The sequence below is a fragment of the Ictidomys tridecemlineatus genome, chromosome X (assembly GCF_052094955.1).
Source record: "Ictidomys tridecemlineatus isolate mIctTri1 chromosome X, mIctTri1.hap1, whole genome shotgun sequence".
Classification (NCBI taxonomy): domain Eukaryota; kingdom Metazoa; phylum Chordata; class Mammalia; order Rodentia; family Sciuridae; genus Ictidomys; species Ictidomys tridecemlineatus.
The window spans coordinates 109127311-109271489 of NC_135493.1; the positions used below are offsets into that span (position 1 = coordinate 109127311).

Consider the following 144179-nt stretch of genomic DNA (forward strand, 5'->3'; position numbering starts at 1 on the left):
CAAGAAATCATGCCACTCATCAGTGGGATGAGGAAGTATAATACCTACCCAGAGAAGAACAACTGGCATTTTGAATGTTGTTAATACAATCAAACTAGCAATTCCCTACAACACTTTTATCAGTGTCACTATTGTACTTATTATATTCTGCTATTATTTGTCTATCTTATCAGTTTATGAATTTCTTAAGGTCAGAACATGCATTTTACTAACCTGTTTATCTCTATAGTATCTACTGCACCACCAAGGCCCATAAGAACTGTTTAATATTTATTTGTCCACCTACTCGATAAAAAAGTAAATGAGGGCTGGGGTTGTGGCTCAGGGGTAGAGCGTTTACCTACTATGGGCGAGGCCCTGGGTTTGATCCTCAGTACCACATAAAAATAAACAAATTAATTAAAGATATTGTATCAACTACAACTAAAAAAATAAATATTTTTAAAAAAGTAAATGAAAATTGTTTTGGCTTGAATCCAGTTGGGACATTGAAAAAAAAATCCTACCCTATTTAAAGTGGTTTGTGTCTTGGGAAAATGAATTTTTGGTAAAATAACCTTATGGTATCTTTTGGACCTTATGGCTCTTAATTATTTTCATCATTTGTTACTGGAAATCATCCTTTTCACTCCAGCAAATAGGGCTGGAGTTGTGGCTCAGTGGTAGAACACCTGCTTAGCATGAATGAGACCCTGGGTTTGATCCTCAGTGCCACATGTAAATAAATAAAAAAATAAAAGGTCTATTGACAATTAAAAATATTAAGAAAAACAAAGATATACCAGAGGTATACATTTTCATAAGGAAAATGTATCCAGTAGAGGTGTAATGATTAGAATGAGCTGTCTCTTGCATAAGCGGTCCATAAAAAGTTTAAATCTAGTATGGCAGAAGGAAAGACCATGATCTTTAAGGTCAAGTAAATCTGGGTTGAAATTCTTGGTCAGCCAATTATTGATACCTGTTATGAACTAGTGAAATTTGCTGCACCTTTTTGAAGCTTGGTTTTCTTTTTTCTTTTTTTTTTTTTGAGAGCAGGGGGAGGGAATTCTTTTTTAATATTTATTTTTTTTAGTTTTTCGGCGGACACAACATCTTTGTTTTGTGTGTGGTGCTGAGTTTTGAACCCAGGCCACATGCATGCCAGGTGAGCGGGCTACAGCTTGAGCCACATCTCCAGCCCAGGAGCTTGGTTTTCTATGCTGCAAAAATAAAAAAGTGATAACAGTATTTATCTTACCACATTATTATAAGGATGACAAAAATGAAAAGTTAATGGCACATAGAAGTCCCCCAGTAATTATGGATGTTAGTATTAGCTAGGATGTTCGATCTATCTATCTATCTATCTATCTATCTATCTATCTATCTATCTATCTATCTATCTATCTGTCTATCCATCCATCCATCCATCTATCTATTTATTTATTTATTTTGGTACCAGGGATTAAACTCAGAGGAACTCAATCACTGAGCCCCATCCCCAGCTCTATTTTGTATTTTATTTAGAGACAGGATCTCACTGAGTTGCTTAGCATCTTGCTTTTGCTAAAGCTGGCTTTCAACTCATGATCCTCCTGCCTCAGCCTCCCAAGCTTCTAGAATAACAAGCATGTGTCACCACACTTGGCTGCTAGGATACTCTAAAGAACATTTTTTATATAATCTAAAGGTGGAATGATTAGGTTGGTGATTAGGTTGATGATTAGCTCCTTCAAATGCTAAGAATTGATTCTAAAATTATAATCAGTATTAAAAAAATAACTCAAGAGATAGCACCAAAAATGGCAGAGTAGAGAATTTCAGGGCTTTGTCCCTCTATAAAAGCAATATATTAGTCAGTAAAAATGGTCAGAATCAACTTTAAAAGAATTCACAAGTCAAAAATTAAAACAACCTGGGGAATCTTTAGGAAGAAAAAGCTGCTAAATTGTAAGATTTTACTGAGACATTTTGTTTCCTACTTGCCATTCCCCACCCCCATATTTCCTGTGTCCATGAAGATGGCCACTTGTACTCTTGGTACAGGTTACCAGTGCATAAGGGAGTTGTATGGACTTATTTTCAAAGGAATTTTGGTTGAGGGTTTTGAGCTATCCAATGGACTGGAAGAATGGCTTATATTTTTCCCCCAGATTCATAATTCTCAAGGCTGGGTAGCTTACCACATGTTACTGTTCATAGCATTTAAAGGCAAAAGTACCAAATCCATCCTCCTCTGGCAAGGGATAACAGTTGAGACAAAAGAAATGTCCAGGAAGAAACAAGTTGTGAAAGAGGATATAAGGAAGAATAAAATACTTAAATACTTCCACATATACCGAGGAATAGGATAAGCATTCTCAGATAAGACCTGCATATTCTTAAGATTCCACCTCTGAGTTATGGGAGGAATAGGGAGTGAAATGGAGTAAATAAAATTCTGTGCATACATGATTTTCTTAAAATGAACCCAACTACTATGTATGACTAATAATACTCTAATTAAAAAAAATTCACTTTTCAATGGCCTTTGGGTTCTGTCCAAAGTGGAAGTGCCCAGCTAACTCTGTCTAAGTGTTAAATGAATGTACCAATCCTGAACCAATCCACAATGTCTGGGAGAATTTCCTTTCTTTTTGTTTTCTTTCCCTCTCTTTGTTTTGGCTACAGCCATTTAGGGGACACTCCTTCAAACCAAAGCTGAACACTAACTATATAACACAGATTTTAGTGGTTGAAAATGAAAAAGAATACAGAATATGTATTTTAAAAAAGGTTAGAAAAGTCACCAACCAAACAAGCCACAATAAGAGAAATAATGAATGCTATGTTGGAAGGAGAGTCTTGTTTAGAGTTGAGACATTATAACATTTCAAACTGTTTTCAATTAAAAATATATCTGTTTTTAATAAGAATATATTATATTCACAAAGAAATATGGGGAAAAGGGCTCATTCCCAAGAAAAGGAAGCTAATAAAAAGTTTCCTTGAAGGAACCTAAGCATTGATTTTAATAGGAAAAAAAAACCCTTTAAAATCAACCGGTTTAAACATAAAGTGCTAAAGGAAACCATATATGAAAACTAAAGGAATCTTGAAGAACAATATCTCACAAAAATGTTAGCATCAGAGATAGAAAATGTACAAAGGACCAAACAAATTTTGGATCTGAAAAGTAACATAACTAAAATGAAGATTCACTAGGGCAATTCAGCAGCAGATTTGAGCAGGCAAAATAAAGAATTGGTAAACTTAAACATAAGTCAATTGATAAAATCCAGTCTGAGAAACAGAAAGAAAAAAGAATGAAGAAAAATGAACAGAGCCTAAGATACTGAGACATAAAATGAACCAATGTAGGCATCAAGGGAGTCCTAAGGGGAGAAGAGAGGGATAACTGATCAGAAAGAATATTTGAAGAAATAATGCCCCCAAACTTAACAAGTTTGATGAAAGACATCCCAAAAGCACAGTGAACAAGCAGTGTAGCTCACAGATCCATTTTGAGACACATTATCCTCAAACTGTCTAAAGGCAAATAGAGAATTTTGAAAGCAGCAAGAAAGAAGCAATTTGTCATGTACAAGGAATCCTCAATAAGATTAAAAGCTGGTTTCTCGTCAGAATTGTGGTGGCTAGAAGGCAATGAGATGACATAATTAAATGTGGGACATTCCTGTGGACTAATTGACCACTGGAATATGATGAAAGTGACACTCTCAGTTCCAGACTCAGGCATAAGAACCTGGAAGTTTCCTCTTATTGCTTCTTGGAACACTCTCTTGGGAGTTCTGCGCCACTATATGTGAGGTACAATACTCCAAGACCAAAATGATGAAAAGATTACATGTAGGCACTTTGTTTGATGATTCCTTTGAAATCCAGCCTTAAGGTATACTTGCCAAGGTGCCCAATATGTGGGTAAAATCATCTTTGACCCTCCAGACCAGCCCATTTGCTGAGTGAATACCACCATACTTATTATGTGTTGCTTTGATATATACTATATATTGTGGAATGTGTAAATGAAGCTAATTAACATATCCATTATCTCTCATATCATTTTGGTAATGAGAACATTTAAAATCTACTCTCTTAGCAATTTCTCATATGTTATACATTATTATTAATGATAGAAACTATTTTTTCAGTAAACTTTATATTGACAATTTCAAAATTAAAGAAATCTTAATCGGCTAATTTTAAAAAATACTTAATTACTGAACTACTGCAATTTCACAGTTAATTTTTTTTTTTTTGGTACTGGGGATTGAACCTAGGGGTGCTTTACCACTGAGATACATCCCAAGCCCTTTTTATTTTATTATTTGTTTTATTTTTTTATATTTACTTTTTAGTTGTAGTTGGATAGATACCTCTAATTTATTTTTTATTTTAATGTGGTGCTGAAGATCGAACCCAGGGCCTTGTGTGTGCTAGGCAAGTACTTTATTACTGAGCCACAATGCTAGCCTCTTATTTATTTTATTTTGAGATAATGTTTCACTAAGTTGCTGAGGCTGACTTTGAAATGGTGATCCTCCTGCCTCAGTCTCCTGAATCACTGGGATTACAGGTATGTACCATCATGCCTACCTGGCTTCACAATTACTTTTAAATGAGTATTTTATTAAACAAACAGCATATATACACATATGAAAAATAGCAGTACCCATATGTATCATACATGTGAAAATGTTTGGATTTGTGGAGCCTTATACTCTTTTTATACTTAGAATCCCAAAGAATTATGTCCTTTTTGTCCTAGAGACCAAACTAATTTTAGTTGTCTTAATAGATGTAAAGAAACTGGGTATGATTTAGGATCTAGTGGAACCAGCCCATTGAAGTCTGTTGATTATTTATCATTGAATGATTTTTCTCAGTTGGCTTGTGTTCATTAATTGATTGTAAAAATCTTGGCATTTAGGCATTGGGTAAAAAATTGCATATATTTATCTTAACACATATTTCTTAATGTTCAAAAATTAGTCCTGTGATTATTTTTATCTTTGTATATTTCCAGGAACTATTTTCTGAATATAATAATTGACACACCGAATACATTATAGGAACTTATAAATTCTCATAATTTCATGGACATTTGCTTTGGACAAGTCTTCCTTCAAGAAGATTTTTATCTGATATGCAGATGCTAATGTACAATAAGGCAGGGAGGGGAGAATAGAAGTTCAGTGAATTAGACAAAGGGCAATGAAGGGAAGGAGGGAAAATGGGAATAGGAAAGACAGTAGAATGAACTGGACATAACTTTCCTATATTCAAATATGAATACATGACCAGTGTAACTCCACATCATGTACAACCACAAGAATGGCAAGTTATACTCCATGTATGAATGATATGTCAAAATACATTCTACTGTCATGTATAACTAAAAAGAACAAATAAAAAAAATCATAGAATCAGAGGAGAAAGGAGATAATTGATAGAGGCATTTCATTTAGCAACTTATCAAGTAAAATAGAAAATTGGGGAAGTAGCTATAAAACAATGTGAAGTCATTCTTTTTTTTTTTGAGAGAGAGAGAGAGAGAGAGAGAGAGAGAGAGAGAGAGAGAGAGAGAGAGAGAGAGAGAGAGAGAGAATTTTAATATTTATTTTTTAGTTCTCGGTGGACACAACATCTTTGTTTGTATGTGGTGCTGAGGATCGAACCCAGGCTGCACACATGCCAGGCGAGCGCACTACTGCTTGAGCCACATCCCCAGCCCCTCTTTTTTTTTTTTTAAATAGTTTTTTAGTTGTAGATGGACACAGTATCTTTATTTTATTTATTTATTTTTTGTATGTGGTGCCGAAAATCAAACCCAATGCCTTATGCATGTGAGGCAAGTGCTCTACCACTGAACCACAGCCCCAACCCAAAGTCATTCTTTTTAAGAATGAATAATAAATATGATTTTGCATTAGTAAACCTACAGGAATGAATCGGTAGAGATTTAAAAATGAGAAGAGAAGGAGGAGCTGGGGTTGTGGCTCAACAGTACAGTGCTCCCCTAGCAAGTGTGAGGCACTGGGATTGAGCCTCAGCACCACATAAAAATAAATAAATAAAATAAAGGTATTGTGTCCAACCAGAATTAAAAACATATAACTTAAAAAAAAAGAAGAGAAGGAAAAGAATTTAAGTGTTTACAGAGTGTGAGCGCATGGGCTCTACAGAATCCTACCTGAAGGTGGAGATGGGCAATAAGGACAACACAGGCCTTGCAAGAGGGAGGTAGAGAGAAATTGTATGTGGAATTTGATAAGTTTGTTGATATATTAAACAAATTGCATCTGATTTTGTTGTTGTTTTTATTGTTTCAGTGTAAGAAGCAAATTTATAAATGAAAGTGTGACTGGAGAAAAAAATTTTGAGCTGTGAGGAGAGAAAACATAATGATATTCTTTAGAAAAGAAGGGAAGAATAAACTAGCTAGGGACATATTATTCTAGGCACATTAAAGACTTTTAAGTTTTCAAAAATGAAGACTTTTATTAGAGAATAGGAAGCTTTCTCTGGATAGTTAAATAAAGAAAACCTTTAGGATTTTTTTCTTAAAGATAAGAGTGTGACTTTAAAGTAGTTCAACATTGTAGTTGCTTCCAATATCAATGTAATTTCTTTTTCATTACTCTATATTATGTGTCTGGTATATTTTCAGAGTAGTTTGAAAAGCAATTGAGAACACTATGTAAGTGCTCTTTCTACTGAGTATTACCTGGTACAAATGGATTATATAATAAGACCATCTACCTATATGGAATCCAGTGTGTAATGGATAAACTTGCTAAATTTATTCTGGGCTTCCCATAACCCAAAGGACGTGAGCTTAAAGTGAGGGGAAAAAAAAGGCAATATCTAAAACTGAATCTGCTGATGTTGAACACTTACCTATGTATGTAGCTAAACACGTGAACTGATCTGAAAATAAAAATGAGATAGCTCACTAAATAATGATAGGAGATTTGACTGCCTTTTGGAAAAAAATTGTTTTTCCTTTAGTAATTTAATTTCTGAAGGAGAAATAATGGCAAAATTATGAATGATACTCTGCTAATTAATTTTTATGTGAAATCAACTTTCTTTTTTAGAAATGATACACATAGTTTTATTACAATTTTGAAATAACACAGATGAAATCCCCTAGGAAACCCCAAATTTACTACTAATACTAATGCCTACTCATTTGCTGTGCAACCATATACAAATTAATGAAATGATTAAATATTTAGGAACATTCAACATTAGAAGATAAGTGCATATTGTAGCCATTCAAAAAGCTACAGTCTGCATTTTGTAAAAGTATTTTCTCCACAAAGAATCATATCAACTTATATGAAAACCTGTATAGCTTTTATTTGTTTGTTTGTTTGTTTATTTATTTTCATTTTACGGTATCAGGGATTGAACTCAGGGGCACTTAACTACTGAGCCACATTCCCAGTCCTTTTTTATGATTTATTTTGTGACAAGGTCTTCCTAAGTTGCTTAGGACCTTGCTGGGTTGCTAAGACTGGCTTTGAACTTGTGATCCTCCTGCCTTAGCCTCTGTTGCGGCTGGTATTATAAGCATGCACCACCATGCCTTGCTGTACAGTTTTTATACTGAAGCTAATTTGAGCTGCACTTGAATTCACATTCTTAGCAGAACAGTTGCATGAAAACTCACACATGTATCATTACAGGACAGCCATTTATTCTTTGTCTTCTTCCTCTTCCACATCATCTTCATCCTCTTTCTTCTGTTCCTCTTCATATTATGGTTCACTCTTCTTTGAGCACAACTCTCTTAGGATTGCTAAAGCTCAACCCGGATTCTGTATTTTACCTCACGTGAGAACAGATATTCAAAAATAAACAAAGAAGCTAGGTTTTTTCCTCATACCATTCAGAAAAATTAGTTCCGGATGCATTAAAAATTAAAATGTGAAAAATAAACAACCATGTAATTATCAGAAGGAAATAATTTTGAAATTTTGGAAAGGATAAAGTATTTCCTTAGTTTTCCCCTAAAATCCTACTACATTAAGGAAAAATATGGATCAGTTTGACCACACAGAAATAATAATAATAATAATAATAATAAAATTGATATGACAGCACTAAAAATGAGGTTAAAAAGCTTATAACAAAGATGCCACAAGGCTAGGATACATAGCTTTATGGGGGGCCTGGATCAGAGAATGCTTCATATAAGAAGTACCATTTGAGGGCTGGGGTTGTGGCTTAGCAGTAGAGCGCTCACCTAGTGCATGCAAGACCCTGGGTTCGATCCTCAGCACCACATAAAAATAAATAAATAAATAAATAAATAAATAAATAAATAAAAAAGTAAAGGTTTTGTGTCCAACTACAACTAACAAAATATTTTTTTAAAAAAGAAGTACCATTTGAGTATGGTTGCACTCACAAGAATTACTGTAAACATTGATTAATTAATTCCTATATTTCATAAATACCTACTAGGCACCTGCCACATGCCAGACTTTATTACAGGACTCACTGGCTATTACCATTCCTTATTCTGTAGTGTACCCTTCCATTTGGGTACTATGTTTATCTCAAATCATTATAGTAAAGAATTTACATTTCCGTCTGCCCATCCCACTATTTCTGAGATCAGGGATTCTGTATATTCATGTTTATATTTCTAGTGTGTACTACCTTCTTTGGCATTTTGTTAATGCTCAATGAATACTAGCTTATGCTGTTATTTTTGAGGGGAGAATGGATGATGTGTTCATGGTCAGTGATGATATTTGGCATGGCTAGTTAATGGCAGATATGAGAGAAGATGTTAGGAGTTGAGACTGAACAGGCAGGCAAAATAGATTATGAAGTGTCTGTATACCATGTTAAGTTTGATTTTATAGACAGTGCTGAATCACTCAAAGTTTTATGCACAGAACAGGCATGATGGAAATATAGCTGTAAGGGAGTTTAAGAGAAGAGTCTGTCAACCATAGGGTTTCACTTGAAGTTGAAGTCAAGATGTTGGCTCAGGCTCCAATCATCTGAACATTTCAATGATGCTAGAAAATACATTTCCATCATAGCTCACATATGTGCCTGGTATGTCAGTGTTGGTTGTAGTCAGGAGACTTGAATACTCTTGTAACATAGCAACTGACTTCCTCCAGAACAAGAGATGTGAAAAAATGAGCAAAGAAGAAGCCACGATTCCTTTTATGAAGTAGTCTGAAAAGTCATGTATCTTACTATTGCTCTATTCTACTCTTTGGAAGCAAGTCACTAAATATAGCCCACACTCTAGGAAGAGGGGCAGTTTTGTAGTGCTGGGGATGGAATTCAGGGCCTTTCACATGCCAGGTAAGCACTCTACTACTGAGCTAAACCCCATCCCATCTGCCCTTCAAATGGAAGGGTATAAAATAATTTTTTGACATATTTAAAAAACACTACAATGGCAAAATGCTCATGCGTAGTGAGAAAGCTTGGTTAAAAACTTGAATTCACAGTTAGATACTGTAATTAAAATGAGCTATAAAATAGCTTCAAAAGGTTAGAGAGAAGAAAATATTAATAGACCAATAACCATATAAGAGGTTTGTGAAACATGAGCCAAAACTTATGACTAAGAGGGGAAAATATTTAAAACATAAGACTTTAAAACATAAAGGATTCTTAATGAAAAGTAATGACAAATTGTAAACTGGTTTAGTCTAGCAGTCATGGAGTAGGGAGCAAACAGTATCCAGAAATGGAGGTGATGTGTCAAAATGGCAGATCAGACTATGAAAAGGAGATCCTGCCACTAAAGCAACTTTTGTCCCAGCCAAAAAAGTATATGTATTTTCTTAAGGGCAAAAGCAGTTTCAGGGCAGGACAAATTAGGTTCTATAGGAGAAAACAAAACAGTATGTGTGTTAGTTTTCAATTGCTATGATAAACAATTCTGAGAAAAACAACCTAAAAGGAAGAAAGATTTATTTTGGCCCACAGTTTCAGAGATTTCAATCCATGATCACTTGGCTCTATTATTTCTGGGACTGTGGTGAGGCAGAGAGGACATGGAGAAGTGAAATTGCTCTCCTCATGGCAGCTAGAAGTAAAAAGAGAAAGAGTGAAGAAGGGGCTGGGGACAAGATATATCCTTTAAGGACATGCCCCCAATGGCCTACTTCCTTGAACTAGGCTCCACCTCCTAATAGTGTTTTTGCCACCTCCAAATAGTGCCACCATCTAGGACTAAGTCTTCAATACATGAACCTCTGGGGGATAGTCTAAATCCAAACTATAATTTTCTGCCCTTGGTTCCTGAAAGTTCATGCCCATCTCAAAATGAAAAATACTTTCAGATCATCATGGAGAGTTCTCAAAGTTTTTAGCAGTTCCAGCATTACTCAAAAGTATAATCCAAAATCTCTTCTCAGTCTCAAGACAAATTCTGAGCTGTGAGTCCCTGTAAAATCCCAAAACCATATTACATCTTTCCAACATACAATAACACAGGGTACAATTCCCATTCTAAAAGGGATTACTAGGGGAATACTAGGGAAGGATCTGACCAAAGCAAGATCAAAACCCAGAAGAACAAACACTAAGTCCTGTTTCTCTATATCTGGCATCTGAGCCATATAGTGGGTGGCATGATATGAGCTCCAAAGGGCTTGGTAAGTGCTGGCCCCAACCCCAAATCCTTTCTGGCTGTAGTCCACATGGCAACTCCCTGGAGCTGGCTCTGTCCACATTGCCTGCAGCTTTCCTTGTCAGATATTCCACATTCCTGGCACCTCTAACTTCCTGAGATCTCCATTGCAGCTATAGCATCACTCTCATAGCTTCTCCTATAGCCCTCTCAGGAGTTTCCCGCAGGGATTCTAACTCTGCCATACAGTGCTTGGCCTCCCAAGCTGTCCTTTGAAATCTGAGTGGAAACCTCTGTGACCCAACAACTCTTGCATTTTACATGCTCACAAAACCAATATGACATGGATGGTGCCAAAGCCTGCTACCAGCTCTAGGAGTAGATGGGCCCCCTTGGAACATGAATGCAGTGGCCTCAGAGTACCAGAATGATGATCATAGTGAAACTTATCCTGGGGAAACAACTTCCTAGGTGACCCTGGGGCGGGGGGGGGGGGGGGGGGTGGGGGGGTGGGGGGGGTGGGGGGGGTGGGGGGGGCCTGAGAGTTGGATCTTGCTGATTTCTGAAATGCCCTCAAGGCATCTTTCCTATTGTTCTGGTGCAAGGTACTTGACTTTTTTTTTTTTTTTAATGGCACTTATCTTTTTAGTCACCATACCCTCCTTGACTGCAACTTTCATGCTTCTTTTCTGGCTAAACTGCAAGTTTTTCAAATCTTTCTGCTCTGCTTTTTGCTCCTGATTCTCACTATAAATATGGCTAAAAAGCTGCCAGCAGTACCCATGCCACATACAGAATGTTATGCTGCCTTGAAATTTCCTTGGTCAGATTAATGAATCCATGGCCTTTAAACTCAGCCTCACACAAAGCCTCAGGATATGGAAAAATGTATACAAGTTCTTTGCCAGAATGTAACATGAATGTCCTCTAATCCAGTTTCCAAAAGAGGCCTTATTTCAATCTGAAACCTTATCAGCATAGACTTTTCTGTCCACATTCCTGTCAGCGTTCTGGTTTTCTGAGCTCTCAACAGAATCACCTTAAGCTCTGTTTACAACCATTTAAGCTTTCCCTGATCTACTTCTCCAAACATTTCTAGATTCCTCCTGCAAACCAGTTGCAGAGGCTTCTGAACTACATGATCACATGTAGTCATAGCAACAACTCCACTTCTCAATACCAACTTTTTTGGTGTTAGTCAGCTTTCTGTTGCTGTGGCGAAATATCTAAGTGAAACAGCTTAAAAGGAGGAAATATTTATTTTGGCTCATGGTTTCTGAAATTTCATTCCATGATCACTGGGCTCCATTGTTTCTGGGCCTATGGTGAGTCAGAACATCATGGCAGAGAGGGTGTGGCAGAATGAAACTTCTCACAAGCACAAGGCTTATTCTTCCAGAACATGCCCCCAGTAACCTAATTCTTCCAACTAGGCCTCTTGTTCTGAAGTTTTCAGTACCTCCCAGTAGTGTCACCAGCTAGGGTCCAAACCTTGAAATGAGCTTTGAGGGTATTTCAAATCCTAACCACGGATTGTAGTGGGTCTAGAATTGGGCTGAATTCTTATGTTTATAGTTTGTTATTAAACAAAAACATCTCCTTTAGGTATTTGGCCTTCCATACTCCCTTATTCCATGTGTACGTTGCATAATATTTTCATTCTTTTTTCTTCCTCATTGAGTTTGATTTTCTGTCTCAGCCACTGGAACTGTGGTATTTATATCTCCTGAAGCTGGGCACTACAGATGCAAATATTTCATGTTAAGAGGAAGGTAATTGCCTCATGAGGACTCAAATGAAATTAGAGACTACATTCCTGAGGTGTAAATTGGGATTACAAACAATGGAGAAGAATGACAGGGAAGTTAGAAATTCCTGCTTCTTAATAGTCATATCAGAGGTCCCAAATATACATGCTCTTTCTGATGAATTGCCTTACAGTTTTGAACATTTATCACGATTCTTCCAGTGAAGAGTGCAGCATATTCTTAACCTAGGCAGACTCCTCTAAATAGCCCCATAGAGAAGAGAGAAAGTCTAAAAAGACAATTTGAGTGGTTCCTTTCCCTATAAACCATTGTTCATATTGAAAAGTCACTTTATAGTGTATAAACTGACTGGGGTACATTTTGGTAAAATAGTGGTGAATGTTTTGTTTTTCAGGATAGTTTGTAGTCTTAAAATATCTCCTCCTTAGATGCCACAATAGTGTATTCTACTTCAGTTAATATTTCTCATGAAGCCAAATTTGTCTTACCTCTTTAACCAAGATTCCTTATCTTCTTAATATTCCTCCAAATATCATGTTCTCCTTCCCCTGCCTTTGGGCCTTGTCCCACCCCATTCAAAACCTTACTTATTCAAAAGTCTTCCAAGATTAACCCCATTTCTCTTCATTCAGTGCCACACTCAGAGTACTCTTAAGCCTCAAGTTCTTATAATTTGTGGTGTATTATAGACAACTTATTGTTTTTAATAATTCCCAGATTGTTCTGTTACCCAATGTAACATGTAGTCGTAATTGGGATCATGGGCCTATATCTTAACTGCAGAGGATCAAATCCCAGCACAACCATTCATTAGCTATGTGACTTTGGGCATATTGCTTAACTTCTCAGAACCTCACATTTCTAATTTGTAAAATGAGGATAATATTAGTGCCTATCTCATAGGGCTGTGAGCATTGAAATACAACCTATACAAGTGCTCAGAAATCACTCAGTAAATGTTAGTTTTTAGTAAGAAAAGCCGCCCTAGAAGGGCTTTTGTAGAGGAATAGCATTATTTTATTGATTATTGAAATAGCACGATTTTATCTGAAGCTTCATAGCACAGTAATCTTGGCATGTTGCTTAAGCTTCCTGAGCCTTAATTTCCTTGTATGCAAATGGAGAAAATAACAAATGTACCAAGTTTTGGGCTGAACTGTTTATGGAATGAACACAAGACTGGTACTTGGAGGTGATGGCAAATATTCCCTGACTTGTCAATAAGAAACTCAACTATTGCTTATTGCCATTTTCTTTCCTCATCAACTCCCTACCCATGCTAATCAGTTAATTAAGTGGAACTGTGGTAAAGGAAAAATTAATCAAGTTGTACAAATTAGAGAGTGAATGCATAGCTGGTTGACTTTTTTTTTCCACTCTGCAACCTGGATTCACATTGCTTGCATTATTATCTAGGTTTGTTTACTTCTTCCTAAGGAGTATCCATACTCCTAGGTAATATTCTTGTGTCCACAGCATTTCTGCCCTAAATTAAGGAATAGGTGTTTGTTAATTGGTGGCAACAAAGTGGATAGTCAGGATTGATGAGAAACAAATGGTAAGTTGCTACCTGGGATTATAGCATTAACCTAAATGGCTGATTCTGGAACCTGAATTTAGTTTTGTCATACTTTCCAATCCTAAGTGGATGTGAATATTGTCTCTAGATGCATGCTTATGGCTCTCATGACAATGATAACAATGAGATGAAATATTGATATGGATATTTTAGGGGGACCCTTATTATGCCTCATGAGAAAAGGTGAGGAGTTTGGATTTTTTTTTTTGTATTGTCACAAAATGTAGAGCCACCTATTTGTGGTCATCTGTGTTTTAACAACCCCTTCAAGTGATTCTTGTGCCAAAGTTTGAGAAGCACAGCTCTTGTTAAATTTTGGGTGATTTATTTTTAAAAAAAAAGCTCTAAAGAAGAGGCAAACTTGGGCTGCGGTTGTGGCTCAACAGTAAGAGTGCTCACCTAGCACATGTGAGGCCCTGGATTTGATCCTCAGCACCATGCAAAAGTAAATAGGTATTGTGTCCAACTACAACAAAAAATAAATAAATATTAAAAAAGAAGAGGCAAACTCTACTTTTAGGCATAGAAAATTTAAAAATGTTGACCTAGTTTCAATTTGTATTATTTAATTATTAACATTTTGAATCACCAATTCTTCACTCTAGATTTTATTATGATCTTGAAGCTTTCATTGACCTTGAAGTATGTTATAGAATTTTAAAAAGATAAACCTCTCAAAGTAAAATAAATTTTAATGCAGTTAAGAAAAAAACTAAAGTCTCAGAGACACCAAAAAGTATTTGAGGCAGGGGATCCAGTTAATGCAAAGGATGGAGACAGAGTTCATGTATAATAAACAAAACTAACAGCCTAAATTATACACCATAAATATTTGGACGTGCTTGAAACTTCAAACACTATGTGATGTGTAAGGAGAGTTTTGTAAAATAGTTAAAAATAAAATTTCGTTTTTTTAAAAAAATAAAAAAAAACTATGCTATTCTGGGACAGCATATGAAGCCATTGAAAACTAAATAAACAAAAGTATGCCATAACTTCGTAACTCTAAGAATACTGGCCAGATGAATTGCTATCTTGTCACTAATTTCACATTTAAACATGACTTGTACTATTGTCTTCTCTTTAAACCAACATTCAGTTAAAATCTGTAGAATTATAGTTCTTGATATAAAATATTTCCTCAACTTTTGGGGTAATGAATATGTTCATTTCTTGATTTTGGTGATATTTCATGGGTGTGTACATATGCCAAAACATATCAAATCTTACACTTAAAACATGTACAGTTAATTGATGCCAATTGTAATAGAGTAAAACTGCTAAAATAGAAAAAAAAGGTTTCCTCATACATTAGAAATGATAAATAAATCTGAATGAGATCAAATAAATACACAGCATACAGTACTTCCATGGTGCAGGTCTTTCTTGAATTAGCTTTCCCTCTTTTGGTGGAATATGTCATGTCAGGGCAGCCTGCTGTACTGCAGTAAAACAAAAACAAACCATCAGCTTCCAGGCACACCTCTGTTGTACAGGTGAATGATTCAGGCAGACTTCAGCATTTAATGAAGCCTGTTGTTTCCTAAAAATTAATTGAGTGCTATTAAATTTTGCTGATGGCCAATAACAATTCTGACCACAAGCCACTCCATTTATCAAACTTGAAAGAAAGTGAGGATCTGAAGTGAAACACACAAAAAAACATAGAAAAATATCCCCTAAAGGAAGAAATCTTTTATGGCCTTATAATATATTGGCCTTCATACAGCTAAATACTGTTGATGACCCACTCACTGCCATAGTACAGGCCATTTGAGTAGTTTTTCCAGTACTAGGGTATAGAATTACAGGCATATATTATGACTTGGACATTCACTAACAGCTAACTTACTTTTTTTTTTATTGAGAAGTATCTCAAAAGCAAGGACTGGTATGCATTGTGGGTACTGGAGAAATGACAGTGAGGGGCAGAAGCCACAGAGGAACTGGATTTGTCCTTCTTGACAATAAGATACTCCTATGATTTATTTTACAGCTTCTTGCTTTGTAGTCACCTCTTCATTAAATGGGACACCTGTATGTCTTCTAGTTTTTACTTGAAAAAATAAGTGCAAAAATTAAAATGAATAAAGTAGTGCCATGCCTGACGAGAGAGAAGCAGTAGAATAGTGCCTGCTCTGTTGGTCTGGGGGCTCTTGGCCTCCTAGATGCTAAGAGGTAAATCCCAAGAAGCAGGAAGAAGTATGGATGGCAAAGAGTTAGAGAATAGATGATGGCCATGAATGGAAGTGGTGGTTCCCAGACAAGCAGTGCATTTGGAGAACTATGTTTGAAGGGTTTTCTTGTCTACTGTTGTCAATGGTGTAGAACAGTCAGTCCTATGACAGTCCTGAGTCCTTTGTTATTCAAACTGCCACTTTCTTTCTTTTTAAAAAATTGTTTCTTCTTTTTAGTCATACATGACAGTAGAATATATTTTAACATACTATACCTACATGCAGTATAACTTCCCATTCTTGTGTTGTACATGATGTGGAGTTACACTGGTTGTATTTTTATATGTGAACATAGGGAAGTTATGTCTGATTCATTCTACCGCCTTTCCTATTCCCATCCCCTCTCCATTCCCTTCATTCTTCTTTGTCTAATCAGATGAACCTGCAAACCTGAAATACTGGCTTTGTTTTGGGTGGAGAGATATAGGCAGTCATGGTGTGCTGAAGCCAGCTTATGTCTGTGAGAGCCAACTGTTAAATTTTCAGGAATTTAACAAGTCAGATACTAAACTATGAGTAGCTTGGAACAGGTTTTGCATCCTTTTCCCCAGACAGCCAATTGACAAAGTTTATCAGTACAGCACTGGATTTGAAGTTTCTTGTACATAGAAACATAAACCTAAAATTAGAGGTCTTCTTGGTCCTAGACCTGGCTTTTCTCCAGGCACCTGTTTTCTTAGTCTTGTTCATACCTCAGAATGATTCAGCTTCCTGAGTACCTGATGGGTCAAGATCATCATTTGTGTTGACCATGGTTATAGCCTTAGTTCTTTAATATTAACCAGTTTTTAGTCTTTTGTTAGTAGTCTTATTATGTTGGAGCCCCTAATCAGACTGGTTACCTGCATTAAGTCCCTACAGCTCCAACACTCATGGTGTCTTAGCGAACTAATAAGAAGAATTAATAAGGTGCATTAATAAGGAGTTCTCATCCAGTGTCTGTTAGCAGTTGAGCTTTCTCCATCCTCAGGTGAAACTACTCTGAAGCATGTTCCACAACTATTCCAAGAAGTTGCCAATGGGATTGGGCCCCACAGAAGTAACCTGTTGGTTAACATATCCCTTATTGTCTTCCTTCCCTTCCCAAAGTATCACTTTCCCTCATCCCTGAAGATATTTCTGGGATCAACTTAAATAAACTGCTTGAATACACATCTTGTCTCTGAGTGTGCTTCTGGGAAAGAATCATTCTGAGACACTCATTGCTCTCATTATTATGCCAATAACAGATTGCAATACCTTTATGAACCAAATTCTGAAAAATGCATATATTATTATACCTGCATAAGAAGGTTCTTGGCTGGCAGGTTACACATTTTTAACTCTTCAACTCAGTCTCTGCTTTGTCTTTAATGATGTGTGATGGCCAGACATTTTGAAATGGTTTGTTATCTTCCCTTTGCCAGATTGAAAGTAATGCAAAAGGGACACACATTACTTGTTTTTTTAATTGTTTGCTTTATTTTTAAATCCATATTAATAAATGCAAAATGGCAGGTATCTATTTACTGAACATTGAATTTGATTGTGTGACATTACACAGTGTCACAATACTTCAGCTTATAATTGTGTCCTGTAGCTGCTGTTGCATAGTTCTATAACTTTTAGAATAGAATTAATATGGAAGGGGCATCAGCCAGCTTGAATAGAACCCAGGAATTCTTATAATCAAAAGTTTGTATGGGGAGTGTTTGATCCAAATTAATTGAAGCCTAAGGATTTTTTTTTTTTGCCATCCAAAGTAGTAAGAGAATAAGGGATAGGGAGGAGTACTTCTAGAGATAGGGAATAACATTCAAATTATGATGATCAAAATATTTTTATTGTAAAGATGTCCTATTCCTTTAATAATGGAAATCCTCAGACCCTTAAATGATTGAACATAAAGATAGATTATGAATTTATATTTCATAAGTTGCTGAATTTCCAGATTTACTTTTCCTTTCATAAAAGGAATGCTGGGGTGTGAATCTCAGAGAACTACAACTATAGTTATTTAAGGTTTAAGCATTTGACTAGAGTATATATGAACATAAATTATTTGGTAGTACGAGGTCTTTTCTAAAATTTACTTTTTAGTCATGGAACATCAATTGCCAATGCTTATTAACCACATTCAGTACTATTTCCAAGTTTTGGGGTTTCTTGGGTCATTTTAAAAAATAATTTTTCCTGTAGTTCAAGGTCAAGTGAAGAATTGTGTACCCCTTGTGCTAATAACCCTATATTTCTTAATTAATATAATGCAGACAGATATCACAGCTTGGGATCCTTTATTTGATGGTCTCAAGTTCAAGGTACTCTATATATTCCAGATTCAACATCTATGTTCCTACATAAGTTGTAATGATAGGTACTTATTGCACATTCTTTTACAGCTCTTGTTTAATGAATGTTTTAAACTTGGAGATTTAAGTGCTGTGACTCAAGGAAATTTTTGGTTTTGTTTTATATTTTTGTGAGTCAGATGATCTCTGCAGAAATGAAGTATTTTCATGTAGATGGTGAAATGTTGTCTCATTGTAAGCCCCTAGAGGGAGATATCATTTGTTGCAAAGAGAGCAGGGCCTGGCATTTTGAACTGTGCCTTAGAATGAGAAATTTTAATTTTTCCACTTTCCTAACTTTTTCAGTTGACAAAATAAAATCACTGCCTCCTGTGGTAGCTTTGAATTTAGACTTTACCATTTATCAATTTTCTAATTCTAAATAACTTTTTCTTTTACAAATATAATTATTGGTTCTCTTTGCTCCAGTTTTGAATATAGATTATCAGCACCCTGACCTTTTTATGAGACTCTCCATTCAAAATGAAGCCTAAATGAGAATATGCTGCAGTGAGGTTTTTAAAAAATGCTCATATTTAAGATCAAAGCTTGTTATTTTCTTGATTTTTGCCAGCTGGAGCCTACAGCTCTTCTTCCTGGTTTGGGTTCCAGCAAAAGCTAAATACATTTTAAGTTGCAACCCTCACAAACTTTGAAGAGGGGTTGGTAAAAAGAACCTAATTCAAGACCAAAATCATTACCTACAGTCCATTTTAACATGAAAAATTCTTTTAAAATACCCTGTACTTAATCTTTTCTCCTGGAAAAAAAGAGGCAAAATTGGAAATAAAATCTAACCCTTATCAAAAACTGTCCGTTTATAGAAAGCATCCAGGTTTCCTAAAGACCTCATTGGAGATAGATGGAAAGGGAGAGTATTCATTCTTCTTTCAACCTTACTATAGTTTTTATCAGTGTTCTTTTATAGTAACTTGAATGTTGGCCTGTCTTCAAGGGAGATGTGAACTATATGGAATCATATATTATAAAATAACAATATAAATCTGGATTGTACACATATTATTTTTCCATTAGGAAGGAAATTTAACCAAGTATAGGTTAAAATTAAAATGAATTCAATCACTTTCTCTTTTCTCTTATCCCTTATTTTCTGGGCTATTTAGGGAAATGCCGATGCTTCAGAGTAAAGCAAAATAGGCAAAAATTCAAGAGATTAAATTTAGTTTTTGTGGATGTCTTCTCACCATGAAATATTTCGTTTAACTCAATTAATTGAACATGTAGTTATGAAAAGCCTCAAGGAATTGGTAATGAAGGCCTAGTGTGATATACTTACTTTTATAACCTGGGTCTTTCATCTGCATTTCAGTTTTGGCTTCTGAAAAAGGAAGTCAGCCTGGATTGCCCTTTATTCCATTTGTTGGAAAGATATCACTGATGAGAAAGTGTCCACCAAGAAATTATTCTTACACACTATGCTTACATATGTACATGCCCCCAAACTCTAGACAATTTTATCCTGTCTAGAAGGGGTATGTATGTGAGAGAGAGGGGGAGGGAGATATCTGATTTCAGTTTCCATGGAAATGGGCTAAATAAGGACTTTAACAGACAGGAGTATGAGTGCGACTTCGTTGCAATTCCCAGCTGCTGAGTTCTAGCTCAGTACTACTGAGACAAAATCTGAAATCATCCCAATCCTTTATATTACTAGATCAATATGATAATTTGGGACCTGTAACATACAATTTTGGAGTCAGTCTTTCTTTGTGATGTGATAATCACTCTTCCATTCAGTTAGCCCCGTGAAATGAGCTAAAAAAGAAAATACATTCACCAGCCCTCAACAATTGCTTTGACACCCATGAATATATACTGCATTGCTATTCCTTTCCTATATTTTTCTCCTCCCTCTCCATATAGGTTTTAACCTATAAACTAATACACACTCAGCATTTCCTCTCCCCCACAATCTAAATGCTCACAGAAAAGCAGAATCTGTAGAAAACAGAGGTCAGATTCTTTCTGAGGCCTCTACTGACTTTCTGTAAGCCCAGGCATATAGGCACATATGGTGCTTGCTTCCTGCTATAATTTTATTGCTTCATTTGAGATTATGTATTAAACTAAGGCCAGGAAATGGGTTTTTCTTTTCTTTCTCCAGAGACAGAAGTGTGACCATTAAGCTATCTTTAGCTTATCTTTAGGCACCATATGCAGGGTTTATAAAAAGACATCTGCTGCTAAATAAAAAAAACCCAAACCTCAATCTGTAGGACATTTAGTCATATACACATTTTTTTGATTGCTCATCTGGAAAACACAAAACAAAACAAAACAAAACAACAGGAACACATACTAATTGCTAGTAAAGAGCACTGAACTCTCTGTACATAACAAAAGAAAGAAATGGAAAAAATCCAACAGGAGATATTCCCCTAGCTCACTGCCATTTCACTCTTTGGTGTGTGTCTGTGAGAAGATTTGAAGCATGCATGAAAAAGTGAAAGCAAAGAAAAGGATAAGTATGTGAAGTGGCAGATATGCAAATTAGTTTGATTTAATTATTTCACAATGCATACATATATCAAAACATCACATTGTATCCCACAAATATATACAATTTTTAATATGTCAATTAAAAATAAATAGGTTCAAAAGAAAAGGTAGAAGCAGTACGTTTGAAACTTTTACATTGGGAATTTAATACCATGATTGAAAATTGGATGCTTTGGTGGAGAGATTTTAATATGAAAAGATAGTCAATGAAGGACTACTGTATTTGCATGAGCCATTTCCCAGGTTTAGTGTGCTAAGTAGCATGGGCTATCACAATCTATATACACTCCATGTGTAAGCATGAAATATTGCCCTCTGGTTAAAGCTGGTCATATGGAGAGAAACTGGGATTGCCAATCATCAGTGGGATGATTTTTCCCTGCTGATTTTGTTTCTGTGTAGGTGTGGAATGATGTAAATAAATATTTCAGGCAGCAGAAAAGCTCAAGTAATACAAAATATGGGATTTTTTTTCTGGAAGCGTTAGCCATTTTTATTACATTGATTTTTCTTAAATATCTTTAAAAGGAAAAATACTGTAGATGTTTGCTTCAAATGTAATCAGGTTTTAGTTTCATTTTTATAGATTTAAAGTAATGCAGGGATCTGGGGCAGCATACACAGCCTTCAGATAAAACATTTCTTTTAAATCCACGAATCATTCCCCCTGCAGATACTGCACATCAGGATATAATCTTGGCTTGTTAATGTACAGAAAGAAGAGCATTGCCATGATGAAGTAGAGGGTCACCAAAATGTTGTCTGTCTGTCTGTCTGTCTGTCTCTCTCTCTCTCTCTCTTTGGTACCAGGCCTTGAACCCAGAGGTGTTTAACCACTGAGCCACATCCCTACTACTTTATATTGAGACAAGGTTTTGCTAATTTGCTTCACGCCTCTCTAAGTTGCTGAGGCAGGTTATGAACTGGCAATCCTCCTGCCTCATCCTTCAGAGCTGCTGGGATTATAGGTGTGCATCACTACACCCAGCCATCTCTTGACCTTAATAAAAATTATAGTTTATTAATGCTCCTTATTAGGAAGTATTTTAACTTTTGTGGGAAATTGTTCTGGATAAGTTTTCTATTAAATTCCATCTCAGTAGGTGCTACCTGCCATGGATGAAAGTCATGTGACTCAATTTGTCAATCTTGGGGTGCAACTGCATTATTTTTCCAAGTATGGTTTTATGCTTACCTGCTTCAGAAATGACCAAGTTGAATTAATTATGTGCTCTAGCATTTAAATACTGCTTCCTAGTTTTAAAATAATTTATTACTACAGAATCACCTATTTGCCTCGTGTGAAGAAACCTAACTGAAAACTGGAAAATGTAACTGTGGTCTTTTTATGGAGAAATAGATAGTAAGATTCCTGAATACTATATTGATCATTACTCTAATTAACAAGACGTGGTCTTATGATCTTATGGTCTTATGGATGGCAAATTAACATTTTATTATGATTTAGTCCAAAATTTTACCAAATAATATGCCATGTCAGGAACTTCTTTCATTGTTGTTGACAATAAGAGTCACATTTTGTTATTTAAATTATCTTATGACTAGGATGAAGTTTTTCCCAGCATTACTAAATATTTGGTATAAGCTCTTTCCATTTTGCTTTCTCACCTATTAGCATTGTACTGCTAAAGGAACTGTTAGGATTATTTTGTTGTTAATTTATTGGTGGAAGTTAGTTTTGATAAAATAAGTAAATGCATTGGCTATGTAAATGCACTTTTTACAGCTTTGAAACATTTGCACATTTAGATAAGTGAGAGAAATTTGACGAAGGAATCACTAAAATCAAACTGAATTTTTCCTTGTTCAGGCCTGGCATTCAATAATTCTGTTCATGGCTTTATGCTGGAGTATAAATTTACAACAAATAGTAGGGTTGTTAAATTATGGGATCATAAACACAATAGGAAGAGAAACTGAGTGTATTCTGACAAAGTTACTGAGGAGGAATTATGTGTCAATAAATAATTCAAAAGAAAATGTGGATTCCTTTTGGTTTATTCACAAAAATACAGATTCAGGTTTTATATCTTTATCCGATAGTGAATACCAAACAACTCCATTATTCTCAGCTCATATATTTAAGCATTTCCTACAGATTTTATTAATTTCAGCTTTCCACTAATTACATTTTTCCTGCCACACTCTATGCCTAAACTTTTAGGAACTGCACTAGGGCTCCTTTGGATGTCCATTTCCCCAACTTTGTGTGTATGTTACAGATTTCTGGTCTTGGATAGTTCTTCTGTTGCTTGAGTGATTTTTCTCCTAAACTGATGTAAAATCAGCAGGCTTCCCTTGATGGCATCTCCTTCATTTTCTCAACAAACTGATACTAGGGATAAATGGCAAATACACATTCCTTTTTATGCCAGAGTTGCCAAGATGGAGTGATTACCCCCACATGTCTTTCCTCCTACCTCCCCACTCCTTTTCCCTTTCTCTGTATCACCAAGCAAAAATTCCAGATACATTTCTGTAATTCTAGACCTTACGTGAGATCTCTGTGGTTTTGAGTCTCTGCTTTTCTTACTTTTGACTTGGGAAATTCCATCTAATGCAGTTTTTCCACTATGAAACTATTCGTTAGCAATTTGTAAATTGCAAGGCACATTTACTTTCTCAGGTTTCTTTCCTTTAGAGTATATTGTTTGGCTATTCTCAGGTATGTTCATGCACAGGGAGTAAATAGTAGGGTAAGATAATTTTTAGGGTTTCTTGCTGACAGCTATAAGAGCCCTTGGCCTACTAAACCCCAAAAAAACCACAGCACAGGGTCTGCCAAGGCATTTTAATGTGTCTCATATGTGTCAGGCAGATTGTAAAAGGTGGTATGCATGTGTACAGACACGTGTGCTAAATGTGCATACATATGTCTATGTACATATGTGTATGTGTATATGTGTGCTATAGGTGTGTTCTACACACATGTATGTGTGCATATTTGCATATCTGTGTATCCGTGCTTGTGTGTATGTGTTGTGCGTGTTTGTGTATGTGAAATAGAACCAGTGGGTCATTACCAGTTTCACATTGCCATCCATAGTCCTGGGAGGTATCATGTCAACTGCCATGTTGATTCTGGGACAGCAAGCAAAGGTAATTTTGGCAAGATGTTAATTTAAAGAATAAATATTTGAAAGACTGAGCCAAACATGTTCAGGATTTATCCTGGAAAACTAAGGATATTGTTTTGACAGAGAAATTTATATTTTTTCCTCAAGAATAATCCTGGAATAGATAATGGAAATGGGTTATCTTTGTCATTTTCTAGGAATTAGACAAAGTACTTAGTAGATCCCAATGAATAAAGCTCTCAAACCTTACATCAGATGCTACAAAGTGGGACTAATATTCCTTCATCTCAGTAGAAGTCTTCCCTTATCATGGATGGGCAGAGGGTGGTTTAAGTGGCACTTTTGAGTCCTTTGTACTTCAGGGAAGGCCAGGCAATGATTCTCTCTGGCTTGCCATAGGTCAAACCCAAGTGGATGCCATTGTGCCTAAAGTTATACCAGAAGCAGCGCCAACTGGTAAAGGTAGAGCCATTTGTTCTCCAGCTTCTGCTATAACCTATACTATATCTAGCTTCTGACTAGTAATCAAGAGAACTGGGATTCTATTTGCTTATCTGTGTCCAAGACACATCTGTGTTTAAGTGCATCCATCTGTCTATGGCCATGATTTTTTACTTGCTCACTACAGTATTATCAAGATAAATGTGATTTATTCTCTTGTTTGTTGGAGAGTCAGCCACTACCAGTGTGTGCAAGTAAGTATGCCTGGTGTACACATTTCAGAATAGAACTTACTTGAGAGCAGCTTTCCAAGGAGTGGTATGCTACTGCCAAGTAGAATGTAACTGTATAACCTGGAAATTCTTTATCCCTGTTATTTTTTTTTGACAGGGCACACTTTTATATGTTGATTTTGTTGGCTGACCCACTCTGTGTTTGTGGCAGGGGTTCCTATAACAGTGAGAATGAAGCCTGCTATTCTTCCTATCAACAGGGCACAGTGCAAGAGGGGTCCTTTCCTGATCCTACCCTGGAGAGCATGTTTAGTTGGTGCTGGAACATAAACTGGCACTGAAAATGTTTGCAGAATAAACAAATGAATGAGTGAAAAAATGAGTAAAAGATAAATGAACAGAAGTAGGTACTGGGCTTGGCATGAAGAAACCTATATTTGGAAGCATTTTTGGCTCCTTGGAGAAAAGATGGTTGAGAAGTTCTTAATTGCCTATTATCCAAAATGAGGACACCAGGATCACACTCCCAATGAGGTCTTTATTAATTTAGGACAGTGGTCTTTACCCTTTGAGTCACAGACCTCTTTTGGAATCTATGAACCCTTTCTTTAGGAAAATGCACATATTGAACATATACACACTTTTTTGTATATATTTAATTTTAGGGAGCTCTGAGTTCCTCCCTCCCACAACTCATTCATGACTCCTAGGTTAAACCTCCAAATTTAGATACATAGAATTTGGCAGTAAAGTGGCAGAATGGAGAAAGAACAGACTAGGAACTAGACTTCAGTTATAGTCCTGCATCTGTTTCTAATTAGCTCTGAACATAATTTTACTTCTCCAGGTTTCAGTTTTCTCATGTGAAAAATGGGGGGATTAGGCTTATTTCTATCCAAAAATTCATCTGGGGTCAACATTCTGGAGGGAGAAGAAGCTAGCAGATTCCACATGAACATCATACCTTCCACCAAGGTTCCTCTGCAGGTTGCCTCCTTGGTACACATTGCTTTCTTTGTACTCTGAAAAGAAGCCTTCTTTCCCTACCAGGCAGCCTCATCTGAACTCTTGTGGTACTAATTTTAATCTAACTAAAAAATCTGTAGAGGCCACAGCTCTCTGGTCATCTCACTTCCTCTTCCTTGCATGGCTCCCTCATAGACATCAAAGAGCACCTCAAACAGATCACCTGGGCAGATGGGAGTGGGGCAGATGTGAGGCAGGCTGGGGAGGACATCCTGAGACTGCCTATTCAGGTGAACAGATTCTAGCTCATTCACTTTCCTCTTTCCTTTATCCTGAACTGGCATGAAACAGAAATAAACAGTTGTAACCACCACAGGGAGGAACTGTGCAATGTGTTGGCTTTATCTATTCTCAGTTCTTTGCCAACTAATCCAGTATGGTACTAATTTAATATTTTCCTTTGTACTATGACTTTACCATGCTTTTAAAAAGTAGGAACTTTGTCTTCAAATACCTGATACTTTTTATTGAGCAAAAATTTTAAAGCAAATCACCCAAAAAGAATATTCAAATATCTTCAGACAAGCCAGGCATAGTTAATAATTAGTACTGTCCCATTCCCATTGCCTACCCCAAGTGCCTATATCCCATTTTTCTAGGTTTAGAGTCTAACCCCAACATCCAGGGCTTGCACCTTCTTTACAGTTGCTCCACTAAATGGTGATCCAGCCTAATTTTGAATGTCCTAAAATGACCAGGAATTAACTACTTTTTTGTGGCAACCTATTTCATCCTTAAATAGCCCTAATCATGGTCCCAAATCTGTATCTCTCTAGCTTTACATCCTGGTGCTACTGTGTGAGATTGACAAGTTAAAAATAATAACGTCTTGAGTTCTCTTTGCCAGGCTTTGCTACAAGTGTTTTCCATGTGTCATCTCACTTAATCCTCACAGCAAACATCACTCAAATGTCAACTCAAAGAGGGCAGATTATTTTTTATCTGATTTGTTCACTCTTGTGTCTCCAATCTCTCGAACAGTACATGGGGTGATATTAGGCACTCAATAAATATTTTCTGAATTTAAAGACATTTACTATTATTACCCCCATTTTACAGATGAGAAAACAGAGATTCATAGAGAACAAGCACTATGAAAGCTGCAGGGATACTTTAATGGAATCTAAAGGAATAAAGATACTATGAGAATACCATTTGTGTCCAAGAGGTTCTGCCTCAGACCACATCCCTAAGGCAGTGCTCCATCTCATCTGTTCCTATGAGGGATATATCCAAAATCTGCTTCTAAGGCTGGAAGAAAGTAGTGTCATGGTCCCAGAATGCCACTTACAACTGAGTGCTGCTTATTTAAAATGGTTCTCAAGGGTCTTGTTTATAGCAGTATGTTGTATAAATAACTGTGGCCATGGAGGATGGCATCTGATGATCTCATTTCTAACTGAAGATTGAGGGGGTAAATGTGGTAGGAAAGACAGGTGCAAAACAAGCAAACACAAACAGAGAAACAAACAAAATTCACAAACTAAACCACAAACACCAAAAAACCTCAAAACTTATGGACTGGAACAATGGAGAGGAATTTTTCCTGATGGTTTCCTATATTTTCTCTGGAATAAACTGTACTTCTTTTAGCCTGAGGAGTCCTAGTGCTACTTGTTGGAACATTGCTGGAGGACTAAACAATACCCTGTTTCAAGTATCATTTTCTTTCTTGCAAACCCCAAGTTCCTTGTGAATTTACATCTTCTGATGAATTTCATGAAGTGAGAGAGTATCATAACTCTTACCTTGGCTTTTCTTATTTTCCTTACGAAGGCCAAGAAATCCCAAGTATCACAGTTTTTTAGTTGACCAGGAGAAACATTTCTGATGAGTGGAATATTTTCTTTGGTAAACAAACAACAAACACCAACTCAAAACCAACCAAATAAGTTTCTTTGGTAAAGTGGACATTAATGTCTTGGTTGGAATTAAATAAAGGAAAAAAAAAACTTCAAGTGTTTGCTGGAATAATTCCTTCTCTCTTTGTAGCAATTCAAAAAATAAAACTTCATGATGTAAAGACTTAAATTTTATGGAAATGTGATTTTGAGATACTTCTAAAGTGTCTTCTCCATGGTGAGGCTAAACCAATGCTGTCAGAGCAATAATCAGTAGTCAATATTAACAAATAATAATTATCTAATAATAAATAACAAATCTTGGCATGCATAGTCCCCCAATAGAAAAAATTCATTTCACAGTCAGAATTTCATAAGCCTTGATTTCAAGTGCTGAAAAGAGAAGTTGACAAGTTTGAAAATGCCCTTCATTTAAAAATACAATATTCTAGGGTATACAGAGACTCAATCAAGTTGGAAAACTACTATCTGTCATAAACCAAAGTTCCATAGTAAGTCGTTCTGGTTGACCAAATTGAATGATTAAATTCTGAACAAAATCCACTTAATTGTTGTGTGTGTTGTGTCAGTTTTGTGGAATCACTTTAAGCTGTGGTGCTCCATGTGGCTGACACTAAATCAATGGCTGATTTAGAACACACTGTTCAGAAAATGATTTAGCAACATGTGATTTAAGAATAAAACCAATTCCCTCTTCACTTGTGTTTTATAAATAATAGCCCAGTTGTAGGCCCCTAGGAGAGAGAATTGATTGAAGATCTATTATGCAAATGCAATCTTGCCCTTTGTGAGGACTGTACTTGTCCTCAGATTAAAGCTCATTATCTTCTTGTTGAGTGTATTTATAACACATTGGTATGATCACTTAGTGTGTCTGCAGGGGAGACTGAACAAGTGTGTAATACACTAGCTACGATCCCTTGCACAGTATTTGGAACTGTATGGAGAACAGTACATGAAACAGAAAGCACAGGTTTCAACGTGGTGTTGTTACATGTGAATCATTTGGGCTTGCTTTTTTTTTTTTTTCTTTTTTGGCTATTTAGAGAGACAATGGTAAACCTAAATCTAAAACATTAAAAAATGTCTGCCTTATGGCCAACAAAGTCCTATGTTCTATCTTAGAAATGTATTTCAAGGGTGGGGGGGGGGTAAAGCTGTCTTAGGAGTAAACCTAAAATTGATCTGTCCTGTCTTCGGCATGCTGAAATGAGGAAATCCTCTAGGGTATGACCTGGGTGAGTTACTTTGTTCTTCTAAGTCTCAGTTTCCCCCTCTGTGGAGGAGGAGGAATTTGCACAGTATGTCTGCTAAAGTTCAGAAAGGTAAGATGCTTTGGGAAAATACTTACCACTATAGATATCTAAAGAAGCTACATCTCTAAAAGGGAAAAATACTGTGGAAGTTTGCCTCAAATGTAACTTGGTTTTAGCTTCAGTTTTATAGATTGAAAAAATGTAGGGGTCTGGGGCAGCATACACATCCTCTTCAGGTCAAACCATTTCTGTTTAAATATATGAACCATTTCTCTTATACATACTATAAGTTAACCATGTAAATATCTGGGCTTGTAAATGAATAGAAGGGCCTGATGATGAAGTAGAGTGCAGTAAAAATGGTGGGTTGGGGGAACCAGAGAGGTGAGGTATGGCCAGTTAGTAGACAAATTTGACTGCTGTCACTGATAGATTTGTATCAATGATCGCTTTTCCAGTAATTTCCATCTGTTTTCCTTTTGTCCCTTTACCTCCCTGCACTTCTACAAAGTTTCTCAGTGTTAGACTTTAGGATTACCAAAGATCTTCCCTCCCCTCTATGTCTCTGAGAAGTCATGTCTCATAGCAAAGGCAGACTGTTACTGTAAGTTGGAAGCTATGGTAGATAACCATTCCTGTGTTGTTTTTCTTTCTTTAGCTATATGTGGGCAGATGTTGTTTCTGGGTATCCATGCAAAAATGCATATAGGGCCAAACTACAAACAGCTGTACCAGATGGCTATATATTTTTGTTATTAAAATGAAGACACTGTCTCTAGATTCCAGTAGCCACCCACTTTTTCTCATCATGCCAGGTATTTGGGTTTGGCTCTGTGGTGTTATGTCCCCATAGCCCCCCTGCCAAAATCTGTAATTAATAAAGCAGACCCATTTGGCGACAAGTGACAAAATATTCCAAAATAGAATTGTCCCAATTCTATGATGTTGGAATTATCATTGGTTTTCAGGTGTATTAAACAAAGTATACAAATGTTAAAAGTGTACCATTGGGGTAATATGATAAATTAATTCTAGACAACCAAAGTGCTTCATCCAGATGATTTTTAAGTGTGATTCAATTTCAATTTATGAGTGATGGTCACTACCATGTCTGCTTCCAAGGCTCTGGCTTGCTTTTGCTGGTCAGAACTTTCACAAGCATCTCCTTAGGTGCTGGGGATCCAGTTGAGACAGCCAAGACCTCAAACTATAGACCCTGGTGAGAAGTACTGCTCTGCACAAGTTTTGGAAGCATTGTTTGGATAATGCTTGAAGCTATTTCTGCCTTGGCAGCTGACCTTTCAATCAGTTGCTTTTATCACAATACTAGCGACATCTGCAGAGTGGATAAAACAGGATCCTGCTCATTAATAAGCTTTCTTCTATTTCATCTTAGCTTAAGAATCTCTAAGTCTCCAAGGGTGTGTGTGTGTGTGTGTGTGTGTGTGTGTGTGTGTGTGTGTGTGAGAATGTGTGTTTAAATTCTTTCTTATTACAACCCTTTTGTTTTAAAGATTGAAAATATGCCATACCCATTACCCCCCTTGTCCTTTATACTTTTTTTTTTTTGCAATGCCTGTTTCTTGTCCTTAAAAATGGGAACAACTTTGAATTTAATTGTTTCATTAACGCAATCTCTTTGCTCTTGATAAGACCTAGGGTGAAAATATACCAAACAGACAGTATCACACTGTTGTAATTTGGTCAACCACTCGGGTACTATCGATATCCACCATTTCTACACACTCAATTTCCTCCCGGTTTTCAGGATTTTTCTTCTCTTTCCTTTTTTTCTTAGAGGGTGGCAGGAAAGTCAGTATCACAGGTAAAATGGCAAAGCAGTGAAAGAAGGTGACAAATGCTATTAAAAACAAGCACCTGAACAGTGTACAGGTCAGATTTGAAGGCACAGCTGCAAGAGGAATCAGACCAACAATATAGCAGAGGTAACTCTGTAAAATAGCTACCCCATGTATTTCTAGGGCATTTTTTACCCATTTAGTTCTTGTGAAATCCTTGCCCAGAACAAATGTGGATAACAGTGGAGCACAATTGTCAATTGTGTAGTTAATTCCATAGATTAAGCATAGCACGGAAATGCAGTCCAGTTCTACTTTCCATAATGTCATGAAACCTATCACTCCAAACTCCACAGACACAACCGTTAGAGTTATCCAGACATTAATCAGAGAATCTGCCACCAGGAATGCCGAGAAGAAGAGCAGGAACAAAGCACTGATGCAGGAGTTGTGCAGGGGGGCTCCCAGAGAGGAGGCATATCGATCCATGTACACAAAAGATGGATTAAAGACGATGAACTTCACTTTGGAGGTGACGGAAAGTCTCCTCAGGGTCTCCAAGAGATCATAGAGTTCTTCTCTGTTGGTTTCCATGGTCTTGGCCACCAAAAACATTCTGGAGGCCACAACATCAACTTCATCATTGTACTTTTTAGAGAAGATGATGTCCTCTTGAAAATGCGAAAATTGGGGGGCTTTCAAGAAGGAATTCCTCAACATGTCTGTGAAATTTTTCTTAGTCAAGCCAGTGGATACATTGAGTTTCCGAAGGTAATTTAAGTAGCTTTCAAACCAGGATATCCGCACAAACCCCTTGGTATATTCTAGAACGTCTTCTTGGACACTAGTGTTCCAGTATTCTATGGACTCATATATGTAAAACCCAATCACAGGACTGTAGTTGCTAAAGTACTTTTGCTGGGCAGTAGTATACTCAATGGTTTGTGTCGCAGTTGCTACGATGTTACTAAGGTCTGACCCTTCGCTGACCTGCAGATAGCCCATTAAGGCAAAGGAAATATAAATAAGGTAAAAGAGAACTACAAAAGGCTTGACATAGGTGTTGGTTATCCAGTCACAGTAATAGCGTTTGAGGAAACATACCAATAGGTGACTCTCGTAAGTGTTCGCTTCCTCTCCTTCAGCTGTTTCTTCACTGAATCTGGCTGTCAGGAGGAACCTGTACCATGCCGGCTTCTCCTGCAATACCTCAGGCTTTGGGACTTTTCTACAGAAGATACTATGCTGGTAATTGTTTTCTATGTAGCCAGTGAACACCAGGCTGGAACCATAAAACGAGAGTACATAGAGGTAGTTGAAGAAGATTGCAATACAGGAATTGCAGCAGAAAATCCTGGCTGCCTCAATGTTTGTGAAAGGACTGGCCCCTATGCCAAAGGTGACCAAGTACATGGCAGTGGTGAGAGAAAAGGAGAGCATGGAGTCTGCATAGACTGCTGCAGTTCGCTCCTTAACATGTTGGTCTTCTCTAGTTTTCCTCCAGGAGGATAACATTTCAAAAGTCCCATATAGTCCATGACCTGAGGGGGGCAGAAAGAGACCAGAGCAAAAAGTTTAAAGAACTAATCTCTTTTAAAAGGGGAACCAAGTTGATCATGAGAAATATAACTATGCCCAGGTGGTGGCAGGTATGTAAATGCCAATGATTTCTCCTATTTGGAGAGAGATCAGTGCTTTGATGAATCATAAGCATCAATGGATGTGAACAGGCAGCAGGAGGAGCAAGAATCTTCCTTCATGTTCCCTTCTGGTTTAATAAAGCTGGATGAACCTTTGCCTATAGAAATCTGAATAGACTTATCCCTATGTCTCTTGGGAACTATATACATTAATAGCTTAGGGTTGTTGGCACAGTTTGGCTGGACACTAATCATTCTTTTCTACTCCCATAGGTCTGGCTAGGCATCAGCACAGAAGAGGGTAGTGGTCAGAGGATTCTGAGTTAATGTCCCATCACTTCTTTTAAAATTAGCCAAATAGGGGGCTTTAGTGAGAAAGAGACTCTGTATTTAGTTTGAGTCTTGACAGGAAACTAAATCATAGCCTCTTTTTTTTAATCCTTCCCCAAATATCAGGGCAGGAAGCAATAAATCTGAGAAACAGAGGGAAGCAAAATAAGTAGGAACAAGTTTGAATGAAGAGGAAAGAGGGAAGAATATATAGAAGAAACAAGATTCATATGAACTTTCCCTCCAATTGTTAAAAATTAGAGTTCAGACTGAAGGTTTATGACTTGCATTTTGTCTTCAGGGATTTGTTTGATCAATTTTGGTTGTTCATAGATGACACATCAAGCAGACAGTGACTCTGCTGGCTTTGCTGTACTGTTTGGCAGTGGCCTCTGTGGGAGAGAGCCAGGTCAGTAACCTCTTTCCTTAACTGCTTAGTGCCTCTGCCTCCCTGATTAGTATTCCAGCAACACTGAAATAGCAGAGGTACAATAAGTGTTCATGTTCTGACTCAATTCTTCTCCCTGAGAGATCTAACATGACTTCTGCAACCTCTCCTGGCTGTAGCCAGACACTTCCATGCTGTACCTCTCTGGGTTTCCAGGCCACTGCAGCACTGGAAAACCCACCAGACTGACCTGTTGCAGCTTTCAATAACTCCTGTCTTGGCACTGGAATCAGCAGATCTAATTTTCTGCTTCCATGCCTTGGCATATTCACTCCCATTATTGAGGATAATAAAACCTTTACACTGTGGTACAATAGTCTTGTTTTTAAGAAGGAATTTAAAATATCCAGCCAAGCATAATATGAGTGAAGTGAGTCACTGTTATCTTGTGTGTACAATAACCAAGCACACATCTTCTCTTGTGCTCTGCCTGGTATTTATATTCTTATTGTGAAGTCCTAACCTCAAACTTGAATGCCTATTTCATAGTAATTATATAGACTTGTTTCCTCAGTGGGATTTGGCATTTATCTTAATTTACTAGGAATCATTTTACAGCCACTTTTGGAGTTCAGGTCAAGACTATCAATTTCTTAACTAGCACCATGGCCTCTATTAAATTGGAGGCATATAAACTCTCAGACATGAAGGAAAAAGTGCACTTGTTGACTGGCAACCTGTTGTTAATTATGTTTTAGGTAGTTAATGTCTATTCTCAGGAGAGAAAACTATTTATTAAATCTGTTTCCACTGCAGGATGGACCAACTAACTTTTCATTACAAGTAGACCATTCCTTGGCAACGAGTTGATAAAAAGAGTTAAAAATACTTCTGAGGCATCAGCACTCTGGGGAAATGATATTGACCATTTAATATGGAGACATGTAGAGCAAGTAAGCTTTGAAAGGTAAAACACTTCAAGAAGCTGCTGAAATGGCAAATACTTTTTGTAGTTTTTACTTGCTAGAAACAAAAGAATAGTTTAAACAAGGCTGTAATACTTACTCATTAAATATGATAAGATGCACATAGAAGAATTAAAATTAATCATATAGTAGAATTTAAACTAAATCTGATTTGTAGTCCTTTTTAAAATCAGTGTGATGTTTTATGATGATATTATCTGACTCCGAGTCTTGTTGGAAAACACACTAAGAATCCCTTTCTTACCTCACTGTTGAATAATCTTAGAAGTTAATTGAAAACATAAATTTGAATTAACACAGCTATTAGATGACAAGAGTGAGGCTTGAGGGTCCAGAATGAAACTACTCAAATTCAAGGAAAGTTAGAAATAGGCTATTAATTTGTCTCTTGAGTTGCTGCATTTCAAATGCTAGTCCTTCTATAGTTTGATCTTTTTTTTTAATTGAGTCCTGACTCTTTATGCATGTTTTTAGTTCTAGGGTAGCTTCAAAAAGGATTCTAATTTTATTTCTAGGGACTTTTGGGAAAATGCCTTTCCTTCATTCCTCTTGCTAGGTATATGTGTGCAGATCCTCACAGAGCCCAGAACAGGCCCTGAGAAAGAATCTTCTATCTGATCACTCAGCATTTGCTGCTTATCCTTGGCCTTGCCACCAAAGACCCCCTGCCCATTCCTGATAGTACAGATATTTTTTCTCAAGCACACCTCTCTGGTAGATATATATACCCTAAACCCCAAACTGGAGATGTACAGTGTCTTAGTAGAGCCCTTTGGATTTCTAGGACAATTGCTGATGCCATAACTGAACCTCCATCCTGTAGCTCAGTCAGTCATGTGAGGCATGAGTGCCAACAGCTGCAGGTACCTCTTAGGGATTAACAGCCTAGAGTGCCTTGCTGGCACTAAACCTGGCTCACAGCTGAGTATTTATGCTGAAGAGTTCAGTCTACTACCCTAAAGGAAAACTAAACTGTAAAGACCCTGTTTCTTGGCTTGCACTCAAAGAGAGACACATTCCAAGAACCCTAGGACATGAGAAATACCCTCCTTATCCTCCATACTATTCACTGCCTCCACCCACACACCAATACCCGCTCTTCTGGGAATTATAGCTGAATTCCCTTTGGCCTTCAAAGCTATCCTTTTAAATACAAACTTCTCTTGGAAATGGTCTACTGAAGCAACTTCCCTGTAGGTCTGAAAAATGGGACAGAGAATGGGTATGGGGAAGGAGTGAAGACAAAATGGTGGTGATGGGTACATAGCTCAGTGGTAAAATGCTTGACTAGCATGTGCAAGGCCCCAGGTTCAATCCCCAGCACTGGGGGGGAAAAAGGAAATGGCAGGTGAGAGAATTTCACAGAATAGCCTCTTCACAGTTTTTCCTCTGGTCAGTCTTGGCCTTACTTTAACATCCATCCCAGAAAATGGATAAATCAGTCAAGGCAAGACAGAGAAGAAAATTTTTGATAGTTTCTGTTCCTTTCTACTTTCTTCTCTCAGATGGTGGGTCCCTCCTTCAGCATTTCCATTATCCACAGTACTCTTAACCTTGGAGCTGGAATCCAGCAGGCAGAACTTTGAGGCCAAATATTATAGATGTAGGCAAACATACTGCATGTGGACTGAAGATACTTTTCTGAGGTTTGACTATTGTTTCCCTCACTTTAAAAAGGTACTTTTAAAAGTAAAAGTATTACTGTTTGTTTTGCACTCTAGTTTAAAAAGTTTTCTATGAAGTAGGAGATCTATAAGATTCTCTGTTAAATCTGACTAAGGGTCCTATATCATTGGCACAAGGCATCAGTTGTGACATCTGTCCCAAGTCTGTTCACAAGGATTTCCTAGTAACTGAGTTTACAGAGATAGGCATGGGAAGCTGCCTAAACACAAAGTTCCAAGTAGATTTTTATGTTGGTGACCAGGGGCTCTATGGTGGTAATGGAAATCATAGCTCATTATCAAGGGGGTAGGTCACAGCTAGAGATTGGAAGTAAAAGACTATATTATAGTGAGGATTTCAGGACCCATCATATCCCAGGATATTCCTCCTCTTACAGTCATAGTAAAAGCTGATATGTTGCCAAAGGGAACTGTTAAACAAAACATATGTAATCTATCAAATTTTGAAGATAGAGACTTGCTTGTCTTTTAAAAGCACATTCAGGATGTTTTTATTTTTATTACATGGAATGTCTGTATTGTTATGTACATTGGAACACATGCATATCACTATGCGTTAGGACACACACACTCACAGATTCAAGTTCTAGTTATTCATGAGTGATTGCTTTGACGCATCATGGGCTTTTAGCCAGGCCCTGGGGTAAGGATCGTAGAGCTCTTCACTAATGTTCAGATACAACTTGTATCAGAAATACGATTTTAAAAAGGAAACTGCTTTTATTAATTTTATTAGAGATAGACTTTGGGACTGCCATCTAGTAAAATCAAATGCTAAAGAATTCAAGCTATAATTTTTCTTCTTTTCAAAGATACTTTTTGTATCTGTATGTGCAGTGAACTTTGAGGCTTTGGAGCTAATGAAAAGAAAAAACAGCACAGTTGATAATTAACATTGCTGGTGGAAGAAACTCAACTAGCTAATCCTCCAGTCACTTAGGGAAACTCTCCAGCAGACTGACAGATTAAATCTCTCTCTTCACCCAGACGCTCTTCTGGGGTCTAGCCAAAACCTTCAGGGTTGTTTATTAATCCACTAAGGCAGGAATCCACTAACAAATAGTCGAGAGTTAACCTAACTTTACCCAGCAGACACAATTGTGGAAAGTTGTTCATAAAGTGAATTGCGTTTTAAATTTATTTAATGGTTTTGCTATGAGAGGCAGTTTGGGTGATTTGTTTTGTCAATGAATATCCATAAGCAAATTGATCTAGTTTGTATATCTGGATTTTGCAGGTATGATTTTTCTTCAGGCTCAGATTCTCCCACCTTCCCCAGTCCACAAAGACATAGCACAGAGGCTGATTGATGCCTTGTGGTGCTCTGCACATTTTAATTCCTTTCCTACTCGCAGGATTTCCTCAGCTTGAATGGCTGAGAAGATGAGGATGTGAAGTGAGATGGCTTGCTGATGGATGATCTCTCAGTTTCAGTTCAAAAACATTTAATATCATGAGACAATGAAGCTATTTATAGCATGCCTGGGGGGTACTAAATTTTCACACATGGAAATGAAATGACTACATTTTTTTTCTAAAAAAAATCCACAGAATATCATGCAGGAGCAAACTCTGCTTAAAACATATTTTATTCTGAGACAAGCTTCACTAGTTCATGTTTATAAAATTCTTTTCTTTCAATGACATCTACATAAATTAATGATTTTGTTTTTTCAAGAAGAAATTTAAAGTGTATATATGTCTAGATTGAGTAACATCTGTTTTCAGTGAGAAGTTCATTAATTGGGTTACATTTACACTTTGCCAGTTATAAACATTTACTTTATAAGCTGAATTGTTTGGTTTATCGTAGCCTGTTTTGTCTCACAGTTAAGAGTAAGAGTAAAGGTGTACTCTGCTTAAGTAAAGACAGATGCTCACATCAGAGGAAATATATGCATCTTATTCTTTCTACTTGAGACTTGACACATTTTGATAATTCTCCTCATGGCATTGGGTTTGAATCTGAAACATGATTTTCCTTCACTATATTGCTGCAAATAAAAGTCCAAAAAACAAATTTGCTAATAGCTCTTCCTTGTTTAAAGATGAAGTATTTAGATACTGTATGTATATGTACTATATAAAACTAGTGTGTATAAACATGGACCATAATATATGCTGTGGCCATTGTGTAATGATTTTTCATATAGGAGAAATAAAATATATAAATGTATGAATATATGACATGTGTTATTCAAGCATAATCTATATATTTACATATAAAATGCTTGAATGTATACCATATACTATATACAGAAAAATATACAGTATTTATATTTGAACATTCAAACTATGTACTGCATAATATATATTATAAACTCATTGTAAAATATAAGTGCATAATGTGAGATAATTACATATCATATTACATAGGACATCTAATATAGCTAATATGAAATACAATATATATTATGCACAGATTACACACACATGCACATACATACACAAGATGAATAGGAGGCTGGTGTGAAATTTATTTTACTGGTGAGGCAGAGCATGTTAATGCTGCTACACAAATCAATGCAGAGAAGGGACTAGAATCCCTCTCTTTGATTCCATCTGTCTACATTTTGTTTCTTGGTGAGTAATAACTAGGTGAAATTCAGGGTTTCCTTGATAATGACTGAATTTTCTTGGGTTGTTAGCTCCTGTAGACACATCTGATGAAGACTGACCAACTGTGAATTTCTGAGATTCTGGTCCAAATGTAGACAGTATTTTGGTATTTTGCCTCATGGTCTATTTTTATCAGCTTAGTGCCCTGATATTGCTTTCTGCTGCATAGTCTTCATCAGATTTTCCACTTCCCCATTCCCTGGGCAAGACCAAGTACACAGACCACCCAGAGAATACCTAGGAGACCTGGGTCAAAGACGAAATACCTTGGCATTCTTGTACGTAATTGAGTTCTGCCTTCTTGGATCTGTGTTCCAATCCTGGTTTCATCTTAGTTTATGTTTAGGAATGAAGCAATAAACCTCTTTTGTTCTATTTACCCAAATCCATTTCTCTCCACCATTCCCTCACCATAATATGATTGGTAGAGCCCAAGAATAAATGGGTGAGAACTAATCACAAAACTAGATCATACAATCTCCATGTAAATTAACCCCACAGAACCATGGATCATTATTAAAAAAGATAGGAAACAAACCTTGAAATTATTGTATGGATTTACTCTTATTTTAAACCACATGTACACCAAAAAAGTGAACAACAAAACCCTTATAAATGTTTTTTTTTCCCTAGACACTACTGATTTATATTGATGTATTTCCATGGCACTCTAGTTGAGGACTTTTCTGTCATGCAGGATAGTAACATTGTTGCAAAAATGATTTTTATGATAATATATTAGGTTGAACCATATGAAATTATCATCTTTGCAGTTCAAAAATGTCTGCCTATTGGTACCAATTTTCTAGGTCAAAAACGGTTGGATACTGTTAATTTCATATGGTTCAAACTTCATTATTATCTGCCCCCCCTTCTGCTAATCTTTTTCTTGATTGTAGGAATATATAAGAATACAAAAAACTTTCAAATTTGCTTATGTTTAGAGTAAAAATAATTGAGAGATACAGTTTTTCAGGTGGACCTAAATTCTTATACAAGAACTTTTACCCCTCCCCCTTTTTGGTATTTGGGATTGAACCCAGGTTGCTTTGCCACTGAGCTATTTCTCCAATCCTTTTTTGTGTTTTATTTTGAGGCCAGGCCTCACTAAATTGCTGAGGGCAGCCTCGAACTTGTGATCCTGCCTTGCCTTAGCTTCCTGAATCACTGGATTACAGGCATGCACCATCACACCCAGTCTCAAACCACTTTTATGTCTTCCATATGCTGCATCATATTTCAAGTGGCATAATATGAGAACAAAGCTTTAAAGAACTGAAACTAACTTGATTTCTGCTAAAAATACAGATAATCTTGGTATAATAGCTGGAAGAAGTCAAATTTCCCTGCTATTATTCTTCTCCTAGCACTTAATCCACATTTTCTTCCTTTCACATCCTGAATCTGTATGGACTGGTTAGATAATTAAGAAGGAAGAAGGCACCCCTGGATATTTGTGTTCTTCGAAATTTCTAAATATTTGAAATGGGGCTTGAGGAGTATTTTTTATTTTATCTGATCTCCAGGGTCTTGTATCTCAAAGGCAAAGTGACCTTTATAAATAGATTACCACTTAGGAACTAATACCTAAACTATCTTTCACCATGACTTCAGTTCTCTCCTTTTAGCAGCACAGAATGTACATGAAGCAACAAACTTTCCATATGCACAAGGAAGAAAAATCTTCCTTCTGTTTCTTCTATATTCTCTAACATTCCATTCCTTTCCTGATTTGTGTCTGATCAGCAAAGCTATGGAAATAGTACGCCTATAAGGAGAGCTTGCACATACAAAACTTATGCCAATTTCTCAAATCATACTTAACTGGAGAACAATGGTGTGAATTCTCATCATTTAAAGGAAATTTGATAATGAATTAAAATGATGTGTGATATATTTACAAATGCTAAATACCTCACTACCTGATATCAATGTAGTTTGGAAAAAAGGAATGTTATTTTATGCATGTTATTGAATATAGAGCAAATAAACTCTTCTCCAAATTACAGTAACTATCAATGAGCATTTATAATACTATAGACCTTTTAGGATTTCAGCTCTAAATAAACTGATGTGACTCATCTGGACAGAGGTTTTGGCAGAAGTGGGATTGTCTAATATGCATGACACTGATTAAAAACATTCTAAATCATGATGTATCTATGCTTACATCATTGCCAAAATGATTCATCTGTGTAGGATATATTCTTATTGCCAGAGATGTCACGTATCATCTTGGCTAGAAACACACAATCATATCCCATTATGGTGAACTCTCAGAGTTTATCCAAATTCTTTCTTCTTCTGGAATTTTGTCAGCTTAATACTGCATAACACACGTGGTCTTAAAATTTTCCATTCTAAATCTACTGCCATTTTGGCATGTGGCTGGATCTGGCCTTATGTGACCGGCATCACACTGAGAATGTTTGTTGAATTTTAAGTCTATAATGTTTATCTATTATAGACCTATTGACAGCCAGGAAAATATCTGCATTTGAGACTTTTTCTAAGATAGTTTTCCCCCTAAATGAGATTATAATAAATTTGATTTGATATTTTATTTATAAAAAGTACTAAAAATCAAGAAATTTTGCTTAAATCTGCTTAGATTAAGCATAGCACTTATGATGTTATGGGCAGGCAAATTTAAAAATGGGACAGTTAATTGACTTGTATAAAACCCTTACCACTGCATTAATTCTTGGTCATTTGAATTATTCATTGGTATTTTAGGACAGATCATCATCAAAAAAAAGCACAACTAAACATTGGCCTTGAATACAACATTTATGAATCTGCTCTCACTTATACTTCATTTTACACTCATACTCTAAGAATGAAGAGTTTATCTGAGAAATCCAGAAAGGCAACCGTCCTAAATACAGGCACTGTTAGCTTTATGAACATATTAAGCACTCATTATATCACACAAAGTATTTATTGCAAATGGGCCTTAGCTACTAAAATGCATAGCTTCCTTTTATGTTGTGACTGAGTAATTTGAGAACTCTTTGGGCTGAAAATGTACAGAAAGGTTGCACACTGATTGTCAGCAGGGAAAACTGCCATCACAATCAATGCATGTAACATTCCTCACAAATTGCAAACAAGGGAATATTAGGCACCTGCAGTGCTTGTTCTCTTTCACTAAAAATACCTGATTCTTCTGAATTGAACTCTGATGTAAAGTTCAATGATACTTGGTCTCTGTTGAATTGTGGAGCTATGTACTATTTCTGGACTTGTTTTTAAAAGACACTTCTGTGCTTATAGCATCATTCTATTCCACCATCTCTTATCTCCTTTCCAGATCCAGTACTACCAGAGAGAGCAACTGATGCTATGATCACTGTGTCTTTGTTTTGACCATTTTCTGTTTCAGGGATACTCCTATAGCCCCGCAGAGTGAATACACCATCACCACCACATTATAACCTTCCCCTGAGTTCATAACAGGAATAGGAAAAAAAATCTGTGGCCTTGCAGCCCCAGCAATCCCACTGATGTCTCACATGTTGCATATTCTTTTTTAAAAAAATTTTAGTTTTTTTTAGTTGTCAATGGATCTTTACTTTTTTTCTTTATATGTGGTGCTGAGAATTGAACCCAATGCCTCACACATGCTAGGCAAGTGCTTCACCACAGAGCCACAACCCCAGCCCCTCATATTATTTTTTTGTGTTGGTTTTTACTTAAAATATTTCAAACTACTTCAAAAAGTACAAAGATAAGTTTTAAGAAGGATTAAATACTGCAATTTATTTTATATAACAAAATTCATTTTAAGAATTTGGAATACAGCTATTTTATTTAAAATTAATTCTAAGAAACTTTAATCATAGTTTTATTTTACTTTGTATAATTAATTTTTAAGAAGCTTTAAATATTGTAATGTGCTTTAAGCTCACTGGTAACAACCTAGAGTGTCATAAAGCCAGCAGCAATAGTCCTTTTTCTAGCTCTGACATTCTTTTCCCCTCACCTTAAGATCCCTACTATCTCCTTTCAGTCCCCCACCCTTTTCTTATTCCTGTTTATCTTCCTCCTGCAAAAGCAACAACAAAAACACTATTTTTAAAATGAAAAGCTAAAATCCTTCCACCCACCCCCCAACCACTTAAGCATGTGACTAATCATGAGCAAAACATCTTAATTTAAACCTTGACTCAAGTCTCTGTGGAAGCTACTAATACTCAGTCCTACTCACTCTTCAAGGCACCTCCTTGTATTCCAGAATCGACCCACATAGTCTTGGGATTATTTTAAAGAAGCAAGTTATACTGCCCTCTTAACAGACTGAACTCAGGAAGAAGTACTGCAATCCTGTTCTCTGTTGTTTTTGGCAGTGACAAGTAAACTGCTCTAGCAAATTCTCAGACTGCTTAGTCTTCACACAGTGCCCCACTTTCCACAAAAGCTACTTGTATATGGTTTATTGACGAGGTCTTAATTCCCTCAGGCCACAGAGCATAGAGGGCAGAATGTAATTTTGTGGCCTTACAGCTCCACCAGCCCTGCTTATCACTTAACCATAAAGCAGTTGAGATTTCCTGAGAAAATTCTTTGTTTTTCTACTACTCCAAAATAGCACAGAAGGCATACTAATGAACTCCATCATGGTTATTTCCTAGTCAACAAAAAATGCCACTTCATTCGTAATGTTAGTATCTAATTCCAAATGACATTTTAATTTTGCTAAAGGAATTGATGAGAAGTTGACACAAAAAAGGGAGAATGCTAACTGCTTGAATCCTTGGCCTGTAAGGAGCTCTGCTATCAGGCTGGGTGGACGTTTCATCTCTTTTACTGAATGGACAAAGCAACTGATGTTATGACCACAGTGACTTTGTTTTGACCATTATCTCTTTCAGGGAATTCCTGAGGTCCCCTAGAGTGAACATACTGAAAACACACCATCACCATCACTCTTAAAATATTCTCTTTGAGTTTGTAGTAAAAGCAGGGAGAAGAAAACTTCCTATTGATGTCACATGTTGCTGTCCTCTATTTGCTGCTCACATCCACCCTATCCATAAGGTGGGGAAACTGTGGGTTGAATACATTATCAGTGCCTAACCCATGTGTCCTCCCATTCACCATTCTTGCACTTAATGAAAGCTTCTTGCTACAGAGTTACCTGAGGGCTTTCTTTGGCTGCAGGAGTGTGCTTACTTTTTCTGGGGGAAGTGCTGAGGACTTAACTACCCTGAGTAGAATCCCTCAATGAATCAATCACACACAGGGTTTCTGGATAAATATTACAGCTTCCTGGGCTGGGGATGTGGCTCCAGTGGTAGCAGGCTCGCCTGGCATGCATGCGGCCCAGATTCAGTCCTCAACACCACATTCAAACAAAGATGTGTGTCCGCCAAAAACTAAAAAATAAATATTAAAAAAAATTCTCTCTCTCTCTCTTTTAAAAAATATATTACAGCTTCCTCATCCCTCAGGGGAGGACCTATCTTGAGGTGTATTCTTCCATTTCTCCCAAAGGTCTCCAGCAGGACTGAGCCACAGATGCCTAGAACAGTAACCTGATCATCAATCTGAGCTGTCTGCCTTCCTGTCTCACTTTGTCACTGCCATACTGGTGCTTCCTGGGCTTTCTTCCCAAATAAATGCCTTGTATCTGAATCCTTGTCTCAGGGTCTGCTTCTGAGGAAACCCAACTTAAAACACTGGGGCCCAGAGAAGATTAATGTCTGCTAAATACACATAGCTATTTAATGGAAGATCAGGGCTAGAACCCAAGTCTTTCTGTTTCTGGCACATGTATAAGATTGGGTTGCTTCTTGCTGATGACCAGTACCTTTTAGAATGGATCCTAGGACTTCTGAGCACAATGAAGATGCAATAAATGAAACAAAATTGTTATATGGCTATTCTTGACCTTGTAGGGACCCAGTTAACACCATCAACAGGAGAAAAAAGAAAAATGAAGGGCAGTAATTACCTAGCATGACGAAAGGGACTCCCAGGAAGGTGGAATTGTATTTCCCACCAGTAAGATTGATGATCCCAGCTGCAGTGAGAGTGGCTAGGCTTATGGTTACCAACCCAAGCAGGCCTAGCCAGGGTTTGCTGCGGACGCAGTCCTGCATAGAGCAGCAGAGGATGGCCATGGTGACTACCAGGATCAGGCTGGTGACCAGGTAACGTTCTGACACACGGCTGGTCTTCTGGAAATCTTCCCTCAGTGACGAGGATGTGTAAGGGTACATTTTGACTTTACTGTTGTATTTCTGGAACAGTTTGACAGTGTCACAGAAGCTGGACTCCCACCTCTCAGCCACCATGTCATTGAGACTGTTGATTGACTGCAGGTAGTAGGTGAGCTGAATAGCCTCTGCAGATTTCACCCGATCCTTGCTGTGCACAGTGACACCCCCAAGCTGGTGTCCATTGTATACGGCCCTACCGTCCTTTAAGTGGGTGATCGGGTATGTGATAGCAAAATTGGTCCGATTTGTAGCCCGAGCATTCTTTAACTCTTCCAGGACGTGTACTATGTCATCCACGATGCAAGTCTTATCGTTATTCAGGATACATATGTGGGCAAACGTGTAATTAAAACCAGGCCTTGGAACCTGGATCTTGGTCACAGCAGCATGCAACTATGGGGAAAAAAATAATAATCAGTATTTATTACATAAAATTAGACATTAAGAAGTAACATTACTCTGAGTTCAAATATTTCCCTTGTGTTTTTGAAGGAGGGGATCATGTATTCCATCTGTAAGCCAAAATGTTCAAATGAAAATTTGAAACCTTAGATCTGAAATGAGAAATGCAAAACACATGTTTGACCAGTGGTTTTCACAATGTGGCCCCTGGACCAGCAGCATCAACATAACCTTAGAGCTTATCAGAAATGAAGATTCTCAGGCCCTATTCCAGACCTAGTAAATCAGAATCTCTTAGGGTAGATCCTAGGATTTGGGTTTTCACAAGGCCTCCAGGGGTTCTGATGCAGCTAAAGTTCAACAAGTGTTGCATCAAAGCACCAGCATTATTTCCACATGTTATTATTTGTGACCCAGTTGGTCTATAATGTTTGACAATATTATAGGTCCCCTGTTCTGTCTTCCTCTGGAAAACATGATTTAAAAAGAAAATAAGGTACAATTCTGAATGCAGAGTTCCTCTGCAGTCCAGGCCACTGCTGAGAAACTAAATAATCTCCTCATCTAATCACTCTATACCATAATAGAAAAGAATTTCACCTTGAGAGCCCTTGTATTCTTTGGTACTCCTTGTCTGCATATATGGGAAAGGATACAAAATTGAAAGAGGCTGGCTGGGATCATGGGAATCATACTAAAAGAGCCCAGTGGGATTTACTCTACCCATTGCCTCCTGTCAAATTTACTATGCCCAGATAATGTATATGTCTACCATCAAAATATATATGCAAATACAAACATTAATTGAATAGCCCCTACTGCAGTGCTAGGTCTTTATGCAGATTAGCTTACTTGATTCTTATAGATAACTATAATGTAGTGTGAATACTAGCCTCATGTTTCAGATGAGGAGATTGAGACAAAGAGAAGCCAAGTCACTTGCTAAGGTCACACATGTAATAAGAGGCAGGGCTAGGCTAAATCAGGCAGTCTGGCTCCAGAATCTGGGCTTTTCTAGCCCCTTAGCACACACTTCTAGGTTAGCAATGCCAGCAGCTGAATAAGGGTTCTTGCCACCATTAATTCCTGCATTTGTGCTTTTTATGTATTGCCCCTAAAAGTTCAGATATGTAGGAATATGTGTAATCTAACTGAAAGATGAGAAAATATGTGTGTGGTGGTGGAGGGGGAGTAAGTGACTTAAATGAACTACCATGTGTTAGGGCTATATACCTTAAATTCTCTCAACAATTAATTTTACAGTTGAGAAAATTGGGGCTTGAGAAAACCCTGAAGATAGAGGTGGTAGGGTTAATTGCTGTCTTTTAAAATGTCATCATGTGACTGTTTCAGCTGTAGCTATCTACTTGGGTCCCCAGTTTAGCTGTTTTGACCAGCCAGCTAGTCATTCTTATGGTAGCTTTGCCTTTTCTGTGTAAAATGTGGGCCAGTCTGCAAAATTAGGTCAGTGGCAGATATGTAGTTGAGTGTTAAGTAAATGAGTACATCTAGGACTGTGCCTAGCACTGAGTAGACTTTCCCCTTAGTGTCTCCATGACTTGGATATATTTTCTCTCAAATATGTTTTAGATTGACTAATTTGTTAAGATATTTTGCTGTGCATATGTCTGGGTGAGTGGGATATTATGCTTTTTTGAAAATGTCTGAGGGGCACCAGCTGTCGAAGTCCTTTAGTTAGCACAGGCAATGAGCTGTTAATCCAAATTCTCACTGTCCCCTTCCCCCATATCTCTGTAAGAGTGCCAAATTTGAGGTTTAGAAAATACTTTATTGAATTATATTTAGCTGAAATATTTTGATATGTCTATCTCTGTCTACCCCCCCCCACTTCCCAGAGATACCTAAGAAGCTATTTTCACAACCCTAATTATATGGTAAATTTCTGGTTTTGTGTTTGGGATTAATGGTCAGCAATATGTCTTTCGGTGGTTTGGGACTGAAAAAAAAATGTGTTTTCATCTATTCTTCTTCAAGCATGTCCCAACAAATTTTGATTGAAAAGTTTCTGGGATTGAGGATGGATATGTATGTGTGTATGTATGTACATATCTATCTATCTATCTAGATGGATGGATAGATAGATAGATATGTACATACATAGGGTAGAGAACAAGACCCTGGATTTGATCCACAGTACTGGAAAAAAAAGGCTAATTACAAAAATTTTCAAGATGTACATGGTTATTTTGGAAGAAGGAAGAATGAAGAAGAATTTAAATTTAAATATGAGGGAGTTTTGATTAGCATTAAAAGAAAGACTTTGGGGAAAGATTCATAGTAGACTAGAAAAGGAGTGGTATTGAAAGCATGCATATGTGTAATATTTAGTGCATTGTTTGTTCCCATGAGCAGTGTAATAAATCTCCCTTAGAGTGATTACTAAATATGTCAAGAGTAAAAAGATTGCCAAATAAGATGGTGTAAAGCCACAGGGCTGAACCCAATTATAGCAAGGGGATATTTTCCATCCATTCTCTAAGGTGACCATGCCCTGCTGAGTGGGGAGTTATAAACTATTCGGTGATCTGCCAACTCTGCAGATCTACTGCTATGACCCTTGGGGCCATACTCTGAAGTGCACATCATGTTCACCTCTGTACCATCATACAATAGAAGGGAGTCTTGGAAAATGAGAACCTTACTGAAATTTAAGAGGGAAGGTTTCTTAACTCTCAGCATCAGAGCTGCTGTGAGATGCAGCTGCCTTGAATTTCCAATGCAGTGGTGGGTAGGATGTGTGTCATTCTTGCTTCTGTGTGGCAGGGTGATGCAGAGTGACAAAGCAGACAGATAGGGGGTATTGGCTGAAGCTTCTCATTGGGCAAGGGGAGTCTGTGGTATTCTTCAGTGGGATAAAAGGTGAGGAGAAGATAAGAATGGGAAGTGAGAGTTGAGACTCCTTTCTATGATTTCTCAAACAACTCAGTTCTGATATTTGGTTCTCATGAATACATATCAAGCATACAATTCACTCTTGCATCTCTATATAGTTGTAGTCATACATGCTGCATTTACTACCTAAACATTTGCCTGTACATGGTTTTAGAATGCCCTGATTTACTTTCCTAAAGGAGCCCTGATCAGGACAGCAGAAACATTAGTAGACATTCTAAACTGTGAATATATACCAGATATATTCATAGGGGAAAAAGCAAGTCAGAGATCAAAGCTATGCTTTAGATAATCCACAAAATGTACAACCACAATTCACACAAGCTTATTATTAAATTGAGTAAGAGACTTTCAGAATAAAAAGGGAAAATGACGCAAAGGAAATAGTCCTGACCATTAATAGGGTTTGAATCTGTCATGTGAATCAGTGTATAATCTGTTTGTCTGTTTAGATTCTAGTATTCACTCAATACACATTCAATAAGTACTCATAAAATCTATGTTGTTAATAATAGGATAAGTTCCCTGAATTTAGTGTGCTTGCACTTGTGCACTAAAAATCATGAGATACAATGGTCCAAAAGAATGGGAAGATTCTAATAATAAACAACACTAAGCACTTTGTATCAGTAAAGTCCAATCACTGTCAATTCTTATTATGATATTTTTTTTTTATTTTTGCTGATCATTATATTTTTATTATTTTTATATTTACTGCTAAAGAAGCCAGAACTGCAGGTTAAATTTGCATTCCATTCTAAGTTTCTAAACATACCATTTATTGTTAGCTTCTTTGTTCTCTCATTCTTCAAGAATGATGATTGTAATACCAACTAGTCTACTAAGTATTTTCTATGTAGTTTTAAAAACTTATTCAATACTGGGGCTGCAGTTGGGGCTCAGTGGTAGAGCACTTGCCTAACATGTGTGAGGCACTGGGTTCAATCCTCAGCACCACATAAAAATAAATAAAATGAAGGTATAGAAAATACAATAATGTTATAAAAAACTTTTTCAATTCAAAGACACTATGGCAATGGTTAAATTGTAATCTCTATTTTGCAGTTGGAACAATGGTGGCTTAAAGAATTTCAATAAGTCACCTAAGATGACCCAGTAAGTAAAGGGAAGCTATTCTTCAGATAATCCACAGAGGGTCTCCAACACACCCAAAGTAAAGAGCAGAAACCACATTGGAAGCCAAAATAATCAACAAAATTATAGATACACAATTCTAAATTAAGCCTTACTTCACGAAAGAAAAGTTAGCCCCAGACCAACACAGAATCAGCAGTGAGGATGAAGAGAAATTAAAGAATAATGAAGAATTATCAGTCCACCTGGTTCAAATGACTGGTAGTGAAAATATCTGGTATGTAAGGCAACCATACTGCTAATCTGAGGTCTAATAACAGCTAGAGATAATACAAACAGCCAAGCCTCATCTTTAGACAGCAGTATTACATAGTAGTTTTATTGGCAACTCCAGAGATGGGAAGGAAAATAAGAAAAGTCAGTAAACTCAAAACCCATTCCCTTCCAATCTCTAGAGTTTCCAAATAAAACTTTTTAGACAGACTTGCTAAGAAAAAAAGGCCAAGGGACACAGTGGAATCCAGTCATAAGAAGTTTTGGCTTCCAATATGGTTTCTGTCTTTACCCTGGGTGTGTTGAAGACCTTAGACCTTAGGACTTCTACTTTTTCAGGACTGAGACTTCAAGTCTCAGATTTATCAGTGAAAAAAAAAAGGTGTGGTTGGTCTATGTCATCTTTAAGGAAAAACCCTCCTAGTTCTAACACTACATAATTCTAAGATGAATGACATTCACAAACTATACAATCAGTTACTGGGTGAGAGAAAGTTAACTTCATAAATATCAATTTGATACTCATTACAGCTGCTTGAGGTATGCTTTTCTGACATACTGAAGTTCTTTCTAGGGCAATGACAGATCTGATAGTAGATAAAACCCAGAAAGAAAAAAGATTTACTTTTTAAAAAAGAAAAAGATTCCCTTCCCTGAGTGATTTCCCATTCTGGGGAGGCACTGGCTCTTCTAATCCCCTTCTGGCAGAGCCTGGGACAAAGCCAGTATGGGCTGCTGGTCACGACAGGCCAGAGTCTAATTTCCTCTCTGCCTCTCCTTGGCACACTCAGATCTTCCTCAGAAGACAGCAGGGACACCTTGTATAGGAGAGTACAGAAGGGATCGGGGAGGAAGGAAGTGTCTGCTCCTGAGTGGCGATTAACATAGGAAAAATACCTGTGAGGTTAGAGGATCTTATACAATATATTTCTGCTTTCTTTTATTTGTTTCTTGTTAAAAAGGGAAGAAGGGAGACAGGAAGGCCACTCTGCCCATCTGGGGGCAATTAGCATGCTCTGGAGCAGTCTCAAGCACCCCAGCAATCTCAACTTTGGGGGACGACTTGGAGGAGGTATGGGTTCCATTGGTCTCCAGCATGATGGAGCTCTAGTCATCTCCAATGGGAGTTAGCCTGATGACATCGCATTCATCACCTGCCTTCTTTTCCTTGTCTCATTTTCTTATCCCTCTTCTTCTATTCCTTCCAAATAAGCTGCATGCATTTCAAAAAATACAAAAAGGAAGATTGTTGGTTTGCCTTCCTAAGCCTACATCATTTATCCCCAAATATTACCTTCCAATCGATACCAAACCAAAATTGCTTCAAAATGCTTTCAAGGAATATCTGTGTTTCACCTCTAAATCAATAGTTTCTTCACTGAATCTTTTCAGATCTTGATATAGCTCTAGATTCTGCAACTATATACAGGTAGGTACCAACTGGCAAGGTATCCTCACCTAGGACACAAGAAAACACCTTGAAGTGGATGGATCTGGTCTCTGCAGTTCATAAATTACGCTAGCTCCCTTGGTGTTATGTTCTGTCTTTGCATGATCTCACTCTCACCCACTCTCTTTCCTCTTCTTTTAATAGAAATGCATTACATCAGAACACCAGAAGTTGCAAGTTGGGGATTGTTACCGTGATTCATTTGTAGTGCAGCCAAAAGCAAGTTAGTCATCCCTTAATAAGTGAACAGAAATAATCATTCTGCCTTTGAAACATTACATTTTCAGAGGACACCAAATTTAAGCTGTGGACAAAGCCAAACAAGTGACTCTCTAGCCACACTCTTCCTTTGCACGTGTGTCATGAGTGACAAATCATTACCTCTGTCAATACTGCAATTCCAGTACAGGTCTGGGAAAAGTGGAGCACTTCTGGTTTGCTCCTTACTTTTCAGGGGGTGGGGTTAAACATGCTTATTGTGGGTGTTGACACTGAAAAGCATCTAAGACAGTCCCAATTTGTAATTCCCTCAAACATGCTGAGTTTGTCTTTGCAGCCTTGGCTGGAATAACAAAACAGCTTTGGATTTGAAAGAAATAAACCTGAGATTTTGGAAACAAAAAACAGTAATGGTGAAGAAAAATACAATTGCAATATCTCACTACAACTTTTGCAATGATTCCACATTGGTCTGAATGAGAAAGACAATACAGTTAATCACAGGTCTGATAATTTTTTTTTAATTTCCATAGTCTAGAAGAAACTTGATTAATTTAAAAAAATTCTTGATATTATGAAGATGCCTGGATATCTGTAAAGTTAAGTTTTCTGATTAGAATGGTTACTTTTTAACTCCCTATGTCCTCACTGGAGTTATGGTCAAGCTTAAACTGTAGTTAGGCAAGTTTGTGGGTGATGAGTTTTGCTGAATAGCTTTAAGAGATCTGTTCATAGAAATGGGAGAACGTTAGACTAATCAGTCAAACATCAAAGGAGCTAAATGCACAGGGGGAACACTTGAGAGCTGTTTTAAGATTTGATCAAGAGACCAAAACCAACCATGTAAGGGGGAGGAAAAATAGGATGCCAAGGAAATTCAAGATGACTGTGAATCTGATAGAAGTACTGCATCAGGAGTCAGAAGTCTTTCATTTTAGGCCTGGTTCTGAGTTTTGCTGGCCATATACACAGAAATAAACAACAGTGAGTCCATGAAACCATGGTACTTCTCTTCTGTAAACCCCCCAATAATTCCTCATTATTTTCAGAACCAAACCCAAGTGCTGATTATGGACAATGTGGGATATTCCTCGCTGACCTCTCCAGACTCATATCTCACCATGTTCCCATTTCTCTTCTTGCTCTTAATTCTGCCTAGAAAGTCCTTCCTCTAGAACCTACAAAACTTTTGTCTTCACTTCCTTCACTTCCCTGCTTAAATGAATCATCTTCCTTGATGCCATCCCCAATTACACACAAGAGCATGTGCATGTGCATGCATGCATACATACATACACACACACACACACACACCATTCATCACCATTTTAATTTTTTCACAAACCAATCATGATATATCATTACATTATATGTGTCTTTGTTTCTTTATTCTGATGCCCCCATTGGAATATGAGTTCTGCCATGCTAAATTGTGTGTCTGTCTGGCCCATCTCTCTGTCTCCATTACTTAGAATAATGCCTGGAACACTGACTCCATAGTTGTGAAGTAAACACATGGATATAATAATCTTGGAAATGAACTAAAGTCTATCTTAGGGGCATGATGAAGGCCAAGTGAGGTGATGGATATAATGGATTTTGTAAACTCTAGAGGGCTATGTAAATGTAATTACTATTATTACACACTAGGAAGCATGGATGGTATTTCCTCTGGTTAGTGGTATTAGATCTGTTCAGACATAATCTAGTGTTAATTCCTGATTGTTCTGGAGCCCCTCCTGTTCTTTTTCAGTTTGATAGCATCTTATATTTCATGAAAAGGACATGGGTTAAAATGTCAGAATGTCACAAGTGCAACCCCTTCCTTTGTTAGTACTAGCTTTGGGACTGTGGCTGGGCCTTCTCAATATCCCCCCACTTCTACTTCAGTGCACATCAGCCCTACTTCCAGCCTAATGTGGAAACACTAGAAAATTAACATTACCACAATACTTAGCAGCTTGGACCTATTTTTAAAGACAGTGTGTATATAAACAACCCAGCTCACATGTCCCCCCAAGCTGAATAACCCTGCAGCATCTTTCCTTACTGTTTCCCAGAGTTCCCTAGGATGATTAAGCTCCAGTTTTCCACAGAGTCCTCATAACCAGTTGCTTCCCTTCCCTATCTCACGTGGCCATTCTCTTCTCAGTGCTTCCTTGGATTGTCTTCCAAATACACTACTTGCATAGAGTCCTTAACTCCAGATAAGCTTCTAGGGTAAACCAAAGTAAGACAATGATTTTAGATATTTAATTCAGTTTCATTATCTGTAAAATGGAGATAATCCTTACCCCCATAGAGTCCCTATGATAACATAAAAAAGGTGTCTGGTCTGGCATTTAGCATTAGATTAAACCATATGAAATTGCCCTTTCTATAGGTTCAAAAGTAGGTCAGGGACTGGGGATGTAGCTCAGTGGTAGAGCACTTGCCTAGCATGTGTGAGACACCAGGTTTGATTCTCAGCACATATAAATAAATGAATAAAATAAAGGTTCACCAACATCTAATTTTTTTTAAAGTGGGTCAGGAATGGCAATTTTATGTGGTTCATCTAATTGACCTTCAGTGAGTGTTTGTTCTTTCCCTTTCTTATCCCCTCTGTATCCCTAAGAGTCTTGTCAGAAATTGAGCTTCCCTAAGAGGTGTATCAAACAATTTTGTTTGGTTTTCAAGAGACAGTTTAGTGTACCAGGGCAGGCTTTCAGGAAAAAGACAATGATTCTGGGCTAGGAAAGTCTTACTTATCCATCATTTATTCCATTTTCCACAAGTGTAAACAAGTTGTACACACTGGGCATAAGCCCCTGTAAATTTGAATGCATACTTTTAAGCCTATGGAAATTTTTTTTAAAGATCCATATAGGCCATCTCTCTGAAATATTTAAAACCAAATTAGTAACAACATTAAATTGAAAAAATATGAATAAATGTCTCCACTGGATGAGCTTTTTGGCATTTTCTTTCCTTGAAAGGACTAAGTTTCTAATGGGCACCAAGCTTGAGAACAATGAAAGTTATAGCTGATGAAAGAAGTAACAAGAAAAAAGATCCACCTAATGATGTACTAACTGCTCTCTTGAATGATGGACCATGAGCCTTACAAGAATGAGTACTTGATGCAATTCATAAAAGAGTATATTGCCTGATAGTGCATTTTCTTGGAAATAATTTTCCTCTGTTCTCAAGGTTCTTATACAAAGTCAACACCCTTAAAAAATCACAAGAGTATCATAGCTGCTGTTCTCCTTTTCCTGATCTGAAAATAGGTCTGAGAGAGCAAACTGAGCCTCAAATCTAAGGCCTTGACTCTTTCAGGAGGTGCTAATATTAGTTAAATGGTTTGGCTTGGTGGGCACACTTCCTGAGCTCAGATCTTGGCTTTGGCATTTGTGGATGTGCACCTCAGTTTCCTCATCTGTAAACTGGTGACAATAATGGTGCCTACCTCATTAAGATTGTTGGAGGATAAATAAGCAATTCAATGTAAACTGCTCAGTGTAGCCTCTGACACACAAGTGGTACCCAGTAAATGTTTGATAACAAAATCAAAATTAACAAACAGAATGTCCCATTTCAATCTTCTGTTTTGCCATGCTCCCTCCCATTTTTTTCCTTTGAGTAATGAAACTTATTCAGTTGTTTTGAAAAGTATATTCAATGAAATGTAAAGGTGACAGATTTTGCCATATGATTGAGGGGTAAACAGAGTTAGCAGCATGCATTAGTATAAATATTTTAAGTGAACAGCATTTAAAAGTTGGTACTCCCTAATTCCAACATAAGTTTCCAGTCTGGAAACCATCCATGTTCTTCAGCTTAGTTCCCTAGTTATATTGTTGTGCACATCAACTAAAGGAATCCAGACAGTCAGGGAAATATGGTAGGTGAAAAAGATGAAACTGAAAAGGTATTTAGTCCCTACTAAGTGTTGGACATTGTGCAAAAAATGCTACAACTATTATTTAATCATCACAGCAACTGAGGGAGGTAGATATTGTACCCTCATTTGCAGGTGAGGAAACTGAGCCTCAAGGAGCCTAAATAATCCTGCCCCCAGTCACAAATTTAATAAGTCAATCAGCCCAGACTTAAATGCTAGACTTAGAAGGTTGTTCCTTAATGGGAGTTTCTTTGGCAAAGCTTTACTTCCTAATCTCTCTGCTTTGGATATTTGGATATTGGCAAATTTGCTTTCTGGTATTAGGTTTAAGCATGATCCATCATAGCATGATATGGTACTGCCATAGAAAAGTCAAGGGGTTAAATATGACAAAGCAGCCTATGAAAAGCAACAACATTCTGACCTGTACTGCACATAGAAGCCCAGTGAATTCCAGATATTTATAATAAAAACCATAGAGAAAGCCACAATCCCCAGTGACAGCCATGCTTAACCAGCTGGAGATGAAAACAGATGTGAAAAATATACAAGACTGACATAAGTTCAAATAGTACCCTTTGTGTCATGTATGTTTCCTATTTTACCCCTCCCCCACAGCCACAAACACAAGAAAAAGAACAAAAAAAATTGCAGATGTTTTGGTAAAAAGGGCTCTCAGCTTCGGGACTTATTTCAAAAAATCAGACTGAAGTTGGGGCGGGGGTTAAAGGACTTGAGTATCCATCCCTCCACAAAGGCAGTTTAACACTAGCATATATATGCTCCATGAGGGCAGGGGCTTTGTCTGTTTCATTTAGTCCGGTATTCCAGGCACCTACAATAGTACTTGGCATACAGAAGGAACTCAACAATGATGTACTGGAAAAGAAGGAATCTAAAAGGTTTGTTCCTTATTGCTGATTTATATTTTCACTGGTGACATTGAATGATATTTCGTTTGTACCCAAAGGCTACTGTGCTACATGCATATCATTTACATCTTAAATAAATGGATGACATTGAATTTGGTCCTGTTGCTTCCATGCTGCAGACAAATGGCTAATCTCTTTAGACAAATGGATATTGTTAGACTATGCTCTAAAAAAGTACATGAGCAGAGAAACAATTTAGGTAGGAGATTGGGGACTAAAATAATTATGTGCTATGCTTAATTATAGGGCAGTCTGAATTTTTCATGTGTATTGTATTTTTTTAGAAGTTTAAAAAATACACAAATCTAGAGAATAGTATAAAAACTCCTCTGTACCTACCATTAAAAGCTATGTCCATTTGAAGATTCTGCCACACTGGTACTGCTGTCAATGGGTGGTCTTGCCATCTAATTTATCAAACTGGAATAATTATGAGAGTGCAACAGGGCACCATTAATTTCAGTTATATCGAGCATAAAGTGGTACCAACACAGGCAAATAGAATGTGTGTTCTAACTGTGGATGTTTTAGAGAATATAAGAACTGATGCGACTTTGTCTCTTCAATGCCTTGGATGATAATCTTTTAATTTGCTAATGGAACCTAGAATATTGCTCATGAAAATACCCCATCATCATGAAGGACCCCAGGAAAGGAATTTGGAAAAACTTCTACCTTCTGGATGAACTATTAGGGAAAGGGAGGAGGACTAGGGGGCTAGGGAGAGACAGCAGGGTGAGAGAGGGTAGTAGGGAAAGTGGATATGATCAAAGCATGGTATGTATATGTATGAAAATGTCACAGTGAAACACGTTAATTTGTATAATTAATATGATTTGGTAATTGTAATAGAAAGAGAACACATTCAAAAAAGAAAAGAAAACCTCCTATATCTAATCACTTCCAACCATACCTACTCTTTCACCATTGCAATTTTCTTCCATGACAAGGCTCTGAAATTTTGCAAAATCCAGCTATTCTGCAGCCCAGTTTTGCTTCCTATTGCAGAGGTTAAGTGCATCTTTAGAACTCTCAAAACATTTCATCTACCTTCCCTGAGTACACCAACCCTGCTGGAATCAACAGGTGGCATTCATTCAGCTATTTCCCTGACAGAGACTTCTGGAAGTGGTTTACACAGCCAGGAGCAAAGATTGCTTTAATGTCCAAAGATGTCACTCTGGGTGATTCTATCTTGCTCTAATGCTGACAGTGGCTTGCTGATTTGGTTGTTGAAAAATTTCAGGCTTATAGATGTGAAGTCTGTGCTGGATCTCAGACCTTGGGCAGGTGGGAGGGCAGAGAGGTAGAGACATAAACCTTGTTGAGAATTAGAAAAAGTCTTCTGTACCTCATCATCAATTTATAATAACAATTCATTTACTCTACATGTATTAGATGTATGCCCTATGCTGGGAATTATGTAAGCCCTGGGGATATAAAGAAATTTAACACAAAATCTTACCCTCAAGAAACGTAAGTCTGGGGAAAGACTATAGGTATATTGTCAGAATTGGTTAGCACAGGCAAACCATAAAGTGAAGTGTCATAGTACTATGATAGTAGAAGCTTAATGGGTATAGGGTACAGGGAGTCTAGTATGTTGGTGTGTTGTAGAAGTGTGAGCATCTGTGACTGTGTGTATGTGCACACATAATCATACATAATAGTAGTGGCTGGGAGTGCAATGAAGTAAAAATCAGAGAGGAAATGGGTCAAATGACAGAGGATTTTCTTGTTCATCCATTCAATGAAATTTCTTAGAATCTATGAGTAAATCACAGCTGAAGCCATGTGAACAAGACAAATATGTCTCTGTCCTCACAGAGCATGCAGATGATTTGAGATAAAGACACACCATGTGGCAATTACAAAATCTGTGTGGATTTCTAAGATGGGAGATGTACAGTTTACTAACATGTAAGATGTACAGTTTACTAAGGTGTACAGTTTACTAACATCCATGCTAGACTTGTGGGCATCAGGGAAGACTTCTTGGAAGAAGTGACTTGTAAATTAGGACCAAAGAATGAAGAGTTGATCATGGGCAGAGGCTTATCCATATGTGAGGAACTGGTGGGGAGAATGCTTCATGTGGAAGCTATAGTACCCACAGAGTCTCAAAAGCAGAAAAACAATGTCAGGGTAAATGGAAGTAATTTAGGCTGATAGGAACTTTGAAAGTTAGAGGCAAGAAAGGTTCAAACCACACAAGGCCTTGTGTATTGAATTGGAAGACAAATTTTGTCTTGTGTGCAACTGGGAGCCAATGAAAGGTTTTAAATGGGGCATGAGATCTGTCTTGTGAAGATCACTCTGCCTATAGTGTGATAACTACATTGGGAAGGCTGGAGAGTGAGGCAGAAAGAGGGAATAAATCTCTAATGCAAAAACTAGTTCACTGGTGAAATGAAGGTCTGATTCATAGTGGTCATACTAGCTTAAAGGATGCAGATTTATGTCTCTACCTTTTTATATATCTGGATAGCTTGACCCAGGAAGTAAACCAGGGAGTAAAACTGGATGATAACTTTCAGCTCCATGGTACTTGCTAAACATTTGGGTTGCATTTTCCAGGCTTGGATCTTAATGTGCCACCTATCAATTACAGATTTATCAATGTGCAAATTTAGCTGATGTGTGGCCTTTCATTTCTTAATGTGTACATTTCTAAAGTGCAGCTAGAGACCATACAAACACAGGAATTTCTGGCCAGTTGTTTCAAGTTATTCAGTAGCAGATGCAGTTGGCACCTTGTTCATCTCCTCTAGCTCTTATCTCTTGAGAGCACACCTGCCTGACTTCTTTGTCAGAGAGCCCACTTCGCCATCTGCTTGGCAGGCCAGAGTGCTAGGGAATTAACACTCCTTGGGAGCAGCCCTCAACCAATGACAGGTGGGAGTTGGTATATGAAAACACCAACTTCCTTCCCACGGATAGTATCATTCTGAGGTGAGTGTGTTTTAAACTGGTTCCCAGACCTTCCCCAATGAGACTGTGCTCTAGTTGCTCATGGAAGTGGACTACTTAATTATACCTTTTTAGGCTTCTTCCCCAGTGGCTCACTCCCTGTTCCCCTTCTTGCCTTTTACCTCCCAAATATGTGGAAATAAAACTCAACCCTTAGGGAGTAAAGTTAGGATCTTGTGAGATTCATACTACATCTTTTGACAGTGGACACATTTTTCTGATGATGTACATAGTAGGTATGTGTTATGGTTTAGATGTGATGTCCCCAAAAAGCTCACGTGTGAGACAATGCAAGACAGTTCAGAGGAAAAACAATTGGGTTGTGAGAGTCTTGACCCAATTAGTGAATTAATCCCCTGATGGGGATTAATTGAGTGGTAATTGAAATGGTAGGGTGTGGCTGGAGGAGGTGAAAATTAGGGTGTGGCTTTTGTATATATATTTGTATTTGGCGAGTGGAAGCTTTGCTTCTTGATTACCATGATGTGAGCTGCTTCCCTCTGCCACTCTCTCCCACCATGATGTTCAGCCTTACCTAAATCCCTGAGGAATGGAGCTGGCCTTCTATGGACTAAGACCTCTGAAACCATGAGCCCTCAAATAAACCTTCTCTCCTCTACAATTGTGCTGGTTGGGCCCTTTAGTCACAGCAGGAAAAAAAACTGACTAAAACAGTATGCAATCCATATTTTTCCAAATAACCCTGAACAAGTTCATAAATATAGATGGCCAGATGTTATCAACTATACTTCTCCCTCATAGATAGGCATAGCCCAATCTTTTCATAAGGCTTAAAGCTGATGACATGATGGATCATGGGTATATTGATTACAAGAATGTACCATAATTCCTCAAGAAGGGTTCAGGCCTGCATCCTGCCAAGAATGGAGAACTGAGAAATGACACCATCTCTCATTTTTTCCCTCCTGCTGGTAATAAAGGAAACAGGCATGGTTTTGACTTTACTTATTTGAAAAAAAGCTTAGCAATATAGTTAGAAGCCTCTGTGCATCCTTCTGGGAAATCTTAGTAGGTAAGGTCTCAGGCTTCAGTGTTCTCTGTTGACAGCAAATGCTGGCATATTGCCCAAGTTGGACGAGAGTCCCTATCTTTACATTTCTGTATTTCTGCTGTTATGGCAGTAGGTGTGTGGGAGAGACAGCTGATGTGTTCACTGGATTCCTTCCCAGGCAGTGATGTGCCTGGGGATTATGTGCTGGTGGAGACAAATTCTCTAGGCATCGGCACTGTTGCCAGTACAGGTGTTGAAAGTCTCCATGATGGCAGTGTGTCGGATGTCAGTAAAACTGAGCTGGTTTGTCTGCCAAAATTCAGGCTGCTTTTCTTCTTGTTGGTACTCACTATTGTTGGATGCTCTGTACTCTGGGATGGTATTACAACTCTTCTGCCTTACTCACAGGGTTCACTGAATTTGTGTGTGTGTGTGTGTGTGTGTGTGTGTGTGTGTGTGTATGTGTACATTTTTCATTACTGAGGTGTAATTTATAAAGTTTACAGATCTGAAGTGTACAGTATAATGCATTTTTATATGAACACACCCATATAAACATTGCTCAGATCAAGAGACAGAATATCCATAGCACCCAGAAAGTCCCCTCATGTCCTTTCCCAGTTAATACCTCCACCATTTCCAGAGGAAAAGTGTTCTGACTTCTAGCAACATTGTTTTGCTTGTTCTTGAGCTCCCTGTACTTGGAATCAGGCAGTATGTATTTTTTTTGTAACTGTCATCTTTTATTCAAGTGATGACCTATAAGATCCATCTATGTCATTTATCAGTAATTAGTTATTTTTGCTGTATAGTATTCTTTTGTGAGCAGATACAACTTATTTTTCCATTTTCCTTTTGTGTTATTTCTGGTTTGGGTTGTTATAAATAAAATTGTTGTGGACACTCCTGGACATGATCCCTAATTTCTCTCAGGTATATATAGTGGTGTGCTGGTAAATGTTTAACAATCAGTTATTTAATAAAAATATCTCTGGTTTGTGTTTTTAAATACTCTCTCCATGGTCAAATTTCAGGTTACCAAGGGGATGTGAGTTAGGAAGAGATGTGCCCAATCAGATTTTAGGAGGGCAGCCCTAGCACACACTGGGTATATAGATCTAGGGGTGAAATTTCAGGATCACAGAATGGGCATATATTTAGATTAAGTTTTCTAAAGTGATTACATTCTTTTATATTCCCACCAGGAATATATGAGAGTTCCAGTTGCCCTATACCCTCAGCAATACTTGGTATTATCAGTCTTATTAAATTTTATCATTCTGGTGGGTATACATTGGTATCTCATTATGGTTTTAATTTGCATTTCCATGGTGACTAAAGCTAAGCACCCTTCTGCATGCTCCTTAGCTCTGTGGCTATCCTCTTTTTCAAAGTGTCCATTCCAGCCTTTTTTCTCCTTTGGTTATTGGATTGTTTTGTCTTTTCCTTATTGATTTGTAGGAGAATATCTAAGTTCAAGACTAGACTGACTGGAAATACTGAAAGAAGGAAGAGTTCCAGAGGCAGTCCAGCATGCTAGAAACAGCCTGACACTGGAGTTATACAGATTTGTGTTCATATCCAAGTAGGACACTTCCTGTGGACCTTGAGAAATTTATCCATCCGGAGCCTCAATTTCCCTATCACCAAAATTGAATTACTATCTCGTAGTGCTATTGATCCTTGAGTGAGACAATAGAGAGAAAATATCTGGCAGAAAAGCCCACCACAGGTGGTCAGTACTCTTTTGTGTACCAAGAATATTTTCCTCATCTTTATCACAAAATGGAGCTGGCATGTTCACCCATGAGTTGCTGTTCATGAAGCACATGATGGTTTTAATTTAATACCTAGAAATTGCCTATTCTTCCTCAATGTCTGGTGGTGTCATTGCTATTGAGTAACTGCCTCTGTCATGATATAAGGGTTACATTATTTCTGAGAAGTAGCACTTCTCTTTTTGTGGGAAGTACACTGGCAATATTTAATAAACATGATATTCTGCAGTGAGTTACTTGATGTGAGGCAGGAAGAATCTACATTGCACTTTTTAGAGCCCTGACCTCTATTTGAGGGAGAAGCTGCTACAAATCAGCACTAATAAGAAACTGGGACTGTTTCTGAAAGGGCTGCAGAGTGAGTAGCCAAGTCATAGTCCCCTCCCCTCCCTCTAGGAGTTTGTATTTATGAGGAGTGATGGGCTCAGTGGAGACATCACATCCTCCAGGAAGCCTTCCATGTAAATGCAGATAAATTTCTCCTTGGTGCCCTATGTATGGACACACATAGTTCATCACTTGCCATATTATAATGGCATCTTCATTCAGCTCTTTAACAGGAGGAACTGAATATTATTCTTTGTTCTATCTCCACTCCCAGCACAGTTCATGCAAAGAATAGGCACACAACACTCAAGACAAACATTCTTGATAAGCCAATATACTTATTTCTTTGGCAACACCAGCATGCATCAAACAGCTTCCATTTGCACGTCCTGAAACCTAGTTAAATACTGAGAAGCTATGAAGTAAAAGTACTAGCTAGTTCTCAAACACTCAGGAAACAAAGCACAGCAAACACAAAAGCAAACAAATGAGGAATCAGAACATGTGGAAATAGATAATTGTTAAAGTGAGTACGTGTACTTTTATGACTGTAAAAGTAAAGATACTGTGGCAATTTAAAAACAACAACAAAACAACAACAAAAAGTATAGCAATGCTTTTCCAGCCCAGTTCTCAAGGGAATATACAGAAAGATATTAATGTAAGCATTTCTATAAAGAATAGAAGAATAGCACTTTGGAATTAGGAGTCAAGAGATTTTTAATTCTCAGTTTAGCATTTCTTCTCTCCACAAACTGAAGAAGCTTTACCAGAATCAACATAAACCAACCTATAGATCTCAGAACTAAGTTTGGGTTCATTTAAGAAATGGATGAGCTTAGGTGTTACTCTATTACCCTGAAAATAAAAACTATAGAAAGCTGAGACATTGTATCAGAGGAACCTGGAACACCGCAGTATCCCTGAAATTATACCTTAACGTTTTCTCAATCAGTTCAAATAATTGTTATAATCTGTAATGTGTTTATTACGTATTATGAGGTTCTTATGCATTATTATAATGGCAGTAGCAAATTTTGTGACTTCTCCTTTTAAGCAACAAAGGGACAAAAATGTCCATATGGGGAAAACTGAAATGCTCAAGAACAGGTCATTTTGAATTGGCAATATTTTCATAGTGCTTTGCATACAGCTGCATAAAGGAAGATGTCAATAGGCAGCAAGCACCTCTCAGTGGGGAAATCTCATACTGTTTTTTTATGAGGTAGAGACTGGTAGATTTGGCAGATCACCCTGTAGATGACAGTCCATCAACCATGAGCTGACACTTTCCACTTGTGAGTCTGAGGGCAGGGTGTATACTCTCAAAACACCTTAGGGATTCTCAGCAGTGAGTGCTGAGGGGGATTTGCAGAGCCTGCTGTTTTGCTGTCCCAGTGGGTGGGGACAGGAACAGCCATACACTATATCTGTTGCAGCATATGGCTGGATTCCAAAGAAAGCTGCATAGGAGCAAACACAAACCACCTCCAAAGAAGACTTTCCTGGAAGAGGAAGGGAATGGCATCTGGGTGGACTTTAGGAGACAATTTGGAGGTGTATTCCCTAGAATATGCAGAGGTGTTAGTAGCAGTTAAAAAAAAACACCCACACACAAAAAAACAAGACATGAATTTCACCTTGTTCCCAATCCATTGCTATCCAGTCTCCTGAAGATTTCTTTGTATATATATTGCAAATTTCGAGGTTGACAAAAAGGTGTTTTAATTAGCTGAGGTTGTCGGATAGCATAAAAACTGAACTGTTTTATTTTCTTTTAAATATATATTTGCTTAGATAAGCCATGGGAAGATAGTTAAGTTGCAGAGACAATGGTTTTACATGTTTTAACTCAAAACTTTACAATTTTTCCACATAAAAAAAAGTGTAAGAGGGGGCTATAGTTGTGGCTCGGTGGTAGAGCACTTGCCTGGAACTAGCACCACATAAAAATAAAACAAAGATATTGTGTCTATAAATAAAAAATGTTTAAGAGGAAAGACTGCAACCCTATTTTTTCCTGGCTATATTTTTGTGACTCCCTCCCCTCCTATTCTGGGTGGGTGCTTTGAAACCTGTGAGGCTTAATCTAAACTTTCTGCTTCCTCAATCTGAGCCTCTGATCTATCCCCGCTAAGTCCTGCCCATCTGAACTACCTGCAGGACTGCTCAAACTCTGATGCCTGGGCCCACTCCCACACCATTAAATCATGGCAAGGGCTCATGCTTGCATCCTTTCTCAAATCTTATCAATTTTGTCTCCCAAATCTCAAATCCATCCTATCCTACTCCATTTCCATGTTGCTGATTTGGTTCTAGCCTTTATAACCTATATGAATGACAGAAACAGCTTCATAAGTCATCATTTTTTACTTTAAGTCTACTCTCCATACTGTCATCAGAGTTATTTTTCTATGATACAAATCCAAAGTTCTCTTTCCTCTGCTTTAAATCCTCCAATGCCTCCCACCCCCAATGAATGATGGAGCCTGTTTATTTCTTAGATGATGATGAACAGCTGCTCCTCATTTTAGGCAAGATTTTTCTTGGCTTAAAATGCTCTATTTTAACTTGAAAACAATGTAAGACTCACAAAAAGTTGCAAATATAGTTCAGAGAGCCTATGTGTCTCTCACCCATCTTCCCCTAATGATAATATCTTGCATAACCATAGTACATTATCAAAATCAGGAAACTGACTTCAATAAAATACTATCAACAACAGACCTTATTTGGATTTCATCAGCTTTTATGTATGGTTTTTGCATGTAGAATGCTATGAAATTTTATCATAAGAGCTTAATGAAGTTGTAAAATTATCTACTTCTCTATCCAGGAGTCAGTCCGAACTCTGTACATTAGAATCTCCTACAGGAACTTCAAAATCATGCCCATGGTTGGACTCCACTCTACACCATGCTGTAGTTCAGCATTTCTCAGACTTTTGTGTGTACACAAATCAACTGGGGGTCTTATTACAAAGTAGATTCTAATTTAGTAGGTCTGGATAGAGCCTGAGAGACTTCCGTTCTAACAGTGTCCTAGGATACACATACTGCTGATGCCGTCAGTAGATGGACTACATTTGGAGTAGATTACCCTGGTTTTAGGCCAATGGGATAGGAATCAATGAGTGTGAGGTCTGGCATGATATTTTTGAATTCCTCTGGTGATTCTAACATGTAGCCCCTCTTTAGAACCACTGAGTTATATGATGGAATTTTAAGACTGTGAGATCTTTGGAGAATATAACAGTTCTCTGAGGTATAGTGGTGTAGAAACTATGCTCAGGCCTCAATGGAGCCTACTGGAATCCCCCAGAAATCTTCCATGATTAACTGTCTCAAATATTAATAACTATGTATATCTGCTGAAAGTTTAAGAAGATGAAGATGGAAAAGTAGCTATTAGATTTATCAGAAGTCACTGTTGAGTTTTGGTTGCGTTTTGGGATATAGTCTAGTCTATTATGTGCTTAACAAAGATGTTCAGTAAATATCTGTGGTTTGATTAGAAACCTCCCTCTCTCCTGTGATGAGGTTCATGGCTCAAGTCTTTCCTCTCCTCCTGTCTCTCCACCTAGCTTTCTCTGTGTCCTTCTGATTCTTCTACATTTGCCTATTTATACATTTGGTTTTACTCAAGGCTCCAACTCTGGCACTTCTGATTTTGTCACATTAGAATAAATTTTTCAGGGGCAATGAATTCCACTTCCATGCTTTGACTTTTCCTTCATGCTGACCAATCTGCAGTTCACATCAATACCTCACCTTTCTTCCAAACTCCAGATCTGAATTTCCATCTGCCTCCTAAAGATTTGCAAATACAAGCTATGGCAGTATTTCAACTGGTATATATCCAACAGCTGAATCTTTTCCTCCAAATTTGTTCTTCCACCTGTTTCCTGTTATGGTTAACAGCATCACCCTCTTTGTACTCACCCAGGTGGGAAACTTTTAAGCTAAAATCACCCTTTCTCTTAGTTTACTCCCAGATCTGGTAATCCTCACTGTTGATTCCATCTTCCTATTTTGTAGCTAGTATTTTTAGTGTATGTTCTGAAATTTGTAAGTTCTCAGAAATGTTAAAAAGGGTCACCAAGAAAGTTAAAAAATGTCCACATCAAATAAATTTGTGAAATGCTAAACAGGAAAGAGTTAAATAGGTTTATTTACAGAAGAATTTTCTAAAGTTGTTAATATGCTAACATGTAATAGGATACAACATGCACTGTTGCCAAAGTTACTCCAGAGCTCAATTTTATTGTAGCACCAAATGGAACTTTCGTAGAACATGTTTTGGAAAAATGGTGGTCTAATCTTCATTCTCTTTTTATACCTACCCTATTTCATGCCTCTTGTTTACAGGCTTACAACAGCTCCCTGGGTGGAGGAGGGGTCTCCTCATCTCCAATGATTTGTTTCTCCAATTTAATCTGTATACTTCTATAAGTGCTATCCTTATAAAAGTTTGATCATGACACCTCCCAGAGTAGTAGACATCCTGCCCTTTACTTGCCCAGGTCATCTGTATACTTTATTTTCTGCCTACTTATTCTACCAATTACTGACAGGCATGTTGGATCATAATGGTGGATTTATATATTTTTCCTTTCATTTCTGTAGGCTTTTGACTCATGTATTTTGGTGCATACATGTTTAGAATTGTTGTATCTTTTTGGAGAATTCATTCCTTTATCATTATGTAATGCTTTTTCTTTATTCCTGATGAGTTCCCTAGTTCTGAAATTAGTTTTTTCTGAAATATAGAAACTTGAGGTTTTTTTATTAGCATTGATGTGATATCTCTTTCTGCTTCCTTTTACATTTTTTTGTACTAGGGATTGAACTCAGGGCTGCTTAACCACTGAGCCACATCCTCAGCTCTTTTTATATTTTATTTAGAGACAGGATCTTGCTAAATTGCTTAGGACCTTGCTAAGTTGCTGAGGCTGGTTTTGAACTCACAATCCCCCTTCCTTATCCTCCTGAGCCACTGGGATTACAGGCATGCGCCACTGTGCCCAGTCCTTTTACACTTAACCTATGTGAGTTCTCATGTTTATAAACTGGGTTTCCTGAAGACAAAATAGGGTTGGGTCTTGTTTTCTCATAATTCACTCTAATAGTCATTGTCTTTTGCTTGGTGCATTTATACCATCCACTTTTAAGCCAATTCTTGATATAATTGGATTCATATCTACTGTGATTATAATTGTTCTGTTACATTTGTCTCCCCTTTTCTGCCTTCTCTGATTTTAATTGAGCAATTATCTCCTCATTTACTTTATCAGTCATACTTCTTTTTAAAAATATTTTTAGTTGGACATAATATTTTTATCTTATTTATTTTTATGTGGTGTGAGGATTGAATCCAGGGCCTTTCATGTACAAGGCAAGTGCTCTACCACTGAGCTATAACCCCAGCCCCATTATACTTCTTTTTAAAAGAATTAGTGGTTGCCTTAGCACTTGCAACACACATTTATACCTAATCTAAATTTACCTTCAAATAATACTATATGCTTCACATGTACTGCACTTATAACAGAGGTTCCAATTCCTCCCTCACATCCCTTGTGACATGACTGTCATTTTTTAAATTTTTGTAGTTATAAATGGACATAATTCCTTTATTTTGTTTATTTTTATGTGGTGCTGAGGATTGAACCCAGTGCCTCACGCATGCTAGGCAAGTGCTCTGCTTCTGAGCTACAGCCTCAGCCCATGACTGTCATTTATTGCACCTGTCCATGTTATAATCACTCAATACATCCTTACTACTCTTGCTTTAAGATTCATTAAGAAAATTATTTTAATCTTCATTTATTTACTTCTCCAATACTCTTTGTTCTGAGTTTCTATATAATTTTCCTTCTGCCTGAACGACTTCTTTAAACATTATTTTTTTTGCAGGAATTCTCTCAGTTTTGTCTCAGAAAGTTCTATATATCCTTAACTTTTAAGCAGGAGATTGCTAGACATAGAATTTTAACTTGGTGGGTTTTTTTTTCCCAGAACTTCAAATATTTCACTCCATTCTCTTCTTGCGTATATTTTTTTCTGACAAGGCTAATCCTGTTCTTGTTTTTGTTCCTCTTTATGTAACTTGTTTTCCCCACCCCCTGGCTTCTTTCAAGGTTTTCTCTTTTTGACTTTGGTTTTCTGTAGTTTGAATATGATATGCTTTGTGTGGTTTTTTTTTTGAGTATTTACATTTCTTGGTGCTCTCTGAGCTGTCTCCATCAGTGGTTTAGTGTATGCCATTAATCTTAAAGGTTTTTGGTCATTATTTCTTAAAATATTTGTATTGCTTCATTCTCTTCTTTTAGTATTACAATCATTTATTTGTCACACCTTTTGATATTATCCTGCATTTCTTGGATACTGTTTGAGTTCTGTTTACTCTTTTAACACTCTCTGTTTCAGTTTGTGAAGTTTATATTGTCCTATATTCAAGTTCACTGATGCTTCCCTTGGTTGTTGTATCTACTGTTGAGTCTATCAAAACAATTTCACATTACCATGTTTTTTTTAAACTTCATATTTCCTTTTCATTCACCCTGAGAGTTTCCATCTTTGTGCTTACATTACCTGTTCTTGATGTTGTCTACTTTTTCCACTAAAGCCCTTAATGTATTAATCATAGTTATTTCAAATTCTTTGTCTGGTAATTATAACATCTGTGTCATATCTGAGTTTGGTTCTGATGCTTTGTACTTCAGACTATATAAATTATTTTTTGCATGCCTATAAATAAATCATTTTCCTAAACTGGGTATGGTGGTACACTCCTGTGATTCCAGCTACTTAGGAAGATTGCAAGTTCTAGGCTAGCCTGGACATCTTAGATCCTGTCTCAAAAATAAAAAAAAAAAGAGCTGGGGATCTATCTCAGGGTCAGAGCAGCCCTGGGTTCAATCCCCACTACTGTATAAACTAAAATAAGTATTTTTTTCCAAAGCTGGACATATATGTGAATAGGAACAAAGATAAGTAGGCCTTTAGAGTGTGGACTTATGCTAATCTAGGAATAAGGATGCAGTGAGTATTTGTTGTAGCTATAGGTACCAGATGATTCAAATTCCTATATTGTCCTGTTTTTGTCTTTGGGCTTCCTTACATGTTCCTCCTTAGAGAATTTGTATCCTATTGCTCTTTCAGCCCTATTGATATGGTGGTAAAGTGTAAGAAGTCAAATAAATGTTATAAAATCTTCCAAAGAAATCTCAGTCTTTTAGTGGGCCTGTGCCTTGGGGATATGACCTTAACAAGTATTTCTCCAGTGGCATAGATGTTTTGTCCTGTCCTCTACTCTCTTTCCTGGCTGCAGTGCTTTAAATCTACTTCCTTGAATCACTGACCCCTCCTTAGGTAGGACAGGGGGATTGAAGGAACTGCCCTAGGAAGAATCTATAAGATAAAGTTTCAGAATTGTGCTCTGGTAGGTCCCCTGACCTGGAGAGCAGACCTTTGTTATGGAGATGACTAGGTGGATTTCATAACATCTATTGCTCATCTCATTTTATAGGCAGGGAAATTGAGACTTTCAGAGAGGTTAAGTGAATTGATCAAGGACACTTTAATAGTTTATTGCCTTAAAACAGAGAATTTTGTGGTTCCTAGCAATGCTTACTCTACTAGGCCCAAACCAGTACTTACTGAATTTCTTCATCTCCGCTAGCACTTAACAGTTGTTTAGACTGAAGATTAGCTACCAGGTCTGTCCCTGTGGACACCTCACCTCTGACAACTGACAAAGGCTCTGTCTTTGACCAAACTCCAGTCAAGCTCCTGAACTCTCTTCCCACTTAGGCCTTGGCTTTTAGAATTCCCAATTTTATCAAGAATGCAATTAACTCCATTTAGCCAGAATCCCCTAACTCCTCATCTGATTACTCTGGGTATCTGCCAAAGTTCCTCATTTCTCTCTATAAAGTCTGCCTTGTCATTCTTTAACAAGTGCTATGAGTAATTTTTTTTTTTCTCTAACACAACTGGGGCACTGTCTCAGAAACACAACACATAGTTCTGATTTGTGTCTGCTGTGACTTCTGGTTTGCTTCAAAGGAAGTTTCTGCAAAGGCAAATGGCAGGTGACTTTGTGGGAAATCTCTGGAAGAAAGGAAACTTTGGCAATCATGTATGTGGGTACAGTAGCAACATCTACCATGTGTGTGTGAGTGGGGGATGTGATTTATTCCATCTCAGCATGTTCTTTCCTCTACTTAGCCCCTTTCTCCCAAACTCCAGCTCCTGGAGATATGCAATGGAGCATATCCGTCTGTGATATACCTGCCTTACTCTGTAAACTTCAAATATTCAGATTTATGTAGTACCCTTTGTACACTAGCTATTATAGCACTGTTCAGAATTAACTACTGAACAAATAACTTTTTCACCCTGCTTGTATCTGTTGGCCAGCTTCTACAGGGAGAGACTGCATTTTTGGAATTAGCCCTGGCAGCTAATTACTAGGATGCTTTATAGCAGTGCTCTCAAAGTGTGGTCCCTGTACCAACCAGGAGGAACAGCATCACCTTAGGGAACTGGTAGAAATGAAAATTATTAGGATCCATACCAGACCTACTAACTCAGAAACTGTGAAGGTGGAGCCCACAGTGTATGTTTAAATAGGCCTTTCAGGGGCTAGCCATTCAAGTTGGAGACTCACTGCTTTAGTTTATGGAGGCAACTGAATAGCACTGAGTATTTATTTAGGCAGGATACACAAAGTTTCAGAAAAGTTCTTCAGGTCCACCAAGCCACTACTATACTCAAAGTGTGGTTTGGAAACAGCATTCCTGGGAGCATGTTAAAAGTGCAGAATCTTGGGCCTGCTGCTCCAGATCTACTAAGTCAGAATTTGCATGTTGATAGAAATTCTCAGGAAATTCAGAAGCTCATTCAAACTTGAGAAGCAGTAGTAACCTTCACACTAAGGCTAGTTGTATTTGAGGAGATTAGGCTTAGAGAACTAGGTAGAAAGAGGAATCTTCTTTGATGGATTTAATTTTGAGCCTAATTATTGATTTCTTTTAGAACCCTATAAAAAGAAAATTTGAGAAGTGTTGGGTGGGGGGAAGCACACTGACCTAAATGATCAGAATCCTCAGTCAGCAAATTTTTACAACATTTCAGTTTCAAAGGGCTTTACAATTATCACTTTGCCTGGTTCTCCTGATCTCTGGCAATTCTGACAACACTCTTCCCTTTGAAGTGCTTGCAGATCTACTCATGTGGGCAAGATTTCCCAGAGAAACACTGTAGTCATGTAAATTAAGTGAGAGAGGAGAATTATCAACTCTCCCACCCAAATTGCTAGAGAATCCCTTTTTCTGGCATGCTGTGCTATAGATAGTGGTGAAGAGAACCTTGAAACCATAGCCTATAGCCTCTTAGAGTTTTTAATTCCAAAGGCACTTCACTGGGCAGGGACTGAAGGCTTTTTTTGTATGCAAGGTGTCTTCAAGCATGAATACAAGTTTCTGAGCACAGAGAAACTATCTGGAGTTGGAATGCAAAGGGCCCAGCTCTACTGACATCTAGGCCTGCCTAAGAACTTTATAAAGGAGGAGGAGCTGTGTGCTCAGCAGTAGGATGAATCCAGTCATCTGTAATGCCTCAGATGGAGTCATTAAAAGACCAGCAAATTGCCAATCTGAGTATTGAGAATGTAGATTGAGCACCCATTATTGCCTGTTGGATCAAAGAAAAAATGCTTACATGTGTATTTACTCAATAGGCAAAAATCATTCTGAAAGAGCTAGTACATGAGAAAATAACTGTCATTTTTAAAGCAAAGAGAGTAATAATGATAACACAACCTACACAAGGCTATGGTTATACAGGGCCTTCACATACCTTATCTCATTATATCCTTACCTTAAGTGGGTGAAGAAGATGCTGTGACACCAGTGCAAATGAGGAACCTGTTTCTCAGGAAGTTGAGGTGAATTGTCCAAAGTTACATACTTAGGAGAACTGAGACCTGAACTTTGTTGTTTTAATTCCAAATCCAGTGTTCTATTCACAACAGCTAATTTAAGCCTTACTACTCCATGTGTGGTCTGCTGATCAGTAGCATCAGCATCTCTTGAGAACTTGACACAAATGCAGACTGGAAGTTTCCACCCCAAGCCCACGGAATCAGAATCAGTATTTTAACAAGGGATGTGTGTGCATGTTAAAAAGTCTGAGTTCAATCAAACTTCTTTCAGTGTGACCACTTGCCTAGATGTTATACCACAACAAGAATAAAAACAAAATCCAACAACTCACATCTCACAAAAGTTAGGTATTAGATATCATAAAAATATTCTGAGCACTTATATTGATAGCTCTATAGCAGAGATGTATTTTTTCCTTCTGACAGTTGGAATTGACAAAGTCATGGTATTAGTGACAGTGGGAGAGCTTCACAGACAAATAGGCAAAAGAATATTCACCTTTAAAGCTGAAAAATTAATAGTTCTAGTATGTTCATTAAGCTCAGACATATGCTGGCTTTGTACCAGTATCATTTTTAAAGTTCCCCTCATAGACAATACTTTTTGTTATCCTGGGCTCACTCTAAAGAAGAGCAGGGCTAAATAACATCAGAATGCTGATCACTTTAACATTGATTGGTATGGCTGGAAAAACCATCTGTCCTTGATTTTAAAGTGTGTTTCATGTTTACCTTTGAGTGTGAGTGTGGCCCAATGTTTTGAGATTTTGCTTCAAGCAAATAAATCCTTCTGTAGTGTGAATAGCAGACTTCCAGGATACTTATGTGAACTGTAGAGGGGTCCCCCTTCTCACATGGGGACTAAGGTCAAGATTAACTTGGACCAGAGGAAGGGAGGATGTCAGGTATTTGGTTTTCTAAGAATTTCTCCTCATAAAGTAAATGCCAGCAGGGAAGCCCAGAATGGATGCTTATCAACAAGTTTGAAACCAAGATTTGTCAAGGATGAAAGATGAAGATATATCTGAAGAAATCATGTGTTCATGCTACCAGGCAAAACATTTATTTGACCCAAAAAATCAATAGCGAAGGAGAACACATTTCCCATCCTCTAAGCCATCAAGCAGCAACAATTTATTAAGCACCTGCTGCACACTCCACATTATGCTAGGGTCTAGGAGAGATTTGGCAGTTTCAGACATTGTTCCTATCTTTGAAAAATTTGTGATCTTGCTCAAGAGAAACTATAGCATGACCATATAGCAAATTATATATTGATCTGCAGTTAAGCATTAAAGAATGTGGATATAAGTGTAAACCAGGTAGATTTAGGAAAGACATGAATCTGAGAAAGCCTCATAAGTAGTAAGCATGTGAGTTGGACTTTAAATGGAGGGGGTCTATTTCTAGGGAGAACAACAACAGTATACATGTGAAGATGGGGGCTAAGAGATGGGGACATGCAGACTTCTGTATTCATAAAGAATGGACATGCCTCTCAAATGTGGAGGTTTGGCATCTAAAACCATGTGTTTTAGAATAATCTTAACCAGCATCCAGTTGTTTCTGTCAAACTAAAAAAAATAACAGCTATGCTTATTAGCTTCATGGAGATGGGACTGTGGACATCTAGTTGAGTGAAGGATGGATATCCTTTGGAAACTTGGCCCTAAATTTCTAAAGGTATAACTCTGGTTGGGTTTGAGACCCTTAAGACAGAAGTTCTTAGGGTTCCACCCATATCCTCTCAGTTCACGCTCACTTCTACATGCCAGACTTATTTACTGCAAGCACTTGTAGTGCTCTGTCTGAATATTGAAAAAAAATCCAGTCATGAGGACTAATTCAGTGTATCGAAATGCCAGTGATTTATTGCCATCATAGGCGGACACATAGACTGGAGTTGGGGAATAATCAGCTTTTTTACCCATAAGTTGGGATTTCTCAGACACATATTCTATAGTGTTTCCCAGAGTCCCAGTGAGAATGAGCTCTGGATGCCCAAGTGGATGTTTGTTTGGTATTTCTTTCCTGTTGGGCTAATTGCTACTCCCTACTTTTAGTTCCCCACTTCTTTATTGGCATTTTCTGATATCACCTCCCAAGATAACTGCTTTACACTCAAATAAATCATCTTGACTCGGTGTGAGTTAAACCTAAAGTGGAAGTCCTAACAATGGGGATCTTCTAAAATACCAGAAACAATATTCTCAAGAGACTTTCTTAGAGAGCAAGAAGATAAAAATAGCTTATCTATTCCCTTGTTGCCTTCTTTTGTTAAAAAAAAATGAATTCTGAAGTTGAAGGCATGCCATGTTATGACATATTATTCAGGGCTTCCCATATGAAATAACAACTGGTGTTGATTTCCTTTTTCCCCCTTGTCTTTTAAAGGTTAGAGATTACTCACCTCCCCTGCTGGTCATTAAATCAGTCTGGCAGGATTCCTCAGTAGTTCTGTGGCCTTCTGGGTATGTGGTGGAGACACAGGCAGTGCTGCAGACAGGCCTGCTTGCTGTGATGTGCTACCAAGCAGGTGACTTCAAAAGTCTGTTTTAAGCCTATCTCAAGTATCACTTGGGGCTCATACTGAGCCCCAAAGTCACATACCAGATGGCACATCCCACAATTCATTGTTGATCAGCTCACCCGCATCTCACAGTGCCCTAGCTCCTGTGCCATGGGATGCTGCAAACTCTCAGAAAGAAAACAAATAAATCCTGTTAGCTTACTTCTCCTCTTATTTATTATAAGGTGTTGCCAGTTAATTCTCAACTGTTCTGTGGGATTTATAGGTCTGTTGAATCCTGAGAGGTTTAGAGTTTGTGTCCACTTAGAAAAATAATCATCCTTTCCTAACTCTAATATGACATCTATGAAGATACCATGAGTCATTAAAAAAATGGGCTTCCTCTTATGACTTTATACTGAAATTTCAGTTTAAATGAATAACCGGTGTTTGCCCCAAATGTTTACCTGCATGGAGGAAAAAAAAGATTGATCCTCAAATCTAAATGAGTTAAGTGGGGTGGGCATTTGAGATACTTAGTCACACAAATGAAATGTACTTAAATGTCAAGCAACACTAGAATGAAATTGTACTTATGTTATTTGGACATACTTCCTATAAAATGAAAGGAGACTGAAAAGTGACCTCAATCTCTTCTTAATTTTCCCCTAAGTGCAAAAATAAAGTGTAAAAAGCAATTGACTGGCTGGGCAAATGCACAAATGCTGCCCTTTCAGGTCTGGGCTCAATCTTTTTAAAAAGAGTATCTGCCACTTGAATAACTCACAGAAGAGACTGGACTGCCCAAGGCATCATAGCACCTGTCATCAGACAAAGAACCCTGAGATGTTAAGAGCAGATTCCTGCATCAGTGTCTGCAGAGATGACCTTTAAGAACCCAAGGTTCTTTGATAACATGCTCCTTGGATGCAAGCTCTTCTTTTGTCCTTTTACACTCAGAAAAGCAAAGCAGCTGGATTAGGCAACAAAGTGTTGCCTCCTGCCCCCTTGACAGGTCACCACTCACAGTAGTCTTCTAAACTCTTAGAAGAATCCTGTCTTAAGTGGGCAACCGCTACAGACTGAGCCTTCAGGTGTGCTAATAATGGGCACTCTGCTAACTGACATGTCTTAAAGGCCTGTGTCAGTTCAGCAGCTTTGCCATTCAATAAGTTAGATTGCATTCAGTTTCTTGGGTTCTTCTATAGCAGGCAGGATTTAAACCAAAAGGGACAGAGTTATAGAGGGAGCAAGATTACTGCATCTTGGGGAAGATTACATTGTAAAATCTGGTGTCTGCCTAATTGCCCAAGATAGCATCACCTTAGAGATTGTAATATATTTGTCCCCAAAGTTCTATAAGATTGTATTTTTCTTTGGCATTTTTAAATTTTACATAATCAATGTAGCTGAAAAAATCCTAATAAAAACAAAACACAAGAAGGATTTCTCTACTTTGGCACTACTGACATTTGAGGAAAGACAATTATTTGTTCTGGGGGCTAAGCTGTGTACTACAGCATACAGCATCTTTGACCTCTTCCCACTAGATGCCAAAAGTACAGCCTGCCCATCACCACCATTGTGACAACCAAAAATTGTCTTCAGGTATTGCAAAATGACCTCCCCCAGCTGAGAATTACTGCCTTCCAGGTTAATTCATCAGTACTGACATCCTAAAATGGCTCCAGTAATGGAATTTTGGAACTCAGCATGGGAAGTTTGTATGCAAAGAAGCAGATAGTAAATATTTTAGGCTTTGTGAGCCACCTACAGACCCTGCTGCATAGCCTTCTTTGTTTTATATTTTTAAAATCTTTTAAAAATGTAAAAGCATTTAAGTTCAAAACTAGGCTTGAATTTACTGAACTTAGTTGTTTTTTGTTTTTGTTTTTGGTACTGAGAATTGATCCCAGGGGCTCTTTACCACTGAGCATCATCCTCAGCCCTTTTTATTTTATTTTGAGGCAGGGTCTTGCTAGGTTGCTTAGGTGCTGAACTTAGATTGTAAAGGAAGAAATGATGAATTGCCATAATAATTGAAAGTGTTCAGATAGTTTTTGGAAATATTAGGATCTTAATGTAGCTACCAGGTTTTCGTGACCCTTAGCTAGCAGTTATGCTGTCCTACTTGGAAAGCCTGATTTAAATAACTCCAAGTTAAATTCTATTAATATTGTTTACCATTTGATTCTATTTAATGTATTTAAATGTAAAGGACAAATAAAACAGACTTGATATTTGAACAGACATGGAAGAACATCTGCTTAGTAAGGATGTATCCTTCCCTTGGTTTGGGAGTAAACATCCTCTGAAGAAGGCATTGAACAAAGGAAATGTTCCTACCCAATTTTAAAACCAAATTATGTTTTGATATGCCAATAGATATTATCAAGGAATGGAAAATGGTGTCTTGGTAAAAAAAAAAAAGCCTAAAAGTTGCCAGTAAAACTGTAAAAATAAAAATGTCATTTTGAAAATATATTTTAAAGTAGTTTCTAGATAATTTTATTTAATCATCACATAAATGTTTTAGCAAACTAGGGAAGGTCCACTCAACAAGTATTTATTGACTATCTGCCAGGGACTTTTTGATGCACTGGACTTGAATCCACCTGAACCCTGCTAAAGAAAAACATGCCTATAGGAAACAGCTATGTTCAAACATCCAATGATTTTTTTCCAGTAAATATTCTTTCTATCTTGTATATAGCTAATTACAAATATCTAATGCTTTACTTTGAGCATCTGAAATTTCTATATGTAGAATTTATTGACATCAGACAAAATGATGAAAATATACTTATCATCCAATGATCACTGAAAGAACCGTAGTGTGGGATGGGATACAAGACTTGGGTCAAATATATTTAACTTGGGTAACAAAAATGTACATTTTAATTCATTCAAGTAGTTTATCATATGAAAGGCAGAGAATTATAGTGAAAAAAAGCACTAGGCTTGGAGTCCAAAACCCTGTATCACTGTCCTGGTTGTGTCCTTGTGTTTTTTCCATGGATAAGTCAGTTCACTTCTAAGGAATGCTTTTCTCATCTATAAAATGAGATAATGACACTTTTCCAAGTATATTACATCTAAACATACTATATGTTTATAATCTAAAAAGTAGTATAAAGGTGATAATATAAGCATAAGGAGTTAGCTACACCAATACTTTACATATATGATTCTGGGATAAATCAAATATTGTCTTGGTTATAACCCAGATCAATTATAAATGTAATCTTGTATTTCATGTTAACTGATTATGAAAAAATATCCATAAAGCTTGTGAGGCCCTACTCTGAAATTTGCTATGACATGAACCCTGTGGATTTTCTGTTAAAAATATAATGACCCAAACTTAATTTTCTAGTGAAATGAAGACTTTGAAGATCAACACTTATTGAAAGAGGTTTAGAAATTAATAGTTGAACCCTTACCCTTACCCTTAGGTTCCATCCATTTTGCCCAAAATTACATCTTTGCTCCGAAATCTTCAGAGGAAACCATTGCTAGGGAGAGTGAATTCCCTCATAGTATGAGGTCAAATTCTAGATTGTAGAATCAGAGTATAATTGTGTTACTTGAACAAATTTGAGAATACACCTTTGAACCAGATCACTAGGATTTTCAAATAGATTTTTTCTGTGATATTCTCAATTACATTTATAAAAAGTCAACTTGCTTTTTTTTTCATTTTCTGTCATTACCCCGCCCCCCAGTCTATTTTAGGTCATCAAGTAGCCAAGAAGGGTAGGTTCGATGTATAGGTTCAACCCCAAAACATTGTGAGAGGAACATTATCTGTGAAGTACCCTACACAGCCCTATAAGTTTCTTCCTCTGATTTGGTAGTCCCGAGAAAGCTCCCAAGCCCTGCTTATGTTCTGACCATTTCATTTTATTTCAAATGTGATGCCACAAAACAGTCAGAGATTGCTGGGTTTTGTGTAGTGTTAATTGTTGGTTTTGTCCTTGATGCCAGCAACAAAGTTTCAGAATAACACTAGTAATGCAGTAGCAATGACTCTTTCACTCCTAACACTTTTTGTAAAGGACAAGTCATCGTGTTTCCAAATGGAAAATAAAAGAGAAAAAAATAAGTGCTTACTCCCACACTTTACATTACCATGACTACTGAAGGTCCATTTTCCTATCCCCCTGTTCTATACCTACCAAAAATAGGGGTTGGAAGTAGAAAGAAAAATGCATATTTTGAAGGCAGTTCCCTGGGTTCATAAGTATGGGTTTTTATAAACTGTATGAACTCATTTGACCACAGAGCCATTGGCTAGAATTGAGTACTGACTGCTATTTGCCTTGATTTTGATTTTATCAAGACATCTAGAACATGAAAAATGCACCTCATTTCTTAAAACAGTCCACTGACTCGACCACCGTCCTTTAAAGTTGCCTTTTATACAAGGAGGAAAAGCCAGCTTCACTCTATCTAGTCTCAACCTTCTCTTATAATAAGCTTTTCTTTCCTGAACTGATCAAAATTAAATAGGGAGAAAGAATCCAGTTGAAAAAAAGATTTGATATGCCTGTTGATGTCTCATTAACCTTGAGAATGAATGTGACTGGTGACTGCCTGTCACAGTGGCGTGATGGTTTGTTAGGGGGGGAAAAGCCAATGGAAGCATCTCAGGGAAAAAAATACAAAGAGAAACATCACTTAGTAGATCATTGATCAAAAAATGGGTCATTTCCAACTGTCAGAACTGGCTAAATTACAGTTTCCTTTAGCCTGTGATGAATCTACTACATATTTCTTGGGAGAGCATTTGGAGCAGTATTTATCTGTGTGTCAAAATATGTTCATTGAAGTACTGGAAAAAAACCTACTCTGATGTTGAAAGTATAATCATGAGAAAAGCAAACATCTCAGGATTAATGTTAATAAGGTTCTGCTTTAAGTGAATGTGTGTGATGATTTTTGTGCCATTAAAAATATCATGAACCACTCAATGTGGAAGGTGCTAATTCTATGGAGTCCCCAGCCAGATTCTTCTCTCTACTAATTGCTGATTGATAATGTGTTAACAGGGGAAGGAAACAATAGAGGAAAATTAGCTTTTCTCTTAGGGATAAGCAGTTACCTGGAGAGGAAAAGAGGTAGATAGTGTTCCCTAGGTTCACTAGCAGTCTCTCCTTGGGATAAGTGGACTAAAAATCTGACTGGCTTCTAGTCTCAGATCTGGACCAGAGACCCACACAAAAGCAGCATCTTCCATCTTTGGCACAGAATCACATCTGGGACTGGTTCCTGTCTGCCCTCCCCAGAGGAGAACTTGAAGTAAACAAACCTCACAATCCCCAGGGATTCAGATGGAACATTCTCACCTGTTTTGGCTTTTGTTCCTCAAGGTTTCTACTTTTCCATGTATAGTGCTGACTCCTCTGCTTTTCTTAGGAACTTCTTGAAAGTTACCACAATTAACCTTACTTTTCACATCAGATTCCCACCTCGGGTTGGGCTGATGGCACAACGGATTTCTGTGTCACCCTCTAACCAGCTGCTCCGTTTCCTGTGCTCTTCTCAGAGCCACACAACCTGGCTGCTGCCCTTAGCCTTCTGCCTGTGCCCCTTACCCCGACCCGACGCTCAAATGCACACAAATACAAGTAGATCGATTGTTTTCCTCTTTTCCCAAGGAAGTTTTTGCATTTCAGAGGAGTGGAGCTACTGTGAAAAACGAAATAACTGCAAATTACAAACATCATTTCCTATCCCCTAATACAGATATGGCTACCTTGCTCCGGGAGGAGAGGGCAGCAGGGCAGCTCCCGTCCTCGCCTGAGACCGCACTTTTTTTTCTGGGTGGGAGGCATTTTCTCACCAGCCCGCTTCAAATTTCTCTGCCCCTCCCAATCCCCCTCCAGCAGCCTTTCCCAAAACACTTCAGGATTAGAGGAAAGGAGGAAAAAAAAAAAAAACTGAGGATAGGGGTGAGGTGTCTCTAAATCCCATCCTACCCCCCCACCCCCCGCCGCCGCCAAACAGACTATTTTGTTGTCAAGTAGCAAGACTTTTTTGAATGTCTTCTCATTCGTTCAGCTGCTCCTTGGCCCAGTTACTCCAAAACCTCCCTGCCCCCAAGCCCGCTGTGACCAAAACAAGCGCACCGACCACAGCACCGTGGCCGCCGCCGCCGCCGCCCCAACTGTTGCAGCAGCTGTGGGGTGGCCGCATAGGGCCGGGCCCGGACCCCGATGTTCCCTATCGGGTAGGCTGGGAGGCTCCAAGCGGCCGCCTTGGGGCAGGCAGTGCAGGGGAGCCCCTGCACCAACCGCCTGGGATAGGAGAGGCGGCGCTCTCAGCTGGGACCCCGCGCAGTGCCAGCCTAGCCGCGACAGCGGCGCCGGAGGAGGCTGCCTGCACCCGTCCCCCTCTCACCTTTAAGATCAGGTCGGTGTGATGCTGGTCCAGCATGTTGGCTTTCTGGAAGGAGGTGACGATGACCCGGCCGTAGCGCCCAGGGGTCTGCAGGTCCGAGTAGAGCCGGTGCTTGGAGCGGTTGACCGGGAAGAGGCTGTTGACGAGGTTGCGCTCGATCTTGGCTAGGCTGTGCTGGGGCGCCAGCAGGTGCTCCACGCTTTCTTCGACCTGGTAGCGGCTGAAGCTGGCGCCGAGCAGGATGGAGATGAGCACCGGCGCCGAGGCGAAGAAGACCGGGTGACTGGCAATGAAGTGGCCGAGCCGGGAGAAACACGTCCTCAAGCCCCTGTGCAGAACCTGCCGCAGCATCCTAGAGCAGAGCGGGCGCGGGAGGAGGGCGAGGCGCACGCTCGTCGCGGGCTCGGGCGGCGGCGGCGGCGGCGGCGGCGGTGGTGGTGGCGCCCTCGGCGGCGGCGACGGCGGCGGCGGCGGAGGCAAGACCCTGAGCTCTCCTGGAGCCGCGGCACCACCATCGGGGAGTCCCGCGCCGCGCCTCTGGAGGGTCCCCTCGGGCTGGAGACACGCCCTCCTGCCCGCGGCCGCGCCCGCCCAGAGAGCCCCCCAGCCTGGCGGCCTCCGAGCCGCCCCCACCCCGCCCTACCCCGTGCGCCCTCCCCAACCCCCGCCGCCTCCCCGCCCGGGGGGCTCCGGGCGGCGCTACAGCGTCTCTTTTCAGCGCGGGCGGGGCCCTGGGTAGCCCCAGCGGCGCGTCATGACCCCACTCACCCGACCCCCGAAGCCAACGACGGGGTGGTGCGGGGAGCGGCGGCAGCGCTATCGCCAGGAGACTCTGAGCGCTAGCCTAGGAACACGAGGACAGAGAATTCCAGGCTACACCCAGTCCCCTCCCCTCCTCAAGATCCCCTCCCCCGGCCCGGCCCGCCACGCTTGCCCTCCCTTCCCTCGTCCTCCTCCTGGGAGACCCAGAGATAAATAAAGAAATGGCCCGTATTTTCCAAACAAAAAGTAAAAGAGTTCTCCCTTTGCGGGGGACGGGGTGGCGGTGCGTCGGGCAGACCCGCTTAGAGCCAAGTCTCCCTAGAGGCAGAAGGGAGCAAGCTGAAGACTGCGTGCGCCCTGGCTCTCCCTGGCTCAGGTGGTGGCGCGCACTGGCTGGTGCCGAGGGGGGGTGGGGAGCGAAGACGCTCAAGCGTGGAAATCACGCCTCCTCCCAAGTAAGAGCCGTGTAAGAAACCTCAACACTGCAGCTTCGGCGGGACCACAGGGTCCGGGTGTGCATCTGAAGCATAATCACCCCACATGTGTCCGTGAAGAATCTTTCTCCAGCGCCCTAATTTAGGGTCTCTCCAGAGTGGGCAGTTCTGCTTGCAAACGCCCCCCCCCCCCACCACACACACACCTTCCCACCCAGTTCCCCGATAATAAAAGTGCTGAATGACAGTCGGTTGAACCGTCTGTCGCCAGGGCTCCCGGGCTCTGGGCTCTCTGCTCTGCCTTCTCCCTCCTCCTCTCTCTGTCGTCACTGACAGGTCTGGGGGACCTGGTGCGGCGGGGCTGGCGCGGGTGCCCCTGCGGGTATAGAGTGTTTGAGAAATGCTGGTCTGGTCAGGGAGTATGTAGCGATGAGCCCCTTTTCAGCCTCACCCCGCCCTCTACTCCTCCACACCGGAGGGTGTGCATGTGTGTGGGGGGGAAGCCTCATGTCAGACCTGGAGAGATACAGGTCTCCTAAAGTGTCGAGCCGCAGGGGGCGCGGGGGAGCCCGGGGGGGGCGCGGACGGCTTGGCAAAGTTGGGCGTGTGCGTGTGCGCGCCAGCAGTGAGCTAGCAGGCAGCCACTGTGGTTCCCCTCGCACTCCCCCTCGGGAGAATTCCCCAAGAAGGCGGGCGCCGGCTTCGGCCCGAGATAGACCTGCGGCGGCGGCGGGAACGGCCACGCACAGGTACAATTTAGCGCGTTTCTTTGCGCGCTCCAAGCCCCTGGGTCGGTTCGCTGCAAAGCAAACAGAGCCAGATCCCGGAGACTGGGTCACTGAGGCGCCCTATCCGACTGGGGGTGGGGTGGGGACCAAGGCTCAAGGAGGTGTCCTCAGGCTCGGCGCTCCAAGCGCTCAGCCTTCTCATCCCACGCCTCTGGTTGCTTCTGCTTGGCCTCCCAAAGCCAAGGGTCCAGTGGGAGGTGGCCGCGGCAGGAGGCGCGGCGCCTGGAGTGTGGCCCGCACTACTGAGCATGGACATGCATATTAATTAAAGCTGTAGGAAGTCGGAATAGGGACGGAAGGAGGAAAAGGAAGGAAGGAGAGTGAGGAAAGGAGGGAGGCGGGGAAGGAGGGAGAGAGAGAGAGAAAGGGAGAGAGAGAGAGAGAGAGAGAGAGAGAGAGAGAGAGAGAGAGAGAGAGAGAGAGAGAGACTCTGACTGAGACTGACAGACACCGTGGGAGAACGCGACTCAGAGAGGCATGTCTGTAAGGCTTGTATCCCAGACTCCCCAACGCCAAGTGGCCCTGCACTTCTCAAACTGAACTTGGGAACTTGCACATTGGAAACAGGAAGTCGCAGGCTGGGAAATCCTCCTTTTTTGATCTTCTTATCCCTTCCTCCATACCAAACCCAGTTCCCTACATTTCCTCAGCAGCACCTGCAACTGCTGCGCTGCCCACTCTGGGGGCACTCTCGCCCTACCCGGCCTGCGCTACCTTGGTCCTTCTACCAGAATCTCATTCACTTTCTCTGCTTTTCCTCGCTCTTCCGCACTGGGCTCTCTGATTTTGAAGGGTCCCCAGGAGGCCAAAGTCCAGCAGATTCCAGCCAACACCCCCCTGCGCGGCACCGTTATTCCCATCCTCAGAAGGGACACATTGAAAGGGGCTAGAAATTCCCTTGCCACACTCCATTGGTACCCTTCCCCCAGCATCTTAATTTCTGCTTGCTGAGACGCCGCTGCTCTGCAGCGCTTTGCTGATTCACGATGATCGCGAAGGGAAAAGCCTCATTGACTTGTGCCCCTGCAAGCGGTGAGGCGAGCGCGAGTGACTGTTAGGACACGCGCTTTGAGAAACTACCCAGCGTTGAGTAGCCGAGGTGCTAAATGGCAGGGTGAATGCTCTGCGTGGCTCCCAGCCTGGGCAGACGAAAAGATGTAAGGGCTGGGAGTGGGGGTAGCAGTGAGAAATAATGTGAGCCCAGCTCTTTGCGACTGAGCCAGCAGCAGCTAGTGGGTGGGCACCTATCAAGAGGCCTAAAATCGTTCTCTGCGCATAGAATGAGCAGGCTGTTTCATGTGCACTGATCCCAGCGCAGGAACAAAAGTAAGAGAAAGAAAAGCAACTCACAGGTCTACTTGGGATGCTTAAACATTTTGGCGAAGCTTTTTTTATTCTGAAGTCTTTGTCCTTCCAAATGATTCCCTTCCAGCCTTGGTTCAACCTCATCCCTAGAATTTCCGGCCTTTTAATGCCAGCCCTTACGCAGGCTGAAGAGCAGGAGTGCCTTCTCTCAGTGCCTGGGCTGCATTTTAGTGCAGGAGACACTCAGCATTGCTCAGCTGGCAGGGGTGGGAGTGTTGTCCTCCCACACATAAAGGGCCTTTCCTTTGAGACCAAGACTTTGTCTTCTAGTCCTTCCAACTCCATTCCTAACTGTCCTTATGTATATTTGGGGGGGGGGGACTTCCACCCTGCTTGTTTTGATTCAGAGGGAATCTCTTGAGGATAGATCTTCTGCCACCTTTTTTATCTTTTATTGCCGGCAATGCCCTTTGTGTTGTCTAAATTGTATAGAGGAGAGGGGGGAGAGAGGAAAAGAATGAGAATGAGACAGGGAGGAAGAAATTGTCTACTCACTATTTTTCTTCTCCTTTTATTCATACTTTCAGGGGAGGTAGTATTGCCACCACCAAAGACTTGGGTTTGAATCTGGGACAATGACATTGGCAAAAGAGTTTTCATCAGTCCATTAATAAATTATTACTTTTTATGATTAAAAATTAATTAATATTAATGTAAGATAATTTAGAAAATAACAAGAAGGAAACAAAAACAGCTGTATCCTGGTGTACCCACCACCTTTCAAGGGTAACCTCTGATGATAATTACTTGTGCATATAAGCAATATAATATAGTTATTGTTCCTATAGCCATTGAGTTGATTCCTTGCTCTACTACTTACTATCTGTGAGGCATCAGGTGAGTAGATTCACCTCTTTATGACACTGTTTTCCTTTCTGGAAAATGGGAATAACAATAGCAGCTACCCCACAGAGTTTTTGTGATGATTTAAATAGAATAGAAGATGTAAAGCACTTAGAATAGAGAACCTAGAATATCCCAACATATAATAAATGATATTAATTATAATTATAGTCTTCTTTTTATATGTTTGTGTGAAAAGAAAATCAGTCCCTGACATCCAGGACATGACCTTGTATTATCAGCTGGGCCTTGGGCTAGCACTCACAAACTAAGCTTTGGCATTCTCTTGTTAAACATAAACCATTTCCCAAAACATTAATGTCAGATAAGGGCATTTTGTAACTATGATGGATTAAGGCAAAATGAGGACCACTTCATAATCATATCTGAACCCAGACAAAACATGAATCTTGTCCAAATAACATAGCAGGTACTTAGCCTGGCTAATGTCCATGACTATTTTGGTCTTTTTTTAAAAAAAATTATAGCTTTAGTCTTGTTATGGTGTTCTCTCCTTCTAGATAAAGATTTACTAACACACCCAAATCATAAAATCATCTCTCCTTGCTGATGGCATCCAATCCAAGCAAGACCCACCAACTTAAACCTTTCCCCAAATCATTTAATACAAACCTATATTCTTTCCAACCCTTTCTTATTGAAGTGCCCCTTAGTTCTCTATGATGTGTTCTCCCTTAATGCAATGAAAAATAAACCCAGCATGACCAACTGTTGATGTGGTTCTGACAGTCTTTTATATTAATCATATATATATTTATATAATGTTTATATACTTCTTTTTCTAAAAGAAGCTCATGCCAAATATTCTGTTTGGTAACCATTTTTTCCCATTAAGGTCATGAACATTTTCATATGTCAGTTAATATTGCTATAAAACATTTTAATGGCTACATAGAATTCCATCATATGGCTGAACCTTAATTAACTTAACCTATATTGTGGAACATTTGGTTTATTTTAAATGTTACTACTATAAATAATGATAAGCCAAACATCCTGTACATAAATTTTTGACTGCATCTCTTGTCGTTTTTAGGGTCAAATATTCACATTTTGAATAGCATACTCCTAATAGATGCCTTTCTAATTATTGTTAAATTGGAAGAGACAAGGACATTCCTTCAGAGGGATTAAATTCTTTGATAAAATACTGAATTAGTCCCACTTCACAGAGATTTCTATCATCTGTTACATTTAGAATCTGTCTGTTGGCTTAGTCTTGCTCAGAGATACTGTAGTAATTGATCATGGTGAGGGATTCAGGAGAAAAGGTTATTTGGTCTTATAAGGTTAGAAACAAGGCTCTACTCTTGTTTAGCAAATGTGCCAAACTTAGATTTCAATTATACCACTGTTTTCTGCCTGAGAAACAGCAAAATATTTTCCTGCATGTATCTTAAATCTAAACAGTTCTAGGTCAACCATGAAATCTCTTTGCATAGCAGCATAATGCAAATCATGTTTGGGGAGGCTGAATTGAGGGTGATAATCAGTCATGATATGTTTGTCATTATTTTATACCATCCTAGTCTCAATAACACTGACCTATTGTGTTATTGGAGGATGGAGTGTTTCTGCTATCCTCAAATTTCTAGGTAAGATTTCTCAGAGAATAGAAACTTTCCTTGAAAACACTGGAGTTACCTTTAATGGGAAGGTCTTCATGAACTATCTATTGCATTTCATCCTTGTTTTAACCAAGAAAGTGTTTTATATGGAGTAACACTGTACTCCCCAAAATGGTGCCCCAAGGAAAACTTCTAAAGATAGCTTAAACTTGCAGTTGAGAAAGGAAAAAAAAGTGTGGCAAGACCTAATAATCTGTTCAAAATGAAGAAACATACTGCTGTATATAGATGATTCCTGCCTAAAAGCATGCTGATTGTACATCTACATTTTTCAGAATGTTTTGCCAATTCAGCACACTCTCAGTATCATAACGAGTCTTCTAAAAGAATGATCCATGATAACCAAAGGAAAAAATTATGCAAAGTCACTGTCCTGAATGAATATAGAACTCAGGGCTATACATTTCATATATTGGTCCAGAGAAAAATACTTTCACATACACTATCTGGGTGTCTGTGCTCACAATGCCACTGATGGGTTGAGATTGCCAAGTCCAAATCTTTGCTTTGCTTCTTTCTACTAACAACAAATATGACCTTACCGTTTCTTCATCTTATAAAATCCTTCCATCATTCAAGATTCTTACAAAACCCCAGCTCATGTATCTAATCAGCTTTCTCAGAGTGCCACAACTAACATTGATTAATTTCACTCTCAGGTAGTTGGGATTGTCACTGTGCCCAGTTTATTTGAAGTATTTCAGTGATCAGGTTGCTACTGTGGTTAAGGATTAGGAGAAATTGAACAAAAGATTCCTTTCTCTCAAGAAATTTGAAGTCCAATTTGGTTAATTAAATATAAAATGAATTAAAACATGAACCTGTGTAAGGGAAACAGAGAAGAGGTCCCATCCCACCAGTGTGTATAGGCTCATCAATGGCATAGATGGGGCTGAGGTGTAGCTCAGTGGTAGAGCACTTGCCTAGCATGCATGAGGCACTAGGTTTGATGCCTAGCATTGTAAGCCTGCATGCACACACATACAAAGTAATAGACGACAATAGTGATATCTGCTTGATCTCTGGTATTAGAGCACCTTTAATCTAGAATTAATTTCACATGTAACATTATATATTTTTTTCTGTTCTCTTAACAACACTTTAATTTTCTGTGACCAAGAACCTTACCTTGAACTTTTGATTTCACCTTCAGACTCTCAATGCCAGGATTTTGTGCAGAGCAGGCCTGAGTAAATACATGTTGATGGCTTATTGGTGTAAAATGCATGATGACCAAGAAGGTTGCCACAATCAGGCAAATAGTTTTTAAAGTCATTTTATTTGAACTAATGGTAGGTGATAAATTTAGAGAGAAGCTAATAGTTCTGATTTCACATATTCAAAATATGTGTTAATCTGCATGAGAAATTTGTCCTGTAAAGATGGGTGGGGGTGAACTTTTTAATATGCAAATAAAGTTTGCTAATTATAAATGAACATCTTTTCATTAAACTGAGATGAATGGGATATTGGTTCAGACATATTTTACAAAGAAAGATTTGGAGAAAAATGTACACTCATACATTGTTGATCGTATTGCAAATTAGTGCAACTACTTGGGAAAGCAGTGTGGAGATCCTCCAAAAACTAGGAATGGAACCACTATATCATCCAGCTATCCCACTCCTCAGAATTTATCCAAAAGAACTAAAATCACCATACTGTAGGATTACAGTCACATCAATGCATAATTCACAATAGTCAAGCTCTGGAACCAACTTAGGTGTCCTTTAGTAGATGAACAGATAAAGAAAACATGGTATATGTGCACAATGGGAGTATTCCTCAGCCATAAAGAAGAATGAAATTATGGAATTTGCTGGTAAATGGGTAGAACTGGAGATTATCATGCTCCATACACAAAATAAGCCAGACTCAGAAAGTCAAAGATCAAATGTTTTCTCTGGTATGTGGAAGCTACTCCAAAATAAAGGGGGAGAGAGAGAGACAGAGACAGAGACCCGAGTTGGGGTGGGTGGGTGAAGGGATTCCATCAAAATAGAAGACATATCAGTGGAGTAGATTTAGGGGACTAAGTAGGAGGTGGGAGGGACAAGGGAAGAAAATGGAATGAATCTGACCTAACTTTCCTATGTACATATATCAATCTATCTCGGTGAATCTTACCATCATGTATATCCACAAGACACCAACTAAAACAAAAACCAAGAAACCTATAACTAAATAGTAGAAGAATAAGTAGAGTAGAGGGAAGGGAAAGGGGAGGGAGGAGGGGAGGGAAAGGGGATATACTGGGGACTGAATTAGAGCAAATTATATTCTATGCTTTTATAGTTATGTCAAAATTAATCCTAATATTATGCATAACTAAAAATAACCAATTAAAAAGGTAAAAATCATTTTATTTGAACCAATGATAGGTAATAAAATATTAAGTAACAGTTCTCACATCACATATTCAAAATATATGTTAATCTGCGTGAGAAATTTGGGCTGTAAGTGAGGGGACACATTTTAATATGCAAATGGATGTTGCTAATTATAAACGAGTGTCTTTTCACTAAATTGGGCTGGATAGGACATTGGTTTATACATATTTTATAGAGAAGAGTTGGAGACACCAGGTACATTGAAAGCAGTAAAGTGCACATGGATTTAAAAACTAATCTATAACTCGAGTGGACAGGGATTCTACTTCAGCATGAATAAGACTTTTGATAGCCTTTTGATCACTGGCCTAGGCTGGTTGAGTTTCCCTTCTTCAGAATGATCCTAAAATTTTGAGAGAATGGTTGCTACTTGTTTAGGGGAATACTTGAGCAATGTCACTTTCTTAATAGCAAACAAAGAACAATTCAGGTTTTTCATTAAAAGTTAAACTAGTTTTCTCTCCATTGCATCTGAATGAGGATAGTTTAAGTACATTATTCACTTTCAGCACCATAAACAGATCTGATTAAACTAACTATCCCCCCCTTTCCAGCCTACATCATTTCAAGTTGGTTCTAGAGACATTTTAGAGCCAAAGGGGCTATATAAACAAATATAATCCATGAGTTGATATTCTTTTCTACAAAGCAAGACAAGTTAAAATGGAAATAAATTTAAACTGATGGACTACTAATCCAACATGAGCATATTTCAGATTATTCCTGATTCTTTATGCACTTGTGATATGTTTGGAGGAGGGGAAAACTTAAAGCAAAATGTTAGAAATTACAAAAAATATAATCCCATACATTTTAGGCAAAATTGTGCTGAAAATTTACAGGAATGATAGACAAGGGAGAAAATAACATTTTATGCATTTTATGCACCAAGTTTAGCTCTAGGCACTTTCAAGTATCTTATTCTATGTAATTTGTAAAATTGCTCTTTGGACTATAGTTAAACCCATTTTAAAGAGAGGAAATTTGAGGATTAAAGAGATTAACTATCTTGTCCAGGGTTACACTATAGTGGAAGTATAAATAGAACCCAGGATTTTCTGTTATCAAACCCATGTTTTTCTTCTCAGTATTTCTGCTTTTAAGAAGAAAATCACTTGATTTCTTTTCTAAAATGCTTTGATGGATATCATAATGTGTCAGAAACATCTTTCTCAGATAACATAATGTGTCATGAATATTATAAACAATTGAATGCTATTTCTGTGTTTGCCAATTATTTAAAAGTATCATAAAGTAGCAATATTGTAGCCTATCCATTGATCAGTTTTTCAGTGTTTGTATTCATTTCTGATGTTGGTATTCCTTAGAGGAGTTCTGTGGACCAACAAAAATATTGTTATGGAACCCAAAGTGTTTGCTGATCTAATTCAACCCACTCTTTTTGCAGATGGCAAAACTTCTGCAGTCCTTGTCTGGATTCTACCGAGAAAAATCCCTCAAAATGTTAAAATGGAAAACTGTCAAATAGTTCCAAAATAACAGAAAAAACAAGCAATAAACCGAATAACTTTGAACTTATGCATGTTGAAATGCTTCCATTTTTTAGTGGTTCACCAGTAGTCATTATATTGCTAAGGGAAACCTTCTTTAATTCTCTTCCTTTCCTTTACTGTATAAAGTGAACAGAGACCATTCTAATCAGCAAATCTATTGTCTTATGTTTGAACATAGGGGACATTAGAAAGCAGGGGGTTTCCTGATACAACTCAGCTTCAGGGCAGTCTTTCTTTGATGTTTATATATTTAATCTTTTTAAAAATCGTACTCCAGAGCATAACCTTAGAACAAAGCACTTTATCCCTTCTGTTATTAGAACTGTGTACTTCTTGCTTTGACTTTAAAAAATGACAAAGCTACAAGGCATTCTGTTCCCCATGGCTGATCACTTCCTTCTAGTGAATGGCATTGTGTTGGTGAATTAATTAATAGTAAAATATGATTTACATATTCAAAAATATTAGAATTGTAGAAAAGTTATATCAGGAAGCAGGTCCTAGGGGAGCCTAATCTGGGGAAGAAAAAAAGAAATCTAAGTTCCCTTTTTCAGATAAAGTACAGGACTTGGCATTATTTTAGGGCTACTTTGCTTTCACCTTAAGGCGTTTTCTGAATATTGTAAAGGGGATTATTCCAGACATGGAAAACTCTGTTCTGCCAGGAGTTGAAAGGTTTAGCCTCAGGTGAATGCCATTACCTCCTGTGGTGTGCTAAGCAATAGTTACTAAAGTATTTTGGAAAGTGGCCTAGAAGTGAGCAGATATGGTCCTCCACCTAGCTCTTATGTCATTGTATTTAATATTTGTCCTTGAAAATAGAATGATAAAGATAATGGTGATAGTCTCCTGCTAAGGAGAGTTTCAAACATAAAACTTGATGATAAATGTAAATAATTTTGAACAACCACATCTATTATTGGGCATTCTAGGTTCAAGGCACTTGGCTAAATGTAGATTGTGCAGAGATTTAAAGACTTTGCCCTCAAAATGTTCACAGTCCAGTGGAGTGAGGACAATAAGCAAAGCAAGAACATTGTATAATGTGGAAAGGATTTTCTTGTGCTATGGGACCAGTGAGAATGTTCTAACCCAACCTGTAAAGCAGAGGTGAAGTTTAGAAGAGCTTTAAAGACGATATTCACATGTGCTTCATGGTGCTGTATCCTTATCCTCTTGGCTTATCCTTGAAGTTCACCATATATGCTGAGGGCTTTCTTTCCCTCTTTGTGAAGTGAGATATTTGCTAATCAAGTGATGTGCTAGAAATGCCAGAGCGCTAACATCCCTAGAAGTGACTCTCAATTAATGAGGGATAAGGAAAATAGATAAATACTCAGGCTTCTTTGCCTCTCTGTGGGATAGCTAAGAGATGCATTTCCCACAGACTTTCAGAGAATTCCCGGCAGAGTGGAACACAGCACTAACAAACACTCATGCTCATGAATACACCCTTTATTGGCTTTTCTCTCTTTTGCACTCTCTTATTCTGCTTTCTGGGAATCTCCTTCTCCCCCCAAATACTTGAATTCATCCCTTTGCTTTGGTATCTGTCCTTGGGGGAACCCAACTCAAAACAGGAGATGACATCCAAATAGAATCTCAAAGGTTAGCAGTTAGTCAAACTTGTGAATTTATTGATATGTGAATTATAACACAGTAAAGCTGTTTAAAAAAGAATTAGCCAACTCACTATGGAGGGGAAGAATATTCTAGGCAGAGGGAATAACATCTGAAATTATAAGGTTGGGATGGAGAATTTAGCTTTGTTTTGAAAACTCCAAATAGTTCAGAATGAATAGGCATTTGTTTGGAAAAAATAGTCAGGAATGCAATTAAAAAGGAATTTATGTTGGGCATGGTGGCACATTCCTGTAATCCTAGTGGCTCCTGAGGCTGAGACAGGAGGCTCATGAGTTCAAAGCCAGCCTCAGCAAAAAGTGAGGTGCTAGGCAACTCAGTGAGACTCTTTCTCTAAATTAAAAAAAAAAGGAATTTATAAGCTTAAATTAAAATGAGGAATTTGTTTTAAAGGTGAAAGGGAGACATTTCAGGGCTTTACACAGGGGAATTTATGGCTGGGTTTGTTTATGGTTTACAAATGTGGTGCCACAAATCTGGTGAAGAACAAGATTAAAAGCAAAGAGACCAGTTAGGAGGTCACAATAATTATGACAAAAGGGATTAGAGTTGGAAGCAAGGTAGGGACTAGTGGGATGGAGATAAAGGGAAGGCTTGATGCATTTTTAGGGATGTAGAATTTGCAGGAGTCAAATGATTGCAAATTGGAGCTAAACTACTATATTGTACTTTCTGAAGATAGAGTATCATGCCAAACCATATACAATCCTAGAAGTATTACTGTATTCTTTCCAAATTCCACTGAGGAACAGAGCTTCTTGTTAGGATGAGGAAGAAGAAAAAGTGGACTGTGTTAAGCTCTAAACTACAACAAATGGGGCCTGAATGGAATGGTTTGATCATGAAAGCTGAACAGAGTGTCTTTTTTGGCCTGGAGGAGCCCACAAGATGGAGGCTACACTACTACTTACAGTAGGTCAAATGTGTAGATTCATGTGGATTAATAAAAGTTCTTGCTCTCAAGGGAATTGAATTAGATCATAGGGCCAGCTGCTTAGACACAATGACTTCATTTGGAGAAGAATATGAGATAAATATAGAGGAGGAGTACAAAGGGAAGGGGAGGAGGAACAAATGTATGAGTTTCATGCATGAAGTTCTTAGGAAAACCTTCTCTCTTTGACTTACCTTAATTCTCTTCATCTTTCTAATGCATACTTCAGAATTTCCCTTTTAATCATTTGCTAGAACCCATTCCTGAAGGTGACCAAAGAGTATACCCTATATACATAAGGTCCTCATCCTCCGATGGAAACTTATACTTCTATTAGGAAACACACACACATACACACACACACACACACACACACACACACACACATACACACATTTGTGCTTGCCTTAATTTACACAGTTGGCAATCACACTGAAGAAAAAAGACCAACATTTTATTCTATTAGACACCATTTCATTGACATCTGTGTGGGAGCACTGTAAATATGAGATAATTTTAACGAAGTATTTTTATTCCTCTTACAAATAGGGCTGCTAGTGAATATTTCTGCACCAGTTTTTGTTCAGAAATAAGTTTTCATTTTGGGGGGTATATATCTAGGAGAGGAATTGCTGGGTCATATATGGTAACTCCATGCTTAATATTTTGAGGAATTTCCAAACCATTTTCCCAAGTGCCTGAACCATTTTACAGTTCCACCATCAATGTTTTGTTTTTTATGTTGTTGTTTGTTTCTACATCAATTTTTTTTGTACTAGAGATTGAATCTAGGGACACTTAACCACTGAGTCACCTCCCCAGACCTTTTTATTCTTTATTTTGATACAAGGTATTGCTAAATTGCTTGTGACCTCACTATGTTGCTGAGGCTGGCTTTAAACTCATAATCCTCCTGAGTGTCTGGGATTATAGGCTTGTGCCCCCAGCTCTGCTGATGTGTTTTTAATCATTATATATGCTAGTGATTTTCTAAACTTGTTACTAGATGTTAGTTTCACAAAAAGCATTACAATCCCTCATTGTTGATTTATCTTTTAAATTCTTGTTTCTAGTTTAATTTTTTTTAGTATCTTAAAATATTATTTGAAAAATCTCATAAAATCATAATAAGTATCAGTGAAATTATCTAGAAAATGCATTGAATTGTACCAATCTATTACTTTGTTATCTGTGGAAGAATCTTTGCTTGGGGATCCTGAATTTCAGATCATGGTGTCCACATCTTGCTATGATACTCCAAACATAAAACCTCTGATTCAGAGGGATTATTTTAGGTCATGAGACAGCAAAGGTGGAATATGGGAACCATCATGAAGATGGAATATGGGGACCATCATGATAAACTCTCATTTTACGCCCAGAAGCGCAAAGAAAGGAGGAGGAAGACTCAGAATTGTAATAAGGCCACAAAGACATAATATGACAATTGTTATTTACAGTTTTGATGGTATCCACAAAGCCAGTGCCTGGGTTTGGACCCACTTAGAAGCTTCCCCAATTCTATAGTTTAGATGTTGAATAACCTCCAAAGGTCCGTGAGTAAAGGGTTGGTCCCAGAGTAGCACTACTAGAAGGTGTTGGAATCTTTAGGAAGTAGAGCCTAGTGGGAGGTCTCAAGGCCATTGGGAATATGCCATTGAAGAGGACTATGGGACCCTAGTCTCTTCCTTACTCTCTTTTGCTTCCTGGCCATGAGGAGATCAGTTTGCTCTGCCGTGCACACCTGACATTACTATGTAGCATATTGACTAGTATCTATTTGATTTTGGACTGGAAACATTAATACTGTGAGCCAAAACAAACCTTTTGTCTTTATAGGTTAATTATCTGAGACATTTCATTATAGCATCATAAAGCTAACACATCCAATTCATGTTATTCCCTTTCTCTAGTTCAAACTGCTCTCCTCAGCTTCCTCCTTTCTGTCTTGCTCTATATCTCTCCATCCAATCTCCACCACTCTGGCCATTGGGATGGTGAGGAAAATTAGAGAATGAGGAAAAGAGGAAAATGAGAACATATGTGTTTATTATACTTCCCTCACTTCTTGATCTCCCTATTTATTATCAGCCTGATATGCCTAATGTTTAGTATGCCTCATCTGGAGCAATAACACTTTGATCTTTTTAAAGCAGTTAGTATCACCTCAGCTGCAGTAATGAACTTCCCTATAGAACAGTAAAGGTGAAATAAAGTAGTGACAAAATCCCACAGGAAGGACTATTAACTAATATTATTAAGTGATACTTTCTAAATGAAACATTTCCTCAACTGTAATATTTCATTATTAATAGTCCCTGAGAGTTTAAAGAAAAGCAAGACCTTTTCATTTCTTTTGCTTGCTCTCCTGGAGTTCATAAAGGAACTTACACTATGCTTTATGATGCCAAAACAGTGGTCAGTTCAGTCAATCTGGTAATAGAACAACAATCAACCATATTATTTGGCATTATGTAGACAAAACAGTTAATTGTTTGACATATTCACATGCAAATTATTTATTTTGACATCATATGGGCTCAGTCCAAGTCAATATTTAAAGAGTAATTCTTAAAGTCATTAATTGGAACCATATTTGTTGACTACTTCATATATACAGGAATATTTCCCATTTAACAGATGGCTTTGCATCAGTCCCATCTTAGAAATTAGTAAACACAGATTTTCTTAACTGTGCAATGGAAGTAAATATATAAGAAGGGGCCAGAAGCAGAAGGCAACTTACAGAAGAAACTCTGAAAACTGAGGCAGCAGTAATTCACTAGAGATGGTAAGATAGTCTGTGGAAGAGGTAGTGCTTAAAAATTTAAACATCAGAGGTCTTGGCTATTAATCTGGTGTATTAATAACCTAAGGATGCCATAACAAAATGCCCAAACTAGACAGCTTGAACAAGATAATTCATTGTGTCACAGTTCTGGAGGCTAGAAGGCTGAGATTGAGGTGTAGGCAGGGTTGGTCATTCTCAGGGCTTCAAGTTCCATGACTCTTGCTTAGCTTCTGGTGATTTTCTGGCAATTTGGTTTTCATTGGCTTATAGGTGTATCACCCTGATCTCTGCCTTGATGTCCTTATCCAAATTTTCTCTTTTTACAAGGACACCAGTCATATTGGATTAAAGCCCACTCTACCCAAGATTGACCTAATTTTAACTAATTATATCTGTGATGACCCAATTTTCAAATAAGGTAAGATTCTGAGATACAGAGGGTTAAAATTTCAACATATGGATTTTAGGGGCACAAAATCAAATCTGTGAAATCTGATAAGAAATCAATACTACTCCATAGTGGCCCAGCAGTCTCTGTGAGCTGTGGCAAAAGTCACTTTCGATTGGATGTTTTGGGGTGACAATAAGGGCAAAGTGGAAAGACTGATCTAATTTTTCATATATCTGCAGTTAACTGGATGTGAGGACCATATAATCTTTTTTTTTTCACTTAATTCCCTTCTGATGCTACCTCTCTGATGCTGGGGTTAAAAGTTGCTTTACAGTTTGGGATCCAAGAGAAACTTGAGCTTTGGTAGAACTCACATTTTTGAAGGTGTTTTAGGTCTCCTCTAAGCTTAAAGATTATAATGTAAAAATAGTCTTACTGGCTGTTTTATGTTTACCATTAAGCTTGAAGTTTTGTGTTAGGAAATCCATGGGTATTTTCTTTTCTTTCTTTCCCTATCTCCCATAAGAGATATTTCAACCCCCTTGGAATTTCAGTCTTCCCTTATTCTTGAATGAAGCATGTGCCCTAGTTGCCCAGCATATGTCCTGTGTCCCCCTCTCCAGCCATTTTTCATCTTCACTCTTACATGACTTACTATTTGGATTTGGGAGGATTACTTTCCCACTTGGAAGAAAAGGGACTGAGGCCATTCTTTGAAATATACTCAACACCTAGGTTAGAACCATCATGTCCAAGTGGTCAACTTTTGCTGTTAACAACAAGATGGATTATGCTTTTTTGTAAGGCTTTCTCTTTTTTTTTTTAAAAGAGAGAGAGAGAGAGAGAGAGAGAGAGAGAGAGAGAGAGAGAGAGAGAGAGAGAAAGAGAGAGAGAATTTTTAAATATTTATTTATTTTTTAGTTCTCGGTGGACACAACATCTTTGTTTGTATGTGGTGCTGAGGATCGAACCCGGGCCGCACGCATGCCAGGTGAGCGTGCTACCGCTTGAGCCACATCCCCAGCCAAAGGCTTTCTCATAAGAACATCACTGCTAGCAATGTTCTGTTGGGCTATAGACTTGTTGCGAGTAATGTCACAGGTTATTTGTAACAGTGTTCAACTGGCCTTAGAAGACATCTTTCTCTTGTGATAAGAACTTGTCATCTTGCTATGTTTAATTTGACTGTTTTTTCAGAAGTGGCTCTTTTTAATTGCTGATGATTTTTCTTGTATTAGAGATTGAACCCAGGGGTGCTTTACCACTGAGCTACATCCCCAGACCTTTTTTATTTTTTATTTTAAGATAGCATCTCACTAAGTTTCTTAAGGCCTTGCCAAGTTAGTGAGGCTGGTCTTGAACTTTCAATCCTCCTGCCTCAGCCTTCCAAGTTGCTGGGATTATTGGTGTGAATCACCATTCCTGGAACTAATTGTTTATGTTTTTTGTTGAAAGTTTTTAGTAGGAAAATAATAGAGAATATGTCTGTATGTTGCAGGAACAATTGGAGGGTTGAATCAAGTCACTGGGCAGTTTGGTGGAAAAAAATTGCCAGACCAAGTTTCCATTTGATACCCTGTGACTAAATGTTATATGTGTTTATGCATGCATATTTCATGATTAAATGTTTATATATGTGCCTATAAAATAATGCTCCTTGGAGCTGGGGCTGGGGCTCAGTGGTAGAGCACTTGCCTAGCACGTGTGAGGCACTGGGTTCAATCCTCAGCACCACATAAAAACAAATAAATAAAAATAAAGGTATTCTGTATGTCTACAACTAAAACAGTTTTAAAACATAATGCTCATTAAAATATTTTTGAGTAGAAGTTATTGTAGTAAAACATGATTTTCTCCATATAGAAATCACTGACCAAATATTCATTATAAGAGCACTGTGTGTATCATTTGGGGGAGGCAAAAGATGAGAATCCTGTTCTCAAGGAATTTGATTTATTGATGGGGAGATAACAGTCTTCATTCACCAACAAATATTTATTAAGCAACAAATATGTACCAGGCCCAATTTGAGAACTGACTTAATGTGATAAGTAAGACATCATCACTCTCTCAAGAAGGTTCATTAGAAGATGTAAAGAAGTTGATAGCAGATAGCAATATTATGGTGAGGACTTCACTGGAGGGAAGCACAGGACATTTAAAAAGCTAGTATTAGGGGCATCAAACTCAGATTGAGACAGTCTGGGAGGCTTTTTAGAGGTGGAATACACCTAAGAACAATGCAAAACAGTTCCAGAAGTGTTCATAGCTAGCAGTAGTTCTGGCATAATTGGCATTCTAAGAAGGAGGAAGAAATCACTTCACAGTGGGCAATGAGGGGACACTTTATGGAGGTGTGGGTTTCAGATAAGCCGTGAAAGTTGGTATCAAAGACTGTACATAGGGCTGGGGTTGTGGTTCAGTGGTAGAGTGCTTACCTAGCACATGTGAAGCACTGGGTTTGATCCTTAGCACCACATAAAAATAAATAAATAAAATAAAGACATTATATCAATCTACAACTAAAAAAATTTAAAAAAACTGTATGTGCTTGCCACTTTCACCTGCACATAATGGGAATTTTCTGTTGAGATTTGAGGTGGTGGGACAAACCTGAGATCCAGTATACTCAGAGCTAGATATCATTAATCACATGAGAATGGCTTGCCATTGAATCTGAACACATCTAGTGCTGCTATCCAAAGGGTGTCACTTTAGATATCAGTATATGTGTGGACCAAATGCTTGCTAGGGGAAGCATGGGCCTCACAGAATATGAGTGTGGGAACAGAATAGTATAGTTATTTTGAGTTGATTGAGAGATACTAGAAGGGAGAGGAGAGGTTACTCTAATGTATAAGTTAAGAATGTTTTGTCTGCAAGTATAGAAACCCAACTAAGTGTATTTAACAAAAAATATTTTTTTTCTGTATCTTCCCAATCTAGAGTTGGCCACTGGGGTATTTGTTCACTGGCTCAGCAATGCCAGAACTGGCATTTTGGCATTCTTTTAGCCTTTTCCATCATGCTTTATGGTGAAAATATGACCATCACTATTCCAGACATCAGATTGTCATTTATGACATGAAGAAGGGGGAAGGTTCCATCTATTCCTTTTGTAAGGAAAGCAATATTTTCTGCAGAATCACCCAAGCCAATTTCCTTTCATTTCTTAAAGACCAAACTTGTAGCACATGGACACTCCTAAACTTAAGAGAGGTTTGGAAAGAGATTAGATTTTCAGTCTTTCTGAATATAGGCAGAAGTGGTAAATGAATGTTGGGAGGACCAGGAAGGAGCTAGAGGTGTCCACCTCTGTGTGTCTGCTGTATTTACTTTTGTAGGCTGGCTAGGGTTACTTGGAAGTCTGGACTGGAGACTAGGTGCAGTACCAGGAAGAGCCTCAAGGGGGAACCAAAGAGAAGGCCACTTGGCAGGGTCCTACATAATACTCATTTTATGAGTGTTAGGGGTAGCTCCTCTCTACTATCATGCCTTATATATCCCCTCACCTGGATCCATATCCTCTCCCTGCCCTTCAGAATTTGTTTTTCTCTTGAATTTGGTTGTTTGCCCCTTCACTTCTCATTCTGCTCACACCTGGAGAGAATTCAGGGAGCTGACATTGGCAGGGCCTGAGACTCCTGCCAGGCCAGCAGCTGTGCCAGCCATGATCTCCCTCTGGGTAGGATTTGAAGTTGCCAAGTCTCACATCCCAGTCAGTCAGAGATGAGGCAAATAACAGGGGCTTGAGTGCCCCATGATCAGTGTCAGACCAGTCAGTGTGAATCCAGACAGGAGTCACTTCTGGGGAAAGAAATCTGTTCTCTCTCTCTCCACCTCCCCCATCTTTCTCTCTCTCTTTTTATCTTTCTGTGAGAAATCTGTTCTCTTAAGACAAGCTTGATTCTGCACTTCTGCATTTCTATATGGTTTATGCCTATCTTGGTAATCTATTTTTTTTTTTATAGAAACCTCACCTTTGTCATCTCAGGAATAAAAGAGATGCCCACTTCATACAAGTGAGAGCTTCTTTTTTTTTTACCTCCCTGGCCAGGAATGGGAGAAACCAATCTGATCAAGCCAGAGATTCATGTAGGAACAGGGTGATTAGTCAGGTAAATACCTGGGGTGGCCAAGATCAAGGGTGATTTCAGCTGTCCTGTCACAGAGGTAATTCTTAGCTATGGTTGCTGGTAAGATCAGAGAATCAGAATTTCTGGTAAAGTTGACAAATGAGAGTTGAAAGAAGTATTTTGCTCTGCTGAGTATTTTAGTACTTTCCTTTTTTTTGTATTGGGAATTGAGCCCAGGGGTACCATACTACATCCAGCCCTTTTATTTTGAGACAGGGTCTTGCTAAGTTGCCCAGATGGCCTCTAACTAGCAATTCTCCTGCCTTGGTGAGTAGCTGAGATTATAGGCATGTACACTGGGCATGGCCCTCTGAGTAGTTTTTAATCACAGTGTTGAAGTTACATTGTATTTCAGAGAGGTTAAAGATGGGTGTGAATGCTTGTTGGAGGGTAGCATTGACCCACAATGGTTGAGCAATACTGATAAGGGCAGTGACACAGGACAGAGTGGAACGCTTCTAGGGGCAGTGACACAGGGCAGAGTGGGGCATTGTGTGGAGACAGGTAATATAAATCTTACCTGCTTTGTAAAGTTGCCTAGGTTTAAAAATTCTCTGATTCTCTGATGTAACAGTGAGAAGATTCTGCCACTTTAATTTGTGACCTAAGGCAAGAGCTAAGGAAGGCATTCTGAATCTTTCTGCTGCCATGGACAGTTTTGCAAGTCTAGTGAAGTCTATGAATTCCCTCTGAGAATGTTTTTTTTCATTAATGGGTATTGTGCCTAGGACCTTGCACATACTAAGCAAGCACTCTTCCTCTGCGCTAAAACTATAGCCCTTGGATTTTTCTTTGGTGGTATTGGTGATTGAACTCAGGGCTTCACACATTATAGGCAAGTACTTTACTGCAGATATACATCTGTGCCCCCAGAAAATGTTTTGAGATTCATAAAATACATAGGATTAACAAAGGAACTCAATTATGTTAAAATACCACTATTAATATTTATTTATAAAAACCATGTTTGTGATAGAGTAATACAGGTGTTTCTTTATTAACATATTAAAAATAACAAGATCTAGTGACAGATCTAATAAATGCTGTAATTTTGAAGTAATGATGAGTGTTAATAGGTTTTTGAGATATCTGTAACAATTGAAATGTGATATGAAGGGAACAGTTAATTTTACTGGTGATGAAGTCATAGGCCCTGCCTAGTACTGCTGCAGTTTGTCATCTATATTGAATTGAAGGAAATGCCAAGTTTCAGTCAGAGGTTAGGGAAAACAAAAAGGTAAAATTTCCCCATCCAAATTGCAGATCCCCTGGATTCTACCCATAAATCTTTGCCAAAGAGTAGAAAAAGAGAGGACTGCATCATGGCATACTAATGCTTCAATTAGAGAGGTCAGGCAGAAGACCTGGTACTAATCATGGGTCAGCTCTGTCAGTGGTCCAAGCAATATCCAAGCTTTCATGAAGGATCTGAAGTAGAAATTACACTCTATTTTTTGGGACTGTTTGGATTCTTAGATAATGCCAAGTCTGGAAGTTGTGTTAATTTTTTATTGGCAGTGCATTTAGTTATCTTGCAGGAGATTAATGGACCTAGAGTTTGGTCTGAGCCTGTGAGAGTTTTTTGTGACAGTTTACTCCTAGCCTTCCTGCCCTGACAGGAACTGATGAGTGTTCACAAGGTGTCATGGAGTAATGTTTATTTGCCGCCTTCTTGAATGTGCTAAATGCAAATGAAAAGCCAACATTAAATGTAAAGGAAAAGGTGCAAGGAAAGGATTTGGTTCTGGGTCCTCTTCTCTCTCTAAATATGGCGGGGGGAGTTTAATTACTAACCTATATCAAGCCCTCAGTGAGAAGATCACTTCAAGAATCATATTAATCATTATTCTCATTTTGCAAGCAGAGAAGTGAAAACTAGCAATGAGTTCAAGGCTGAAGAGCCTGTCAACCAGTGTTGATGAATAGAATTTCCTACTAAATAATCACAACGCTTTTGGTCACAGATGCAGTTAGTTATGTTTTTTAAAAAGCATGCCCACCAGTAAGCAAATAATTACCAAATGCCTGCCTCATGACCTGCAATGTAGAGATTGGGGTCTCTCTTAGCTATGATGGTTAGTCAAGGCCCCTATGAGGAGGTGAAGTTGGAGTTGAGAGCTAAATGAGAAGCAGTTTACCATAAAAAAATCTAGATAAAAGCATTCCAGGTAGAAGGACTGGAGTGTAAGAATGCTGTAATTTGGCAACAGATGGTGAGGGACAGGACAAGGCCAGCATGTAGAAAAGGGACCATGGAAGGCAATGAAGCTGGAAGTATAAGTGTACCCGGAGCTCAAAGGGCCTTAGAGGCTATAATCTGGGGTGAGAATTTTGGTCTGGTTGAAATGGGAAGTTGCTGGAGGCTATGAAGAAGTGTAATCTACTTGACCAACATGTTCTGTTGCTGTTTCCAATAGTTACTTTGCTATGTGAGGACAGACTGTCTAGGGACAAGGGAGAGAAGGAGACAAAGATTATTCCAGTGGGGAGTTGTGGCAACTTGGACTCTATGTCTTAGTCATCTTGGGATAGCATAACTACATGCCATAGACTGGTGCTTAAATAGCATATATTTACTTCCCACAGTTCTGGTTCTAAGATCAGGGTACCAGAAATTCATTTCCTGGCGTCCTTCTCACTGTTTCTTCACTTGGCAAAGACAGTAAGATCTAGAGTCTCTTTCTCATGACAGGGTCCCCACTTGCATGACCTCACAAAATTTGATTACTTCCCCAAAGCCCTACATCCTCATACTATCACCTTGGAGGTTAGAGCTTCAACATATGAACTTTTGGGGAAACACTTTGTCTTGCAGGGGTTCAAACCCTGGGAAACAGACTTGGGATCCTGGTAGGCAAAAGAAGATACAAGGTGCAGTTGGGATTATTATTAGGAGGTGGGAAGAGCCTCCACCCACCAGCCCCCGAGTCTTTCCATAGGCCTTTTTAAAAAGCAAAAACTTCTTTTAAACAAAGAAGGTGCAGCGCCAAGCTGATGTTTATGATCTGGAGTATCTATGCTGAATCAGGATGTTTATGACCTTAACTATATACTAAAACATAGCTGATTGGAAGTCTCAGTGAGGGAGCCTAACTATAGCCATCTTAGGCCTACCCTGCACACATATATTTAATCAGTAAGACAAGGATTATAGCTGTGCAGGTAGAGCAAAGTGACCAGATTCTAGAGATATTTTAAAGAAACATATAATAGGACTTATTTATGAATTAGATATGGGATATGAGAGATGGGAGGTTATCAGGGATGACTTCACAGTAACATAGGGAGAAGTTTTAGAGTGAAACTTCCTAGATTTTTGCCATGCCTGATCACTATGTCCATGGGGAAAATGGTGAATTATGTGAAGTCTGTATGTATCCTTTGTTACTTCCTCCTTGTGTCTTTTCTCAATTATACCATCTTCTCAGTTTCTAATTTCCTTTTTGGGTTTTCAGGTAGAGTTTTGTACTGCTTTCTTAGAAAGCAGTATAGGAATAAACAGAGGGTAGGGTTTGGAGCATACAAGGCTAGTACGTGGGTCCTTGGGTATACATTTACTTGTGTTATCTGGCACCTTACTTCTCTGAAATGGGACAGAAAGAATTATCTTGTAAAAGGTTTGTTTTTACTTTCTTGACTGAATAACACAATGAATTCAAGTGCCTAGTCCACAGTCGGGTCAGTAACCTTGTCTGGACTTCAATTTCATTTTACCTCTCTTGTATCCCATTTAGGGCCTGACGTGGTGACAGACTGGCTAGCAGTTCACTAATGAAGTAAATCATGTTGAAATATGCCCTGCTTCTCAAAGCTGTTCACACACAAGACCACTGAGAAGCTTTAAAAAATACTCAGGCCCAGGACATCTCCTAGGACTTCTAATTGTTTTTTAAACCTTTATTTTATTTATTTATTTTTATGTGTTGCTGAGACTTGAACCCAGCACCTTGCACATGCTAGGTGAGCGCTCTACTGCTGAGCCCCAGCCCCAGCCTCAGGACTTCTGATTTAATTGGTCTGAGAGGAGGTATCCAAGAATCAGTATTTTTGAAAACTCCCAGGATTTTCTAAGTTTTAGAATGCCTGTTAAATTAGTGGTCAGTTTTAATTCAATCAATGAGCATCAAGAAAACCATAGCATTTCTAGAAAAATATTGGAGGTTCCCAAGCTAGAGTTTTCATTTGAGCAAGTGAAGGCTTTTCTAAAGTGTTCCTCAATAATTAATGTTTAATGCACACTTTTGTGTCTGACAATATTCTAAGTTCCTCTCTCCCCTTTCTGACCTTAGTCACATTGGCTTTTTTATGTTCCTTGAAAATCCCACATGCCTTGCCTTCACACATTTATTATTTTCTAGCCTTCCCTTTTTACATCCCCTTTGTCCTGAAAACTTATGAATCTAGATTTTGTGTAGATTCCCTTGTCATCCCCCCATTTGCCTACTTTTAATATCTGTCTTCTACATTCTACTGTAAGTTCCATAAAGGCTGAGAGAGGTCTGTTTTGTTCACCACTGAGTCCTCAGTGCTTAGCTCAGCATTATAATATTTCAGCATAATACAGGGTATTTGTTCCCTTAGTATAAGACTATCAGGATTGAGACAGATTCTAATTTCAGCCTCCTAGAGGACTTCAAATAACTCCTCTTCTAAGCTGGGTTCTGGATGCTTATTATAATTTGGAATTGGAAATTCTCCCAGAGGCTCATTGTTGAAGGTTTGGTATTTAATGCAGCAGTGTTCAGAAGTGGGACTTTTGTTGGAGGCAATATGTCACTGGGGATATGACCTATAAGGATATGTCTTATCCCTTGTCCCTTCCACTATCTCTCTGCTTCCTGGCCACCATGAAGTGAATAGCTCTGCTCCATATCCTCTCACCACCATGATATTCTACCTCAACCTAGGCCCATAGCAATGGAGCCAGCTGACCATGGACTAAAGACTCTGAAACCATGAGTCAAAATAAATTCCTTCCTTGTTTAAGTTGATTTTTTCAGCCATTTTGTCACAGCAATGAAAAGCTGACTACACACTGTTAAATCTAGTCAAGTGGGCACTCTCTGCCATCTCATGGCCTTATTGAACTTTCCTGTTATCTGGCTTTGGTCAGGACCACTCAGTGGCTTTAATAATATTGAATCCCACACAAAAAAAGTTGGAATCTTGCACTGTTACTTCTGAGAGGCTCCTCTGCTTCAGTGGAAATTCCTGGATATTAATTGTTACTTGGATTGGGGAGCTGGGAGCATTTGTCTGTGTTGGGGGTAGGGGTGGCCCCAACTCTGATTTAGTCAAGATGTTTCCTTATCAAAATGATTCACTTGCTTATGGATAAAAAGTGCATTTTTATTAGTAGTAATATAATAAGTAGATCTTAGTTCCTGCCTACACTTCCAATGGAGGAATTGGTTGTGTATTTTGACAAAACTCTGAGGTCATTTTTATTCCTTCATTCCCAAATATGAGACCTTTCACAGTTCTAGTTCATAGGGAAGAAAAACTCATGCACATTATTGGAAACATTTGTTGAGTGGTTTTGGGATGGGTCCTCATAAGCCAATGTTGAGACAAGATACAGGCCCAGTTGTTTATTTGGAAGGTGATTCCAGAAGTTCTGGGAGGGGAGGCAGGAGGTGAGACAACAAAGAGAAGGAAGCTAGCACTTTAATGATAGGGTTACTTTTGTTGGTGACTGACTCTCAGTCCTGTCATACACCTCTGCAAGACTGTCTACCAGTTGCCTCATAAGGAGTCCTTATGTCTCACATACAGAGTGAGGAATCTGGATATATATCCACCTACTTCCCTCTTTCATTGTTTGATAGCCACTAGGGGAGAGGTCCTTCTAACATGCTCCATGTGTGCACAAAACATGCTTCTGTGTCTAGAGAGAGCCACAGAGGCTTTCTTGGAAAGCCATGGGAGTGTAAGAGAATAATGAGTGGCAAGAGCATATAAGCAGAGCACCAATAACATCTGTTCTACCAAAGACGTGTGTGTGTGTGTGTGTGTGTGTGTGTGTGTGTGTGTGTGTGTGTGTGTAAGTGTATGCCACAACACTAATAGGGGCCCAAAAAGGTTGATACTTTGTTGGAAGCTTATAGTTCAAATAAATGATGGTTCAGACAGATGTATAGTACATATATAATGTCCAGGACATATGCATATCTTCAAGTATAAATAAGTAGATAAGTCTGTGACACTTGCTAAACCTGCTACAAAATCCTACAGGTTTATATGAATAGAATAAAAAAGTGTCTAGTGTTGGCTGGTATAACACACCAGTTTGTATATAGAGCAAACTTTACTTATTAGAGACATCACTGAATAATTGTCAGAAAAGTATTCATCATTACATTTATGTAATTTGTATACAACCCTCCCACAATTGAGGGAAATGTGAATAGATATAAATGGATAAATCTGGGTTGGAGATGTAGTTCAGTGGCAGAGTGCTTGTCTAATATGCATGAAGCCCTGAATTTGATCATTACTGCAAAAAGTAAACAAAACAAACAAGTTTACAAAAATAGCTTTTCTGCCTCTTTGATACAACTGAAGACCTGCTACATTAAATGCCAGTTGCCCTATCAATTAGGGTCTATGATACCAACCCTACTTGAAAGGCATATAATAAAGAAGAGTTGAGAAGAATAGTGCTAAATAATAGAGCAAACAGGAAGTTTCAGAACTTTAGATATATGAAGGGTATGGGTGCTATATGTGATGGAGGCTAGCTGGGATGGAAGAAAGTAGAATTTAAGATGAGCAATCTAGCTAGCCTGAGGAATTGGTAAATAAAAGGGAACCACTGTGAAACATTTGTCTTATGCTCCATTTCCTTTATATGATTTTATGTGTTTTTCCCCCACTAAAAGGTAAAGTAAAGCAGGGGTTGTTAACTCAAAAAATTATTTATCATGGTATGGCCTTATCTTGCCACACAAATGTCAACAAAAAGTGTAAGAAAAACAATATTTACTTTGGCTGGTTTGTATTTTGCTTTGGGTTTGACTGAAAACCAATATTAGCATTTATTCCCAACTCCCCCCGCCCACTGCCTCTAAATCACTGAGACAAAAACTGGTTTCATTTTCTTGCGGTCATATTAGCTCTGGGCATGAGGGGCTCAGTGACACTCTGAAAGGGAGCTAAATGCTACAGTCAACATCTGCCTCAGCTTAGTTTTCAAGTGCTCACCTCAATTCATTGCATTAATAATTTTTAGAAGTGATTTTTTAAACTAAAGTTATTTACTTAGGGAATCATCTTCCTACATTTCTTGAAGTACTCATTGGTTAATATTTAATCAAAATATAACACAACCAACACACTAGAGAAATAAAGATACCCTACAGATATAACAACATAATTATGGCATTCATGTGTGAAAACTAATATGAAAGAGTTTCCAGTTTTCTAAATTACTTTTTTTCTTAACTTGAATCCATTTCTGGTTTATGATTTATGTTGGGGTAGAAGGTGTGCCATCCTATTTTCTAAAGTACAGTTACTGGTGGTGTTGTTAAATAGCAAGGCTGGAAATCTCTTCCTGAGCCATGGGCCAAAGATCTGGATATTTATCTTCTCTGTGGGGTTAATTGTTTCCTCATGCCAGAGTATAGCTATGCCTCTAATTCTGTGAGGGTTAATATCTTGTATGTTGCTTCCCTTGAGTGGCAGGTGCAGGTAGCCTTTCAAAAGAATGATGAGGGAATATGGTCATATCTCATCTAGCATCATTACAAATCACCACTGTTGACACATGTACAATAGATGCATTTGCCTGAGGGGTTAATGGACAAAGAGATTTTTTTCAGACTCCATGTATCTCTTCCACTAGAGCCACCCTTAGAAGTACACAGTATGCCTTCAGAAGATGGCTTGGAGGCCACATTACAGTTGAAGGATAAGAAAGAATAATGGTGGAGAATTGCAATATTATCAGAATCACTTCTTTGGCTTCTAAAAATAACATATTGATCCTTTTTCCAATCTCTTACCAGTAATGGAAAAAAATCTACTACCTTCCTTCATTGACAATCACTGCTTTGGTGAATATATCAGTCAGAATTTAATTGAGAAAAGAGAAACTACACTAGGAGTTTAATGGAAGGGATTTAATATAGGAAGGCTAAAGACCATAAGGGGAAACTGAGGAAAGTCAGAGATGAACAACAATTGCAGGAAGCAATTACCAGTACTGGGCTGGGAGATGAAGAGGGAAGAAATAGTGTTTTAGAACCCAGGATCTTGGTTTCTTGCCCCTCTGTTGGTGCTTGAGCCAGTGAGGGGGGTGATCCAGTGTGTGCTCTGATAACCCAGATGGCATAACCCAGGGAGTTAGGGAGCACAGGTCCTTAAACTGCTGCTGGCACCTCTTAGTGTGTGAGGTGGGGCTTCCTTATAAGGAAGATATTGACAGACACTAGAAAAGAAGTAGGAGTTCCTTGTCCCCTCCAGCTATGTTCTGATATTCTCTAGAAGATCCTCCATGTTCAGTCTTCTACTGGTAGTACTTACAGGAAGTCAGCTAGCAAGGGAATTATAGAATGATAGTTTGCAGAGCTCCAATTTTAGGATCATAGGGCAGACTGTAAAGGGAGGACCTGGAGTTGAGTGACAATAAGAAAAAGACCATTGCAATAGTCCTCTATCCCCTAGGGGAGGGAGTCTGTCCTTTACCCTGGCTTTTGCTTTACATCACTACTAGGCATGGTGGGTCCCTTACTTGGACCCCTGATGGGGGAGGATGTTGAACAAAATGCAGATGAGAAGACTTTAGTTGCTACTTCTTGTCAGCAATATTTTCTCTACTCCTGCATTTCTGGAGGTCCCGCTGAAGCCTTGAAAGTTGAATTGAATGGAATAATATAATTTTCATTTGACTTTAAAATATGTCATTAATTTGAATGAGATTTTAAGAATATTGAGGCTTGAGAGAGACAAAGAGTGAAAGTGAACACTTCAGAAAAGTTAAACTCAGGAAATAGATGTATGCATCTCCCTCACAATCCCTTATAAAACATTTTACTGTTTACAAGTAAAAACATCCTTATTCTGATTAATTTGAGGGATTTAATAAGGTCTTAAAACCCTCCTGGTTCACTTTTAAATGAACCAGCGAGCTGAAAGATTCCCTTTGATCCATGTATGCAAATTGATACAGATGACAATGGAATTTTCCAACTGCACAGCAATATATGCTTAATTATACATGGTATTGTTAGAGGCACACATTTTTCATGGAATTAGGAAGGTTTCATAACTTTGGCAAAGTCATTTAAATGAAAGCAGTACTGAGATTGCGGCACTGATACCCTAACATCTCTAACCGTCAGTGATTGGGCTTATAGGGGTTTAAAATTTATGATAAATAACTCCTTTTATGTCTGAGGCTATGTGTTTTATTAAAAACATATTATATTTGTCAGTGAAAGTTTTTGATGACATAAACTGATCTGGCAACTGATATTGCTATGTACCTTCCTGGAATTAGCATGTTTTACTTTAGGAACTATTTTGGGACGCAAAGACAGTGGAGGAAGGGGAAAGTTTGTAGGAGGAAGGATAAAGATTTAGATTGTTTGTTCGTTTAAACAATTATTTATTAAGTTCTAGAGCTGATAAACAAATTCTTATTTGCCTAGAATTCATAGACATTGATTTTCTATCAAGGAAGTTAGAACCAACTCCTGCAGAAGGTTATTCTGTGTTCTACTTTTATTTTTTTAGGTTTATGCCATGGGTCCCCTCAATCTTGGGGGTTTTCAAAATTTTTACTTCTCTTTTCTTATTCCCTGTATATTTTTTGAGTTTTTCTCAAATACTCCAGGATTGTCACTATCTGCTGGGCTTGCAAGCATCATATCCCCCCCACCCTTTAATCATATTTTCTCAGAAATTTGAAACCATGATGACATATGGTTTTGGATTCAGGGTATTCCTCCATCCGCTTCAAATTGTCTCAGCACCACAGATTTCCTTGTAGATAAATTAGGCAATTCTGAAAGCAGGATGAGGTCTTTGAGACCTACAGCTATGCTTAATTATAATACCTTATATTTGCACAACATTTTAAAGTATACTGTCTCCTATAAAGGCACTTACCTCATTATATTTTAATTGTATTGTTTACCAGGCTGTCTCTCATAATAGAATGTGAGCTTCTGGAGGGCCAGAAATATGTATTTCTCATCTGGCAGGCCCAGCACTTGGCATATAATTAGTGCTTTAATAACCATTTGTTAAATATGGGATAAATCATGTAGTAGTTTTACTCACAAGATTATTATGAGTATTAGATGAGTCATTAGATGGAAAAACCCAATTTGATCCTGGTACATAGATGGCTCTCAGTAAATACTTTTGAATTAAGTAACAATTCCTATGATGCAAATGGGATTGTTATCAGATGCTTGTAAGGGGTAGAGCCATGGAATGCAGATCTTTCCTTCTTAAGTTTAGGGTCTTTCCATCCTACTTGCTATTTCTCACACTGACACATAGCCAGGAGAGCAGTGAAGTGCTATTCCATTGGTTCTCTAAATAAAACAAGATTATTCACTTGGATGACCACTATGTCATATAAGATCATCTTGCTAATAATACATGGAAATAGAAGGGAAATAGTGTGAAGAGATTCAAAAGGATAGATAATCCCTCAAAGCATGTATTCTTTTCAGAAATGCAAAATATCATGGGGATAGCAGATTTACCTTCATTGCTAAATTTTTATTGCAAGCTGAAGTGGAATACATATGGGTGGATGTTTAATCACCAATTTTTGACTATAAACTTTAAGAGGTCAATTTCTGTCATGATTGGCACTGTTTTTTCAGTGCCTGGAATAGTAGCTGGTAGGTGTTATAGATTGCATTCATGGGCACAATTCTTCACTCCTTTATCGACATCCTTTGCCATCTGACTCTGAAGTTTGTCCCATTAAAGAGGCAGAATCTATGTTTCTACCTCATGGATTTGTGTTTGTCTATGTGACTTGCTTCAGTTAGTGGAATATTAGTAGACCAAAAGCTTCAAAGACAGATCAAACCTTAGAAAGCACTAGAAAGTGGAACTTATCCTCTGGTGCTTCTGCTGTTTTCATGAGAGGTACATGACTGGACACATCTTTTAGTCCTAGGAGGAGGATGAGAGCATTGTGAACCAGAGTTAAACCATCACAGCCACACTGGAACCTACCTCAACTGAGATCAGCAGAGTTGCTCATTTGAGCTTATCCTAAATCAACTGACCCTTGTTCAACACAGACCTGTGAGAATATAATGGCAGTTGCTTAAAATTATGTACCTTTGTTTGCAGTATTTTGGGAGCAATAAGTGATTCAGATTTTTAATGAATATTTGTTGAAAGAATGAATGCATAAACGGTATTGCATAGCCTGCTATTGTTAGGTATCCATTTCATTTCCTAGTATTAACTCCCTCAAAAGAAGTGATCAGGTAAGTGCAACATAGAAGAAAATGCCCAGAGTTGTGCATTAGGAGGTTTTAACAGTGGCTCTGCCAACCTTAAGAGACATCACTGTAAAGTGAGACTAATTTCACCAACTAAGTGTCCTGGCAATTTTATAGGAACTGTGAGGATGAAAGACAGTAGACTTTGAAAAAGCTAAATGTTCTTTAGTATAATTATTACCAGGTTTTACCATAGTGACTCATGTATCTGACCTCATCAGAGAACAAGATATTTCACAAAAGAGCATTCTTCAGAAGATGAAGGTTTGTGTGTATAAATGCTATTACGTTTATTTTTATATTTTTGTACCCTTTTGAAGTATAGCATTTGATATCATCAGTACTTCAGCTTAATGACTCAGAATTGTAATTATGAGCAGCCATAGTTTTGTCCTTTCATCAACTCAATTGTGAAATAAGGAGGACACTAAGCGACCTCCAGTGACTTCTACTATCTTTTCTTGTTCTGATGTTTCTCTACTGTGCTGCCACACAGTGATGTCTTTAAGGGCTATTGAAACATGGGGGACTTAGCCCTTTTGCTGAATCTACCACTTGCTCAACAGTTCTGCTTGAGTAATTATTTTGCCTGCTCTGTTAGTCTTTTATTCCTCACCCCTGATAGACTTTTTTCACTCTCAGTGTGTTGCTGTGTCTAATCCGCTGCTATTTTTCACAAGCATGGTGATTTGGGTGATTTGGAAGAGGCCAGTGAGGATAGGGGGTATTTCTCTCTCTCTCTCTCTCATATGATTAAATTCATAGCTTTATGGAGCATATGTGCTGCTGAAAAGTCTTTTAAACTAATTTTTGGGTGACCTGGGTTACAACTGGCTGAGGTGGCTGCAAGTTGGACTTCTGAGTAAATGAGTTTTTTTTTTTTCTGAATTGTTGGCTTTCTCTCCATAGCTGTGAATTAGTCTTGAGTTTACCCAAATTGTTCTTCACCTTTCATTCTACACTATTTTAAAAGTGCTTTGTAGGGGGATCAAAGCCATCTTTGCAGGCATTGCATCTTCCTTCCCTTTTCCTGTATCCTATTCTGCCTTCAAATTGAGAACACCATTTTAAATCTCATGAGAGTGAAACTCCTGAATATGTTGATAATGACTGAGCCACTTCCTATCTATGGTATAGCTAAGGTTCTTCCACGTAAGTTGTGTCACATGATGTAATAGGAAGAATGTAAATATAGGCTCATAAGTTGGGTTTACCACCTGTTAGCTGTTCTGTGTTTCCAGCTGTGCAATGAACAAAACTCCAGTTTTTGGTCTTCTCATCTATAAAATGAAGCTAATCATAGTTGCTACCTTCTTGTTCTGTTTTCAGATATATGTATACAAATTTATCATAGTGATTGGCAGATGTAATAATTAATAAATGTCATCATTCATATTATTAATATTTATTAATTGTAGAGACTTGTAAAACAGAATGGTACAAAGGAAATTAAAAACTATAAAATTCTATCACTTAAAGAATTATTGCTAATATATAGGCAATATATATGCCCATGTATAGAGTACAGTGAAAGCAAAAGAGGTATGTGTGTGTGTGTGTGTGTGTGTGTGTGTATGTGTGTGTATATATATATATATATATAATGTAATAATGTGTGTGTGTATATATATAATGTATATAATGTCTATATATTAATAGGTATTTTATATATTTATTTTGGACCTATTTTGGCATTTCCTAGATTTTGTTCTGAAACAAAATATTAAAACATATTTACTTTTCCTCTTTTCATATTTTTATTGGTGCATCATGGTTGCATATAATGATGGGATTTGTTGTTATATATTCATACATACATACAATACAATGAAATTTGGCCAATATTAATCCCCAGCATTCCCCCGCTCCCTGCTCCCTTTCTATATTGATCTGCCTTTGATTTAGTATATATTTTGAAGAAACAATTTGCTTCACAAGAGACTGGGGGGAAGGAGGGTTCATAATCAAATTATATACAGAAATTATTTTCTTATTGATAATTGGCTCAATTCCATAGTATTTATAAGTATGTGCCTCATGGATTATACATAGCTGCTTCTTTATTTACCTTGGATTTAAAAATCCAGAGGAAAAGTGCTCAAAGTTCTGATTTTTGTAGGGCTATATAAATAAATGTCCATAATTTTTTTTTCTGGATGGGATGGCAGGAACCATCTGTAAAGAATAGCTATATTTTTGATAAGGGGACTGCTATTGTGCCCTTGGAAATATCCCACATATTAGGCAGTCAGAAATCAAGTTCAGTGCTCCAAAATGTCAAAGCTTCAGTTGACAAAGAAGTCATTTTAGAATCATGATGTAAAGTGCAAAGTAGGATTTTTTCCTGAAAATTTGAGTAGAACTCATATCTGAGAACAAAAGTTACCAAGTTTTTTTTGTGTTAATTTTATTTATTAGTGCCTTATAGTCATACATAATATTGGGGTTCATTTTCTCATAATTATACAAACATGTAATACAATTTACTCCAGTTTAGTCCCTGTACTTCCCCTTTTCTTCCTCTACTTCCTCTCCTGTTCCCTTTTCTCCATTCTACTGGTCTTTCTTCTAATTATTTATAGTTTCTTTTTTAAATTAGTGCATTATAGATATACATAAAGGCAAATTCACTGTGATATATTCATATATGTATGTGATAGTTTGGTTTGTTTCATTCCACCATTCTACCCTTTTCCCATCCCTCCCCGCTCTCCTCAATCCCTTTCCTCTACTCTGAGGTTCTCTTTTCTAAGTTCAGAGTATTGTTAGTCTTAGAACAGTCTCAAAGGCACCATTTCAGCAGATCAGGTACAAACACTTTTCCATAATTTGTCTGCTTTCCCCTTCATCAAGTTAACTATGGCTATGGAATTAAAAAGCCATTTTTGTAGAAGTTAAAGTTTGGTGAGGTGACATCCATTTCATCCTTTTCCCCCTCCGGGGCCATTCAACTTTTCTCCTCCTTTCTACAAGAATGAGGGTAGCACAACTGACACGATCCCCTCTTGCTCACAATCATGGAGCAAGATTATCTTTTGTATGATAATCTAAGGGGCAGTGTGTCACATGCAGTAGGCCTTTCCACCCTTTTGCATGGTGAGGATACAAGAGTTTCCTGTGTCTGAGTGTATGCACAGAAGGTGGCTAGAGCTGAAATGCTCATTTTTAACCCCCACCAAGAGGGCTGATGGCTTAGCAAGGGAGTCTTATCAGCAATTCTCCAAAGGGTAGGTGGTGCTGAGGAGGCATGAGAAAGAGGTGAATTTCAGCTGGATCTCCCTGTGTAGGGTGCTATTCAGGGGAGAACCTCCCTTATGGTCCTCTGAAGAAGAAGCAGTATTTTCTCTCTTCTGAGAGAGCCAGCATTTTAATTCCTGTGTCATAAAGGGAACCCAGAGCAGTCAGACATAATAATGGTGATACCAAAAGAAGGAACAGTGACCTCACCAGGATCACCACCACCACTTAAGGGAACCGTAATCATAACCAACAAAGCAGAGGGAAGGCATGAAGAATCTTTTTCTCCCTCCCTACTGGTGGAGTTTGGATGGAGAAGAGGGCAGTATGTGAGACAATACCCCTTTCATCTTGATCTGACTCCCATTCTGGGCCTCTACAGCCTCTGAGTCAGCCTGGCTCAGAGGAAGATGTTGAATCAAATTTGATATTATAATTTTAAAATAGGAAAGACTGTTTTATATTATCTTAATGTTAATAAAATATTAAAATAAAATACATAAAATTATATAAAATGATAACTAATATATAAAACAGAAATAATATAATAAAATTCCACAATGATTTAACTTCCTGACTCGTAACATCCATCTAATGTTTCGTCAAATCAAACATGTTTCTCCAAGTATTGAGCAAAAATGTCATGGATTTGAAAATGAATACAGGCACATACCACTTATATAGCAGAAGTTTCTGACTATCTACAAATCTTTTTCCTTCTCTTCTAGGGCACACAGCTGTCAGCCTCTCTTGCAGTTAAGTGTGGTTGTGTGACTAGTTATCACCAATGCAGTGTGAGTGGAAGCTACGTGTCACTTCCTCCCGAAGGCTGTTCCATCATTCTCTTTCTTTGTCAGCTGAATGCAGACAACTTCAAGTCTCTGAGGATGCCAGAGCCACAAAGGAATGGAGTCTGAATCCCTCAATTGCCGCTTGGAGGAAGAGTCACCCACTGACCAGGAAATGCACTTTGGACTATAATGTGAGCAAGTAATAAAATTTTATTCTTTGAGCAATTATATATTTGGAGGCCCTATTTACTATAGCAGTTTATTCTACTGTAGCTAACATCCCACTGTGATAGGAATTTCCTTTTACTAATCAAAAGTTTATTTCTTTCCTGCTTTGAGAATAAATTTAATTGTTTTCACTTTCTTTTGGCATTTCAGCCTTTCTTTTTGTGGCTGGAAATAAAATGTGGAATTCTGTAGGGATCATATAAATGGAAAGGACTGTTTTTAAATGAAATTATTAGAATCAGATTTCACCTATATATTTTTCTAATGCCAAACTTTTTTCAATGTAAGATAGCAGTATGGGAAGCCAAAAGTCTCCATGATTAGGAATAGAGACCATTGTAGAAACTGGCCCAATTTTCCATGACTACATAATCACAGGTCCTGGACTTGGAGGCCAGCATTGCTTCCTATTTTGTTCTTTTGTCATAAGAAAAGACTCAGAAATATGGTATTCCCTGGGTCTCAGGGGAGGAAACCTTGTGGAATAAGGTAGGAGAGAAAGAAGAGAAACATGCTTTGCTTAGCAAGGAAGCTTCTAGCAGTTGTGAGATAACCCTAAGGAGGATGAAGGAAGTTCATCTGTGTTTTAAGAACTCCCTGATAATAAAATAAATGAAGACAAAGTTGGTAAGAATTTGGGGTTTGGAGAATTAATTATTTTTTAAGAAAATAACTTTAAAATTAAAACAGCAATCATGTAAAATGTATACATTTTCTTTATCATTTCTTGATCTGTTCTTTTAAAATCTACCCTAGATTTAGCATACATCCATATAGAATGTTCAAATTCAAAAATACCTGCTGGGAAAATTTACAGTATGGTAAAGTGAATTTTAAAGTTCTCAAGAGTAATTGTAGAAGAAATTAGAATAACCAATGTCTTTAAGGAAATGTCATAAATGGAGATACTACAAAATCTTTTCCTATTGACTCTCTAGTTCTGATTGGCATTTCCCTTTCCTTTACTGCTCTGTCAGTGATTTATTTGAGGCTGAGGGCAGATGCCTGGATGATTTGTGAGGCCTACCTAATGCCATGGTGATAGGGATCAGTAGTTTGCTCTAAGAAGTAGTAAAATGCATCATCTCTATTGAACAAATAATATTTCTAAAAATATTTTGCCTAAGCATAGAAGTAAAACTTGAGATTTACTGTCAGGAAAGAAACATTAGAAAGTTAATCCATCTGCCTCATGACATGATTGGCATTTCTCTCAATCAAACTTTATCTGTCAACCCTGTTGAAAGGAAACAGGTGTCTCAAAAAGATGTTCATTTCTAAACAGTCGTCTTTGGAGGAGGAGGAAGGATTCTACTTGACATAGTGCATTTTGCTACATCACTCCTTTTCAAATGAAGTTGGGAACAAGAGACTGTTAAGACCAAATGAAACAAAACCAGTCCTTGGATACAATGAGGTGCCAAAAGCTAGGTGACTAAAAGAAGTGTTTCTTGTTTAATTATTTAGTTTTTATTTTTCTCTACGTAGAAAATGAATTAGATACTCATTGGAAAAAAATTGCAAAAATTAAATGAATACAAACCAGAAAGGAATCATAACTCCCAAATATAACCCTCCCATTTTTCTATGATTCTCCTTTATTTGAAATATTTTTCAGGCTATGGATTTCAAACCAGAGACTGATGCCAGTGGGCCAGCAAATTGGCATATTCAATGTGAAAAAGAAACAAAGGGTTTTTTTTTAGGAAGAAAAAGAAACTGCAGAAATGTGGCAAGTGTATTTTAAACAACATTGCAGATTATTTTTTTTTGTTTGAGATAATTAATACTTTTGTTTTGGTAAAATTTTGTGAATAAAATACATTATTGGGCTGGAGATATAGCTCAGTTGGTAGAGTGCTTGCCTCTTATGCACAAGGCCCTGAGTTCAATCCCCATCACCACACAAAAAAATACATTATAATCCATATTACTGTATATAATTAGAATATAGGGATGTGGTAGTCCGGGAAAATACAATTTTACGAATGCCACACATGAAATACAGAAAGAAATGGATGAGAATATTACCAGACATTATAACTCTTGGTAATGAATATGAACACTTCTTGCTTATTGTAATGTGTGCAAGAGAGACTATTATTACTATTAATTGTTATTCTTACTAAATATATGGAGAAGAAGTCAATGTAGGAAAGACTGAAAATCTGAAATTCTACACATATTTCTACTGATTCTTTTGGAAGACATGAGGGCAGAATATACAATTTGTTAAAGAAATATTTGAAAAGTGGTCACGTAGAAGAGTGAATTCATTTGATCCTATGAATCCCAAGGAGGTATTTTTAAATATAAAAAGGATCTTCCCAAGATAAAGACTTTGGAGAGTTTCATTAATTTAAAAAAAGCTTTAGAAAATAGATATTAAATTAAATGATAACTGGATATTATCGTACCCTCACCAAAAAATTTCCCTTAAATTTAAAAATTAGTCCACAATTTTACTTTACTTTGGATGTCTTTTGATTAAAACCTGGGCAGGGCTTTGGGAGCATATTGAGTTGTTTCCCTTTTATAGAAAAGCATTTTGGTCTCTTCATGTTGCATATTTTCCCCAAGTCGGCCTGTTAAAATATTTCTTTCATGTTTGAGTTAGAAACATTTCTAGCACTTGAAAAGCAAATAGAGTATGTTTATGTCATCTAAGAAGCTGCTAGCTTTTTGCCTAGTCTTCTACTGTTGTTAAAACTATATAATTTATAACAATCCAAAATGACTGAGATTATAGGAAGTTGACTTCTGTTCTTTAAAAATTGAACATCATTTTATTATCACAGGGTTTTTATTTTATTCTGCCATTAAATCAGGGTAGTGTAAGTGTTCTAACAAACAATTTCAAAAAATCTCACAGGCTTAATTCAATGAGAGTTTATTTATCACTAACTTGAAGGATAGGGAATATGGGTGACTGTATTCCACTGAGTTATTCAGGGATCCCATCTTCGTCCATCATGTATGGTAGATCACTTCCACCAACATTTCTTTGGCCAGATTCAATAGCCTGGCCTATCTTAACTATAATCCAACAATATGCCCAGGAGGAGAAAAGAAAATATTTTGTGAATGTATGTATAGTAGTTTCTGGATTACCTACCCCCAAAATGAAATGGTCTGCAATAAAAAGTCTGCAATCTTCTAGATTATTTTTTAAAATAGAAAATCATCATTAAAATCAGAGAAATGGCTGTGTGGTAAACATTTTGGCTTTGAGGTGTTCCCAGTATATACCTGTGCAACTTAAATTGGTGTTAGGAAGACTGAGAGTTATTGAGATGAGGAGGCTTTGACTTAAGATCATACATTATCATAGAGCATGATATGGGGCAGGGATTATGGCTTTGGGTCCTATGATAACTGAAAATTTTCAAAATTGATCCATGAATCCATATGCAAAAATACATTTTCTAAATCATCCTCTGATCCAGTGTAGTCTATCAAGTGTTTAGGAGCAATAGGATATCATTAGATGCAGTCAGGGAGGGTCTTTCTGAGGAGGTGGGATATTTTGGTGGAAATCTGAATTATAAGATGGATCCAGCCATGTGGGGAAGAACATTCCAGATAAAAGTTCTAATGTGGCAATGACCTTGTTGTGTTCAAATAACAACAATGCCACTATGGCTAAAGTTTAGGAGCACAGGGGAGGAAAGATGAAGAATCAAATGGTATTCAGATGGGTATTGTCCATCTCATGGTATTTGGATTTTATTCTAAGTGTGATGAGAAGTTATCAGAGAGTTTTAAGTAAGAAGGTGACATTACTGGGTTTACATGATTTAAACTGGCATTCTGGGTGCTATGTCCTGAATGGACATACAGAAGCTAGGTTGCACATTGCCACAACTGATGGAAATATGGTGATCTTTCTACTGGATGGTCTGTCCCACAAAATTTTAACCATATGCTCCCATAGAACACATGAATTCTATAGCAGCAGTACTGATTTTGGGAGACTGCACTATTTTCCTCTTTAAATAGGTAACTGATCTTTTCTACATGGGACATCCCTTTCACTTTAGTCTCCTTTCCTGAGGCAGATTTCTGATTGCCATTTTTCTTCCTTAGTAATAAATGAAGAAGCTTAGTCTTGTGATAAGTCCCATTATGGCTAAAGTACTTGCCTAGCCTCCCTGCCATGTAGGGGTGGTCAGTGAAATGTAGGCAAAACATGTTGTGTGGGACCTATGAGAGACTCAGTAAGAGGAAGAGTTCCTGTAGAACATAAGCGGGGTGGTTGGAGATAAAGCAATTATTTTGTTCTGCATCAGGATTGAGAATGGAAGTCTTGAACTCAGGAAGGTGTAGCAGAAAGATAAAAGCAGATCAAGTTTCTGATAACAATGTGGAGGCATGCCACACCCCTGGACTGGACACACTTCTTTTGTACAAATGAAAAAGACACCTCTATCTTGCTTAAAAACATATTTTCATTTCTCACGTATGAATACAATTGCTAATTGATGTTCTTCTCCCCATCAGAAGCAACTTTTTAAAACAGCATTTCCCAACTTCTGTGACCTGTTCTATGATAAATGGTTTCCTTGGTCAAATAAGTTTTGTAAATATTGCATACTCTATCCCCACTTGGGCCTTTGTTGATCTCCCTATTTTAAAATATACTACCAGCACTAGCACCATCCATCTTATACTTCTTTTCCTCTATTAGTGGTTCAGATTTCTCCATGTCACTTATAATTTTCTAACATACAGAATTTATATATACTATTTATTGCCTGTCTCTCCACAGTTCAAAAGTAAGCTCTATGAGGATTTTTGTTTTGCTCACTGCTGTATCCTCTGATCTTCTGATTCCATCAAACTCTTCAGTTTGTAGACTAATTAGCAGGGAGTCTGATCAACAACAATCTTGACAGTGACACTTCATATCTCTCTCTCATTCTCTGTCTCTCTCTCTGTCTCTCTGTCTCTCTCTCTGTCTCTCTCTCTGTCTCTCTCTCTCTCTCTCTCTCTCTCTCTCTCTCTGTCTACACACACACACACATACACACACACATACACAGAGAGAGAGAGTTATAAATTGGCTTCTATTCTCTTTGGCTTGTGCCTTAATGAATTAAAATACACCTTAGAAATAGAGATCAAAGAAGGACAGAGGACCAAATTCCAGATATTCCTGTTTCTTTCAAGATGGAACATTTTATGTGATGTTAACCTGTTGGTAAATCGCTTCTGTCTTTCTACACTGGGCACTAATGACAACTTTCCTGGATTATCTTGGTAGAGATGAATTTATTAACGGGAGAAAGACTCTGTATAGTGTTTTTGATCTGAAGGGAGCTGGCAATAAGTATTGATGATATCTTGGGCTGAAATGAATGAAGAAACTTGTAAGCATGTTGGCATTCTTTGCCAACTGTCTTCAGTCCCCTTCCTTAGCTGACCTGCATGTCATTTCAGTGCACAAACTTAATCCCTAGACTCTGTGCACATGAATTAACTAAGAATGAAGTTTTGTTTGTAATACAAAGGGCATTATAGAGAAAACAAATGATCCCAGATAGGGCACTACATATTCGATACTAGGAAAAGGTAGGAATTTTTTTCCCTGAGAAGGGTATATAGGGATTATATAGCTTTGGGCAGTCCAGTAACTTCAGAAATGCCTTTGTTAGTGAGGCAAGCTGATTGGAAGGTAAAGCCCTGGATCTCATATGGACTAACAAGATGTTTTACTCTGATACTGTGGCTCTTGCTTCCTAGGATTCAATTTTTGTGATTGTATAAAGGGGACAGAAAGTTCTGAGATATGGCTGCTGCACAGCAATTAGGGAGAAATGAATAAAGCAAAACCAAACCAAACCAAAACTCACCAAAACCTCACATTATCCTCTTTCAATTATGTATTGCTTTAAAAAAAACTATTCTGGGGCTTAGTGGCTTAAAACAAAGTGATTTATTATTTCTCATGGTTTAATACAAGTGTAAAAAGAGATCATGTCTGTAGCCCTCTGAGTACAGTGCTAGGCACAGAGTTGGCACTCAGTAATTTTTAGCCCTTAAAATGGGGAGGATGACCTTGCCCATAAAAATATCCTGAACCACGCACTATTGTAAAATTGTATATTGGAGTAACACAGGAGAACTTGGGACTGTGGGCCACTAGGGCTGCCCTATAGTGTTCAGGGTCCTTAGCAATATTTTGTTTGGGACCTCTATATGTGTAAACTATTCAATTAAAATGTATCATGATAAATTGTGGATCAGTCAGAGGTAGATAATTTTATTGATGAATATTTAATCTAATGGGCAGAAAAATCATATTTGAATATTTATTGTCAAATAAGTGTGCATGAATGAAGTTTCTTTGTCATGTCCAGTGGTGTCTCTTCTTGTTCAGATCTAGGTACCATCTATCAGTGTTCTTTATTCTCAAATGTGCCATTCCTGGATGGTATCACATTGCCCCCACCATTCATGGTGGTAGTTCTTGCAGTGCTTTTACTCTTTGGGACCTGTTTGTACTGAAATTGCATAGATATTCTTATCCTACGGTTCCCTAGAAGACTTTATTTAATGTTGACTACTTCATTATTCATGGCACTACATCATCCATCATTTAGCCATGAATACTGGCTTCTCATGACTCTCTCAGATGTTGTTTACCATGCTTTGTTGATGCTAGATAGTGTTATCAAAAGTATGCAGGAAAATGTGAATGATAAGTCATTTTTCTGGTTATATTAAATTTACCATTTAGAGTTTTATAATGTAATTGTACAAAGACATATCTTCCAACCATGTCATCCCTTGAAATCTTGAAGCTGTAATCTCTGCATTCCTAGAATGTGATATTTTTAGTATTAATCAACATCTTGAGTGCTCATGGAAGGGGAGGGAGTCTGCTGGGGGGGGGGTGAACAAGGGAAAGTATGCCTGCTGCCACCCTTGGAAACCAGAGGTGGAATGTGGATCAGTGAGTTGACATGTGTACACACATGTGGTTTAAGCCTCTTTCTGTCTTATCTATAATTTTTCCTCTTTTAGTACTTATTGGCCAGAAAAATTAAGAGGGTTCTGTATCAGTCATAGCATTGAACCAGGATGTTACTATAGAATAGTGAGGATATTGAGAAGGGAGCAATTTAAAAAACTTAAGTGAAGATTTTTTTATACCGCAGACTGAACTCAGGGGCACTCAACCACACATCCTCAGCCCTATTTTGTAGTTTATTTAAAGACAGGGTCTCACTGAGTTGCTTAGCATCTTTCCATTGCTGAGGCTGGCTTTGAACTCAAGATCCTCCTATCTCAGCCTCCAGAGCTGCATTTGACTGCATTAGCTCTTTGGATACTGGTGCAGCAACGGACTCTGGCAGTGATTACTTAGGAATGGTCTCCATTACTGAGCCTACAGGAAGAAAATATTAAAACTCCTATTTATATTTACTTGTGAAAAAAAGAAGACAAGGAAAGAAGTTAGGCTTTAATAGTATTTAGGGTTGCCAGATAAAATACAGGACACACAGTTAAAATCAATTTCAGATAAACAATTTTAGCCTAAGTATGTCCCAAAGATACACTAAAACAATATTGACTTACACGGATAGCCATATATTTATATGTATGCTTTATATAGGACATAGATATTATCTATTTTTATATATTATTATGTATACTGATATTTAATTATACATAGTTTTGATCTTTATAGCATGTATTATCTATAAAGTTTTAAAATAACCTTTCTTCCATGTGATATCTCTTTCTCTCTCTCTCTCTCTCTCTCTCTCTCTCTCTCTCTCTCTCTCTCTCTCTCTCTCTCTCTTCTCGGTCTCAGTCTATTTCTTTCACTTGTCACAAATTTAAAAATCAAATACCAAGGGTTGGAGATGTAGCTCAGTGGCTGAGCACTTGCCTAGGAAGTCCTAGGCCCTGGGATTGATCCTCAGGAGTATAAAAAAGAAAAAAAGAAATAAAACAAACAAAAAAACCTCCCAAAAATTCAAGTATTAAAATAAATGGATTTAACATAAGACCTTTAAACTAAAGTGAACTTAAAAATAAGTAAAAGAGCAAGTTTAATCATATTTCTCTCATTAATGTCATACTTTCCAGTGAAAGCTAAAATAATTTAGTACCATTAATAAATGAAACAAAATTAAACATAATTTAAAAATATTATATTTTAATTTTTAATGCTTTTGACATTTCATATTGGGAGCATATTGGACAATATGATAATATATTAGTGTAATATCTTGTTTATACACTTTATAAACCAAGATACATATAATTGTGGGTGTGCAAATATGTTTTGTATGGATAGGATGCTTGATCTAAAAGTTTGAAGATTCTTGGCTTAAAGTACTGCTTTAAAAAGGTGTGTATGTGTGTTCCTTTTAATGAAAAGAGCTATTGGTCTTTGAATAATATCTTGTTTTTAAGTTGCAATCAGTAACACTCTTGCTGAACAGATTGTAAAATTTCACTAGATTTATAAATACCCAGAAAAGAAAATTTTTGGAAAGCACTTCAACTTCCTATGTAAAACCTTAGTAAGAGTGACCAAAAGGCTTGGTAGATTATCTCAGAACCTTTTGTTGCAGAGACCTGGAGAGTCACAAGAAGATCTCATTCCCTGACTGCCTTGGATTCATAAGGAATTTGCCAAGTGCCTCTTATACCTAAAGATTGGAGGAATGTCAATGACATGGGAAAATTGAGTCCTTTTCCAGAAAATCTCTCAGAGGGCTTTAGTATCCTGAGTTCATGGATTCTTCTTTGGAATGGGTGGTGCTGGAGGGCACAGCCCAATCTGGCAGTCAGATGGAAACTGGTGGTCCTGGCTTCTGAATTTGTTGCTTTGGATATCAGCAGTAGGCATCCACAGGAGGGTGACATGACTGACATTAGGGCTCAGGGTGACAGGCAAGCACTCATCCCAGCCAGATACCCCAGCATGCTTCAGGGCTGTGGCAGCAAGGTCCTCACAAATGCAGTGAGAGGAGCCTCACAGCATGGGTGACAGGAGGCTTGGCAGCTTCATAAGATGTCTGCAAATACCTTTTACTTAGGCAGTTTGGCAGTGCAGTGGTGCATGGAGGCAGTGCCCTGGGCTTGGTTGGGAAATATTGGCCCCAGAAACAGCCTTCTTAAAGTTGGAATTGTGAGAACAAGGCTTAAAACAGTATTAAAAGGGCCATGGCATTTCCAGAAACCCTTCTCTTTTGCTGGCCAACAGATGGTGGCTCTAAATCTGCAGTGCAGTCAGGTTAGAAAAGAAGAAAGTATTTAGAGCACTAGTAGAGCCATTATTTGAATAGTATGGAACATAATGGTTTCTTTGGTAACCAAGCCAGGGAGACACCCACACAAAGTTAGAATGCACTGGGCTCATTTTTGTTCCCCTCCCCACCCCCAATCCAACAAGATTAAAATAGTGTAAAGAGAAAAATGAGATGCAGCAGCACCTCATACAAGAGAGGATTTGTTCCCTATGAGGATAATTAATAACTTCTCTCTTATCTTATAGACAACCAGCTATGGCAGTTTTGTAGTTACGAATCTGCTTTCAGGGTCACTCAGATGGTTTACTCTCTGCCTAGACCTTAGCACTTATGTATAGATAGGAAGCTGAGAAATACAAGTCAGAGAAAAATGAGAAACAATTTAACCCATTGTTCACCACACATATTCTTCGTGCTAACCAGGTGGAGGCAGCACATAAAAGGCAAAAGAAGTTTTAAAGTAAAACATTTGTCATTTGAGAATAATTTCTCTTTAGCTCTGTGAATAATTTCTCACTGATGAAGTTCCAAATTTCTACTTTGAGAGAGGGTTTACAAGTGTCATGTAACAGGATTCACATGCAAATAGTCAAAAGAAAAGGACACTCCTAGATTCATAATGCTATCCAACAGAACTTTCTGTGATGGAGGAAATGTTCTGTATCTTCACATTCAATGTGGCAGACACTGGCCAGATGAAGTTATTTAATTTTAAATTATAATAAATGAAATTTTAATTTAAAATCAAGTTTATCAGTTTAAATTAAATAGCCGTATGTGGCTAGGGACTATTGGATTGGAGATTAAAGGTAGAAGTTCAAAAAGAATGATTATTATTACTGTAAAATCACCAAATAGCAATTCTGTCCTTAATATTTTACTGCTGGTTTTCAAATTTTTTAGTTGTAGATAGACACAATATCTTTATTTATTTTTTTATTTTTATGTGGTGCTGAGGATCGAACCTAGTGCCTCACATGTGTGAGGCAAGTGCTCTGCTACTGAGCTACAACCTCAGCCCATCACTAGTGTCAGCCTTGCTTGTCTGGAAGCCACCCCATGGGGTTACCAGAGGCAATATTCTACTTAACTGTTCTAATAATAGTGTTTCCACAGGCCCCATGTTCTTCATAAACATCATCTCATTAATTCCTCCCAACTCCCAATAGGATAGGTAGGGAGCACAGATAATTATGTTTAATTTTTATAAAAGAGGAAAACAAACAGTAGTCTAAAATGTAAATTATTAGCAATGAAGGGCCTTCTGGAATCCTATTGTTGTCTCTTTGGTGTCCATTGTCCTTTCTGATGGGAATTTAGTCTTTTCTCATGTCAGAATAAATTGTTTCTCAAACGTACTGGAATTAAGTGAAAGAAAGAACTACTTTATCCAGTTATAGATAGAATATTGTTTGATTAACATTAAATTTAAATAGCTAAATATTTTTCCTTCTCATTGCTACTGGAAGACTTTGGACTGTACTTTCCTCCTGGGTAACTAAGATAATTTAAAAAGTGCTATTGGACTGGAGTAGCAAATTATTGTCAACTTTTATATGTCTTCCTTTTGTGCCTCTTATAGGGATATAATGTACTATTTAAAATATATTTCTTTATATATAGTTCTTACAAGAGTCCCATAGAAACATAGAAATATGCTATCCAAACATTCATAGGAATTGAGGAGCTCCATGAAACCCCTTTTGTATACAATGTACATTTGTAGAGTGCCTGCTAGGTGTCAACAAGTGTGCCTGGGATTATTGATAAAGTCAGCAAAACCAGACAAGATTCCAACTCTTATGTTTAAGGAGCTGACAGATGTTAATCAAGTAATCAAGGCAATATATTTAAAATTTCATATACAGTAGATACCATGGAGAAGAACTACACAAGCTTGTAATAGAGAAAACTGACACAGGGGAATCAGGGTGGCTTGTTTGAAAATAGAGGCCAAGAGCTAAAGGATGAGTGGGAATCAATTAGATGAAGACCAGGAGGAGGAGAACATTCTAGATAGCAGGAGCAGCATGTACAAATCCCTTGAGGCAACGTGAAGTGAGGTGAATATGACATACTAGGAGGACTTTTTTGAGAACAACATACAAAGGAAAAGTAAGTGAGGTGCATGGTAGGATTGGAGAGGTTATCTGAAAGCAAAGCAGGCAATAGCCACTGGCTACTTTAAGAAGCTGTATTTTTATTTTATGAATAATGGTACTACTACAAGGTTCTAGTTGAGGAGTGTGGTCCATGACAGATTTACATTTTTAAAAGATCACATTGGTTGATCTTGGAGGTTGTAGAACAGTTTAGATAGTGGTTGTATAAGGAGGTGGTAAGGACTTGTGTTATATTTGAAAAAACCAATTTGTTCTTTGTACCTGGGATTATTCTGAGCATATCAGGCAGCCTCAGAACTTGTACTTAACCACTTGCTTCATAAATTGCATGAAGATTTTGGGCTAATGGAGTGCCCTTACTTTTCTGGTAGAGTTAACCTCAGCAATGTTGACTGATAGGGAAGTTCTGACTTGCAGGAATGCCATCTGTGACTGGTAATTTTAACATCATAGGGTCTTTGCAGTTTCCTTTTCTGTTGCTGGTTTTCTCCAGAAAAGGTAGACATTATTATTTCATTTTTCACATTGATGTGTCTTGAATCCTTCAACATATGCTGAATTGAAAGTATTATTTCAAATTCCTGATCAGCAGGGTTTTTGTCTTATTGTGTTCCACTCTTTTGAGACTAACCACAAATATAATACAAGTGTTTTTTGTTTGTTTGTTTATGTTTGACGTATGATCATTTCAGGTGATTGATGTAATGAAAAAAGGAAAAAGACCCTGAGGTTTCATTATGTTTCTTTTCTTTTTTTTAAAAAAAATATTTATTTTTTAGTTCTTGGCAGACACAACATCTTAGTTTGTATGTGGTGCTGAGGATCGAACCCGGGCCGCACACATGCCAGGTGAGCGCGCTACCGCTTGAGCCACATCCCCAGCCCCTCATTATGTTTCTTTTTGTGTGTCTATTACACGACTTGTTCATTCTGACTTACATCTATTTATACATGCACATGAAGCTCTTTCTACGCCCTCACCCACCTTGGCTTTTGCCTCCTAGTCATCCTTCAGATATCATACCATCATCATTTCTTCAGGGAGGCCTTCTGTGTTCCTCAGTTTTCTGTTACTGTGACAAAATACCTAAGAATAACAAGAACAGGAGGAAAGATTTATTTTGGCTCATGGTTTCAGAGGTTTTAGTCCATGATCAGCTGGTTCCATTGCTTTGAGTCTATGGTGAGGCAAAACCTCATAGAGGATGTACATGCTCTTCATGGTAGAACAAAACTCCTTACCTCATGGGGCCCACATAGTAGTAAGAGAGAGAGAGGAAGAGAAAGGGGATGGATGGCGGGGAAGGGTCTGGGAACAAAAGATTCTCTTCCAGGGCAAGACACCAGTGACTGACTTCCTCCAAATAGGCCCTGTTTCTTATTGTTTCCACTGTCTCCCAATATTCCATTCAATTATGAACCCATTGGTGAACTAATCCACTGATAAGGTTAGAGCCCTCATGATCTAATCTCCTCCTCAAATCCAAATCCCCACCTTTGAACATTGCTACATTGGGGACCAAACCTTTAATATATAAGTCTTTGAGGGACATTACAGAACTGAACCTATGATATTCCCTGTCATTGACCAGGAAGTTTCCCTTTCTTATATACTTTCATGGTCTGTGATCACATCTGTAGTTTCCACTTACTGCTTTGCTGTCTGTGTAGTGTCTGCCAGTTGGATGGGGACTTGGACCTTCCCCATGACTGCATTCACCATTTGTGTTCACTATATCAGCATAGTGCCTGCTTACTGCTTGCAAATGAACAAACAACACAATGAACATCCTTGAGTAGGGCCTTCTTCTTTTTATTGTTCATGTTTGACCTGCTTATTTGTCCCAAACACATAAAAAATTGATGTACACCTTGTATTATTGATTTAAGTCATCTCATATGTAATTTTCAGTAGTGATGCCAATATTTTAGTGGACATAGCTTACCACTTACTATAAATTTATTAAACATAGTCCATTTAAAATTAGAACAATACACCAAGCAACATACAATGTGCAGGAATATAATGAAGAGCACAGATTCTGAAGCCAAACTGTTAGAATTAAAATCATGTTTCTGGGGTTTACTAGTTTATGGCAAAGTACAAGTTATTTAACCTCTCTGCCCCTTAATTTCCTTCTTTGCCAAATGAGGATAATAATACCTACCTCAAATAATTGTTATGAGGATTAAATGAGTTAATGTATGTAAATAGCTTATATCAATGCCTTGAATATGTGTTAGCTATGATTGTTTTGTAATTATTATAAAAAAGAACAGCTGAGGCCATACTCATTAAACCCTCATAGCAAAAATGCTCTTTAAGTTCCTCTTTGCAACCTTTTTCCTTAGTTGAAAATGTATTTACAGCATTCTAAGTTTCTGCTTTTGCTCAATAAATTGATTTGATTTTTTTTCAGTTCTAATGTTTTAGCATCATGCAGATAGTAATGGAATTAGGTGGTTTTTCTATTGAAGTCTCCTGCACACTCTGGAAGGCTAGTGAAAACTAGGGATATTGAGATGATGTTGATAGTATTAAATAATTTGAGAAGCTTAAAAGAGGGTGTGGGGATAAGAAAGACAATGGAATGGATCTGACATAATTTTCCTATGTACATATATGAATATATCTTAAACATTTTTATTGGAGAATAATATATACACAGAAAGGCATGTATATAATAAGTGTGCAGACTGAATTTTTGTAAATGGACACACTCACAGAACCAACACCCACATAAAAACATAGCCAGCAGTCCAGAAGTCCCTTCAAATACTAACCCCCCAACACTTACTACTGTCCTGACTTCTAACACAATAGATAAATTTGCCTATTTTGTTCTTTATTTAGATAGTATGATAAGGAGTATATACTCCTTTGTATCTGGCTTTCACCTTCAATATTATATATATATATATATATATATATATATATATATATATATATATGACAGTCTTTCATATTGTTATGTGTAGCTGTATGCCATTAATTTACATGTTATATGTTATTCCATCATGTTGAAATATTTTTAGTTTTATTGTTGATGATAATTTGGTTCCTTCCAGTTGGGGGCTACTGTGTGCTGCTAGGAACATCCTCATGCATCATTTGGCACACATGTGTGTTTTTCTATTGGGAATATGCCTAAGAGTGAAATTACTGGGTCATAAGCCACATGAATGTTCAGCTTTAGTAGATTTTATGTGCATTTTTAAGTCCTAGAGGTGATTCTGACTCCTGGCCAAGGCTGAGAACCACTGATCTATATAATATCTACCCAAAAGGAAAGTTTAAAGCCACACTATCAAAGCTTAGATGAGCTCATTAAAGATGTAATATTTAAAGATGAACTATGAGGATCACCCACACTGCCTTGCTGCTAATGCTTTGCTGGGATAGTTAGCTTGCCTTTTCCATAGGGGTTGGGGTAGGTGGGTTGAAAATGAGAGATTCTGGCTCTCTCATTTTCTATTCTCCCTCAATTCGACCCTGATTTCTTTCAGGTTCAGCAAAGTGGAGTGCTGACCAAGAACTGGGACTGAGGGAAAGCATTGCCAAGTACTATTAATTATTAATGAAATGAATTTGCATCAAACCAGAGGGATTAAAGTGGCTTAAAATGAATAGCAAGTTCTTGATAAGGCTTTTCCTATTCTCAGGTGACTGGAATGATGCACTCATGTTGGAGCACATTAATTTAATAGAAGCACTGCTACCCCCAGTAGAGCTAGAGCTGGATGTAAGCCCAGCACAAGGACAGCAGGTTCCTAAGCAATTTCTGCTTATGTGGCTATCGTAAAGTGAAGTGACGTGAATACAACACGACTGGCTGGAAAAAAAATGTTTTAAATATATTTTAAAGCAAAATCTCTTTACATGACACTACCACAAGCACTGGGAAGAGGAAAAGGACTATGTTTTATCACATCAAATCTCAGTTCAAACCCCTGCTCATCTTTATCAGCTGTATGACTTTGGACAAGTTACCTAATCTCCCAGAGCCTTTAATTTCTTCATCTATAAAATGGGATAATCATACATACCTCAAGGAATTGCACATAAGGTCTCATAATAGTAAATAGCAATTATTATTGCATATGGTGCTGTGAGAGAAACTGTTGAGAGTATACCCATGTGGTAGAAAATAACATTAGAGGAAAGGTGGTGCTCTAGAAGCTAGCCTTCAAACAGATGGCAGGCCCATATTGAAAATGGAAATGTTTCCTGCTGCTATAAATCCAAAGAAAGTCTTTGAGTCTGCATAAAATATAAAGAGATTGGCTACCAGAATTTTCTATTAGTTCATTACATTTATACACCCACAGCCACACAGATGTGCCAGGGAAGTATAGAAAGCTAACTATGCATCAAGACTATGAGAATGTCAGGATAGCTCAGCAGGGCCTTCTTGACACATTTTTAGTTAAAACTAAAAATGTTACTTGAGGAGCATTGTCCCCACTAAATGGAAACTCATATAGGTAGCCATATTCTATTCCTTGTGATTCCATTGCTCTTTGAGTACAGTTGAGTAGACAATGGGTGATTGTGCAAGTTGGGAACCTTTAATCTATGCTGCTCATCTTTTAAAATTGAGTTTGTGTTATCACTTAGAATGCTTTCCTTAACAATTTAGGCCATTAAGATTGAACCAACTGAGATGAGGTTGTGATATGATAGGAAGGAGCTAGTGAGCAGAGGGATATACTGGATTTTCTATCCAAGCCTTAGATGCCAACTGGCATGGAAAGAATGGTAGTAACATAGGTGCAACATTTACTGAGCTCTTGTTTTGTTTAGGCATTGAGTTCAACACTATTTGTGCGTGATCTTTTCTGACAACCCATTAAGGTGATATGATTATTTACCCCATTTTAGAGATGGAGACTTTCCAAACTTGAAGATTTCTTTGTTTCTAAGCTCATACCCTTACCCACCCTCTACACAATCTCACCAGTGGTGGACAACAATACCAGTATTGCATGCTGGGAACTGTTCTATTCTGTAGAAACCATGACCAGAGTGAATATACTACCATTTTGTATACATTCTTTGTATTTGGTGATTTAAGCTGGATTATTTCAAGTCATAGAAATACTGCTCTTGTTCAATTGACAGCAAGTCATTTATTTTGTGATAAAAAGGCCATTCTCTACATTTAAACAACATCTAATTCAATGAAATAAAGTCCTGTGGCAGCATTATTAGATCCAGTACCATATAATAAACATTTGAAAAGCATTCGGTATTTTTTTAAGGTGGCCAAATCACTAATTGCTTAGTTCAAATAGTCCTTATGTGATGAGTGAGTAATAAAATAATCTGTTTTAGGTAGAAGTTAAGGAAACCCTAGGTTTTTAGTATCTACCCAAGTTCCCCCCTGAAAGAACGAATGCATGTTCAGCATTGGGCATTAGTAATTCGTCATGCAACCAGTTCCTTGGTAATAAAAGAAATAAGCACTGACTGCATGTATTACAAACCTCTTTCAAGACTTGACCTATATGCTTTTTGGAATTTGATTCATACACAATTCAATACTACTCTCAACAATCCTATTAATTTTAACCCTGGTATATTTCCATCAATTCATTTATCTAATAAATTTCTATTTTGTAATTATTCTGTGTAGACACTGGGTTTCATTCTGCAGACACTAGCTGGGCCACATGGAGCTTACATTGGGAGATGCACAGGTAATCACCAGTGTATGGTGCTGATGAGAGTTGTGATTGGCAGATACTGAAGAGGCGGTGTTTAGTTGTGGTGCATAAAGTTTGTGTCTACTTTAAGAGCTGTGCTGATGTCCTAGGCTCTTGCCTGTCAGTTACAGGTTTCTTCTCTTTAGAACACTTTAAGAACCAAAGGAGTGGAACCCCAGAACTGTGTATACCAGTAGTTCTCAAACTTTTCTCAGTATAAGAATCACCTGGACCCTTGGCAAAATACCAGGCTCTGCCCCACTTTGACAAGACTGGCCTCTGTGGTCCATCAGCTCTCTAGGTACTTCTGACTCTGACTCAAGTCTCAGTTTGAGAACCATCCCCCCAACCTATGTGGGCCAACATTGTACCATTCCACTGGATAAAATATGGCAGTTAAATATTTACTATGTTTTCTTTCTGGAATGTGGAATAGAACCTATTATAGAATATCTGATTTGAAGAGGCTTTGACTCATTGGAAACTGAATTACTCTAAGTGGGAGGATGCAATTTTATGTTTCTTTTCATGTTGGTTACCTTGCCCTTGACCTATGTCCTTGTTTTCTTTTTTCACTCATTTTCTTTGAAGTTGTTTCCCAAGAAGGAAACATTTTATTGAAAAGGGCTCTTCTGAATTCGAGATGTGGGATTAAGTAGAAAATACCAGCACCAAAACAGAGACAACATAATTATTGACTGAAGACTACATTCCTTTGGGAGAGAATCCCCATTTCCTATTTATTTTGTTCCTTTTCCATTTTCATTGAATTGACACAGAGTTCAAATCCAAGCTTTCTGCTTCCTACTGTGTGAGTCTGGGGAAGTCCCTTAAACCTTTTTGTGTTTCAGTTTCCTTATCTGTGTAATGGGTTTGGAGTTGGTGATAATAATACTACCTACTGTTGTTTTGTTGTGATAGCTAACTAAAGTAACACATGAAAGCACTTAGAACCTGATACCTAGTGTATGCTGAATAAAAGTTCCTGCTATTATTTTTTTCATTTTATCCTTTAAATGTCTCATACCGAGATTAATTTAAAAAGAACTGGAGCCTCATCAAAGATTAAAATCAAATTAAACTAGCCTCATAGTTACTACTAATAGTTTTGGTAAACTATGTAAGATTTAGAAACTGGGGATGAAAGTGTAGGAGCAGAACCTGTTGTCATCCAAGGGCAGTATGAAATTAACCTTCTGAAATGGTAGACCAAAGACCCTCTGTATCCATTCCTCTGGGGTGCTTGCTTTAAAAAAAAACAACAGATTTCAGGGCCCTACCCCAGAGCTTCCACAGAGAAAATTAGCAATCTCTACTGAAATGTTCCTTTCTACCATGACACATGCCCTCCTCTCTCCTCCTTCCCAAATGTGGTAGTGGGCCCAAGATCAGAACCATGTGCAGGCTGGAGAATTAGGGTAGGCTACCATTTCTGAGATGGACCTTGAATTCATTCTTTCCTTCTCTCCCTCCTTTCCTAGCATATGCAAATTGTCAATTATATTTTTCTAGGTTTTGTATTAGATACTACAGAAATAATCCTTCAATTGTTCTATCAGAATGAAATCTGCAGACCTTAACTCCTGTACTGATGACTATAACCTACATAATCCAATTATAAAACACAAGGAGTAACCCAAACAAAATAATCTCTGGCTTTCTAGCTGCTGGGTTTATTTCTTATTGTTGTTATTGTTTTATTATATTTTTAATTTTGTTTTATCTTTGTTACAACCATTGGTGGTAATTCTTAGAGCACCAAAAGTGTCCCCAAGTTATCATAATGCAGCAATATTTTAAAAACAAAATTCTTATCATTGCCTTTTTACTCCATCTATTTTTAAGCTTCTGAGGCTCTTGGATTTATCTTCTCTTTTTTTGGGGGGGGGGTACTGAGGATTGAAGTCTGGGCATTCAACCACTGAGTCACATCCCCAGTCCTATTTTTGTATTTTATTTAGAGATAGGGTTTCACTGAGTTGCCTAACGCACCTCACTTTTGCTGAGGCTGGCTTTGAACTCGAGATACTCTTGCCTCAGCCTCCCGAGCCACTGAGATTACAGGTGTGCTCCACCGCACCTGGATATCTTCTCTTTTGACTCCACATTTATCCCTTGTCCATGATTACAGAGCTCAGTGTCCCTAGCTTTTCCTCCATTGCTCTCACAAACATAGTTTGCATACCACCAGTGTTTTCTATTCCCAAGATATATTAGCTTTGGGTTCAGAGACCCACCCATTGGTCACTGTAGCCTGCATTTTACCCCTTTACAAGGTCTAACAAGGGTTAGACCTCAGAAAATGTCTTGATGAACTTTTCTTTTCCTGTCCCTTGAGTTTTCTTCATTATTATATTTTCCCATTACAATAGTTGAATTGAACCCTAGATCTTCCCTCAGCTTTCCTTATTCTCCCCAGCTTCATCGAAAAGCTCTCTACTCCTGCCTTGACACTCACATTAATTCTTTATTCACTTTACAACACCATTGCTTTAAAAAATGTATATTCATCTCTACCCACCCTCTTCTAAGAACAAGTGACATATATACTTTGTTTCCGTATATAGAAATAGAACTACAACTGTAAGGATTTTGTGCATGGACAATTTGAGAAGTGAGAAGAATTTGTGCACTATATACATTTAAAATTATGGTTTACTTAGTTTTATTTGTGTTTAGCTGTTTTTACAGTGGGTGCATTTTTTATTAAGTACCTATATTTTCATCTTCATTCTCATATATCAATTTTTAAAAGAGACTTTCTTATACCACAATACCAAATTTAATGTTGGTGGCCAACCTTATACTGAATTAGTTTAATATTAAGTATTTTATGAGAAATTTCCCATTTGCTAAAGGATCAAGATAAAATTCTGTTCATAGTATTCATGTAACAATTCAAATATGTTTTAAAAACTTCTTATCTTGAAATAATTGTACACTCACAGAAAGTTACAAAAGTAATAGAATCTGGTGTACCCTTCCTATCCCAATGGGGATATCTTTCACAGCTGTAGTATATTATCAAACTTGGAAATTGACATTGATACTATACTTGACCTAAACTATAGATCTTGTTCAATTTTCACAATTTTGACATGCATTCATATGTGTGTGTGTGTGTGTGTGTGTGTGTGTGTATTTCTGTGCACTCTAGTTCATGTAAACATTAGCTCAACAAAGATACAGAACCAATCCATCACCACAAAGTAACTCCCTATGTTACTCCTTTATATTTGCATGTCCCGGCAACTATTAAGCTCTTCTCCATCTCTATGGTTTTAGCATTTTGAGAATATTATACATAATGTAATCATTTGGTATGTAACCATTTTTTATTCCATACTGGAGATTTAACCCAGGGTACTTTAACATTGAGATACATCTCCTTCACTTTTTGTATTTTATTTTGAGACAAGGTCTCATTAAGTTGCTTAGGGCCTCACCAAGTTGCTGAGTCTGGCCTTGAACATGGGATCTTCCTGTCTCAGCCTCCCAAGTTGCTAGGATTACAGGTGTGCACCACCACACCTGTCTGAATACATAACCTTTGGAGAGCAACTTTTATCCATTAAGTGTAATGCTTTTAAGATCCATCTAGGATATTGCATGTGTTGATAGTTTGTACTTATTTATTGTTGAGTAATATTCCATCTTATAGATGGACTGGAGTTTAATCATTCACCCACTGAAGGACATTGGGTTGTTTCCTGGTTTTGCCATTTTGAATAAAAGCTGCTGTGAAAATTCATGTGTAGGTTTTTATGTAAGCATAAGTTTCCATCCTCTGGGATAAAGGCCAAAGAGTGTAATTGTCAAGGTATGTTAATCACGTGTTGAATTTTATAAGAAGCTGTCAAACTGTTTTCCAGGGTGATTGTACCATTTTATATTCCTCAAAGCAATATATTAGAGGTCCCATTGCTCCGCCTCCCTGCAAAAAGTTGGTCTTTCACTTAAAATTTTTGCCCCCATTTATAGGAATGTAGTGATATCTTATTGTGGTAAAGATCTGCATCTTTCTAATGGCTAATGAAGTTGAACATCTTTTTTTTAAAAAAAAATATTCTAATTTGTTATACATGACAGCAGAATGCATATCAATTCATATTACACAAATAGAGCACAATATTTCATGTCTCTGGTTGTACACAAAGTAGAGTCACACCATTCATGTCTTTATACATGTACTTACAATAATGATGTCCATATCATTGCACTGCCTTTCCTACCCCCATGCTCCCTCCCTTCATCTCTCTCCCTTTTGCCCTATTTAGAGTTTGTCTATTCCACCCATGCTCCTCCCCATCCCCATTATGAATCAGCATCCTTATATCAGAGAAAACATTCTGCATTTGGTTTTCTGGTATTGGCTTACTTCACTTAGCATTACATTCTCTAACTCCATCCATTTACCTGCAAATGCCATGACTTTATTCTCTTTTAATGCTGAGCAATATTCCATTGTGCATATATACCACATTTTCTTTTAAAAAATATTTATTTTTCAATTGTAGTTGGGTACAATACCTTCATTTTATTTATTTATTTATTTATTTATTTATTTATTTATTTATTTATTTATTTATTTAGTGTTGAGGATTGAACTCAGGACCTCACATGTGCTAGGCAAGCACTCTACCACTGAGCTACAACCCCAGCCCCTATACTACACTTTCTTTATCCATTCATCTACTGAAGGGCATCTAGGTTAGTTCCACAGTTTAGCTATTGTGAATTGTGCTGCTCTAAACATTGATGTGGCTTTGTCCCTTTAGTATGCTGTTTTTAAGTCCTTTGGGTATAGACCAAGGAGTGGGATAGCTGGGTCAAATGGTGGTTCCATTCCCAATTTTCCAAGGAATCTCCATTCTGCTTTCCATATTGGCTGCACCAATTTGCAGTCTGACCAGCAATGTATGAGTGTGCCTTTTCCCCCACATCCTCACCAACCCTTATTGTTGTTTGTATTCTTATTAGCTGCCATTCTGACTGGAGTGAGATGAAATCTTAGACTGGTTTTGATTTGCATTTCTCTAATTGCTAGATATGTTGAACATTTTTTCATATATTTGTTGATTGATGGTATATTATCTTCTGAGAAGTGTCTGTTCAGTTCCTTGACCCATTTATTGATTGGGTTATTTGTTTTTTTGGTATTAAGGTTTTTGAGTTCTTTCTATATCCTAGAGAAGAGACAAACCCACATAATTACAGTTATCTTATGTTAGGCATAGGTGCCAAAAACAGGCACTGGAGAAAAGATAGCATCTTCAACAAATGGTGCTGGGAAAACTAGAAATCCATATGCAACAAAATGAAATTAAACCTCTAGCCATGCACAAAACTCAACTCAAAGTGGATCAAGGACCTAGGAATAAAACCAGAGACTCTGCATCTAATAGAAGAAAAAGTAGGCCTAAATCTCCATCAGGTCAGATTAGGCCCCGACTTCCTTAATAAGACTCCTATAGTGCAAGAATTAAAATCAGGAATCAATAAATGGGATGGATTCAAACTAAAAAGCTTCTTATCAGCAAAAGAAACAATTGATGAGGTGAATAGAGAGCCTCCAGAATGGGAACAAATTTTTACCACACACACATCAGTTTTTTGAGTTCTTTACATGTTGTAGATACTAATTTTCTGCAGAAGAGTAGTTAGCAAAGATTTTCTCCCATTCTGTAGGTTCTTACTTCACATTCTTATTTGTTTCCTTTGATATGCAGAATCTTTTTTAAAAAAAATGTTTAATTTTAGGTGTAGATGGACACAACACAATACCTTTAATTATTTATTTTATGTGGTGCTGAGGATTGAACCTGGGTCCTACCTAGTGCTAGGCTCCACTGCTGAGCCACAATCCCAGCCCCATGCAGAAGCTTTTTAATGAGATGCCATTCCATTTATTAGCTATTGGTATTATTTCCTGCACTTGAGGGTTCTGTTGGGAAAGTTGTATCCTGTGCTTATATGATGGAGTGTTGAGCTCATATTTTTTTTCTAGGTGTTGCTTAGTTTCTGGTCTAATTCCTAGGTCTTTGATCCATTTTGACTTGATTTCTTTTTGCAGGGTGAGAAAGAAGGCCTAGTTTAATTCTTCTACATAAAGATAACCAGTTTTCCCAGCATCATTTTTTAAAGAGGTTATTTTTCTCCAAAGTATGTTTTATAGGTTTAAAAATGTATTTAAACTATCAGAAAAAATGATAAAAAATTTAAGGAAGATTCAAGTCCCCTGAAGTCTATATACATTGATTTTAAAATTGGAGCCAATAGTGCTTTTCTCTGATTCCACAGTCTTTTATTTTGGCTTTTTCTTCTCAAGAAATATGAACAATATGAATTGTTTCAGTCTCTCTTATTTTTGAACACATCTTTGTTAACCTTTGAGTTGTTGATTACTTCCTATAGTTCTACAACCAAGGAAGCCAATATAGTTCAATGCACTAAAAGAAGATTTAGGCATATGAGGTTTATTATGAGAACTTATATTCCACTATAGTTACTCAACTGTGGAGAGCAAACTTTTGAATAGTATTTGAGTAGGCTTCACATACTGTATTTCACCACATAATCATCACAGATTTTTTGCCATTTTTTTTTTGCAAAAAAGTGGAATTTGATCATTCTGTGAGTTTTTTTTAAATTTGTTCTGGCATTCCTTAAAAATAACTGTCTTTGGTGCAAGAACAGGATTTGTGGGATACTCATGAATACACATTAATATGGTGGTAATAATTATATGATGAAAAACCTGTATCCCTGATCCATAGAATGGACAGTATTTTTAACTTTGAGAAACTATTGTAAAATATTTACCTCCTGTCCTAGATTCATCATTTTACATTTGCTTTTTTTTGCATGTACTTGAGTGTGTGTGTATCTTTAATCTTCTATATATGTGAGATGGTTTCAAATGTTTGAAACATTGAATTCTTTAGCCAATTTCTTAGTATTTTAAATATTTTTAATTTCTATTATTACCAGTGTAAATCATATTCATTATAGAAGTTTCCAATTATGAAAGAGAATTTTTTAAAAAAAATCACCTGAAATTCTACCACTCAGAAAAAAAGCACTACTATTTAGTATTTTATTCTGAACCCCTCCAGGGCCTTTAAAACATTCAAAGGCTTGATTCCTCCATATTAATCTATCCATTAGACTGCCACATTCCGGCTGGCTGGGCAAAATAGCCAGGGGGAGTGACAAGCAACTTGTGAAGGTTGAAACAGCGGAGGAGCCACTTTACTGTAGGACAGTAGAGGTATATATACATTTAACTAATTATGCACAGCTTATTTCAATTAACAGCATCCAGATACAGCAATCCTCATCATCTTAACAATTATACACAGCTTAACTCAATTAACATCTAGATACAGCAATTAGCCAATAAGGAATCTCTATCATCTTAATGGCTCGCTGGCATTACTTCTCAAACCACTCCTCCTAGCATACTGCCAGGTGCCATCTTGACTTGTTTGTGGCTCTCAGCATTAGACCTTACTTGGTGTTAATCATCTATGGGAGCAGAGTCAGAGTGTCTGCATCTTGTGCTTAAAGGAATGAGATGTGACCAAGGGAACTCAGAGCTATATGGTCATTCCACTTTTGTGGTCCAACCCTCTGTGTTGAGCATAAGATCAAATGGTGAATTGATCTAGACTTTGGAGAAACCTCAAGAATTCTCTTTATTCTCCCTGTCCCTCTAATTTTCTTTGAGACTCAGGGTGGGGAACCTCCCAGTTGAAATTCTTTCCTGAGAACACTTCCATGCCCCTGCTTGACTTTCTAAGGTGACAGTAGGTAGTCTTCTCCCAAGCAGAAGGCACCCATAGGTTCCATTTCTTCATACTAATTCCACAAAGGGAAGAAATCTAGCAGCAGGAGAGGAAGGTTACCTATGTCATTCTCTCATGGAAGCCTCTGTCTCCAGAGCATGACCTCAAAATGATGTCCTCAAATGCCTGCCAAAACTTTTCCTGTTTGAGTTTATAGGGAGGAGAAGATTGTTGGTGGTAGCCTGTCTGCCTGTCTGCTTTTCCTTATTCAAAGCACAGGAGGAAAGATGGTCTTCAGGTGATGTTAATGCGAATTCTACCATATGAGGTATATAACATAACCTAATTTCTTGCATTAGAAGAGCTCCAGGAGGAAGAGAATGAATTTCAATCCTGCCACTACTATGGGATCAATTGCCTTGCTCAGAGATACATATCAATACTGTGTACTCAGCAAGTCCTTCTCCCATTCCAAATAGCAGATTGAAATGTAAGATTGACATTACAGAGATAGCCTTAAATTGTCTCTAAGTCATAATAATAGTGAAATTGATCACCAATTTGTTGTTAATATAGTTAACAGATTGCTACAACCCATCCCACAATTGATCCAGGTTTATGTGTGTATTAATTTTGTCACATAAAAGGCCTTGCTATCCCTTAGTAATGCAACATTTGTGTATTCTTGATCTCTAATGTCTTAGTCTATCTCCTTAGTTGTGTCCATCTTTACCTTACTTTTCCTGCTTCCTTTCTGGCCCTCTCTTCAATCCATTCACCATATTACTGAGATAGAGTGGTCTTGTAGGAAGGGCACATCTGTTCCTAATTGTCCCTGGCTCAACATGAGCTAGTTTCTGCCTACTACTCTCTAGCTTCACATTTTCTCCCCACAGCAATTCCAGTTTCTAGGACTTTCTAGAAGACATTTTCTGCCTCTATCCCTTCCTGCACTGAGGTCCCTGCTAAAGTCAAACCTAGCTAGGAAAGAGTAATGCCAGGTAAGACTTAGCAGGCCTGCGAGACCAAACAAACTCACTGGTACAAAGCACAACAATTTCAGAGTCTTAAATAACAAGCATCCTGCCATGATGTTCTTCCTCTTTTTTGTTTTTAGAGTCCAACTAAACCTTCCTCCTTTTTGAAAAGGGTTCTCTGATTTCTTCTGGAATGCCTCCACCATCCCACAGCTCCTTAGACAAAATTCTGATTCAGCTGTGCCAGCTGTTCATTTGTTGTCTTTTGCATTCCGTCTCTGGCCCTGCACTGAAAATGTGTGTGTGTGTGTGTGTGTGTGTGTGTGTGTGTGTGTGTTTTGCTAGGAATCAAGCCCAGGACCTCATACATCTAGGCAAGTACCCTACCAAGGAGCTACACCCCCAATCCTATGCTGTAAATATTTTGAAGGTGATTGTTTTATTCAGTCTCACATCCTTAGTGTCTGAATAGATGTCCCAACACATATTTGCTGAATCAATATGTATAATTAAAAACATATACATGTTTTTATCCTATATTGGTGTTCATATTTAAAATAATTTTTCCCCAATATATTTGTCAGATGGTTCACATTAGATCATCATGGTTTTTTTTTTTTTAGTTTGTTTTTCCCATTTTGAGAGTATTGATGCCATATAGCTCTTCTTTTTGCTGAGTTTCTTAAAAATATAGCATGAGAAGATTTTCATACACATGAGTTGACCCCTATAGACACTCATGATTTATATCATTATCAAAATCAGAATATGAATTCCACTCCTCATTGGTAGAACTCTACCTTTTAATATCACTGCCCAACTTTAGTAATCCCCAAGCATGTTTTATTAACCATACTTTCACAATCTCTGTACTGTCTTGTCTTCCCTTGAGAACTGGCTTGTCTTTACTAGCTCTTTGAAAGCATCATTATTAAGGCTGCTTCTAGTGATTCCTTTGCAACACCTGGCCTTCTTACCATTTATAATTTCAATAGACTCTACAGCTGTACTTCCCAGACTTGAGCACAGTGCATCAGATTCTCCTGGAGGGCTTGTAAAAACACAGGTTTCTGGGATTTACTCCCATAGTTTCTTTATTTGCTAGGTTTGGGATGGGGCTGTGCATTTACATTTCCTAACAGGTTCCTAGGTGATACCCATAATGCTGCCTGGGACTCTCAGCTCTACTAGCCTGCCTAATACGCTGCCAATTTTCACAGATGTAGCCACTTCACTCCCACGCATTGATTTTGCTCCACCAAGGCTCTTAGACCAGCGGTACTGGGAAGGAATATAAGGTCTTTAGTTGGTTCAAGAACACCTACATTTGCTACTGATTTGACACTGGTCACAGATCTGAGCCTTTACTCAGGGTTTTGGTTTCTGTATTTAAGACCAACCTGGATTCCTTTGAGATGAAGATGCTTTTGTTTCCCTTGCTCAGTTCCTCTGGAAATTGAAGACCAGCAGGTAAACTTACTTCCCAAACCTGGGTATCTTCTTGCTTGTCTGAATCTCCATCTGTGCCCCTACCCTTACTCTTGTGTTCATTGTTTGTCTGTGCTGATTTCTTCCTGTTGTTTGTTGTGTTAGACTTTGAGGTTTGTGTGCCCTGTGCCAGTGAATCTGTATGGTCTTCCCTGCCTGCTAAGTCTTACTTGGCATTCTTCATTGATAGCTGAGTTTAACTTAGTGGGAACCTCAGGTTACCTTATTCTCTGCTACTCAAACTTTGACTTGTTAATTCAGGTGGTCAACTTTTTCATTTTTTTGGACTGTTGTTGGTTAATTTTCTGCCTTGATTTCTATAGGTCTCCAGATCCCTTAAACCAAGCCTCCATCTTCCTTACACTATGAGACTCAATGCTGGCTTGTGAATTATGTGAATGATTGCTTTCCTGATAAGGTTATGCAATGCAGCTTTAAGGTTCTAATGGTCATGTATGTACATATCTTATCAAAGTTAGTAACAAATTATAGTCTGTCTTTTAAAATCCGGTGTTGATACCTATGGGCTTGCTATTCAAAATGTAGTATGAGGATGAACAGCATTAGCTTGTTAGGAGAGCTTATTAGAAATTCAGAGCCTCAGCCCCCACCTCAGACTGAATTAACAAGGTCCCCAGGTGACTTGCACACACATTAGAACTAATACATGACTTATCTCCTATATGATGTACTGCTACCACCTAAGACTAAACATGACTC

At 38.0% G+C, this 144179-nt stretch overlaps 1 protein-coding gene across 1 annotated transcript; it reads right to left on the reverse strand.

Moving 5' to 3' along the window:
• Positions 1–23033: 23033 nt before the first annotated feature.
• Positions 23034–81376, reverse strand: Ptchd1 (patched domain containing 1). Its single transcript, XM_005334809.4, has 3 exons — positions 80736–81376; positions 44352–45012; positions 23034–32288 (listed from the first exon to the last, which is right to left on the reverse strand). The coding sequence occupies exons 1-3, from the start codon at positions 81084–81086 to the stop codon at positions 30634–30636; spliced, it is 2667 nt and encodes an 888-aa protein (XP_005334866.1). The 5' UTR covers positions 81087–81376; the 3' UTR covers positions 23034–30633.
• Between the last annotated feature and the right edge of the window lie 62803 nt (positions 81377–144179).

Coding starts and splice junctions, on each gene's coding strand:
- Ptchd1 (XM_005334809.4), bottom strand. CDS start 81,086: ATGCTGCGGCAGGTTCTGCACAGGGGCTTGAGGACGTGTTTCTCCCGG. Junction 45,013..80,735: donor ACACCGACCTGATCTTAAAG/GTGAGAGGGGGA, acceptor TTTTCCCCATAG/TTGCATGCTGCTGTGACCAA. Junction 32,289..44,351: donor AGTCCCTTTCGTCATGCTAG/GTAATTACTGCC, acceptor TGCCCCCCTCAG/GTCATGGACTATATGGGACT.